Below are 144,179 nucleotides of genomic sequence, written 5' to 3' on the forward strand. Positions count from 1 at the left end.
ACCAAGACACATAGCTAACAAATCGCTGCAAAAAAAAAAAAAAATAAAAACTTTAATTTACCTTTTTTGCAGGTCTTCTAACTTACAGCTGCTGGCAGGGCTGCACCGACAGGTTTTACTGTCGCTGTTCTGGGCGCGGCGTACGGATTGGGAGAGTGCTGAAACTCGGATGGTAACGCAATTAGCGTCGTTACACGTCTGGCACAGCTCTCCCTGGCAGTGCTTCCAAGCGCCACCGCAAACAAGGAGCCGAGGATCCCGCCCAGGCTTTGCGACTGGGTTTTCGCTGGGGAGGGTCAAAACGCAGCGAAAACCCGGTTGCAAACCTGCTGAAAATCCAGCCCTATCCAGCCCATTAATAAACTACGAAAATCACACATCATTTTTTTTTTAGAAGTGAGACAACAATGGCTCATAGTGCCACTTTTATTCTTAAAATTGACTGGCAACATCTAGGACCTTGAGCCTGAGGGCCCTGCTGCAGATTGCAGCACCTCGGTTGTCTTGCCCAGCTAGCTTTCTGGTACCATAGTAGGCACCGGTTGAGGAGCTGGGGAGAACAGACATGATGTCATCCTGTGCCACTCCTGTTCTGCCACTGCTCTTCCATGGGCTGTAGCTCATTACTCTTACCTAGCTAGGAGATCACTTATGCGATTGAGGCCCCTAATCATGTGATCCAACAGCCTTTCTAATGGAGCCCAGAACCTGAACAGCATCAGTTTGAGTTGTTAATCAAAGTTCCAACAGCTGGTGAAACAGACTGTTGGTGTGAGGCAGCGGTTGAGCCTCACATTGATGTGCTGATGCCCTGCAACACAAGCTGAAAGCACTCTCATACATGTTGCGACAGCTTCTAAGCAGGCTTCCCAATACCTCATACAACTGCCTACATGCAGAAGCAACTTTCTTTTAAAGGCTGAATCCCTGATATCGCCATATCTGTCCTCCTTAGTAGAACTAGGAGTCAAGCTTGCCCTCCAGTAAGCAATCTCCTAAGTTGTCCCTTCCAGTAGCTCCTGCTCTTGTTCACTTGTGCTGTGATTCACCAAGTGCAGATCCCTCTATCTATCCCCACCTGCGGTACCAATTTCTGTACTGGTGCTTGGTTGGGATGGAGTGATAGATTATCCTCCTTTTCTGAGTCCTCATCAGCAGGCTCCAAGCATTGAGAAGGACCTAGAAAAGGGGAGAGGAACAACGTTTGGTACATAGTGGCAAGGGTAGACAGTAACAGACGAAGAGCAGTGCAATGCACTACCAGGTTGTCCTGAGTGTGCATGAGGGTCAGCATGACATAGAAAGGCTAGACAATAGCAGATGATTGGCAGTTCCTGATAACTGAGAAAGATTGAGGTTGGTGGGTGGGTTGGACTGGCAATCAGGAGGAAGGGGGGGACAGCGGGAGATCACAAGTTTGGAGGTGGGGCAGAGGTCGATCGATCGCTGCAGAAGATTTGTTTGAGGGGCTGAGGTAACTTAGGAACAGGAGTAGGCCATTCAGCCCCTCAAGGCTGATCTGCCATTCAATTACATCATGGCTGATCTGTATCTTAACTTTATCTACCTGCCTTGGTTCTGTAACCTTAATATCCATGCCATACAAAAATCTATCAATTTCAGTTCTGAAATTGGGAGCACTCCTGCTCCTCCTGGCCCACATAAAAAACACTTACCCACTGGATCTGGCTGTTCCCGCTTCCCTTTAGATGCTGGGTTTCCTGGGGTTCGGGAAACCTATGCAGGAGGCTTTAATTTCAAATCACTGCCAGAATATCAGGCTCAGAGCCTCATTTAAACATTATAATTACAGACTCCCCTTTCGTGAGCGGGTTATTTGAATACCTCGATACGCACTGAGGTTAAAATGGGAACAGGCGCTTGTGTGACAGATTGGGAGATCAGGCTTTGCAAATTTGATGATTAAACCCCAAGCTCCGCCCCCCACCCATGATTAAAATTCCCACCAGTCACAAATGGCTATTTATTCCTCTGATAGAATCCTCCATAACTGCGTTCTTTCGATACCATCATTTCTTCTTCTCCTCCCTCCACTCCTACCAGTACCTACTGGTTCCACGTGCAATAGTATTGCTTGTGATTTCCTTCTCTTGCGTCACTGTCCTTGTCTGCACCCTTAATATCTAGCACAATATAACTATCAGACAAGTTAAAACCTTCAGGAGTTTCTAGCATAGCTTCAACCAGAATGGATAGTCACTAATTTCCATTGTTCTGCCTCCGTATTGTTCTATATCTGTGGGATGACCACTTCGTGTCATAGGCAAACTTCCCTCTCCCATAAAGAGCAGTGAGTCTATGGCCGGAATATTTCCAGGGTGGTAGTGGGCACGATCGGTGGTAGGTCGGATGGGAAAGTTGCGGGTCGGGAACCTGCTGTCATCTCGTTCCCACGCACCTTTCCCCCAGGTGCGTCAAACATTGCGGACCCGACTGGCAGCGGTGGGCGACCCAGTTGAAATAATTATCAGGTAATTTACATGCATTTAAGAGCTTTTTTAAAACTTACTTTTTAAATTTCCCTGCACGGCCACAAGATTCTCGCAGTTCGGGAACCATGTCTGTCAACCTGAGGCACAAGTTCCGTGGCTCCAGCTGATTACTTGAAAGCATCAAATGTACAGTTAAAGCTCCCACCTGACAGATGATCACTTTCCTCAGCCTGCAGGTTGTAAGTGTTTCCAGAAAAGTTTCCATCCAGTGTCACCTCATTGGAAGAACTCTCTCACCACTGACAGAATGCTTCTATCATCTGTACTTCACCTGCCATCTATTCCATCAACATGGGTGTCGTTTATACTGTCTCATCTTGGTCTGCAGAATCGGACCATGAGCCCAAACACCAGTAGCACCAACACCATCAACCTTCTCCGCAATTACCTGATGCTGCACAACCAGCAGCCGAGTACACTGCTGCCCAGGAGGCCAGGGATGGCCTCATCATGGACAGATTTAGTTAACTTTTCGATGAGCACCATTATGGCTGTCACATGATGCACCAGATTGGTAACACCCCACAACACCATAAAGCATCCCTACAATGGCCAAGCCATTCCTATCATCACCATTGCTGGGGGGGAGGGGGGGGGGGAGGATGCAGGGGCGCTACCGATGTTTCACCATTCACTGCAACTCACTAAGCCACTTCCAAATGTGCACACAAATCTGCCCACGACCGGAAAGTGTTGAAAATAAAGATTTTTATGTTTGACACATTAACAGAAACTTTACATAAACATTGGATAAAACACCCAAGTAGCTCCCTTGTGTGTTATTAGTTGGTATGATTGCACTAGGATGAGGGCGAGTGTGAGTGGTGGCTAGTGAAATGGGGAATGTGATAATGTAGATAGAGAGGGATGGGTGGATGTGCAAGGAATGTTGGTGTAAGGATGTGCAGGAGTAGGGTTGGGAAGGAAGAGTGATGTTATTTCCCCCTCTCTCCAACTCTCTGTAGCAGTGTAGATGTTGTAATTCTGCTCTCCTCCTCTCCCTCTGGATGGTTTGATGTAGAGTAGTAAGCCCTTTCCTCCTCTAGGAAGAGTGATGGGGATGTGATGAGAGGCACAGCAGGATGCAGTTAAGTGTTGCTTAGTACTGATGTTTCCTGATCTAATGAGATAATTGAAACATTTGCAGCATTGCACCCAGGTCCTCCTGACCACTTGTGACCTCCTCTGCAATGTGCAACCAGGCTGTCTTGATCTTCTGGGGAGGTCTCTTCCACCTACTGGAAGGGAAGAGGACCTCCATGTGCTCTGACTCCCTCCATATCAAAGAACCTGGGTGCAGCCCTCTGCCTCTGTAATCAGTCAGTGTTTCCAGTACTACAATGCTGTAGTGCACTGACAGTACTGTTACATTAAACTTCAAATGCAATGTGGCCATGGTCCCTTTAAATATCCCAGCTGAAAACATGTCATGAATGACATCACGAGATCGACTCCATCTCTTTGGGCCAGGTAATGCGCTGGACGAGCTTAATAGGCTCCCTTAAGGCAAGTTCATTTTCAGCAGCATGGTGGAGCCAGCAGCTTGGACGCAACCCACCACGGACACCACCCGCACCAGACCCGCTCAGGTCGGCAAAATTCCAGCCTGTTTCTCAAGCCCAGTTATGTGAACTCAAGCAAATCCAATGGAAACACTTCTTGCACGTGGTTGTCCTAGACATACATGGTTTCCAGAAACTCCCACATCATGCAAGTTCCATTGTCTTGCCACACTAAATTGATTCAAAAATTAAATAATCTCATGTCAACTACACCTGTGTTGAACTTCAGTTCATGTCAACTATACTTCATCAAACTCGCTCTACTCATTCAGCTGCCATCTCAGGTCGACTGCTTCTAGCTTGTACAATCTAGTGGCCCAGAAATTCTGATCAAGGTCTTCCCGTGGGCAAACTACTGAAAAAAGGAAAAAAAATGCGCACTTACCTGAAGGTGCTGCGCTCGCTTGAACTTCCGATCCTGAGGCCTTCGCTCACTGCGCATTGGAGCACGTGCACGTTAGGATGTCCGTATGCTGAAGCTGGAGTCACATGGCTCTGGGCAGCCAATCAAGGTACAGTATTTTCTCATTCATAATAATGGGAACTCCAACTTATGGAGTTCCCATTATTATGAATGAGAAACCCCCCAAAACACTAATAAAAAACAGAAAAATATACTACATATTTAAGATTCATTTAAATTAAAGTTCTTTAAAAAAAAGTCGGGAATATATATTTTTTATAAGCTTTTTTAATTATACCTTAAAATAAACTTACCATAGTGGGGAGGGTTTTTAAACAATAAAATGTTTTTTTGTGTTTATTTAATTTAATTTTAATGTTTATGTATGTTTTTAAACACTTGTGCCTGTAAAAGTAGGCTATACGCCTGCTTTTTAAGGCGCAAGATTTTTGAGGACATTTGCTGGGCAAGATATGCGTAAATATCGCAAATCTTGCCCTGCAAGTGTCCTTGCTCCCGATATGCGCGAGATCTGTCAAGCCAGAAACTTGACAGATCGGAAAAGCGGTTTTCAGCGCATGTGCATTGCACGCTGAAAACCGGCTTTTCCGATGCCTTCCCGGATCCGTAGAAACTTCGTATGGACCCGGGACATCACAATTTCAGGGTCAGTACGTTCAGCCAATTCAAACAGATACCATTTTCGAAATAGCCAATCAAAATCATACCCAGCCACCAGTAATTTCACACCCAATTAATAACTAGAATGTCAGTCAAACTAATAAAATGAATAGTTCCAAATAAACCTCCAATTAAACAACTACCAATAATTTAACAGCAGCTAACTAGACAATGCCCAGATTTTGCTGCAGAAATAACGGGAAGTTTATTAGGGCTCAACGTTATTAAAGAGTAAATCTGACAGTAACTTCCGCCAACCGCACATGCGCAGTTAAACGTGGAAATCAGGACGTTGCTGTTCCACTCACCCTGTTCCTCCAGAAGCTTCACTATAACAGTAACCACGAGACTGTGAAGTTGTAGTACTTGTGTGATAGATACACAGTAAAGTTAGAGCTTGTCCATTCAAGTGTAAGTGAATTTTTAACGGCATGCTAAGTCTTAATTACTGCCAATCTCTGACACTAAAAATTATTTTTTTTAACAAGTGTGGAGTCTCATTCCTTCAGATTTTAATGTTGTAGATTTAAGAAAATTAAAATTATTTTTAACTTTTCCTGTCTCTTTTATCTCTCTTAATCCTATCTTTCTTTCCCTATTTCACTTTTTGTACATGATTTGATACTGAATTAACTATTCTAACTTTAATTTCCTAATTTAGACTCTGCATGTTTCATTAAGGATTCTTCAATGTGATTGGTTAAGGAGACACACTATTTCTTGCCCTGTTCACACACGTCGCAGATCTCCTGTAGAGGGCGCCGCACCGTTTAAGATTTGTACTAACTGCAACTTCCGGTGCAAATGTCCACAGAAAGTCTGTAGGCAAGTGTAAGTGTAATGAACGGCTAGTGCTGCTTGTTCACCGCTGACCACAAAATCCGGGCCAATATAGTTTAGTACCCAATCACTCACTCCAATTCAGGCCACCCTCCCCTACTGACTGTCCTGCCTTTTCACTCCACTGTCCTCTCAATTTTTGTGTGGAGTTATGCGGTCAGTAGAGTCTTCATAGGACAGGCTGAGTTATGATGGAAATGGAAAACACCAACAGTTCATCGTCAGGGGACCCCAGTGCAACATAGTAATATGTCAAACACATATTTAGGACAGGGTATCTTTGTGTCCCGTTTGATTAAGGAACAAACGAACATAAGGAATCAGATAATTGGTGCATTTGCTGAGAATACAATGAATTTCTTGTTGCGGTGAGAAAGAGTTTCTCAAGCTGGACAGCTGCTGTAGATAGAGGGAGCATGTTGCACAGGCCTTACAAATCTTTCATCCACCATCAATAGACAGAACAATCTATGCAAGTTTGTCCAAAAACAACCCAACACCAGCCAAGTAACAGCCACATTCTATGTTATATAGAGTGTACAAAACCACAACAAGCAGGAGATAGTTTCAGAGAGAACACATCTATCAAAAGTCTATACATGTTCCTTTGAACGCTGTAACTGTAAAGACCCGTCAACATTATTTGCCCAAGGAAGACATTATTTGCCCATAGGTGCTCGCAAGCTACCGCATAGTACGTGACTATCATTCTGGCAGGTGAGAGGAGGGGGAGAGAGGAAAGTATTTTGGAATAATGTCTGGACCATAATCATGACATCAATTTAAAAGATACTGCACAAAAATTTATAATTTCTGTTGTACGCAGCTTTGGATTGGCAACTCAGTTGCTAATATCAGTTGTGTTGCTGTGAGGAAGTACAAGGCAAAGACTAGGTATGTCTCAAAGGAAGGGAAAATTACATCTGGCCAGATTATTAAGGCTTGTGAGGATAACAAGTGTAGAAAAATAGATTCAGGCAAAATTTGCTGACAAATACAATTACAGTCCAGTTAATGATTTCCTGGCGAGAACATTTCTGGAAAAAAAATGTATAATGTTTTATTATGTTCGGTGTTCCCAATTGAAAATTGAACTACTTATGCATGCAAAATTGCTGGGAAAAAAAAGGGAATACAAAAGGGTAGCTTACTTAAGGGATGCAGTGGCTGGCAGCAATCGACTTACTGCTGGATGAGTGACCTCTCCCACCCTCCACTGACATACTGTACATATTTTGTATTGCATCTGATGGTACAGCAACATTTATGCCATTAAACGTTTTTTAGTTAAAAAAAGGATTGAGATTCTCTCCTTAAAATAGTTATCTAAAGCCACCCTCCACTGACATACTGTACATATTTTGTATTGCATCTCTGATGGTACAGCAACATTTATGCCATTAAACGTTTTTTAGTTAAAAAAAGGATTGAGATTCTCTCCTTAAAATAGTTATCTAAAGCTAACCCATTTAATACTGTACCTTAGCAAACAAATTGTAAACACAAAATATGTTATAAAATGATACTGCACCAATATGCACAGTACAAATTAACTACATTTGACTTAAGAATACAGAAGCAACAGCTTTTATTTCAACGAGGCTGCAATGTTGCTCAGCCCCATCATTTACTTCATTATGGATTATAACTATATATAACATACAAGGAGTATTTTACACTTTGTTACAACTGAGGAATGTGTCACGGATTACCACAGTCAATAAAAAGGAACTAGATAATTAACATGGACAAAATTCTAAAGTAACTTGAAGTTCAACTATGTATGGTACAAACTAAGGAAGCAAAGCAGTGTATACAGATTCAAAGCAAAACAAATAGCATTTAAAATAATTTACAACATTGGTATCAAGAAAATACAGTATTAAGTGTCGCTGCCTATATTTCTTTTACAAGAGTCTTGTTCTTTTTGCACTGAGAGTCTTGCTCACTTCAATCTTCGAAATCAATTCTGAAGAATCTAATTTGCCAGATGCCATCCAGATAGAGCTGGTCCATTGGTCACATGACGCTGAAAAGTGTCTCGTCCAACTGCCATCAGCAAGACATTTCGTACTAAATTGTAGACAATTCATTTCAGACGTAGAAAAGTCTGACTTTGGAAGTACTTACGAGGAGGTCATCATCATAGAATTTGGTTTCTATGACTACATTACCACTGTTGGTTAAAGAAAGAGAAAAAACAGTAAGCTTAAACAACTTGGTAAACTTCATGGAACACAATTACAATATTTACAATAAAAACAGAAAATACTGGAAATACTCAGCAAGTCAGGCAGCATCTGTGGAGAGAAAAATCAGAGTTAAGGTTTCAGGTCGATGACCTTTTGTCACAACTGGAAACATTTTAAGCAGGGGCAGGGAAAGGGGGAGGGGAGGAAAGAACAAAAGGGAAGGTATGTGATAGGGTGGAAGGCCAGAGAGATTAAATGATTGAAGGTATAATTGTACAATGCAAAAGGAGATGGTAACGGGACAAGTAAAGAAACAAAAGATGGGTCTAGAAGAGGTGTAAATGGGATAAGCAGAATCATCAACAGCTGCCATCTGAAAAAATGGGGGCAGAGGTTATGGTCTGAAATTGTTGAACTCGATGTGGAGTCTAGAAGGCTGTAAAGATGAGGTGCTGTTCCTCGAGCTCATGTTGAGCTTCATTGCAACTGAAGCCAGAGTGAGAGTGGAGTGGAGAATTAAAGTGAACGGCAACTGGAAGCTCGGGGTCACGCTTGCGGACTGAGTGGAGATGTTCCGCAAAGTGCTCACCCAATCTACGTTTGGTCTCACCAATGTAGAGGAGACTGCATCATGAGCAGTAGTGGGGAATCCTCGGTTGAGGAAAAAGGAAGAAATATCGGAAGCACCAGATTGGAAGGTGGCGTCATCAGAATAGATGCAACGGAGACGGAGAAACTGGGGGAGTGGAACAGATTCCTTCGACGAAGCGGGGTGGGAGGTAGCTGTGGGAGTCAGTGGGCTTATAGTGGATGTTGGTTGATAGCCTATCCCCAGAAATGGAGAGAGAGAAGTTGAGGAAGGGAAGAGTCAGAAGTGGACCATGTGAAGGTGAAATTGGAAGCAAAGTGAATGATATTTTCCTGTTCAGAGCGAGAGCAGGAAAGGGCACTGACAGAGTCATCAATGTACAAAAGAAAGAGGCGATGGAGGGGACCCGAGTAGGACTGAAACAAAGAATGGTCCAAATATCCCATGAAAACGCAGGCATATCTAGGACCCATGCAGGTTTCGATAGCAACACCTTTTCCCATGAGGTTCCAATAGCAACACCTTTTATTTGGAGGAAGTGAGTGGAGTTGAAGGAAAAGTTGTTGAATGCGAGAACAAGTTCAGCCAGATGGAGGAGGGTGGTGGTGGATGGGACTGGTTGGGCCTCTGTTACAAGGAAGAAGCGAAGAGCCCTCAGGCCATCCTGGTGGAGGATGGAGGTGTAGAGGGATTGGACGTCCATGGTGAAAAGGAGACAGTTGCTGTCTGGAAACTTTTAAAAAGTGGCGGAAGGTGTCGGTAGGAAGAGACTGGACAAGGGGAGAAAAAATATGAGTTGAGATGGGAAGAAATCAGCTCCATCGGGCAAGAACAGGCTGAAACGATGGGTGTACCAGGGCAGTCCTGTTTGTGGATCTTGAGAAAGAGGTAGAAGTTGGCTGTGCAGGGTTGGAGGACTATGAGGTTCGCGGCCATGGAGGGAAGATCTCCAGAGGAGATGAGGTCAGTTACAGTTTTGGAAATTATTACTTAATATTCGGTAGTGGGGTCATGGTCGAGGGGGGGGGGGGATAGGAGTAGGTGTCAGAGAGTTGGCTTTCAGCCTCCATAAGGTAGAGGTCCATTCACCAAACAACAGCGCCACCCTTGTCAGCAAGTTTAATGACAATGTTGGGGTTGGATCTGAGAGAACGGAGTGGTGCAAGTTCAGAGGGAGGTAGGGTGGAGTGAGGGGTGCAAAGAAATTGAGACAGCCAATGTCACACCGGCAGTTTGCAATGAAAAGATCTAGAGAGCACGAGGCCAGAGGGAGGTGTCCAGACAGAACGAGAATTCTGAAAACGGGAGAAGCTGGGGTGGGGGAGGAGACTCCTGGCCAAAGAAGTGGACACGGAGATGATGGCGACAGAAAAAGAGCTCAGCGTTGTTCCGAGCTCGAAATTCATTGAGGTGGGGGAGTAAAGGGATGAAGATTAGGTCTTTGCTGAGGACTGATCATTCGGGGTCAGAGAGGGGAAGGTCAGAGGGGATAGTGAAAACATAGCAAGTGTGAGATTGGAAGAAGGGATGGGGGGGGGGGGGGGGGAGTGGTGGGTAGAGGAAAGTGCAGGGGTTGAAGGTTCAGAGGGACGTTGGTATCTAAGAGTTGTTGAAGCTTGTAACCTTCCGAGAGGAAGAGAAAAAGATTTTGGTAAAGTGCCGGATGAGGGGAAAGATGAAACGGAACTGCGGACCAGGACAGCTTTGAGATAAGAGTGAGTCGGTGCTTTTGAAGAGAGAGGTCGAGAGCGTGCATGGCGTTGAGCCTGGATCTTAGGATGCAGCGACAGCAGTGGTTCAAGGAACACTGTAATCCTGGTGAATCCAAAAAATGAAGGGTGAAATTTCAGTTGGAATCCACGTGGAATAAGTCGGAGCCAGAGATAGTTGCTGAGGAAAGATATGTGGCGGTGAAAGCGAGTTTTGATAGATGCCTGATCAAACACAAGAAGGGAAACAGAAAGCAATGAAGATGAACAAGGTAAAAAAGACAAACAGAAATCCCATCAGAGAGAAGAGCAGAACTTCTTCAAACTGGTCATTCCTGGAAGAGCAGTGGCAGTGAATTAAACACGAATACAAAAGCAAAATACTGTGGATGCTGGAAATCTGAAACAAAAGCAGATAATGCTGGAAATACTCAGGTCAGGCAATATCTGTGGAGAGAAACAGAGTTAATGTTTCAGGTCGATGACCTTTCGTCAGAACCGGAAAAAGTTAAGAGATGTGGCAGATTTTAAGCGACTGCAGGGGCAGAGAATGGTGGATTTCTAGCATTTTTAGTATTTTGTTTTTGTACAATATTTACAAGTTATATTTGTCAACAACCTACTAAATAATGGGCTGAAAGCAAACAGCTTAAGCCTGGCGGCTAAAGTACAGGATATTTCTTCATGCACAATGTACACCATAAAAACATAAGAATTAGGAGCAGGGGTAGGCCATTTGGCCATTCAATAAGTTCATGGCTGATCTTCTACCCTCAACTTCACTTCCCTGCACTATCCCCATATCCCTTGATTCCCTTAATATTCAAAAATCTATCATCTCTGTCTTGAATATACTCAAAGACTGAGCATCCACAACTCTGAGGTAGAGAATTTCAAAAATTCACCAACCTCTGAGTAAAGAAACTTCTCCTCATCTCAGTCCTAAATGGCCGACCCCTTATTCTGAGATTGTGACCCCTGGTTCTAGACTCTCCAAAGGAAAATTCCTTTCCCATTCTTAAAAATATATTCTGTTTGTCATTTATTAAAACATTTAGATGTATTCTTTGCCAAACAGCTTGAATTATTTTTTCAGAATATTGGATAGCATAGTGGTATAGCACTAATGGACAGCCGACAAACTGAGAGGATGCTGATTCAATCCTCCATTAAACCAGAACACAATACTGCCTCATGTAGTGGGAAGATACATCATTAATTGCCCATTATGCTCAGTGCTTAATCTCAGTCATGCCAAGTACAGGAAGCAACATATCCATTGAGAAAAAAATAATTGTTCAGGTACACAATTGCTGGTTACCAGTAAATAGGAAGAGGGCACCGCCAGAGGGTCTGGAAGCAGGTTGCCCATCCTCTTGCTAACTGGGCTGTGGGAATTATGACAGCATTAGAAGAAAACCAATTAAATCGTCTTACTAATACATAACTGATTGCTGTCCAAGAAACTAAATAAAGTTTAATTTTCATGAGAATTGAATCTGTAGTGCTGTTTGTTAGTGCTATACCACTATGCTATCTAATAGTCTGGAAAAAAAATGATTTCATAGAGAAAGTTGTCTGTCTTGAAGATGATAGGCATACTTGCTTCCATGCATATAGATTAACTATGATAAACTGCACTGGAGTGATATCTAAACAATAGTGCTTGATAAATGTTTCTGAATTGCTCTGGTGTTGCTATCTCGCAGCTATCTAAAGCCACCAGGTTAAAACTTCTAGTTACAGATCTAGCAGAATGGTCTTTGAGCTTGCCTACAGATTTTTCCCCACCAGTTGGTGACAATGAATACATGCCACTCTTGATATAAAAACAATTGAGAATACATCTACACTGTGGAATTTACTATTATACAAGAGACTAGAAAGCAGGAAAGTAATTTTCTTAAATAAAAACAGAAAATGCTGGAAATAGCAGGCCAGGCAGCATTTGGGGAGAGAGAAACGGAGTTAACGTTTCAGGTTGACTGAAACGTTAACTCTGTTTCTCTCGCCACAGATGCTGTCTGACCTGCTGAGTGTTTCCAGCATTTTCTGCTCTTATTTCAGATTTCCATCATCCAGAGTATTTTGCTTTTGTATTGAAGTCATTTTCTGATATCTCTAAGGAGGGAATTTTGAAAGAGACCATATTGCTGATGAGATAGGGGAACCCATTACAAGCTACTGTAATGACTTGATCCTCCTAACAGAAACCTGCGTCATCAACGTAATAGTAATCCAGGTCAAGAGCTCAAGACCAAAAGGCAATATTTGCTTAAAGTGAGAACATAGAAATTAATGAATGACCAACTCCAATGCTGGGGCAAATTGGTTTGGAAAGATTAAAAATGATTATAGAAACCCCGGTGCTCCACAATTCTAGATACAACCAGCAGGCTAACTGGCTCAATGCAGGATTCAACCTTCAAAGACATAATAAGGTTATTTTTGTGTTGTCACTTCATCTTGAGCTGTAGAATGTGTGTGTGTTTGCTTTGATAACTTGGTCTGTAATAGGACACTTTTATCTTTGAAATGCTCTGACAGCTATTTTTGGGTGAAGTGGGACAGGTTCATCATATTGCTGCTGAACATTTCTGCCAAATTGTGCAGTAGCAACTGATGTTCAATGTAATTTCACTGCTAGCCTAGTTTATCTTTGTCCTCTTCTTCCCTCCCTCACAAAATTGAATAGTATTGCAATATTCATATGGTAGTTCAGAATAGGATTAACTTAACCATAAATAAAAGGGCAAGAATGACAAGGAGCTAGCAACCTGTTAATGTACCACTTAGCTATTTAGGTCCAAGTACCCAGAAGTCCACCTATCCCAGAGAATTTCATCATTCATTCATCAATGTATTTGTAGCACTAGCACGTAGTATGGACAATCACTGGTCATTCACTGAATCCAGATATAACACCCGAACTCTAACCCTATTTTATAACAAAAGGCACCAATTGCTTTTAGACATCATAAAATGATTAAGGTAGGAAGGCTATTCCATCCAGCCTGAAACCTTGATCTTATTTTAGGGTGGGTTGATCAATTCTTCAAGGACTGGGTAAGTTCCAAAGCTATGGTCTTTATGATAGGGAGAGCAATGCTCTTAGGCAGAGTCTCAGCATTTGTACACAGCCTGGTGGCACAGTAAAGTCTTCACATTTTAATGCATCTGCTTTTTGGGAGGGGGTGGAAGAGGAGAAATACAGGACCGACACTTGAGAACCAAAGTGACAATGCCAATAATTATTGGATAATTAAAGTAGAGGTATTAGATATAATACAAAGGTTTGATAGTGTGAAGGCTACAATAGAGCTGGGTGAAGCACGGAAATGCTTTAAATGAGTGGTGACAACACACCTGCAGCTTAAAATAGGTCACTTTGGAGGGTATTCTCAGCTCGTGTAATTATATCCGTACTGGTCCAGGCTTTCAGTCTCACATTACAATGTGAAGTTGTGTCATTAGGAATGGAGTAATTGTCAATTAATGATGACTATTCTATGGCTACTGGGGGATTGCATTGCTCTTGAAAATGTATGCAACCCATAGTATCCAACTTTCTGGTTTTGTTTGTCTGTGGCTACTAGGTCACAAAAGCCTAATTGTGAGGACTCACCAATGCATGATTGAAGGATGTACTAGATCAGTCACCGTCAACCTCACCAAAGCATTTATGTAAAAGAGAGTATAGCAAGAGCCCAGCAAAGTCTTACCCAGACAATGTACCCTGTAGATTTAGCATGCCTTCTTCTTTTACTTAGATGGAACAAGGTTTTACATATTTAGAAGATACGCTACTTGTAAATGAAGACATAAGATTAATACTTCCTTTAGAGCAGAATCTTGATATTATGCCCAATGATCAAGGCTTATAGTGACTGATTAATCAAATTGTGTTTTTGGTACATAGAATTCCAGGACTTTTATCCATATCTTTGGAATAACATTTTGTGATTTGTCCATTTTTCTGTGGAAACTACAAACAGCATCATTGATTGTGATTCAAAGCAGTCTTTCCTCTTTTCAGGTAAAAGGGGCACAGCAAAACTCTCCTCATCCTCAAAAAAAGCACAAGGACTTGGAAGGAATTCACCCTGCATTAGAGAGAGAAAGAGAAAGTCATTTTGGAGGAACTGATTCCACTGCTGAGGCCAGTTTTATCCAAGCCTGACCCAAAGACCTTGGACTAGTCGGTGTTAGGATTTAAACCCTATTTAGACATGAAGGCCAGACCACGTAAGTCTCAGAGCTCTGTCCAAGGATAGAAAGGTGTACTGGAGATCTATTTAGCACATGCCTTTAAAGATCAGAGCTCAAATAAAAACATAAGAATTAGGAGCAGAAGTAGGCCATTCAGCCCCTCGAGCATGCTCTGCCATTCAATGAGATCATGGCTGATCTTCTACCTCAACTCCACTTTCCTGCACTATCCCCATTATCCTTTGATTCCCTTAATATACAAAAATCTATCGATCTCTGCCTTGAATATACTCAAAGACTGAGCCTCTACAATCCTCTGGGGTAGAGAATTCCAAAGATTCACCACCCTCTGTGAACAAATTTCTCCTCATCTTAGACCTAAATGGCCGACCCTTTATTCTGAGACTTCCTCAGCCAGAAGAAACATCTCCCTGCATCTACTCTATCAAGCCTTGTAAGAATTTAGTATGTTTCAATGAGATCACCTCTCATTCTTCTAAACTCTAGAGAATATAGGCCTAGTCTACTCAATCTCTCCTCGTAGGACAATCACCCCATTCCAAGAATCAGTCTGGTTAACCTTCATTGCACTCCCTCAATGGCAAGTATATCCTTCCTTGGGTAAGGAGACCAAAACTGTACACAATACTCCAGGTACAGTCTCCCCAAGCCCTATATAATTGCAGTGAGACGTCTTTACTCATACTCAAATCCTCTTGTAATAAAGGCCAACATACCATTTACTTTCTTAATTGCTTGCTGTATCTGCATGTTAACTTTCAGTGATTCGTGTACAAGAACAACCAGCTCCCTCTGAACACCAACATTTCCCAATCTCTCTCCATTTAAAAAATACTCTGCTTTTTTATTTTTCCTACCAAAGTGGATAACTTCACGTTTCTCCACATTAAATTCCATTTGCCATGTTCTTGCCCAATCACTTAGCCTGTCTATATCCCCTTGAAGTCTCTCTGCATCCTTCTCACAACTTACATTCCCACCTAGCTTTGTATCATCAGCAAACTTGGATCTATTACATTTGGGTCCCCTCATCAAAATCATTGATACAGATTGTGACTAGCTGGAGCCCAAGTACCGATCCTTGAGGCACCCCACTAGTTACAGCGTGCCAACCAGAAAATGACCTGTTTATTCCTACTCTCTGTTTTCTGTCCATTAACCAATCCTCAATCCATGCTAGTATATTACCCCAATCCCATGAGCTCTAATTTTGTTCAATAACCTCTTGTGTGGAACCTTCTCGAATGCCTTCTGAAAATCCAAATACACCACATCCATTGGTTCCCCCTTATTTGTTCTGCGAGTTACAATTTCAAAAAACTCTCTAACAGATTTGTCAAACATGATTTCCCTTTCATAAATCCATGTTGACTTTGCCCAATCTTATTAATATTTTCTAAGTGCCCTGTTACCACGTTCTTAATAATAGATTCTAGCATTTTCCTGACTACTGATTTCAGGCTAACTGGTCTGTAGTTCGCCGTTTTCTCTCTCCCTCCTTTCTTAAATAGCAGGGATACATTAGCTACCTTCCAATCTGTAGGAACCATTCTAGAATCTATGGTATTTTGGACGATAACAACCAATGCAATCTCTATAGCCACCTCTTTCAAAACCCTAGGATGTAGGCCATCAGATCCAGGAGATCTTTTGGCTTTCAGTCCTATTAATTTCTCCAGTACTATTTTTTTTACTATTACTAATTTCTTTCAGTTCCTCATTCTTGGTACTCTACTATTTCTGGGAGGTTTATCGTGTCTTCTTCCATGAAGACAAACACAAAAGGGGCGAAAATTGGTGGCCTTATTGCCTACTGCCGCAGAGCTTTTTCACCCTCTCCCTTCGGTCTGCATCCGGCGGGAGGGGAGTACTGCCAGGAACCGCCCGCTGATGGCCAAGTTGGGTAAGTGACCTCCTGCCCGCCGAACTGGCATATTGGTGCGGGCAGTAGTCAGCGGGAGTCGGCGGAAGGGCCGCTGCATGGAGGCAGGTCTAACCCTGGCGGTAAGTAAGAAGACCTGAAAAAAAAGTTAGTGATCATTTTTTCAGTGATTTACCTGTATGGGGTCCCCTGAAGGTGTTATAGTGTTTTAAAAAAAATTGTGAATATTATTTTTATTTTTCAGTGTTTCTCTCCCTACCGCCCCCGCCCCCCCCCAGACCCAATCCTCAGTGGCACTTTGGCGAGGAATGCATTTGCCGCCGAGATTGAGAGCTCTTGCCCGTTGCTGCCCAGATTGATGGCGTAAGCCGTTATTTGGCCGCCGGGCGATACTGCTATCTTTTTTTTAGGGGGATTTTCCTGGCAAAGTACCGCCCGGTCTCTCGGCGGCCATCAGCTGTCGTTTGGGCGGCACTTGGGCAGGCCTTGGCTTCCACCAAGTTCGAGCCCAAAGTATTTGTTTAATTTCTCTGCCATTTCCTTATTTCCCATTATAGTGTCTCCTGTCTCAGCCTGTAGATGACCTACATTTACTTTTGCTAATCTTTTCCTTTTTTACATACCTATAGAAGCTTTTACAGTCTGTTTTTATGCCTCGCTAGCTTACTTTCATATTCTATTTTCCCTTTCTTTATCATTTTCTTGGCTCTCCTTTGCTGAATTCTAAAATCCTCCCAATACTGCTCTTTTTGACAACATTATAAGCCTTTTGATCAAATACTATCTTTAGCCATGGTTGGACCACTTTTCCTGTGCGGTTTTTGTGCCTTAAAGGAATGTATGTTTGTTGTAATTGATGTATTAATTCTTTAAATGCTAGCCATTGCTTGTCTACCGTCATACCTTTTAATGTTGTTAACTTAGTCAACACTCCCCTCATACCTACATAGTTTGCTTTGTTTATTTAAGACCCTAGTTTTGGATTTAACTAAATCACTTTCAAACTTAATGTAAAATTCTATCATATTATGGTCACTCTTCCCTAAGGGGGTGGTTCAGCGGGCACGATCGGGTGGGAAAAAATATTTTTTAACAGTGGGTCAGGAACCCACTGCCATGCGCCTTTACCAAATGTTGGGTCTGTCATCGCTGAACAAATCCGGCACGCAGCGGCGGGGAGTGGCAATTCAGGTCATTATGACCTTGTTAACAGCCCATTAAGAAGTACCTTGAGCTCACTGTTACATTTTACGAGGTCACCCACGGGGTCCACGCTGCTCGGGGATCACGTCAGGTAAGGAAGTTGGGAGTTGTGTGATCATGGAATCATCTCATTACTTGACAGCTGCAAATGTGCTATAAAAGCTCCCATCGCACAGCTGTTCACTTTCCAAGCTCAGAGCTGTTGCTTACTGCATTTGGAAGACAGATTGAGCTTTATGCAGGTCGCAAGGGTTTAGAGTAAACTCTCTATCCAGTGTCCCCTCATTGGAACAACCTCTTTCACCATTGATGGATCGCTTCTGCCATCTCAAGTTCACCTGTCACATTACATCAGCATTGGTGCCTTTGAAACTATCTCATCTTAGTCCTCAGAATCCCAGCATGATCAACCCCCACACCAGCAGCACCAGGCACACCAGCAGCACCACCCTTCTCCGCAATCAACTGATGCTGCACAGGACAGAGCGGATCAACTCAACCACATTGCTGCCCAGGAGGCCAGAGATGGTCTCACCATGGCCACATTTACTTCACTTGACACTGTACACCCTGGCTGCCACATGACGTGCCAGGTTGGCACCATCCCACACAAACACCATAAACATAGCTACAATGCCCAAGCCATTCCTTTCACAGTCATCATCATTGCAGGGGGTACCGTTATGTCTCACCATTCACTGCAACTCACTAAGCCACTTCCACACAGATCTGTTCAAGAACGCAAAGTGTTCAAATTAAAGGTTTCAACGTTTGACACCACATTAACAGAAACTTTACATGAACATTGCATAAAACACCCAAGTGCCTGCCCTTGTGTATTGTTAGTTGGTATAACTGGACTAAGATGAGGATGAGGGGTGGCTAGTGAGATGGAGAAGTGATAATGTAGATAGAAAGGGATGAGTGGAGGTGCAAGGTAAGTTGGTGTGAGTAAGGATGTGCAGGAGTAGGGTAGGCAGAGTGATAGGGATGTGATGAGTGGCACGGCAGGATGAGGTTCAGTGTGGCTTTGCAGTAACGTTTCGGGATCTATGGAGATCTTTGAAAGGTTTGCGCCACTACAGCCTGGTCCTACTGATGACATTCCTGCTTCTGTTCTCCTGTGCAATGTGCACCAGGCTGCTTTGGTCTCCTGGAGAGGTCTCTTCCGCCCATTGGACGTCCTGTTTGCTGTGACTCCCTCCATAGCATACGGAGGGATTAATGAGAGCCTGGGTGCAGCCTGCACCTCTGTTCAGAGCTTGTCAATGTTTGCAGCACCTCAAAGCAGCATCTGACAGCACAACTTTCAAACTAAATTTGCGTATGGTCCCTTTAAGGAAATCAGCTGATGACACGCCATCAAATGATGTCATCAGACCTACTTCCTTCAATTGGCCGGCAAACGCACTGGGCGGCTTAACAAGCCTAATCAACGTAAAATCATTCTACACGGTGGGCTGGAGCCAGCAGTGAAGTGAGGTCGGGACCCGCCACCGACTTCGCCTACCACGGACCCGCTGAGGTAGGGGAAATCACAGCTTCTGTGTCTACTCTATCAAAAAACTTTCATAATTTTAAAGACCTCTATTAGGTCACCTCTCAGTCTTCTTTTTTCAAGAGAAAAGAGACCCAGCCTATTAATCCTTTCATGATGGTTACAATCCGGAAGGACAGAAAGGAAAAGGAGGTGGGGTAGCTTGATTGATAAAGGATGGAATCACTGCAATAGTAAGAAACGATACTGGCTCAAATGATAAGGGTGTTGAAACAGTTTGGGTGGAGATAAAGAACAATAAGGGGAAAAAGACACTGGTGAGCATAGTCTATAGGCTCCCTAACAGTAGCAACTCTGTTGGTTGGAGCATAAACCAGGAAATAATGGGGGCTTGTAAAAAGGGAACAGCAATAATCATGGGAGATTTTAACCTCCATATTGATTGGACAAATCAAATTGGTCAGGGAAGCCTTGAGGAGGAATTCATAGAGGGGTTCCTTGAGCAGTATGTAACGGAACCAACCATGGGACAGGCTATCTTAAATCTGGTCCTGTGTAATGAGACAGGATTAATAAACAATCTCCGAGTAAAGGATCCCCTCGGAATGAGTGATCATAGCATGATTGAATTTCAAATTCAGATGGAGGGTGAGAAAGTTGGATCTCTAACCAGCATACTAAGCTTAAATAAAGGAGACTATGAAGAAATGAGGCCAGAGTTGGGTGTCTTGGAGCGGCTGCAGAGCATTCTGGAGAGGGAGGGTGAACAGCCAGTTGTCGTGGTACATGTAGGTACCAACGATATAGGTAAGAAGCGGGAAGAGGTCCGACAAGCTGAATTTAGGGAGCTAGGAGTTAAATTAAAAAGTAGGACCTCAAAGGTAGTAATCTCTAGATTGCTACCAGTGCCACGTGCTAATCAAAGTAGAGGGAGCAGAATAGTTAGAATAAATACGTGGCTTGAGCAGTGGTGCAAGAGGGAGGGATTCAAATTCCTGGGACATTGGAACCAGTTCTGGGGGAAGTGAGACCTGTACAAAAGGGACAGTTTGCACTTGGGCAGGACTGAAACTGATGTCCTGGGGGTAACATTTGCTAATGCAGTTCGGAAGTGTTTAAATTAACATGGCAGGGGGATGGGAACCTATGCAGCGAGACAGGGCGATGTAATATGGAGTCAGAAACAGATGGTAGAAAAGTAAAAAGCAATAGTGGAAGGCTGAGTAAACAAAGGCAAGAAACAAAAAGGGCCACACTACATCATAATTCTAAAAGGACAAAGGGTGTTAAAAAAACAAGCCCGAAGGCTTTGTGTCTCAGTGCAAGGAGTATCCGTAATAAGTTGGATGAATTAACTGTATAAATAGATGTTAACGGATATGATGTGATTGGGATTACAGAGACATGGCTCCAGGATGATCAGGGCTGGGAACTCAACATCCATGGGTATTCAACATTCAGGAAGGATAGAATAAAAGGAAAAGGAGGTGGGGTAGCATTGCTGGTTAAAGAGGAGATTAATGCAATAGTTAGGAAGGACATTAGCTTGGATGATGTGGAATCTATATGGGTAGAGCTGCAGAACACCAAAGGGCAAAAAATGTTAGTGGGAGTTGTGTACAGACCTCCAAACAGTAGTAGTGATGTTGGGGAGGGCATCAAACAGGAAATTAGGGGTGCATGCAATAAAGGTGCAACAGTTATCATGGGTGACTTTAATATGCATATAGATTGGGCTAACCAAACTGAAAGCAATATGTTTGGAGGAAGATTTCCTGGAGTGCATAAGGGATGGTTTTCTAGACCAATATGTCGAGGAACCAACTAGGGGGAAGGCCATCTTATACTGGGTGTTGTGTAATGAGAGAGGATTAATTAGCAATCTTGTTGTGCGAGGCCCCTTGGGGAAGGGTGACCATAATATGGTGGAATTCGACATTAGGATGGAGAATGAAACAGTTAATTCAGAGACCATGGTCCAGAACTTAAAGAAGGGTAATTTTGAAGGTATGAGGTGTGAATTGGCTAAGTCAGATTGGCGAATGATACTTAAGGGGTTGACAGTGGAAGGGCAATGGCAGACATTTAGAGACTGCATGGATGAACTACAACAATTGTACATCCCTGTCTGGTGTAAAAATAAAAAAAGGAAGGTGGCTCAACCGTGGCTATCAAGGGAAATCAGGGATAGTATTAAAGCCAAGGAAGTGGTATACAAACTGGCCAGACACAGCAGAGAACCTGGGGACTGGGAGAAATTTAGAACTCAGCAGAGGAGGACAAAGGGTTTGATTAAGGCACGGAAAATAGAGTACGAGAGGAAGCTTGCAGGGAACATTAAGACGGACTGCAAAAGCTTCTTTCGATATGTAAAGAGAAAAAGGTTAGTAAAGACAAACGTAGGTCCCCTGCAATCAGAATCAGAGGAAGTCATAACGGGGAACAAAGAAATGGCAGACCAATTGAACAAGTACTTTGGTTCGGTATTCACTAAGGGGGACACAAACAACCTTCCGGATATAAAAGGGGTCAGAGGGTCTAGTAAGAAGGAGGAACTGAGGGAAATCCTTATTAGTCGGGAAATTGTGTTGGGGAAATTGATGAGATTGAAGGCCGATAAATACCCAGCACCTGATGGACTGCATCCCAGAGTACTTAAGGAGGTGGCCTTGGAAATAGCGGCTGCATTGACAGTCATTTTCCAACATTCCATAGACTCTGGATCAGTTCCTATGGAGTGGAGGGTAGCCAATGTAACCCCACTTTTTAAAAAAGGAGGGAGAGAGAAAAAAGGGAATTATAGACCGGTCAGCCTGACATCGGTAGTGGGTAACATGATGGAATCAATTATTAAGGATGTCATAGCAGCGCATTTGGAAAGAGGTGACAAGATAGGTCCAAGTCAGCATGGATTTGTGAAAGGGAAATCATGCTTGACAAATCTTCTGGAATTTTTTGATGATGTTTCCAGTAGAGTGGATAAGGGAGAACCAGTTGATGTGGTGTATTTGGACTTTCAGAAGGCTTTCGACAAGGTCCCACACAAGAGATTAATGTGCAAAGTTAAAGCACATGGGATTGGGAGTAGTGTGCTGACGAGGATTGAGAACTGGTTGGCAGACAGGAAGCAAAGAGTAGGAGTAAATGGGTACTTTTCAGAATGGCACGCAGTGACTAGTCTGTGCTGGGGCCCCAGCTGTTTACATTGTACATTAATGATTTAGACGAGGGGATTAAATGTAATATCTCCAAATTTGTGGATGACACTAAGTTGGGTGGCAGTGTGAGCTGCGAGGAGGATGCTATGAGGCTGCAGAGTGACTTGGATAGGTTAGGTGAGTGGGCAAATGCATGGCAGATGAAGTATAATGTGGATAAATGTGAGGTTATCCACTTTGGTGGTAAAAACAGAAAGACAGACTATTATCTGAATGGTGACAGATTAGGAAAACGGGAGGTGCGACAAGACCTGGGTGTCATGGTACATCAGTCATTGAAGGTTGGCATGCAGGTACAGCAGGCGGTTAAGAAAGCAAATGGCATGTTGGCCTTCATAGCGAGGGGATTTGAGTACAGGGGCAGGGAGGTGTTACGACAGTTGTACAGGGCCTTGGTGAGGCCACACCTGGAGTATTGTGTACAGTTTTGGTCTCCTAACTTGAGGAAGGATATTCTTGCTATTGAGGGAGTGCAGCGAAGGTTCACCAGACTGATTCCCAGGATGGCAGGACTGACATATCAAGAAAGACTGGATCAACTGGGCTTGTATTCACTGGAGTTCAGAAGAATGAGAGGTGATCTCAGAGAAACGTTTAAAATTCTGACGGGTTTAGACAGGTTAGATGCAGGAAGAATGTTCCCAATGTTGGGGAAGTCCAGAACCAGGGGTCATAGTCTAAGGATAAGGAGTAAGCCATTTAGGACCAAGATGAGGAGAAACTTCTTCACCCAGAGAGTGGTGAACCCGTGGAATTCTCTACCACAGAAAATTGTTGAGGCCAATTCACTAAATATATTCAAAAAGGAGTTAGATGTAGTCCTTACTACTCGGGGGATCAAGGGGTATGGCAAGAAAGCAGGAATGGGATACTGAAGTTGCATGTTCAGCCATGAACTCATTGAATGGCAGTGCAGGCTCGAAGTGCCGAATGGCCTACTCCTGCACCTATTTTCTATGTTTCTATATTTTTTTTATGTAAAGTGGACTAGGAAAATAGATTAAAGTGTAGGACGGTTGATGAACAGTGGTGTACATTTAAGGAGATATTTCACAACTCTCAACAAAAATATATTCCAGTGAGGAGGAAAGGGTGTAAGAGAAAAGATTGCCATCCATGGCTAACTAAAGAAATAAAGGATGGTATCCAATTAAAAACAAGGGTATAAAAGTGGCCAAAACTAGTGGGAGGGCAGAAGACTGGGAAGCTTTTAAAAGCCAGCAAAGAATGACTAAAAAAATGATTGAAAGGAAAGATAGACTATGAAAGTAAACTAGCACAAAATATATAAACAGATAGCAAGAGTTTCTAAAGGAATATAAAAAGGAAAAGGGTGGCAAAAGTAAATGTTGGTCCCTTAGTGGATATGACCGGGGAATTAGTAATGGGGAACATGGAGATGGCTGAAACTCTGAACAAATATTTTGTATCAGTCTTTATGATAGAGGACACCAACAATATTCCGACAGTGGATAGTCTAGGGGCTATGAAGGGTGGGGGGGGGGGGGAAAGAACTGAACACAATCACAATCACTAAGGAGGTGGTACTCAGTAAGATAATGGGACTAAAGGCAGATAAATCCCCTGGACCTGATGGCTTGCATCCTAGGGTCTTAAGAGAAATAGCGGCAGGGATTGTGGATGCATTGGTTGTAATTTACCAAAATTCCCTGGATTCTGGGGAGGCCCCAGCAGATTGGAAAACTGCAAATGTAATGCCCTTATTTAAAAAAGGAGGCAGACAAAAAGCAGGAAACTATAGACCAGTTAGCCTAACATCTGTGATTGGGAAAATGTTGAAGTCCATTATTAAAGAAGCAGTAGCAGGACATTTGGAAAAGCAAAATTCAGTCAGGCAGAGTCAGCATGGATTTATGAAGGGGAAGTCATGTTTGACAAATTTGCTGGAGTTCGTTGAGGATGTAACAAACAGGGTGGATAAAGGGGAACCAATGGATGTGGTGCATTTGGACTTCCAGAAGGCATTTGACAAGGTGTCACATAAAAGGTTACTGCCCAAGATAAAAGTTCACAGGGTTGGGGGTAATATATTAGCATGGATAGAGGATTGACTATCTAACAGAGAACAGAGAGTCAGGATAAATGGTTCATTCTGTGGTTGGCAACCAGTAACTGGTGGGGTGCGGCAGGGATCAGTGCTGGGCCCCCAACTATTTACAATCTATATTAACAACTTGGAAGAAGGGACTGAGTGTAATGTAGCCAAGTTTGCTGACGATACAAAGATGGGAGGAAAAGCAATGTGTGAGGAGGACAAAAAAAATCTGCAAAAGGACATAGACAGGCTAAGTGAGTGGGCAAAAATTTGGCCGATGGAGTATAATGTTGGAAAGTATGAGGTCATGCTCTTTGATTTTTTTCTGCCAAAGTGCAAGTTATTATTTAAATGGAGAAAGATTGCAAAGTGCCACAGTACAGCGGGACCTGGGGGTACTTGTGCATGAAACACAAAAGGATATTATGCAGGTACAGCAAGTGATCAGGAAGGCCAATGGTATCTTGGCCTTTATTGCAAAGGGGATGGAGTATAAAAGCAGGGAAGTCTTGCTACAGCTATACAAGGTATTGGTGAGGTCACACCTGGAATACTGCGGGCAGTTTTGGTTTCCACATTTACAAAAGGATGTACTTGCTTTGGAGGCAGTTCAGAGAAGGTTCACAAGGTTGATTCCGGGGATGAGTGGGTTGTCTTATGAGGAAAGGTTGAGTAGGTTGGCCCTCTACTCATTGGAATTCAGAAGAATGAGAGGTGATCTTATCGAAACGTATAAGTTTATGAGGGGACTTGACAAGGTGGATGCAGAGAGGATGTTTCCACTGATGGGGGAGACTAGAACTAGAGGGCATGATCTTAGAATAGGGGGCCGCCCATTTAAAACAGAGATGAGTAGTAATTTCTTCTCTCAGAGGGTTGTTAATCTGTGGAATTCGCTGCCTCAGTGAGCTGTGGAAGCTGGGATATTGAATAAATTTAAGACAGAAATAGACGGTTTCTTAAATGATGAGGGGTTATGGGGAGCGGGCGGGGAAGTGGAGCTGAGTCCATGATCAGATCAGCCATGATCTTATTAAATGGCGGAGCAGGCTCGAGGGGCCGTATGGCCTGCTCCTGCCCCTATTTCTTATGTTCTTATGTAACCTCTCATTTCTGGTATCAGCCTTGTAAATTTTCTCTGCACCCTCTCCAGTGTCTCTATATCCCTTTTGTAATATGGCGATCACAACTGTACACAGTATTCCAAGTGTGCTCTAACCGAGGTTTGATAGAAGTTTAGCATAACTTCTCTACTTTTCAATTCTATCCCTCTCGAAATAAACCCCAGTGCTTGGTTTACTTTTTTTTTATGGTCTTATTAACCTGCTTCTCTACTTTTAGTGATTTGTGTATTTGTACTCGCCAATCCCTTTGCTCCCGTACCCCATTTCCAAGTAATATGCAACCTTATTTTTCTCACCAAAATGTAATGCCTCTCATTTATGTGTTGAAATTTATTTGCCAATTATCTGCCCATTCTGCAAGTTTATTACACGACATTGCCATTTAAAATCAGGCAACCTTCCTACGCCTGAATTCACACCAAGTAAAAATGGCGCATCGGGATCGCAGTGTGAACCCCCATCATAACCTCCCACCGGCTGTCCACCCAGGGTTAAAGTCGACCTAGCCTTTCATTCTGACCTTTCTTTGCGCCTGAAATAGTACTGCTTTTTGTGAGATTATTCTATATTCACCATCTCAGCCTGGCTGGTTTTGATGAAGCATTGCTTGCCAAAACAGTTAACAGGATTTATGAAAAACCAAAGTTGTGTGCAGTGGCATAGCTCCTCGTTCACCTGTCAAGAGTTCCTAATCTCAACTGTATCACTGGAGAGGAAAAATAAATAGTAACAGCCATTAATAGCCCAATTTTGCACATCTCCTAGTGCCGTTTTGAGCATTGGCGTGGGACCAGATCACTCATCCAGTTGTTTGGTGTTGAAGGGAAAGCAAGAGAAAAAGTGAGACTTGTCCTAAAAAAAAAGAAGAAAAAAATGCACACTTGAGGCAAAAGTATAACTGAGGATACTTTATAAAAGACGATGAAGGACGATGCCAGGCAACAGCTTTCTGAAATAGCATTTTAAAGCTATGCAACCAATGCTGATTACATTAAAAAAATTCCTTAATACAGTAGGAAAGATTGTGTTTTGTTTATAAAAGAACGTTCTTTCCCATTCATCTGTTCAGATACAAGTTTACCTTTTGTATATGGGAGGGCAATTTGCCATGGTTTGATTTTTAGATTTACATTATCCAGGTGTGGAAGGTGAAGACCTCTACATTAAGAGGTGACACAGATTCCCTAATGTCACCCTACAGATTAATACAACAATCACGGAATGAGATGACCATTCTGGCCTTACAGCAGCAAATTGTCATTTCCAAGCATGTTGCTTCTGTGACCATCCCTTAACACTTTCTTCCAAGTAACGCAAAGAATGGCTTCCAATATCAAATATATACCTACCTTCAAATCAGAAACTTACACGGGACAAAGCTGAATCAAGTAAAAAAGACATTATTGATAATTTCACAAGTTATTCATTAATACTTGAGAAATTGCCTTGCACACATAACTGTATGAAATTGCAGTTACTTTAATTGATCACAGTAGTAGGTTTAGAATAGTTATGGAAAAAGACAAGATAAAATCAAATGTGAAAATACTCAACTGGAGGGCTAATGTTAGTGAGGTGAAAAAGGATCTGGTCCAGGTAAATTGGAATCAACTATTAAAAGGGAATTGGATAAATACTTGAAGTCAAAAAAATTGCAGGAGTGGGACTAACTGGATAGCTCTTTCAAAGAGCTGGCATCGGCACAAACGGCCAGCTGAAGAACTCTGCAAGACTGACTCGGGGTTACCACAGAAGCACGAGAAAGTATAAATCATGTGACAGATTCATATTACTTGCTCTTAGAAGGGGCAGCTACACAATGAAATCTCCCTTTGTTAATTTAGTGGTAAACAAAAGGATAGAGGGCTATCAAGGATTTGATAAAGAAACCAGAAACTTAAGAAAAAATAATGAAAGAAAAATAAAATGAGATGAAAGTAGGCCAACAGCAGATAACTGTGTATGTTCCATCATAGGTGGTCTATTTCATTTTTCATGAACAACTTAACTGTTTTATATCACAAAATGTAAGAGCACACTAATAAGATGTCACATCACTGGTTACTTACGTTAACACATTAGCTGGCATCATCTGTGATTCTGGTGCTGCTTCTATTAATGATTGCCAAGTGTTTGTGGAGTTAGGGATGACAAAGCCAAATTCAAAAAACCATTCTAGAAAAAAAATATAGAAATAAGGTTTAATAAAGATTAAATATAACAAGTATCATCTCTCATTACAATATGTAAAATTATTTAATTTTACTAGATCTCTTCTGACATTTCTCATGGGTAGTAGAGGATCTGAAGCACAGTTCCTGATGTTTGTGGCCTCACTATGAAATTCTGGATGATCACTTACTAAATGGAAGATCTCGTACTGTTTCAAAGAATTAAGTATTGAATTTGTATAGTGCAAGTTGGTAATTGTAGTCTTTCAACCATTCGGTAACTATAGTAATGAGTCAACAGACGAATGTAGAGCCATATTAACAGTAAAGCTGGTTTTCTTCGCTAATCTAATTTTCCTTCCTACTTTTCTCTTTCAGCAAGCTATTCTGCCTGTTTGGCTTGCTCATCTTTATGGTTCTTATTGTCTTGAATAAAGGGTCAGACTAGATACTGCAAAGCTCAAAGTAAGTTGTGACCGTAGTCCTTTATTACAGATCTCAGAGTGCCTCTCCAGCCTGTGAGGCCTCCTTATATACAGGTGCTCCCAAGGGATTGTGGGATCCCTTGGGACTGCAGGGGATAAGCCCTCTGGTGGTTAGACATGGTATTTACAGATTTACATACATAACAACACTCCCCCCACCCCAAAGTCAATAGTGTAACTATTTACAGTGGGAGTCGATCTGGGGCCTTCCTTTCCCTGGTTGATCGTCTCGGTGCAAATGCTGGTGTTTGTGACTCGTTTGTTGGGCCTTGCTGGACTGCTGGGGGTGGTGAGTCTTGCTGGCTGCTGCAGGTGATGGGTTCTGCTTCGTGGTCAACCGTTGGGTCGGTTGCCACTTGTGTGTGTGTGTGTTGGAGGGTCGAAAAAGGTAAGAGTCTATTGTGGGTTGTTCTGGATAGTCCGTAAATCTGAGTTTGGTTTGGTCCAAGTGTTTCTTGCAGGTGAGTCCATTTGCGAGTTTGACCACAAACACCCTACTCCCCTCTTTGGCCAAAACAGTGCCAAAAGCCACTTGGGACCTTGTACATAGTTCAACACAAATACAGGATCATTTATTACAATTTCGCAAGACACATTTGCGCGATCATGATATGTATTCTGTTGAAGCCACCTGCTCTCTACCTGTTCGTGTAGATCAGGGTAGACCAATGAGAGCCTCGTCTTAAGTGCCCTTTTCATGAGCAGTTCAGCGGGAGGAACCTCAGTGAGCGAGTGGGGTCTTGTGCGGTAACTAAGCAGGACTTGGGATAAGCGAGTCTGCAGTGAGCCTTCAGTTACCCTTTTCAAGCTCTGCTTGATTGTTTGAACTGCTCGTTCTGCCTGACTGTTGGACGCTGGTTTAAATGGGGCAGATGTGACATGTTTGATCCGATTGCGAGTCATGAACTCCTTGAATTCGGCACTGGTAAAGCACGGCCCATTGTCAATTACAAGGACATCAGGCAGGCCGTGCGTGGCAGACACGGCCCGTGGGCTTTCAATGGTGGCAGCGGACGTGCTTGCCGATATTATCACACATTCAATCTATTTGGAGTACGCATCTACAACCACTAAAAACATTTTCCCCAAGAATGGGCCTGCATAGTCAACATGGACCCTAGACCACGGTTTGGAGGGCCAGGACCATAAACTTAGTGGCGCTTCCCTGGGTGCATTGCTTAACTGGAAACATGTATTACATTTGTGCATGCAGGACTCTAAGTCTGCATCGATACCAGACCACCACACATGGGATCTGACTATCGCTTTCATCATTACGGGGTGGGTGCAGTGGAGATCACGAATGAAGGTGTCCCTGCCCTTTTTTGGCACAACTGCCCGATTACCCCATCGAAGGCAGTCTGCTTATATAGACATTTCAGCTTTGCGCTGCTGGTACGGCTTTATTTCTTCCTGGGACTCTAACGGGACACTAGACGAATTCCCGTGAAGCACACAGTTTTTTTTACTAAGGACAGTCCAGGTTCTAATCTGTCAGGCAATAACGGAGGATTGCTCACTTTCGAATGCTTCCATTACCATAAACTAAATCTGCAGGCTGTGCCATCTCCACCCCGGTAATGGGCAATGGCAGCCTACTGAGAGCATCGGCACAGTTTTCTGTGCCTGGCCTGAAGCGGATGGCGTAGTTGTATGCAGACAACGTGAGCGCCCATCTCTGGATGCAGGCCGATGCATTCGTATTTATCCCCTTACTTTCAGAAAAGAGGGATATAAGCGGCTTATGGTCGGTTTCCAATTCAAACTTGAGCCCGAGCAGATATTGATGCATTTTCTTTATCCCGTAAACACACGCTTACGCTTCTTTTTCGATCATACTGTAGGCCCTCTCGACCTTAGACAGACTTCTGGATGCATAAGCAACCGGTTGCAATTTCCCAGATTCATTAGCTTGTTGCAATACACACCCGACCCCATACAACAACGCATCACATGCTAGTACCAAACGCTTACATGGATTATACAGCACAAGCAATTTGTTTGAACATAAAAGCTTCCTAGCTTTCTCAAAGGCATTTTCTTGGTTTTTACCCCATACCCATTCATCTCCTTTATGCAGTAAAGAGTGCAGTGGTTCTAACAATGTGCTAAAACCCGGTAAGAAGTTACCAAAATAGTTCAGGAGTCCTAGAAACGATTGAAGCTCTGTCACATTCTGTGGTCTCGGTGTGTTCTTGATTGCCTCCATCTTTGAATTGGTGGGCCTGATGCCGTGCGCCGCGATTCTTCTCCCCAGGAACTCCACTTCAGGCGTCAGGAAAACGGACTTCGAGCGTTTTAGCCTGAGCCCCACGAGATTAAGCTGGCTAAGAACCTCCTCCAGGTTCTGCAGGTGTTCGACGGTGTCCCGATCTGTAACCAAGATGTCGTCCTGGAAGACCATGGTGCACGGGACGGACTTCAGCAAGCTTTCCATGTTCCTCTGGAATATCGCCGTGGCCGATCGAATCCCAAACAGGCATCTGTTGTAAATGAAGAGACTTTTGTGCATGGTGATGCAGGTGAGGCCTTTCGATGATTCCTCCAGCTCGTGCGTCATGTAGGCCGAGGTCAAATCCAGCTTCGGGAACATTTACCCTCCCGCCAACATCGCAAATAGGACTTCTGCCTTTGGTAGCGGGTATTGATCCTACAGTGAGAAACGATTGATAGTTACTTTGTAATCACCACAGATTCTGACAGTGCCATCTCGAGGACTGGAACAATCGGTCCAGCCCACTCATTGAATTCGATCGGCAAAATGATGCCCTCTCATTGCAGCCTGTCCAGCTCGATCTCCACCCTCTCTCATGTAAGGTACTGCTCTCACCTTGTAATGGATGGGTCGCGCCCCCGGAATCAAATGGATCTGCACTTTTGCTCCTTGGAACTTCCCAATGCCTGGTTCGAACAGCGAGGGGAACTTGCTTAGGACCTGGGCACATGAGGTGTCACTGACGGACAAAAGCACTCGGACGTCGTCCCAGTTCTAGCGTATCTTTCCCAGCCAGCTCCTGCCAAACTGCATGGGGCCAACCCAGAGTGGTAATTCGTGCACCGCTTCATTGTAGGAGACCTTTACGATAGCACTGCCAATTACGGGTATCAGTTCCTTTGTGTACATTCTAAGTTTAGTACGAATGGGAGTCAGGACTGGCCTTGAAGCCTTGCTGCACCACAATTTATCGAAAGTCTTTTTGCTCATTATGGACTGGCTTGCACCCATGTCCAGCTCCATGGACACCGGGAGTCCATTTAATTCAACCTTCAGCATTATCGGGAGACACTTTGTGGTAAATGTGTGCACCCCATATACCTCTGCCTCCTCGGTCTGAGGCTCTGGTTCGTCATGATCCACTGTGGATCTGTCCTCCTCTGCAACATGGTGGTTTGCAGGATTAGCAGGGTTTGTCGCTCGCCTGCCCATGCATTGGACGTGTTCCATTGTTCCACAGCCCTTGCAAACGTATCCTTTGAAGCGGCATGAATGGAAACGATGATCACCCCCGCAGCATCAACAAGGTGTTAATGGCCTTGTATTCAACACCCTTGATGGTGGACTCAGTCATCTGCGAACGTGCAGCTGCAGGCATGTAAGTCCTGCCTTGTACATTTCGATTCGAAAACAACGTTACTTTGTTCACAGTACTTGCAGCAGCACTAGTGTGCTGAGAAATTGGTTTGGTATTGTCACTGGTGGCGATAAAGGCCTGGGCTATAGCTATGGCTTTACTCAAGGTTGGGGTCTCTACAGTCAAAAGCTTGAAGTATTACTTCATGGCCAATGCCAAGTACAAAGAAGTCCCTGAGCACATGCTCCAAGTGTCCTTCAAATTCGCAATGTCCTGCAAGGCACCTTAGCTCGGCGACGTAGCTCGCCACTTCCTGGCCTTGAGGCCTCTTGTACATGTAGAACCGATACCTCGCCATCAGAACAATTTTCTTCAGGTTTAGATGCTCCCAGACCAATGTGCACAACTCATCGTACGACTTGTCTGTGGGTTTCGCTGGAGCGAACAGGTTTTTCCATGAGGCCATACGTTGGTGCCCCGCAAACGGTGAGGAGGATCGCTCTTTGTTTGGCAGCGTTCGCTTCTTCTTCCAGCTCATTGGCCACAAAGTATTGGTCAAGTCGCTCCACGAAGGTTTCCCAATCATCTCCCTCCGAAAATTTCTCCAAGATGCCCACAGTTCTCTGCATTGTTGCGGTGAGGTTCGTCATCTGTATCTCGTCGTCAGTTGTTATGTTTTGAATAAAGGGTCAGACTAGATACTGCAAGCTCAAAGTAAGGGGTGACCGTAGTCCCTTATTACAGATCTCAGAGAGCCTCTCCAGCCTGTGAGGCCTCCTTATATACAGGTGCTCCCAAGGAATTGTGGGATCCCTTGGGGCTCCAGGAGATAAGCCCTCTGGTGGTTAGACATGGTATTTACAGGTTTACATACATAACAGGTACCACCTCCTGGGTTAGAATATTTACCTTGGTTTGGTTACCAAAACTGACAAGAGTAATCAAGATGCAGTCTGACCAGCATTGTCATCATCATCATCATAGGCAGTCCCTCAGAATCAAGGAAGATTTGCTTCCACTCTTAGCATGAGTTCTTAGGTAGCTGTACAGTCCAATACGAGAACCACAGTTTCTGTCACAGGTGGGACATACAGTGATTGAAGGGAAGGGTAGGCGGGGAGCCTGGTTTGCCGCACGCTCCTTCCACTGCCTGCGCTTGATTTCTCCATGCTCTCAGCGACGATACTCGAGGAACTCAGCGCCCTCCCGGATGCTCTTCCTCCACTTAGGGCGGTCTTTGGCCAGGGACTCCCAGGTGTCAGTGAGGATGTTGCACTTTGTCAGGGAGGCTTTGAGGGTGTCCTTGTAACGTTTCTTCTGCCCACCTTTGGCTCGTTTGCCGTGGACGAGTTCCGAGTAGAGCACTTGCGTTGGGAGTCTCGTGTCTGGCATGTGAACTATGTGGCCTGCCCAGCGGAGCTGATCAAATGTGGTCAGTGCTTCAATGCTGGGGATGTTGGCCTAGACGAGGACGCTAATGTTGGTGCATCCGTCCTCCCAGGGGATTTGTAGGATCGTTGGTGGTATTTCTCCAGCGACTTGGTGTCTACTGTACATGGTCCACGTCTCTGAGCCATACATGAGGATGGGCATTACTACGGCCCTGTAGACCATGAGCTTGGTGGCAGTTTTGAGGGCCTGGCCTTCAAACACTCTTTTCCTCAGGCGGCCAAAGGCTGCACTGGCGCACTGGAGGTGGTGTTGGATCTCGTTGTCAATGCCTGCTCTTGATGATAGGAGACTCCCGAGATGAGGGAAGTGGTCCACGTTGTCCAGGGCCGCGCTGTGGATCTTGATGTCTGGGGGGGGTAATGCTGTGCGGCGAGGACAGGCTGGTGGAGGACCTTTGTCTTACTGATGTTTAGCGTAAGGCCCATGCTTTCATACGCCTCGGTAACTGCGTCTGTGCACACACAGAGGCTGAACTCCAGGACATAGTCAATCAGCATTGTACAGTTTTAGCAATGACATATTCAAAATTGTACAGTACCAGTTTAGCTACATGCGTCATCATTCTGTTTGTTCTATTAATTGCTGCTTTGCAATGACTGAATATGTTAAGGGACGAGTCCAATACCAATGGAACTCTTTCAACTTCATCTGTAGCTATTTCAATATTATTCATAAAGGATGTATGTTACCCAATTTTTCATCATGTATGCATATTCAGTTTTATTTGTCACCAATCCATCCACTTATATATTTGATCTAATTCATTTTGTGGGTCCTTTGCTGCCTCTTCAGAGTTGATTGATTCCCCTAACCCACCGCTCCTCCCAATTTGGTATTGTCTGTAAATATGACAAATTTGCATTAAGCTTCTGAATCCAAGTTGTTAATGTAAGTTAGAAACAGTAGATATCCCCAAACCAATCCTTTAGGCGCTTCACTCATCACTCTCTCCACATTATACCAACATCACTCCCTTAGTTATAGAGGCTGAAATTGGCCCTTTTTTTTTAAGGCCCGTTGGGTCGATAAGACCTTATCCACTGGGGGCAGGCGGAGTGTGTGACCCATCCGCAATTGCCCCTGGGCCGGGGGAATCCACCGCACCCCGACTTTCCGCCCCGCCCGGCATTCTAACCCCTTTTCAGCCGTGCGCTGACCCCTTACTGTCCGGGGGCGACCCCTTTTCTGCCCTGCGGGAGTGCAATCAGCCCCCCTGACAGCTTCACGAAGCGGGAAGGGGAGGACGCACCGCCATGGTCGGCATTTTCTTTTAATGGCAGCCACTGGTTCGGCTGAGTCACCAACAGGCAGCCCGGCACCTCCCTTCTCTGGCCCGGCCAAACCCTTCCCTGGTGGCCCAGTGGGCGCCTCGGAGGCCTCATTAGGGCTCACAGCATCCCTCTTCTTTAACTGAAGGGAAGGGACGTTGCTACACATCAGCGCGACACAGGTCCATGTCGCACTGACATCATCACCGCCACGCTGACGTCTTTTGAAAGGGAGCAGGACGAGTTCTTTCGAAAGAAGGCCATTTCCAGTTGTAGAGATTAAACTATACTTCAGCTTTATGTAGAATTTATTTGTTACCAGTTTCTTGCGTCTTTGCTTGATTTCTTGAGGGAGTTGGGAGAGGAAGTTTTAGGAGTTTTTCCCTACACTTTTACCCCTCCCAGGTCATTACGTGATTAATGGCTGGGTCAATGGTGTATGTGACTACACCATTTCTGAAACTTCATAATTTATCTTTTCTGTTTACAATGATTTACTGTGTATTTCTATATTTATTTTGGCATCTTGTTTAGACTATTAGTGACCTAGTCTAAACTGACAAATACTAAAAACCAATGGTAAAGAGAAAATTCCAAGGCAGGTACATAATAAATAAAAATCACTGAATTTCTTTGTTGTTTGGCTTTCTAATGTCCTAATGTGAATGGCCATCTAAAGCCATGAAATGCAGAACAAAGCAAGATCAAACCAGTGCAATACTGGTTCAGCATAGTTAGAAGATAAAAAGTCCCTCCTGCATAGCAGCACAACTATTAGGTTTTCAGTGCTATTTCCCCTGAAGTTGTTGGATAGTGAGAGTACTATAAGTCTCTGCTGAGGATGTAGCAAAAATTGCCATGTACAATATTCAGCTTAATAAGTTAACTTCCTCAATATTTGTGCACTGCCTCTGATCTTCTAACCTTGAAGTGAAGCCACCATAGGAAAAATAATGGATTAATGAAGAAGCGATAGCCAAATATATTTACATTCCAAAACAATAGCATATAAAAGGTTTTTAGTTCTAGTAAAAAGTCCCATTTGAATTTGCTTAATTTACCTAGTTCATTAATACCCATTAGCAAAAAATATGACCATCTCCAAGGTTCCCAATGGAGGACTAAAGTTATTCCTGTAAGTAGATAAACATGTACACTGCCATTGACACTTTCTGGTCCTTCAATACTATGCATGATTAAATCGGAAAAATAAAAAGGTATTCATTGTGATCTATTTGCTTATGTATATATATATAAAAAAAGACTAAATACTAACATTTATTTTGCATTGTTATGCCTGGGTTAGATAATGCTTTATTGCATGCATTACCAAGTATTTGCATAATCTTTTTATGCAGACCACCATTAACATAATGCTATAGTGACACAATTAAATACAAGATAATCACCTTCTAAGCACTGTCCTTTAAAGAAAACTTTTTGTTCTAGCCTGAATTTTTCCATCTGTTCCGATGAGGAAAAGTTTAGTTCTCTGGAAACGGCTTTACATTTCAGGATCTTTTTAGGAACCCGAGCTACAAGAAATCAAAACAAAGAGATTTTGGTTTAGAGCCACATGATTTCCCATTCTATTTGGCAGCCATATTCAGCTACATAAGAGGCATCATCAGATGACCCAGGAAGAGTCGAATAATTTCATACTTGGTGGAGAGATGAAGGAGGGAAGCAAGCACAGAAAAGGAATTACAATGAGAACCAAACTAAAAAAAAATGTTAAATCTACACAGGCTAACTGTATCAGTATTAACTGTTCTTCATAAATCATACAAAATACTTTCTTGAACAAAATATAATTGCCATTTTTTTTCAATAACTGAAATTCGAATGTCCAAAGGTTTCTAAAAAAACAAATCAAAAATATATGTCACAATAATATGATTACATTCATCCATTTAGTTTTTTTAATGTTTTATAATACATCGAGGGCCAGAGCCTCTCTCAAAAGCCTGAGCTTGGACTGGATACTTTTGCCCAGAGCTGTAACTATATTAGCTGAATTCAGATTGGGCAGTCTAAGCAATTAATGTCAGGATGCATCAATAAGGTGCGGGGTAAAGTATGGCTATGTTACGAGTACTAGCAATCCAGAGACCTGGATTCATAATCTTGGGGCAACAAGCTCTTGTGTTTTATCAATCTCTTACAGCTATTACTTGGTGCATTTTTCTGACTGCAAAACTGATAACAAAAACCATGAGGAATTGTGAACTTTCATTGTTCCTTTGTGTGTGGACTGAGCTTTCTGGCATCACTAAATGTTCTCCCATAGCATTGCTCACAATGAGTCAGAGGTTTTATAACAGGGGTGTTATTCCAAGTAATATCATCAGCAACACTGATTTATCAAGATGGTGGAGATGGGGCTGGGGGCGCCAAGATCCTGGAAGAGAGCCAAAGGCCTGCCAGTACTGAAGTGGAGTTTCAATCTCATGCTACAACAACTCTGAATAAAGGAATCTTTGGTAAAAGGGCAGTCATCATTTCTGTTTTTATGCGTATATGCTTTCTTGGTTTAATGTTTTACAATCTACAAGTACTTTTGACAGGTTTGGGTGCACTCTAAGTGGGGGGGGCGGGTAGAGGGGGGCAGGAAACACCGCTGAAGGAGATTATATAACACTAGGGCAGAGCCAGAGATCTAGGATAACTGGAAGAGGACTCTTGGGATCGGTGAGCACTGAGAATGAAGTCTAAAGGATTTGAAGTCTAAAGGGTTTGTGAGAACTGTGAGCAGATCACACTCTAGCCTCACCTCTCCCTCCATTATTAAAAAAATGCCTCTTTGTGTAACTCCTAGCCTGCTGTTTAACAGATTAGTTTTCTTTTGCCTCCAGCTCCACTTCCAATTCTGCTACAGTTGTAATGTTTACTGATGCTGGACCTCTTGCTGCACTCAGTGCTGCATGCCCCCTTTACCTTTTGCAGCTGCCCCAACTCTTTCTCAGAGACGCACCGTGGAACCCCTGTTCTTGCTGTTTGCCTCCTGGAAAAAACAACTTTCCTTTTCCATCCCGTTATCTGCTGCCACTGCTCCCTGCTTGTGCTGTTTAGTCACTGGCCCACTCACAGCCACTACTGACTCCTCTGCCCCCATTATTCCATTTTTGAATAACTTGTTATAAATAAATATGCAAAGTGTAAGTGTGAATGTTACATGCACCAAGGAGGATTGTGTATCCAGATTCTTATGTCCTGTTTCAGTCCAGTTTCTGCATTAGGAAGAGCATGGATAGAAATTCCCACCTATGATTCCCATCAATGATTTAGATGAAGGAATTGAGAGTAATATCTCCAAGTTTGCAGATGACACTAAGCTGGGTGGCGGTGTGAGCTGTGAGGAGGATGCTAAGAGAATGCAGGGTGACTTGGACAGGTTAGGTGAATGTGCAAATGCATGGCAGATTCAGTATAATGTGGATAAATGTGAGGTTATCCACTTTGGTCGCAAAAACATGAAGGCAGAATATTATCTGAATGGCGGCAGATAGGAAAAGGAGAGATGCAACGAGACCTGGGTGTCATGGTTCATCAGTCATTGAAGGTTGGCATGCAGGTGCAGCAGGCGGTGAAGAAGGAAAATGGCATATTGGCCTTCATAGCTAGGGGATTTGATTATAGGAGCAGGGAGGTCTTGCTGCAGCTGTACAGGGCCTTGGTGAGGCCTCACCTGGAATATTGTGTTCAGTTTGGGTCTCCTAATCTGAGGAAGGGCGTTCTTGCTATTGAGGGAGTGCAGCGAAGGTTCACTACTGATTCCCGGGATGGCAGGACTGACATATGAGGAGAGATTGGGTCGACTGGGCCTGTATTCATTGGAGTTTAGAGGAATGAGAGGGGATCTCATAGAAACATAAAATTCTGATGGGACTGGACAGGTTAGATGCAGGAAGAATGTTCCCGATGTTGGGGAAGTCCAGAACCAGGGGTCACAGTCCAAGGATTAGGACCGAGATGAGGAGAAACTTCTTCACTTAAAGAGTTGTTAACCTGTGGAATTCTCTTCCGCAGAGAGTTGTTGATGCCAGTTCGTTAGATATATTCAAGAGGGAGTTGGATATGGCCCTTACGGCTAAAGGGATCAAGGTGTATGGAGAAAAATGGTCTTATTGAATGGTGGTGCAGGTTCGAAGGACCGAATGGCCTACTCCTGCACCTATTTTCTATGTTTCCTAACATATCAATGGCTCACTCGCAGCCTGCAGCAGTAACTGCACTGTCTATTTTAATTCTCTCCATTTCAATCTAGTGCCGACGCCACTTGGATAAGCAAAAAGGAAAGTACCAGAGGAGAGTCTGAATGAAGGGATCATTGGTAATAAGGCAGTCCCCATTTTTATGCTAGATTAGTCATTCCTATAAGCAGACCTTGAATCTAATGTTTCCCCCAAATTTCTTTGGGTGTGCAGTCCTTTTAACTCTGTGGCCCAAGGGTATGGATTGAAAAATCCCGTGCTGCACGTGACCTGCAGACAGCTGCACAGCTTAGCGGGAACGTTGCTTGCATCCCCTGCCATCTGACGTTACCTTTTTCTGCCCAATATCCAGATAACCATTGGTTAACCCAGGAATCATAACCGAGAACTCTTACGCCATACACTGACTATTGGAATGGATCACATACCTGGAATTGCGGTTGATACTATTCTCACATCTAACATTTTAAAAGTTCTTCCAAAGTGAACATTTTTTTTTAGGTGACAGAGACTGACTGACTTTGGGTACACCACCTTAGAATAGAATAGAATTGAAAACAGAAACATTTAATTATACAACTGTGCCAGCTATTTATCTAATTGCAGTGGTTTTGGGAAAACAAAGGAACGGAAGGGAAGATGAATTCAGGAAGCTTTTTTGAGCAAAAATGGTTCATATGTAAACTATTACCAACCCACACAACAATGCTGCTAAAACCCACAACTCCCCCTGTCCCTTCCTCTCTGATACTGTTAAATACCATGTACAAAGACAGTAAACCAGATTTGTTTGAAGATATAAACAAAATTTTGTTTTAATAGTTGATATAAAATATGAAAGTATTATCTTTTGAACGTTTAGGCAATTTTGACAAGAAAATAGTATATACTGGGGTTGGCTATTTATAGGTTTATTGAAGTGCCATATCTGTATTTACTGCTACTTCCAAGGCAATATCCTCAAGATAAAAGGACAAACTCTTCACAACTTTTTCTAAGCTAAATTTCCTGAAAAACTGCCAAATTTAAAAGTGGAAGCTTTCAGTTCTTAAAATGTATTCTGAAGGGTTTATAGCCCTTCTTTTTGCATTTATGTTGACGTTTCATATAAACAGATTGATTAGTGTAACTGTGGTGTTTATTTATTTATCTATTTGTTTATTTTTTTAAAAACACTATTTATTTTCCAGGAACTAATCAAAAACACTTGCTTTGCTGTCTCTGGGAAAAATTCTTTAAAAAAAATTCTAAATTCTTTCATTTGAAATACAAAGGGATCGAGGGGTACGGATTCATAAAATCATTAAATAGTGCAACACAGGTTAACAAGACCATAACAACTGCAAATAAAGAACTGCGGTTCATTCTAGAGGAATACAATTGAAAAGCAGAGAAGTTATGTTATACCTGTACTTGAATAGAACCTTGAGTAAATCATACTTAGAATACTGTGCGCAGTTCAGGTCTCCATATTACAAATAGGATATAGGCGCACTGGAGAAGGTGTAAAAATGATTTACAAGAATATCAGAACTGAGAGGTTATAACTAAATCAGGAGAGACTGAACAGGCTGAGGCTCTTTTCTCTAGAAGAGAGAAGGTTGAGGGATAACCTAATGGAGGTCTTGAAAATTATGAAGGGATTTGATCGGTTATACGAAGAGATGTTTCAACTTGTGGGGAGCTCAAAACTAGGGGTCATAAATAATAGTCACTAATAAATCCAATAAGGAATTCAGGAGAAACTTCTTTACCCAGAGTGGTTAGAATGTGGAACTTGCTGCCACGTGGAGTGGTTTAAGCAAATGGCATGAATGCAAGTAAGGGGAAGCTAGATAAGTGTACAAGAGAGAAAGGAAGGTTATGCTGATAGAGTTAGATGAAGCAAGGTGGGAGGAGACTCGTGTGGAGCATAAACACTGGCACAGATTTGTTGGGCTGAGTGGCCATATTCTGTGCTATAAATTCTACGTAATCCACCCTTGTAACAGAGTAATGTGTGACTCACTGCAAGCAACCACATAGCGAGTAATAAAATAAAACCAGTATATGTGCGTGCATTTCTTGACCTGTGTGACTTTTATTACCACACCGCGACCTCTCTTTAAAACAAGCGGAGCGCCAGAGACAGTGCTCCGTTTCCTTTGAGGGACACATGGCCAAATTCTGCGTCTGGGGCGAGACGCAATTTCTCCCCCAATATGTGTCAACGCTCTTCTCGATCTTCCTCGCTGCAATGCTCCATCTCACTATCAACAAGCTCCCCGCTGGAGTGGAACTAAACTATAGAACCAATGAGAACCTGTTCATTCTTCGTTGTCTCCAGGCTAGATCCAAGGTCGTCCCATCTGTCATCGAACTACAGTACGCAGACGACGCTTGCGTCTGCGCACATTCAGAGGCCGAACTCCAAGCCATCGTCAACATCTTCACCAAGGCGTACAAAAGCACGGGCCTTACACTAAACATCTGTAAGACAAAGGTCCTCCACCAACCTGACCCTGCCACACAGCACTGACCCCCGGTCATCGCAATCCACGGCGCGGCCTTGGACAATGTGGACCACTTTACATACCTCGGGAGCCTACTATCAACAAGGGCAGACATCGACGACGAGGTCCAACTCCGCCTCCAGTGTGCCAGCGCAGCCTTTGATCGCCTGAGGAAGACCAGGACCTCGAATCTGGCACCAAGTTTATGGTTTACAGGGCAGTAGTGATACCCGCCCTCCTATATGGCTCAGAGATGTGGACCATATACAGTTGACACCTCAAAGCGCTGGCGAAATATCACCAGCGTTGCTTCCGCAAGATCCTGCAAATCCACTGGGAGGATAGATGCACCAACATCAGTGTTCTCGATCAGGCCAACATCCCCAGCATCGAAGCACTGACCACACTCGACCAGCTCCGTTGGGCGGGCCACATCGTCCGCATGCCCGACACGAGACGCCCAAAGCAAGCGCTCTACTCAGAGCTGGTAACTTTGCACAGCAGCATGAACAAGTCCCTCTGTGTCAGTGCCTCTACAAAGTGAGCCCTAGGTGGGCAGAAGAAACGTTTCAAGGACACCCTTAAAGCCTCCTTGATAAAGTGCAACATCCCCACTGGCACCTGGGAATCCCTGGCCCAAAACTGCCCCAAGTGGAGGAAGAGCATCCAGTAGGGCGCTGAGCACCTCGAGTCGCGTTGCCGAGAGCGTGCAGAAACCAAGGGCAGACAGCGAAAAGAGCGTGCGGCAAACCAGACTCCTCACCCACCCTTTCCTTCAACAACTGTCTCTCCCACCTGTGACAGAGACTATAATTCCTACTGGACTGTACAGTCACCCAAGAACTCACTTTTAGAGTGGAAGCAAGTGTTCCTCGATTTCGAGGGACTGCCTATGATGATGATGATGATATGTATTTTTTGCAAATGTCACAAAATCACAGGTTAATTACTCAAGAGGAAAGCAATTGAATCTATCTCAATTTATCTATCTGGAAAAAAAATAGTTGCCCATATTTCAGTATCCAACTGTTTCTTGAATGATTTTAAGCCACAATTTTCCAATAGAAAATAACTGAACAAGAAAACCTGAAAGTTACTCTTGATACACCCAAAGACCATTCTGTTGCTATCTTTATATTTTCTGTCACGTTCCTCTCATGTTACCTCTTTGCCCCTCATCAGTTTTTCAGCCTTCCTCTGCTTGATTTAATAATGCTCCCCACCCTATTCCTTCCATGTACTTCTCAGATTCTTAAGTAATATGCTTTGGATTTAAAATCTTTCCTGGGTACTGAAAACAGATCTGAACGCAAAAAAACTTTTGATGGGTTGTATAGAATATCTCTAACTACTACTTCTCATCAATGACTATGTATCCCAGGCCTGCACAGTCATGGTGTTTTGGCGTTGGATGCTGAGTGAACGTTGTTTTTAAAAAAAAATTCCTGGCATGTGAGTGTCACTGGCAAGGCCAGCATTTATTGCCCATCCCTAATTGCTATTGATAAGGTGGTGGTGAGCCGCCATCTTGAACCGCTGCAGTCCGTGTGGTGAAAGTACTCCCTCCCATTGTGCTGTAAGGGAAGGAGTTCAGTTCCAGGATTTTAGCCCAACGACGATGAAGGAATAGTGATATATTTCCAAGTCAGGATGGTGTGACTTGGAGGTAATGGTGTTCCTATGCACCTGCTGCCCTTGTCCTTCTAGGTGGTAGAGGTCGTTCATTTCCGACGTGTTGCCGAAGAACCGTTCGAGTTATTGCAATGCGTCTTGTCGATGGTACACACTGCGCCACGGTGCGCTGGTGGTGGCGGGAGTGAATGTTTAAGGTGGTGGATGGGGTGCCAATCTTGTCCTGGATGGTGTTGAGTTTCTTGAGTGTTGTAGGAGCTGCACTCATCCAGACAAGTTGAGAGTATTCCATCACTCTAAATTTGTGCTTTGCAGATGGTGGAAAGGCTTTGGGGAGTCAGGGGGTGAGAAACTCGCCGCAGAACACCCAGCCTCTGACCTGCTCTTGTTGCCATAGTATTTATGTGGCTGGTCCAGTTACGTTTCTGATCAATGGTGGCCCCCAGGATGTTGGGGGATTCGACGATGATAATGCCATTGAATGTCAAGGGGCAGTGGTTAGCCGCTCTCTTGGTGGAGATAGTCATTGCCTGGCACTTGTGTGGTCAAATGCTACTTGCCACTTATCAGCCCAAGTCTGAAAGTCGTCCAGGTCTTGCTGCATGCGGGCATAGATTGCTTCATTATCTGAAGAGTTGCGAATGGAACTGAATACTGTACAATCATCAGCGAACATCCCCACTTCTGACTTTGGGCCCGAATTTGAGGTCGGAGACTTACTGCGGGCGAATGCGGCCTAAATCTGGAACTTATGGCTGTGTACGCACCGCATAATCTGGGCCATAATAAAGGAGGGAAGGTCATTGATGAAGCAGCTGAAGATGGTTGGGCCAGGGACAATACCCTGAGGAACTCCTGCAGCAATGACCTCCAACAACCACAACCATCTTCATTTGTAGGGAGTCTTTCCCCCGATTTCCATTAACTTCATTTTACTAGGGCTTCTTGATGCCACACTCAGTCAAATGCTGCCTTGATGTTAAGAGCAGTCATTCTCACCGCACCTCTGGAATTCAGCTCTGTTGTCCATGTTTGAACCACGTCTGTAATGATGTCTGAGCCGTGAGGTCCTGGCGGAATTCAAACTGAGCATCGGTGAGCAGGTGCCGCTTGACAGCACTGTCGGCAACACGGTCCATCACTTTGCTGATGATTCAGAGTAGACTGATGGGGCAGCAATTGGCCAGATTGGATTTGTCCTGTTTTTTGTGGGCAGGACATACCTGGACAGCTTTCCACATTGTCAGGTAGATGCCAGTGTTGTAGCTGTACTGGAACAGCTTGGCTAGAGGCACGGCTCGTTCTGGAGCACAAGTCTTCAGCACGATAGTCGGGATATTGTCGAAGCCCATAGCCTTTGCTGTATCCATTGCGCTCAGCCATTTCTTGATATCACATGGAGTGAATCGAATTGTCTGAAGATTGGCTTCTGCGATGTGGGGACCTCATGAGAAGGCCAAGATGAATCATCCACTCGGCACTTCTGGCTCAAGATGGTTGCAAACGCTTCAGCCTGGTCTTTTGCACTCGTGTGCTGGGCTCCGCTATCATTGAGGATGGGGATGTTCATGGAGCCTCCTCCTCCAGTCACTTGTTTAATCGTCCACCACCATTCATGACTGGATGCGGCAGGACTGCAGAGCTTTGATGTGATCCATTGGTTGTGGGATCACTTTGCCCTGTCTATACCGTGCCGCTTCTGTTGTTTAGCATGCATGTAGTCCTGTGCTGCAGCTTCCTCAGATTGGCACCTCATTTTTAGGTACACCTGGTACTGCTCCCGCATGCTCTGCTACACTCCTTATTGAATCAGGGTTGGTCGCCTGGCTTGATGTTAATGGTAGAGGGATATGCCGGGCCATGAGGTTGCAGATAGTGATAGATTATGATTCTGCTGCTGCTGATGGCCCACAGCACCTCATGGATGCCAAGTTTGAAGCTGATAAATCTGTTCTGAATCTATCCCATTTAGCACGGTAGTAGTGCCACACAGCATGATGGAGAGTGTCTTCAGTGTGAAGATGGGACTTTGTCTCCATCAGGACTATACGGTGGTCACTGTTACCAATACTGTCATAGACAGAGGCATCTGCGACAGGTAGATTGATGAGGACGAGGTCAAGTAGGTTTTTCCCTCGTGTTGCTTCTCTCACCATTTGCTGCAGGCCGAGGCTGGCAGCTTTGTCCTTCAGGACTCGGCCAGTTTGGTCAGTAGTGGTGCTACCGAGTCACTCTTGATGGACATTGAAGTCACCCACCCAGAGTATCTTCTGTGCCCTTGCTACCCTTAGTGCTTCTTCAAGTGGTGTTGAACATGGAGGAGTACTGATTCATCAGCTGAAGGAGGGCGATAGGTGGTATCAGCAAGAGGTTTCCTTGCCCATGTTTGACCTAATGCCATGAAACTTTATGGGGTCCGAGTCAATGTTACGGACTTCCAGGGCCACTCCCTCCCGATTGTATACCAATGTGCCGCCACCTCTGGTGGGTCTGTCCTACCAGTGGGACAGGACATACTCAAGGATGGTGATGGAGGAGTCAGGGACATTGGCTGAAAGGTATGATTTTGTTAGTATGACAGTATCAGGCTGTTGCTTGACTAGTGTTAGTGAGGAGGACTTTGCAGGGTTGATTGGGCTGGATGTGCTGTTGTCATGTCTGAAGCCAGTTCCATGGTCCATGTCAGGTGATCCGTCTAGTTTTATTCTTATTATTGTTACTTGTAGCGGTTTGTTACAACTGAGTGGCTTGCTAGGCCATTTCAAAGGGCAGTTAAGAGTCAATCACATTGCTATAATGCCCAAGACTTTTGTGACTGTGGTCCATAGGGGCCATGAGGACTCTCATAAAAACTGCCTATTATTCTCGACACAAGATCTGGAGGAAAGCAATCCACTCTGAGTCAGTGAGATCTACCCAATACAACAGCAATTTGCATTTATATAGTAGGCTACAAACTGGCCAGTCTTGCGCCCGTTTTTTCAGCAACATTTAGCCTTTTTTGACGGAAAAAGGGGTTCACCTAAATTGGCCAAAGTTGTGCGCTGACGGCTTTGAAATACCGGTGAAAAGCGGACCGCCGTCGTGCAAGATGAAAAAAAGCGTTATCGCTTTAAATTGGCCGTTTGGCACACCCATATTTTGCGCGAAAAAAATTGCCCGAGAAAAGCCTGCATTGCAGCCCCAGAAATAGCGATATGAAGACCTGCAAAAAAGGTAAGTTAATGTTTTTTTAAAAATTCTTTTTCGGTGATTTGCTAGATAAGTGTCTTGTGAATGTTTTGTGATTTTCTATTTTTTGCCATTTTTTTGTGTGTGTTTTCCCCCCTCTCAGGGCCTGTCTTTTTAGTGGTAATCGGCCTATGACTAAAACTGGTGAGGACCGTGGTTTTCACCGCGAATCCTTGTGCAACGCCGAATTTTACTGTCGGGCGCATTTTTTTTGCTAATTTTATGCCTTTAAAAAATAGCGGTATTTTTGGCGAAATATGCCGAAAAAATACCACTATCGCCAAAAGACCAATTTCTAGCCCAGTATCTTTAACATAGAAAAAAGTTCCAAGGCCCTTCACAGAAGGATAATCAATTAAAATCAAGAATGAGCCAAGAAGGAGCATTAGGAGGAATGACTAAAAGCTTGGGACAAAGAGATGGGTTTTAAGAAAGGTCTTAAAGGAGGAAAAGAAGGTAGAGAAGCAGAGTGGTGTATGGAATTTTAGAGCTTAGGACCTAGACACTGAAGGTACAGCCGTCAATGGTTGAAAAAAGGGATTTTGGGATGCGCAAAAGACTGGAGTTGGAGGAATGCAGAGTTCTAAGTGGGCGAGAGGGCTGGCGAAGGTAACGGAGAAATGGAGGGTAAGGCCATCAAGGACTTTGAACACACGGGTGAGAATTTTACATCTGAGGTACTGAGGCACCTGGAGCTGCAATAGCCCTTAACCTAATGCAGTTTTGGTCTCCTCACATGGTGGGCGATATTGAGGTTTTGGAAAGGGTGCAGAGCAGAAACAAAAAAGAGTAATTCCTAGTTTAAAGTATGTTAGTTATCAAGATAGGCTAAAAGAGTTGGGAGTCTACAGTTTAAAGAAATGTAGACATAACGGTGGTTTATAAGATAATGAACAGCAAGAACTTGTATTTATATAGCAATTTTAACGTAGTAACACGTCACAAGATGCTTCACAGGAGTATTATAAGACTAAAAAATTTGACAATGAGCCATACAAGGAGAAATTAGGCAGGTGGCCAAAAGCTTAGTCAAAGAGGTAGATTTTAAGGAGCTTCTTAAAGGAGGAAAGACAGGTAGAGGCAGAGAAATTTAAGGCAGGGAATTCCAGAACTTACAGCCAAGGCAACAGAAGGCACGACCACAATGGTTGAGCGATTATAATCAGGGATGCTCAAGAAGACAGATTTAGAGGACTGCAGATATCTCGAGGGGTTGTGGGGCTGGAGATTACAGAGATAGGGAGGGATGAGACCATGGCGGAGACGGGCGAGGTTATGGAGGTAGAAATAGGTGGTCTTAGTTATGCTGTGATATGTGACTGGAAGCTCATTTCGGAGTCAAATGCGACACCAAGGTTGCGAACAGTGTGGTTCAGCCTGAGATAGATGTTAGAGGGAAGAATGGAGTCAGTGGCTAGGGAACAGAGTTTGTGGTGGGGACCGAAAACAATGGCTTCAGTCTTCTCAATATTTAATTGGAGAAAATTTCCGCTCATCCAGAACGGGATGTCGGACAAGCAGTTTGACAATTTAGACCATGGAGGGGGTCGAGAGAAGTGGTGGTGAGATAAAGCTGGGTGTCGTCAGCGTACATGTGGAAACTGACTCTTGTGTTTTCGGATGAAGTTGCTAAGGGGCAATGTGCAGATGAGATATAGGAGAGGATCAAGGATAGATCGTTGGGGGACACCAGAGGTAACGATGCTGGAGCACGATGAGAAGCCAGTGCAGCTGTTTCTCTGGCTACCATTAGATAGATAAGAATGGAACCAGGCAAGTGCAGTTCCACCCAGCTGGGCGACGGTGAAGTGGCGTTGGAGAAGGATAGAGTGGTCAACTGTGTCAAAGGCTGCAGACAAGTCAAGAAGGACAAGGAGGGATAGCTTACCTTTGTCACAGTTGCAAAGGATGTGATTTGTGATTTTGATGAGAGCCGTTTCGGTACTGTGGCAGGGGCAGAGACCTGATTGGAGGGATTCAAACATGAAGTTGTGGGAAAGATGGGCAGGAATTTGGGAGGCAACATGTTCAAGGACTTTGGAGTGGAAAGGGAGGTTGGAGATGGGGCGGTAGTTTGCAAGAACAGAGGTGTCAAAGGTTGTTTTGTTGAGAAGAGGGGTGATGACAGCAGATATGAGGGAGAGGGGGACAGTACCTGAGAGAGAACAAGTAACAATATCAGCTAAAATGGGAGCCAGAAAATGAAGTTGGGTGGTCAGCAGTTTAGTGGGAATAAGGTCGAGGGAGCAGGAAGTGGATCTCATCGACGCAATGAGTGGGGAGAGGACATCAAGGGAGATCTGAGAGAAATAGAAGATGTGAGTTCAGGGCTAGGACAGGGGGGAACCTTAGAGGAAGTTTGGCCCGCTGGGCTAGGGGAAGGAAGGGAAGAGGCAGCTGAACAAACTTGGAGACAAAGAAGTCAATGAGCTCCTCACACTTGTTGTCAGAGATGAGGGTGGAGGAGACAGGGAAGAGGGGTTTAAGAAGCCAGGGTTTATCTCTGCATTCCAGAATGATTCAGGAATAGTGAGCAATTTTGGCACGAGAGCAGGACCCAATAATATTTTATGTGGTCCAAGCAGATCAGATGTCAGTTGTCTGCCATATCCATTCAGGTCTACGTCCCTTGGACTTAAGGGAGCGAAGATGAGGGCCATAACAGGGGGAACGGTCAGGGTGAGAGAGAGTAATTGTCTTAATAGGGAATGAAGGGTGTTGTGTCCTTACACACGACAGCAAATCAACATGAGGCACATACTGGAGACAAGGTCACTCTGTGACCTGTACCTTTATTCACAGGAATGAGAAGTGATGACCCTGCGTGGGACCTCCCTTTATATACCTGGATGACCAGGTGATGAGTGTCTCCCACAAGTTCACCCCCTGTGGTCAAGGTGTGCCTTTCTCAGGTGTATACAGTGTACAGTGTTGTTACATAAAGGTTACAGTTATGTGAAGGTTACAAACATGACATCACCTCCCCCCAATGTCTTTGGGTCAAAGATTGAGTCTTTCAGGCGGTCGACGCTCTCTCGTGGAGCGCCGCAGTTGGGGCTCTGGTTGTTGAGCCTTGGCATGCGTCTTTGTCACCTGAGGTGATTCCGGCTCGTCCGGGCTGACCGCAGGGACTGTGCATGCTGCTGACGGTTCTTGTTGCTCGTTCACTGGCAGTGGTGTGGGCAGCATCTCATGCTGTTCCTCAGGTTCCTCCGTGTCCATGCTGATCCTTTTTTTTTTTTACTTGGTCCAGATGCTTGCGGCATATCTGCCCATTGTTGAGTCTGACCACTATGATCATATTTCCCTCTACCAGTTACAGTACCCTCGAGCGACTTAGGCCCCACAGTGTGATGAAGAACAAATACAGGGTCATCGATTTCTGAGTTACGGTCGTGGCACTCATTTTGGGACTGGCGCTTGCCCTCAACAATCTCTGACAAGACTGGATGAATGAGGGACAGCCGTGTTTTTAGTGTACGTTTCATGATTAGTTCCGCTGGCGGGAGCTCCGTGAGCGAGTGCGGTCGGGACCTGTAGGCCAGCAGGAGGTGCGATAGACGGTATTGAAGGGAGGGTCGTTGAATCTGGAGCATGCCTTGCTTTATGATTTGGACCACACGTTCCGCCTGGCCATTGGAAGCCGGCTTGAACGGCGCTTTCCTGACATGTTTGATGCCATTACCGGACATGAACTCCCGGAATTCATAGCTAGTGAAACACGGGCCATTGTCGCTAATTAGGATGTCCGGCAAGCCATGGGTCGCAAAGACCGCAGGCAGACTCTTCACTGTGGTGGATGTCGTGCACGAATTCAATGTGATGCACTCGATCCATTTCAAGTACGCATCAACAACAATGAGAAATATTTTTCCCATGAACGGGCCCACGTAGTCTACGTGAATACATGACCATGGCTTGGTGGGCCAGGGCCACGGGCTGAGTGGGGCCTCCCTGGGGACATTGCCCAGCTGGGCACACGTCGTGCACCTGCGAACACAGTGTTCCAGGTCTGAGTCAATTCCCGGCCACCATACATATGACCGGGCAATGGCCTTCATAAGCACGATGCCTGGGTGCTCGCTGTGGAGTTCCCTGATGAATGCTTCCCTACTCCTCTGGTGCATGACTACCCGGCTGCCCCATAGTAGGCAGTCGGCTTGGATGGAGAGCTCATCCATCCGTCTGTGAAACGGTCTGACCTCTTCAGGGCATGCTCCATGTGCAGGCGCCCAATCCCCAGTCAGGACACATTTCTTAATCAGAGATAGGAGGGGATCTCTGTTTGTCCAGGTTTTGATCTGGTGGGTTGTGATGGGGGAGCCTGCGTTGTCAAAGGCATCGATAGCCCGACCATCTCCGCGCTTTGCTCTGCTGCCCCCTCAGTCGTGGCCAGTGGAAGCCTGCTGAGCGCATCAGCGCAATTTTTGGTGCCTGGCCGGTGCCGTATGGTGTAGTCATACGCAGCCAGCGTGAGAGCCCATCGCTGTATACGAGCTGACGCATTGGCATTGACAGCTTTGCTGTCGAACAACAGGGATGTTAACGGCTTGTGGTCCGTTTCTAACTCGAACCTTCTGCCAAAAAGGTACTGGTGCATCTTTTTCACCCCGTAGACACATGCGAGTGCTTCCTTTTCAACCATCCCATACCCACTTTCTGCTTGGGAGAGTGACCTGGAGGCATAAGCCACAGGTTGGAGTTGGCCCTCATCATTAATCTGCTGCAACACGCACCCAACCCCATAGGATGATGCATCGCATGTCAAAACCAATTTCTTACAGGGGTGGTATAGGGTCAATAACTTATTAGAACAAAGCAAGTTCCGCGCCCGATTGCAAGCCCGTTTTTGACAGTCCCCCCAAAACCAATCGCAACCCTTACGCAGGAACACGTGTAGCGGCTCCAGCAATGTACTTAAGTTCGGTAGAAAGTTCCGAAATAGTTCAATGGTCCCAGAAATGAACGCAACTCTGATGTGTTGCCGGGCCTGGGCGCGCGACAGATCGCCTCCATTTTGGATTCGGTGGGCCGGATCCCGTCTGTGGCAATCCTCCTGCCCAAAAACCCGACCTCTGGGGCCAAAAGCACACACTTGGACTTCTTTAGTCGCAGGCCTACCCCGTCCAGTCGGCGTAGCACCTCCTCCAGGTTGTGGAGGTGTTCCTCGGTGTCTCGACCCGTGATAGGATGTCGTCCTGAAATACGATTGTTCTGGGGATGGATTTGAGCAGGCTTTCTATGTTCCTCTGAAAGATAACGGCTGCTGAACGAATGCTAAATGGACACCTGTTGTAGACAAACAGCCCCGTGTGCGTGGTGATGGTGGTCAGTAGCTTGGATTCTTCAGCCAGTTCCTGGGTCATGTAGGCCGAAGTGAGGTCCAACTTGGTAACAGCTTGCCGCCTGCCAGCATAGCAAAAAGATCCTCTGCTCTCGGAAGCGGGTATTGGTCCTGAAGGGACACTCAGTTGATGGTGGCCTTGTAGTCGCCACAGATCCTGACCGAGCCATCCATTTTTAGAACAGGGACGATGGGGCTTGCCCAGTCGCTGAATTCAACGGGCGAAATTATGCCCTCTCTTAGCAACCTGTCCAACTCACTCTCAATTTTCTCCCGCATCACCTACGGCACAGCTCTGGCTTTGTGGCGTCCGGGGTGATGCGTATCCTTACTTTGGTGTCTTTGAAAGTCCCGACTCCAGATTGAAACAATGACTCAAACTTTTGTAGGACCTGTGAGCATGAACTTCGCTCCACAGATGAAATGGCATGCACATCCCCCCCATTTCCAGTTCATCTCGGCTAGCCAGCTCCTCCCCAAAAGCGTGGGACCATTTCCCGGGACAATCCAGAGTGGCAGCCAGTTCTGAGATCCATTATGTGTGACCACCAACATTACACTGCCTAGCACTGGGATGATCTCTTTGGTGTACGTCCGTAGTTGCATGTCAATGCGTTGCTAGCTCTGAGTGGCCGCAGTTTCTCGAATTGTTGGACACTCATAAGTGACTGACTGGCTCCTGTGTCCAGCTCCATGTGTACCGGGATGCTGTTTAACAGTACTCTCATCATCATAGGTGGCGTTTTTGTGTATGAGCTGTGGATGTTTGCCATCTGAACCCACTGAACTTCAGCGTCCATTGCTGAGTCCCAGGCATACCCCTGCCTTGCAGACCCCTCTTGTGGTTCATCACTACGTAAACCAGCACATCCTGGCTAAATGTCCACTCAAGTTACAACTTCTGCAGATGAATTGTTGAAACCAGCAGGTCTTAGCAGCATGTTTGCCCCTGCACCTCCAGCATGAGCTGAGATTGTTGTGAACAAAAGAGCTGTTACCAGGGATTCCTCTCTAATTGTCTCTTTGATTACTCTTGAGCATTCTGTTTGTAGGTGTCAATGGTCCCATCCCAGGGCATATTGTCCCTTGTGATGGTGTAAATGTCCATTCAACCTGCCATTGTCTCTGTTGAGGACCCACCCTATAGTCTGTTACTGCCTGGTTGGTGTCGAATTGCCCTTGCCTGCCTGCGGGGTTCTGAGTCGCGTTTACCATGTTAACTCCCTGCTCCATCGCCATGTTGGGAGCAGAGTTGCGCGAGTATATGATCTTGGTTTCCTCCTCCCCCGCCATGAAGGTTTGAGCCATCAACGCCACTGCTTCCAAGGTCAAGTCCTTGGTCTCAATTAGCTTCCTAAAAATCCCGGCATGACCAATGCTCTCAATGAAGAAATCCCGTAACATCTCCCCCCGCAGGCGTTGGTGAACTTAGAGGCTGGCCAAGCGCCGAAGGTTCGCAACGAAGTCCGGTATACTCTGCCCTTCCCGACGTCGGTGCGTATAGAATCGGTGTCGGGCCATGTGTATACTACTCGCCGGTTTGAGGTGCTCACCTATCAGTTTGCTGAGCTCCTCGAAGGTCTTGTCCGCCGGCTTCTCGGGTGCGAGCAGGTCTTTCATCAGCGCGTACGTCTTAGGTCCACAGCTGGTCAGTAGATGCGCCCTTCGCTTGTCGGCCGCTGCCGCTCCCAGCCCGTCCTTCGTGACAAAGCTCTGCTGGAGCCTCTCAACAAAATCGTTCCCAGTCCTCACCAACACAGTATCGTTCCTCCGTGTTACCGGTGGCCATTCTCTTGAGTCATTGATTCCCGTTTCTCGTCGCCAAATGTTGTGTCCTTACACACTACAGCAAATCAACACGAGGCACATACTGGAGACAAGGTCACTCTGTGACCTGTACCTTTATTCACAGGACCGAGAAGTGATGACCCTGCGTGGGACCTCCCCTTATATACTTGGATGACCAGGTGAGGAGTGTTTCCCACAAGTTCACCCCCTGTGGTCAAGGTGTACATTTCTCAGGTGTATACAATGTACAGTGTTGTTACATAAAGCCTACAGTTATGTGAAGGTTACAAACATGACAAAGGGAATAGTATGTGTTCCAGTTGTCAGTTTGTTCCAATTAAATAGATTAGGGAGGACAAGGGGTCACAAATCTAAGTCGTAGAAGTCCGGATCTAGGTTAGATGTCAGAAAGTGGTTCTTTTCCCAGAGAATAGTGGACCTCTGGAACATGCTGCCGTCTTGTCCAGTGGATGCCGATTCCCTGAATTCCTTCTAGTGAGAGTTGGACCTATTTCTGGCTGGGGCAGAGATCATGTCTAACAAAACATAGGCACTGCAGGGAATTCAGGGACAGAGTGAGCTCCTGGACTCGTTTCGATCGCCTAGGTGGATTGGAGAGGAATTTGCCAGATTTTCCCCTACAAATTGGCCTGAGTTTTTAATCTTTTTTTTGCCTCTACCATGAGATCACATGGTTTCGGGTGGAGGGGAGAGTATATATTGCGATACACAAGGTATCGCAATTGTGTGGGGCATGCTCAATGGACCAGAGGGTCTTTACCTGTTTGTATTTGTATATAGATCAGTGAGCATAGGAATGATGGGTGAGTAAGACTTGGTGCTGAGTAGAATACAGACAGAGGAGTTTTGGATGAGTTAAAAGTTATGGATGGTGCAGATTGGGGGGGCTGAGCAATTCCTGTTAAATATTTGTGTGCATTCAGAAGCTTGATTTAGCAATTTGTCACTGGGTGGTGGGGGTGAAGAGAAAGAAGAGTCCTGTTCCAAATCATCTGTCAGTAGATAGAGATGATCAGACTGGACCCTTGGGTCTCCTCTGGTTGAGTGGTTTCAGCACTAACTCAGTGCCATTCAAAGTCAGTGAATCCCAGCATTGACTAAAGTTATCAAGTCCATGGTCTCAATCAATGATGCTGTGTTCAGCATGCTGACTGTGCGTGACCAGATTTCTAAGGCTGTGCTTGCTTGGCTTTTTCTGAATGTGGGAAACAGGGTAAAGACATTCTTCATGGATTAATTTTGTGAACCCGAGGCAAATCTAGCAAGCTGCAGTGTTATGTTTAGACAACCAGCATTTTATGCAATGTCTGAGTTAGCAATTCCTGCACAATATTTAAAGCCGTGAGCAGGCTGTTTGAGAAATATGGACCCCGATATTTATTGGGGAGGGATTTTGATCAGGAAATCCCGATTTCCCCAGAAGTCGTGGAGTTTTAACTGCACAGCGGTGTGTTTTTAAAAAAGATTCCTCGCCCAGAAGTCAGCCTGATTGACAGGCTTGGCTGCCTGTTGGGTGGGGAATGCTCCAGGAAAGACCGCAGCCCGAGAGCAGACAAGTAATAGTGATACAGGTTAGCTTGATTAGCCTGGAAGAAACACTCTTCCTGGCCCACAAATAGTGCTGTGCAGGGACTTACCTTATGGATCCAGCCCTTCTCACCTCCTTTCACCTACCGGATTAACCGAGGCCCAGCCAACGTGGATTAAAAACAGAAACCCTATTAAAATGAAGGCACGCAGCCGCCTTTACAAGGTTTCAATGCCCAACCTGCCTCCCGAGAGCGGGTTGGTCACCAGCCCCTCGTCCTGCCTCCGTTAAAACTGGAAGTGGGCAGGTACGAGGACGGTTGGGTTCCTGCTTCAGATTTTTAATATTTTAACTTTCCATCCTTTGTTTGATTAAAAATTTATTAGTGTTCATTGTAAATCGTTAAAAATAATTTATTAAGTTATAAACTGTTGACATTTTTGAAAGTTCTGAAAGTTTTCCAAGTTTGAAATGTGTTGAATGTTTTACAATTTTATATAAATCCTTTAATTGAATTTATCCACTCTTGTACAGTATATTTTACAAAATGAAGAGTAACAGTCATGATGGTTCCATACAGTGGGCAGATAAAGCTGGTGTTGGGGGGGGGGAGTTGCTGCCATGGCACACTACTACTGTCCGCTTAAGATGGGCTAAGATCAGGTAAGACTTTACTTTTCAGGACGGTATTTAGGGCAGGCAGTAAATGGATCTTAGTGATCAAATTTTCGATTTTTTAGGGCCTTCTCCGATGGGCGGGCAGTATCGACTACTGCCAGGGTAAATATCTGATGAGTTTCCCGCCGGAGGGAACGTGGGCGGTAAGTGGGCAGTAATTGATTTTTTTGATCAAATTCCTATCTCTGGGGAGTAGGTGGGTGGAAATATGATGAATTTCCAGCCAATGGTCTCTCACTCAAGTGGCAGCACAACTGCAAGTAGCGTCAACAAGAGAAATCCAACAAAAGTTAGTCATATGAGGAAGGTTAATGCAAGAGAAATAGCAGTCATAACATCAAAAAAACTAGTATCGGTAATGGTGACTATGAAACTACCAGATTGTCGTAAAAAAAACATCTGGTTCACTATTGTCTTTTCGGGAAGGAAATCTGCTGTCCTTACCTGGTCTGGCCTATATGTGACTGCAGACGCACAGCAATGTGATTGACTCTTACCTGCCCTCGGAAATGGCCTAGCAAGCCACTTATTCAAGAAGGCAGCTCACCAACATCTTCTCGAGGGCAATTAGGGATGAGCAATAAATGCTGGCCTTGCCAGCGACGTCCACATCCATTGAATTAATTTTTTTAAATCAACTATTTATTTGCATGCTCACCTTTTCTCAAGCATATGGGGGATAAAATATGGAAAATTAGAAACAACTTGTGAAAAATGTGATAAGCAGAATGTAAAAGATGGCTAAAGTAGTAGTATAAAAACCTGTTTCTACCATATATATGAGCCAAAATTAAACCATATGTTGGATATACACAAAGAGCTTACATGAGTAATTAAGATCGAGTAACACACATCTTAACTTGTTTAAGATGTTGTCTTACGTGATCTAAAATTAAATCCACGGGAACCCACCACATTTCTGATTTCGATCATGGCCTAGATTTTCCAATTGTAACACCAATAGTAACCCATTGGCCTGTTTATGAAACATATGATTACAGTACCTTCATGTTCCACGCCTGGTAATGAGAGATCTTCAGTGCCCTGCCACAAAACTTTTCCTGTCTCTGCATCGCGCAGATTCATCCAGTTACTGAAGAATGGATTTGTTAAGTAAATAATAATTAGGCAGATCAAGCATATGATTTTTCTTTGAAAAAATCATTAGCACTGTTCTTGTAGAAAACAGCTTATGGTACAGTAGCAGCATTTTCCAGGGTGTTTTAAATTGTTATTAACATAATAGTTTAAGAACTAAAGTCCAACCCCAAAAAGGCACATCAAAACAAAAACAATTGTTTATCCACATATCACCTCTAAAACACAACAATACATTTGTACTCACAGGTTTACCAATGCTGCACCTAAAATCCAGAACCCTCGGGACAGAGGCCGTTCTGGACTTCATGTTTTTCTGGACTTTCGAACGTGTTTCTGATGTCCTAAGTCGAGAAACGTCCGAGCCCAGGTTCAGGTATTTCCAGATTTCGGAACGCCAGAGGCGCGTCCCGAGTCCGGAAATGCCTGGGCCCAGGTTCCGCTATTTCCAGTTTTTGAATTTTGTAGTTCTTCTCTTTGCCTGCAAAGAGAACGCATCGCATCGTAAGTCTCCCTCTCTTGTTTTTGTATCTGTATGCTTTGGAAGATAGTCTGATGCCCTATACACCTGTACCTGCACCTGTACCTGTACAAGCTGAAGGGGACTTGGATGCGCAGTTTGGTTGGTTCTGGTCAAAGGGGACTTGCGCACGGAGTTCGGTTGGTTCTAGCCGAAGGGACTTGTGTGCTGTGCAGAGTTTGATTTTGGCCGGGGACTTGCACGTGGAACTTGGTTGGCTCTGGCCGAAGGTACTTGCGTGCGGACCTAGGAGCAGCGGTGTGGTGACTGTGATGACCTGGCCTGGAACAGATAGGATTGGAGTTTTTATTCTTGCAATTTTTGTTAGTTGGATTTCATTTTTTGACTTTTCCCTGGGCCCGGCTGGTGGCGGCAACAGTTTGGCAGGGTGTCCAGATTCCGGAACATCTTGCGGATTCTGGACGACCATGCCATGGATTGTCCCGGAGTCCGGATTCCGGAACATTCCGGATTATGGAACTCCAGATTTTCGACGCTGCACCTGTATAAACAATAAGATACAAATTTTACTCTAATTATTTTTGCACAAGAAAGTTTGGATGTTAATGCACCTCAAATAGAACATGATCAAAGTGTCTAGTGAAACGAAACATCACACTCTCAGAACTTCAGTAGTTATAACTGGTTCAAAATGAAAAGAAAAATACGTGTTTTTTTTCCGCATGTTCACTTCACATACAATGAACTACTTTCAAGTGCAGCAACTGCTGTATGTAGGAATGCACAACAGCCCAACTGCACACAGCAAGATCGTGTGAATGGCCATGAGATGAATAACTGGATGTTCTGTTTTTAGTAGTGTTAGTTGAGGGAGTTGTATTCTACCTTTTGAAAAAATGACTATTTCAATGTCTTTTGAATCACTTCTGGTTCTTTAAAGTTCACAAATTGTAATATTTCTTTGGAAAAGTCATTTTTCATATTTTAACATGACATCTGCAACATTAAAAATAACTACTTAAAAACAAAATGAAATATTTAGTGCAGTCTCAAAACATAATCAGAAGGTCACGTTTATATGCCCTTGGAAGGAGGAATCATGAAGGCATTATCCCAATTATAACGCCACCATCAAAACAAACTTTAAAAAGTTCCTGAGGGGCATTTTGGTTAAAGGGTAAGAACTGGTGCTAAATGGGTATTGTGTTAATAAGAAATGTGTGTTTGAAAGTCTGGATTTAACACGTAACTTGGGGGCTAATTGATGATTACCATGACTTAAATGTAACTACAGGTGCTAAAACGGACACCTGCACATTTAGCACTCAAACGCTGATTGGAAGCAATTTTCCTGGAGCATTCGATTTAGCCTCCGCACACACACCCACTTTCACTGAAGGTGTGGAGTGTGCTGGCTGGAAGACAAGCAACTGTTGCAGGATGGCTCAGGGACCGAGGGGACGCACAGGTTCTTGAATACAGCACTGGAGGTCCTGATGGAGGAGGTAGTGAGGATGAGGAATATCCTGTAAACACAGGAGGGGAAAGGAGGTCACAGAGGCAGCTAATGTGGTGCACGTGGGAGGTCACAGCCAGGAGTCCTGGCCCCAGGACAAGAAATGTAATGACTTGACATGACTGGTCAAGATAAAATCCCATCTCACAAACACAGTGCTCAATAACTGCACCACCACCATCATCATAACCTCAACACACTTCATCCACCATCTAACTACAATGACCTGCACATACCCCACATTATTACATCCTCATAGGCACTGCTCATACCTCAAACACATCTCACACTCTTCAACCATGTGAGGCATCACACACACAACCTGCCAATACACGAATTCACAATCTCCACTCTTTCTATTACAGGACAAGATAGCACATAACAGGCGACAGCGGGAGCTGACCGTGGAGGGAAGCACGCCTGCATGAGATCACTCCGCTTGAGAAGGCAGTGCTGGCCGTGATCAGGAGGGGAGTGGGAGACACTGTGGCCAGAGGGAAAGCAGGGGACATATTGCCGAGAGGTATGTGGCCATTCCAGCTTCCCTACAGATCCACAACTGTTCCTGATCCCTAATCCCCCAAACCTATCCTCACTCTCAAGCTCCATATGGTCTCATCACACACATCCTCCTAGTGGTCAGACGTGCTGCACCCGAATTCTTCAAGCTTTATAATTGCAGGCTCCCAGCAGCAAGATCCAGCTCGCCTTACAAACATAGAAATTTACAGCGCAGAAGGAGGCCATTTCGGCCTATCGTGTCCGCTCTGGCCAACAAAGAGCCACACGGTCCTCAGTCAGCAACCCTGAAGGTTACATATAAACCTATGAACAACGGTGGACAGGTAAAGAGCATCCGGCCCAACCAGTCTGCCCTACACAACTGCGATACCCTATATATCGCAACATTTTACACTCCACCTCACCCAGAGCCATGCGATCAGGCAAAAAAAGATAAAAACCCAGGCCAATCGGGGGAGAAAATCTGGGAAAATTCCTCTCCGACCCATCCAGGCGATCGAAAGTAGTCCAGGAGACCACTCTGGCCATATTAGATTCCCTGAAGTACTTACCATCATTATCAGCTTTGCTGAGGTAGTGAAAAGCAAAAGCCATCTCGCCCCCTGGATGAAGAGGAGGAGGAAAGAGGGGAAGAATGCACTGCGTCAATCACTACCACTGTCGCACGCAACAATTCAGAGACCGGCTTTATGCGTAATTTAGAGGCTAGGTTAGAAGAGGAATTGTCACAGTGGCAGGCACCAAGCACGAGCGGGTAGCAGCCACGCAGGGTGGAAGGGGCACCACAGGTGCCACTTTATTGGGGGAGGAGGGGGTAAGGTTGCTGTAGAGGAGTCAGATGAGGACCTCGCAGGGCCAAGCTTCAGAAGGCAGCTGATAGACCTGACATACCAAATGCTTTGTGCAATGGACAGCCTACCTGAAAGCTTACGGGTCGTGGCTAGGGTAATGGAGAACATAAGAACTAAGAAATAGGAACAGGAGTAGGCCATATGGCCTCTCGAGCTTGCTCCGCCATTCAATAAGATCATGGCTGATCTGATCATGGATGCAGCTCCACTTCCCTGCCCACTCCCCATAACTCCTTATCCCCTTATCGATCAAAAAACCGTCTATTTCTGTCTTAAATTTATTCAATGTCCCAGCTTTCACAACTCTCTGAGGCAGCGAATTTCACAGATTCACAACCCTCTCAAATTTCTCCTCATCTCTGTTTTAAATGGGCGACTTCTTATTCTAAGATCGTGCCCTCTAGTTCGAGTCTCCCCCATCAGTGGAAACATCCTCTCTGCATCCACCCTGTCAAGCCCCCTCATAATTTTATATGTCTCGATAAGATCACCTCTCATTCTTCTGAATTCCAATGAGTAGAGGCCCAACCTACTCAACCTTTCCTCATACGTCAACCCCCTCATCCCCAGAAATCAACCTAGTGAATCTTCTCTGAACTGCCTCCAAAGCAAGTATATCCTTTCGTAGACATGAAAACCAAAACTGCACGCAGTATTCCAGATGTGGCCTCACCAATACCTTATTTAGCTGTAGTAAGACTTCCCTGCTTTTATACTCCATCCCCTTTGCAATAAAGGCCAAGAAGCATTGGCCTTCCTGATCACTTGCTGCACCTGCATATTATCCTTTTGTGTTTCATGCATAAGTACCCCCAGGTCCCGCTGTACTTCGCAATCTTTCTCCATTTAATGGGCCCAAGTTTCCACATGATTTGCGCCTGATTTTTAGGAGCAACTGGTGGAGAACGGACTATCTTAGAAATCGCAATTTTCCACATTTTTTTTTCTGCAGTTCTGGTCAGGTGGAACAGTTCTACTTTGGAACAGAATTTTTTCTTCAAAAGGGGGCGTGTCCGGCCACTGACACCTGATTTCAAAGTTTCCACAGTGAAAACGTACTCCAAACTAAGTTAGAATGGAGCAAGTGAAGATTTTTGTAGAACTGAAAAATCCTGTTCTACACATTAAAGAATCAGGCGCAGGTTACAAATTAGGCGTCCAGAATAAGGTGGAGGGGGGGGAAGGGAAGTCATTAAATTCAACAATAAATCCTTATTTATACTTCTACAAATATTATACAAATAAATCCAACCTGAATAAACATTTATAAGCAAAGAAAAGATTAAATAAACCATCTTCCTACCTGTGTGAAAGTGCTTCAGGCACAGAGAATGCTGCAGTCAGCCTGAGGCGCCCGTTCTTCCCGCGGTGGGGGAGGGGGGCGGGGGAGAGAGGAGGCGCCCGTTCTTTCCCGCCTGGGGGGGGGGGGGGGGAGGCGCCCGTTCTTCCCGCGGGGGGGGGGGGGGGGGGTGGAGGAGGAGACAGTGAGAAGGCTGCAAGTGCTGATGGCAATGTGCTTTTATTAAAAAAATGTTCAAAAATTAAACAGCTACAAAGAACTACAAAAATGGCCGAGTAACAATGTTTTTTTCACACTGAGCATGCGCGAATGCTCCAACGCGCAGTGTTGCCGGGAGGAAAAAAACTAATTTAAATAGTACCCGCCCCCTCCCACTTACAAAATCGGCGCGAGTGTAGGCTCCGCCCCCCTGGGCGCCGCGCCAGGCAGACAAGGAGCTGCAGAACGCTCCAGAATCGCGAGTTTTTTTTTAGGCGCCGTTTTAGGCGCGAAAAACGGGCGCCCAGCTCGGAAGGGCGCCCGTTTTTTATCGTGTGGAAACTTGGGCCCAATAACTTTAAATCTTTGATTTTTTTCTGCCAAAGTGCATGGCCTCACACTTTCCAACATTATACTCCATCTGCCAAATTTTACCCACTCACTTAGCCTGTCTATGTCCTTTGGCAGATTTTGTGTGTCCTCCTTACTCGTTGCTTTTCCTCCCATCTTTGTATCGTCAGCAAACTTGGCTACGTTACACTCAGTCCCTTCTTCCAAGTCGTTAATATAGATTGTAAATAGTTGGGGTCCCAGAACTGATCCATGCGGCACCCCACTAGTTACTGGTTGCCAACCAGAGAATGAACCATTTATCCCGATTCTCTGTTCTCTGTTAGTTAGCCAATCCTCTATCCATGCTAAAATATTACACCCAACCCCGTGAGCTCTTATCTTGTGCAGTAACCTTTTATGTGGCACCTTGTCAAATGCCTTCTGGAAATCCAAATACAACAGAGAAGTCCGCATGCACCTTGGTCCGTGGCTTGATGCAGGGCCTGGAACCCATCCTCTCCATCGTGGAGAGACTAGCCAATTCCAGCCACCAACCTGTGGAACCCGACATCATGCAGCATCTGATGAATGAGATAGCAATTTCCACTGCAGGCATTGCATATTTCATGGAATGGCATAGTGCTGCAATGGAAGCGCAGGCAGCTGCCATGCTAGTGCTGAGCTCCTAGGTTGAAAGGGGCTTGCAGAGTGTCTCTGATGCCCAGAGATCTGTCCTCCAGCATTGATTGATAAACAAACAATCTCCTCGTAAAGATCCCTCCAAATTCAGTTGGAGGGTGAGAAAGTTGGATCTCAAACCAGTGTCCTAAGCTTAAACAAAGGAGACTACAAAGGTACGAAGGCAGAGTTGGCTAAAGTGGACTGGAAAAATAGACTAAAGAATGGGACGGTTGATGAGCAGTGGCAGACATTGAAGGAGATATTTCATAACTCTCAACAAAAATATATTCCAATGAGAAGGAAAGACTGTAAGAGAAGGGCTAACTATCCGTGGCTAACTAAGGAAATAAGGGATGGTATCAAATTGAAAACAAGGGCACACAAAGTGGCCAAAACTAGTGGGTGGCCAGAGAATTGGAAAACCCTTAAAAGCCAGCAAAGAACGACTAAAAAAAAATAAAGAGGGGGAAGATAGATTATGAAGCAAACTAACACAAAATATAAAATTTAGATAGTAAGAGTTTCTACAGGATCATAAAAAAGAAGAGTGGCTAAAGTAAATGTTGGTCCCTTAGAGGATGAGACTGGGGAATTAATAATGGGGAACAGGCAGCGACTTTGAACAGATATTTTGTATCGATCTTCACGGTACAAGACACTAAAAACATCCCAATAGTGGATAATCAAGGGGCTATAGGGAGGGGTACAATCACTATCACTAAAGAAATAGTACTCGGTAAAATAATGGGACTAAAGGCGGACAAGTCCCCTGGACCTGATGGCTTGCATCTTCGGGCCTTAAAAGAAGTAGCTGCAGAGATACTGGATGCATTGGTTGTAATCTACCAAAATTCCCTGGATTCTGGTGCGGTCCAGCGGATTGCAAAACCACAAATGTAAAACCCCTATTTAAAAAAGGAGGCAGACAAAAAGCAGGAAACTATAGACCAGTTAGCCTAACATCTGTCGTTGCGAAAATGCTGTAGTCCATTAATAAGGAAGCAGCAGCAGGACATTTGGAAAAGCATGATTCAATCAGTCAATATGGCTTTATAAAAGGGAAATCATGTTTGACAAATTTGCTGGAGTTCTTTGAGGATGTAACGAGCAGGGTGGATAAGGGGGAACAAGTGGATGTGCTGTATTTGGATTTCCAGAAGGCATTCGATAAGGTGCCACATAAAAGGTTACTGCACGAGATAAACTTTCCCGGGGTTAGGGGTAATATATTAGCATGGATAGAGGATTGGCTAACTAACAGAAAACAGAGAGTTGGGATAAATAGGTCATTTTCTAGTTGGCAAACAGTAACTAGTGGGAATCGCAGGGATCCGGTGCTGGGGCCTCAACTATTTACAATCTACATTAATGACTTGGATGAAGGGACAGAGTGTAATGTAGCCAAATTTGCTGATGATACAAAGATGGGTGGGAGAGCAGATTGTGAGGAAGACACAAGAAATCTGTAAAGGGATATAGACAGGCTAAGTGAGTGGGCAAATATTTGGCAGATGGAGTATAATGTGGGAAAATGTGAGGTTATCCACCTTAGCAGAAAAAATAGAAAAGCAAATTCTATTTTAAATGGAGAAAAATTGCTAAGTGTTGCAGTACAAAGGGACCTGGGGGTCCTTGTGCATGAAACACAAAAATTTAGTGTTATGTCTCAAATAAAGCAATGTGACTGAGTACTGTAGACTTGAGTAAGTGTGACCTTAGTCTGTTTATTCTGACTCCAGAGTGCTGGCACAGCATGGGAGGCATGCTTATATGCAGTGCTCCCAAGGGATGCTGGGATCCCTTGGGACTCCAAAAGATGCACCCTCTGGTGGCGGAAGAATGCTGGTTACAAGGTGTTGCATACATAACATCACTCCCCCCAAAGTCAATAGTACACTTATTTACAGGGTGAGATGATCTGGGGCTTTCCGCTCCCTAGTCAATCGTCTCCGTACAAACACAGGTGCAGGTGAGTTGATTGGGCCTACATTGGGCTGCTGTGCAGCTGGCCTTGCTGGGCTGCTGGGGATGATGGGTTCAGCTTCGTGGTCGACCGTGATGTCAGTTGCCATTGGGTGTGTCTCGGAGGGTCAAAGTTGGTGGTGTCCTCTTCAGGTTGCTCGTGGCTGTTTATGAACCGCAGTTTGGTTTGGTCCAAACAAATTTGCACGATCATGGTACATGCTTTGTTGATGCCACCTGCCCTCGACATGATCATGGAGATCAGGGTGGACTAGAGAGAGCCTTGTTTTGAGTGCCCTTTTCATGAGCAATTCGGCAGGGGGCACCCCGGTGAGCAAGTGGGGTCTTGTGCGGTAGCTGAGCATGACTCGGGACAGGCGGGTCTGCAGGAAGTCTTCCGACATGCGTTTCAAGCTTTGCGTGATGGTTTGAACTGCCCGTTCTATGCAGGCTTGAACGGGGCAGATATGACGTGCTTGATCCCATCGCAGGTCATGAATTCCTTGAAGCACAGCCCATTGTTGCTGACAAGGACATCAGGCAGACCATGCATGGCACAAATGGCTCATAGGCTTTCGATGGTGGCAGTGGACGTGCATACAGACATTATTACACATTCAATCCATTTTGAATAAGCATCCACAACAACTAAAAACATTTTGCTAGATACGGGCCAGCGAAGTCAACGTGGATCCTAGACCACGGTTTGGAGGGCCATGACCACAAACTTAGCGGTGCCTCCCTGGGTGCATTGCTCAGTTGAAAGCAAATGTTGCATTGGGGCACGCAAGACTCCAAATCTGAGTCGATGCCGGACCACCACACATGGGATCTGGCTATAACTTTCATCATTACTATGCCTGGGGGGTACTGAGTCGGTCGCGTATGAATGTTTCCCTGCCTTTCTTAGGCAAAACCACGCAATTACCTCACAAAATACAGTCCGCCTGCATGGACATTCCGTCATTGCGCCGCTGGAACGGCTTGATCTCTTCATGCATCTCCGCTGGGACGCTGGACCAGCTCCCATGGAGGACACAGTTTTTTTAATAAGGGACAGCAAAGGACCCTGGCTGGTCCACGTCCTGTCTGGCGGGCCATAACGGGTGACTTTTCGTTTTCCAATGCATCCATCATCAAGAGCATGTCTGCAGGCTGTACCATTTCCACCCCGGTGGTGGGCAATGGTAACCGACTGAGAGCATCAGCGCAGTTCTCTGTGCCTGGCCTGTGGCAAATTACATAGTTATATTCAGACAGCGTGAGCGCCCATCATTGGATGCGAGCAGAGGCATTGGTATTAATACCTTTGCTCTCTGAGAAAAGCGATATGAGCGGCTTATGGTCAGTTTCTAACTCAAACTTAAGACCAAACAGATACTGGTGCATTTTTTTCCACCCGTAAACGCATGTCAGAGCTTCTTTGTCAATCATGCTGTAAGCCCTTTCGGCCTTGGACAAACTCCTGGACGCATAAGCGACGGTTGCAATGTTCCCGATTCGTTTGCTTGTTGTAACACACACCCGACCCCATACGAAGACGCATCGCAAGCTAGCACTAAACGTTTACATGGGCCATACAGAACAAGCAGTTTGTTGGAACATAACAGATTTCTGGCTTTCTCAAAAGCAGCCTCTTGTGATTTCTCCCACACCCAGTCATCTCCGTTGCGTAGAAACATATGTAGAGGTTCTAGCAAGGTGCTTAACCTGGGTAGGAAGTTACCAAAATAACTGAGTCCTAGGAACGACCGCAGCTCCGTCACGTTCTGTGGTCTCGGCGCATTCTTGATGGCCTCCGTCTTGGCGTTGGTGGGTCTGATGCCATCTGCCACAATTCTTCTTCCCTAAGAACTCGACTTCTGGCACCAGGAAAACACACTGAGCGTTTCAACCCGAGTCCCACATGATCTAGCCGACTTAGAACCTCTTCAGGTTCTGCAAGTGTTCGATGATGTCCCGACCTGTGATCAATATGTCGTCCTGGGAAACCACGGTGCGCATAACCGACTTTAGCAGACTCTCCATGTTCCTTTGAAAAATAGCTGCGGCCGATCGAATCCCAAACGGGCATCTATTGTAGATGAACAGACCTTTGTGCGTGTTGATGCAGGTGAGGCCTTTCGAAGATCCCACCAGCTCCTGCGTCATGTAAGCCGAGGTCAGGTCCAACTTGGTGAACGTCTTCCCTCCTGCCAGTGCCGCAAATAGGTCATCTGCCTTGGGTAGCGGGTACTAGTCCTGCAGCGAAAAATGGTTAATCGTTACGTTATAGCCCCCACAAATTCTGACCATGCTATCGCTCTTGAGAACCGGAACAATCGGACTGGCCCACTCGTTGAACTCAACTGACGCGATGATGCCCTCTCGCTGCAGCTGTCCAGCTCGATCTCCACTTTCACTCGCATCCTGTATGGCACCGCACGTGCCGTGTGGTGCATGGGTCGTGTACCGGGAACCAAGTGGATCTGCACCTTCGCCCCAGAGAAATTTCCGATGCCTGGCTCAAACAACAATGGGAACTTGCTTAAAACCTGGGCACATGAGGTGTCGTCGACGGACGAAAGCGCTCGGACGTCATCCCAGTTCCAGCGGATTTTTCCCAGCCAGATTCTGCCGAACAGTGTGGGGCCATCTCCTGGTACAATCCATAATGGTAGTTCATGCACCACTCCATCATCGGAGATTTTTACTGCTGCCAATTACAGGGATCAGCTCTTTAGTGTAAGTTCTCAGCTTGGTATGAATAGGGCTCAGCTTGGGCCTTTGTGCCTTGTTGCACCACAGCCTGTCGAAGGCCTTTTTGCTCATGATAGACTGACTCGCACCCATGTCCAATTCCATGGATACTGGAATTCCATTCAGTTCAACTTTTAACATGATCGGTGGACATTTTGTGGTGAAGGTGTGTACCCCGTACACTTCTGCCTCCTTGGTTCGAGTCTCTAGTTCAGTTTGGTCCGCCATGGATCGGTCTTCCTCTATAACGTGGTGGTTTGCAGGGTTTGCAGCTTGTCTGCACATTCGCTGGAGGTGTCCCATTGTTCCACAGTCTTTGCACGCATAGTGTTTGAAGTGGCATTGATGGGCTCGATGATTACCTCCGCACCGCCAACATGATGTTGATTGCCTCGCATTCACACTTGATGACGAACTGAGTCATCTGAGGTCGTGCAGCTGCAGGCATGTACGTTCTGCCATATGCATTCCTGCCTGAAAACAACGTTACTTTGTGTACAGTACTTGCCGATGCATCTTTATGCTGCAAAATTTGTTTGGTATTATCACTGGAGGACATAAATGCCTGGGCTATCGTTATGGCTTTGATCAGATTCGGTGTTTCAACAGTCAATAGTTTGCGAAGGATAACCTCATGGCCAATGCCAAGCACAAAAAAGTCTCTTAGCATTTGCTCCAGGAATCCATCGAATTCGCAATGTCCTGCAAGGCGCTTTAGTTCGGCGACATAGCTCGCCACTTCCTGGCCTTCAGACCGTTGACATGTATAAAATCGATAACTTGCCATCAGAACGCTCTCCTTCAGATTTAGGTGCTCCCCGACCAGCGTACACAGTTCTTGATACGATTTGGTTGTTGGTTTCAGCGGAGCAAGAAGATTCTTCATGAGGCCATAGGTTGTTGCCCCGCAGACGGTGAGGAGGATCGTCCTTTGTTTGGCAGCGTTCTCATTCCCTTCCAGCTCGTTGGCCACAAAGTATTTGTCGAGTCGCTCCACGAAGGCTTCCCAATCATTACCTTCTGAGAATTTCTCCAGGATACCAACAGTTCTCTGTATTTTCACGTGATGATTCGTTATCTATTACTCGTCGCCAGTTGTTATGTCTCAAATAAAGCAATGTGACTGAGTAAGTGTGACCGTAGTCTCTTTATTCTGAGTGCTGGCACAGCATGGGAGGCCTGCTTATATGCAGTGCTCCCAAAGGATGCTAGGATCCCTTGGGACTCCAATAGATGCGCCCTCTGGTGGCGGTAGAATGCTGGTTACAAGGTGTTGCATACATAACAGTTAGTATGCAGGTACAGCAAGTAATCAGGAAAGCAAATGGAATGTTGGCCTTTATTGCAAGGGGGATGGAGTATAAAAGCAGAGAAGTCCTGCTAAAACTGTACTGGGTATTGGTGAGGCCACACCTAGAGTATTGCGTGCAGTTTAGGTCTCCGTAATTAAGGAAGGATATACCTGAATTGGAGGCTGTTCAGAGAAGGTTCACTAGGTTGATTCCAGAGATGAGGGGGTTGACTTATGAAGATAGGTTGAGTAGGTTGGACCTATACTCATTGAAGTTCAGGTGTTCTTATCAAAACATGCAAGATAATAAGGGAACGCGACAAGATGGGTGCAGAGAGGATATTTCCACTCATAGGGGAAACTAAAACTAGGGGGCATAGTCTCAGAATAAGGGGCCGCCCATTTAAAACTGAGATGAGGAGGAATTTCTTCTCTCGGAGGGTTGTAAATCTGTGGCATTCTCTTCCCCAGAGAGCTGTGGAGGCTGGGTCATTGAATATATTTAAAGCGGAGATGGACAGATTTTTGAGCGATAAGGGAATAAAGGGTTACGGGGAGCGGGCAGGGAAATGGAACAGAGTCCATGATCAGATCAGACATGATCTTATTAAATGGCAGAGCAGGCTCGAGGGGCCACATGGCCTACTCCTGCTATTTCTTATGTTCAACCTACTGGTCTCTCTCTGGAAGCCAGCATTACTGCTCCCACCATTACCCTTGCAGTTGCCTGTCAGCCAGACGGCCCAGACTGCTCAAGCCTGTGCTGAGATGTTGCAGCCTGAGGCAGGGCCATCACAGCCCACAGCCTCTCGAGAGTGTCGTAAGAGAACATCTGAGCTGCCCTCTTCAGAATCTCAGCAGCGATGCACCTCATCTGCTGCTGCCATTGGGGCTGCACTTCGTAGAAGCACAAGAGTAGGCAAGTGCACTTATAGGATAGCCACTAAGGGTAAGCACCAGGGTGAATAGTTTAATATGTTAGTTGTGTCATGTTACCACTGTTTGCTTTTGCTGTAGATAAAGATTGAATATGGTAATTGGTAGTGATGGAATTGGTGGTCTTTTTTATTGTGGTATTCATGGGGACGGAGTTGAAAGGATTGAGTGCAGTTGATGAATTTTCTGATGGATGCTCAGTCGTGGAAGGTAAAGCATGTTGCAACAGTGCTCCGGAGTCTGATGGTGGAGGACCTCTCTCAAAACCGCTCAATTAGATGGCTGTGAGCATGCCTCCCAGGTGGGGTCAGGGCATGCAAACTTCTGGTTGAGGACTCCAATGTTTTGCTCAATTATATTCCTGGTGGCCGGGAGTGGCTCTCATTGTAGCACAGCACTCACTCTTTTTAGGTGAAGTCCTGAGAGAATTTCCAGGAAAAATATTGATAGTGTTGGTGATTCTTGACAAAGTGTCCCAGAAAGTCTCCCGATGTGTCTCAAAAGTCCTCCTCAAATGCAGTGCAGTTGATCTCAAACCGACTTGTTCATTCCTGTTCAGCTGGTCATTGGGAGCAATGTTCCCTTTAAGCTGCGTGGCCGTGTGGTCATGCAGCGCTCCGAGCAGCCGGCTCACTGGCTTTTAAATAGGAAAAACCGCGCACAAGCGGTATTTTGAGTGGGCCGCGCAGCCCCTTAAAGAGGACGTGCACCCCCAAAAATTAAAGGGAACACTGGTTAGAAGAGGTCATTAATTGAAGCACTACCCACCAAAATGCTGTGCAGCCTCTTTAATGAGCGCTTGCAGGCAATTTAATTGTCAATGAGCCCCTTCACGATCCTCCGGGCAGCCACTCCTAGTGCGTGCTTCAACTCCTTTACTAAGATGGTGACCTGTGCTAAACACAGGCTAAACAGGTGTTGCAGCTCAATACCTTATCTTGGTCACTTCTGGGGAAAATAGCCCCCCACCCCCCCATGGCTCCATTGGTAATAGCACAGGTCGGAGACGGGGAGAAACACTTTTCAAGTGAAATATGCTCAAGTGATGCTGGATTTCTTTTACCTGACATTGCTTCTATTAATAGACTTTCTTTATCTGCTCAGCACTGCCTAGGATTGCGGTGAGAAGATAATGAGGAAAATGAACAGAAGATTTAAAACAGGATTTGCCTAAAATAGAATGAAATAGATGATAATGAATTTTAATCTATTAACTGCTACATTTATTTTCAGGATTAAGAGGAAACAATAAGTCACAAGTAGTGAAGATAGAAATATTCCATGTAGGGATCGTATTTTAGAATAAAGTAGAAAAGAGAAGTTGCAAATGCTAAATATCTAACATAAAAACAGAAAATGCTGCAAATACACAGCAGGTCACCAAGCGTCTGTAAAGAAACAGGCAGATGATGATGTTTCAAGCATGCACCCTTCTTCAGAACTGAAAGAATACTGAACATCTTTCAGTCTTTAGTTCTGATGAAGGATGCACACTCAAAACTACATAACCTGCCTTCTCTCTTCCATCCTGATCTAACTAATCTTGCCTTGTAACCCTGCTTCACCTCAAAACTGCAGTATGGACTCCCCTCATCATCATCATAATCATCATAGGCAATCCCTCGGGGTCGAGGATGACTTGCTTCCACACTAAAAATGAGTACTCAGGTGACTGATGAACTCATTTTAAACAGTGGAAGCTGCCAGTGTGTGAATTCTTTTAACATGGAGTGGCCGTTGCACACCTGCCACCACACGGGCTTGACGGAGCAAGTTTTGGTCCAGTGGCAAGGGGATCCAAGACGACTGGAGACTAGGCTCTGCCGCATGTGCCAATACATACACACAGACTCAAACGTACTCCTACTGTTCTCCTTCCTTCCTCCTTCCCACAGGACCTCTCTCTACGTGGAATTCATATACATACACATCACAGGAGATCAACTAGCAGCTTTAACTTAATAAAGTGCCCCAAAATATTCACATAGGTGAAAGTAGGGATGAATGAGGTTGAAGAGGTAGGGATGTACAAGGCCACGGAGGAACATGTAAAGGAGACAAGGCTTTTGAGACTACTAACAATAACCTCCTTCTCCATCTCAAGACAATAAGTTTCTTTTTTTTAAAGTGTAGACTAAAATGAAATCACCATCCATGAAAATGTTAAATGCTTCAAAGATATTTGTACTAAAAATATTCTACAATATATACACATCAACTCCAGACTAACTACCAGCAATCTCCAGTGCATACAACAAAAGAAATGCAGTTCAATCACTTTGTTGATTTCACAAAACATTAGTTTCCGACATTCTCTGCTACTCACCATCTCCAGCAGCTGCTGGCAATTCAGTGCACCATCTGGACATGTAGTACCAGCAGATCCTGTCAGAAAGATTTCATTATCACACAAGCTCAAATGAAGATATGATCCTATTTAAACATAAAACAGAACTCTTAATTAACGATTTCCTACTTTTTTATGATTTATTAATTCTGATCAGGTAATGTTGATTGAACATCACTGACCATTTATTTGTAAGTTAGTTAACATAACAACATAGAACATAAGAATTAGGAACAGGAGTAGGCCATCGAGACCCTCGAGCCTGCTCCGCCATTCAACAAGATCATGGCTGGTCTGGCCGTGGACTCAGCTCCACTTACCCGCCCGCTCCCCGTAACCCTTAATTACCTTATTGGTTAAAAATCTTACTATCTGTGATTTGAATACATTCAATGAGCTAGCCTCAATTGCTTCCTTGGGCAACGAATTCCACAGATTCACAACCCTCTGGGAGAAGTAATTCCTTCTCAACTCGTTTTTAAATTGGCTCCCCTGTATTTTAAGGCTGTGCCCCGTAGTTCTAGTCTCCCCGACCAGTGGAAACAACCTCTCTGCCTCTATCTTGTCTATCCCTTTCATTATTTTAAATGTTTCTATAAGATCATCCCTCATCCTTCTGAACTCCAACGAGTAAAGACCCAGTCTATTCAATCCATCATCATAAGGTAACCCCTTCATCTCCGGAATCAGCCTAGTGAATCGTTTCTGTACCCCCTCCAAAGCTAGTATATCCTTTCTTAAGTAAGGTGACCAAAACTGCACGCAGTACTCCAGGTGTGGCCTCACCAATACCCTGTACAGTTGCAGCAGGACCTCCCTGCTTTTGTACTCCATCCCTCTCGCAATGAAGGCCAACATTCCATTCGCCTTCCTGATTACTTGCTGCACCTGCATGGACTTCTTCTGGAACAACAGGAAGCACTGGGTCTCTGCCGCGGTCTTGAGTCTCCCGCTTGAGGAAGGCGGTCAGTCGTTGGTGTGCGTCAGCGCCCAGCTCGCGACTTTCCGTCTTCAGACCCTGCAGAGATACCTTTACGTCGAGCCTCCTCCTAGGTGGTGTGCTCTGGCGACGTATTTCTTCCGCCAGCAGCGCGACCTCAATTACGACACGCAGCTCCTGTTTGTGAACTTGAGGGGTATCAGGACCGCCCTCCAGGAGCTGCCTGTCTTTTACAAGGAACTCATCAGGGTCTGGAACAAAGTCTCCACCAAGCGCAGCTCTCCGCCGGCTGGAGTGGCGGCTGTCCTGCAGGAGCCGCTGCTCGGGAATCCGTACCTCCACGACCGAGGTTTTATGTGGCGGTCGGAAGAGAGGGCTGTGGCTGGTGAGGTGACCAGGGTCAGGGACCTGCTCGATGGCGGAGGAGCGGGCTGGATGGCGCCAGGCACGCTGGCGCGGCGCCTAAATTCAGCCAACGTCTGCCGCGCGGCCGAAGCCATCGAGTCGCTAAAAACAGCTTTGGGCCCTGACTCTGTTAGGTGCATCGAGGAGGCTCAAGCACGTGGGGAGATCCCGTCCGAACTGACCCCCGTCCGGACGGAATTCCTCATCGGCGCCAAACCCCGGAACCTCCCTCGGGAGCCGGCGCCTCACAACTTGAGCCGCCTCGAGGAAATCCCCTCCGTGCCTTTCAGTTCCGCGCGGAGGGGATTCCTGTACGGGCTGCTCCTGCACACTCTCAACTTTGTCATCCTTGCCGTCCGGAGGATGGAGGGCACTCTTTGCGGGAGTCCTCCCATTATTCATCGGGGACTTGGCCTGGAGGGTGGTGCACGGAGCAGTGCTGTGCAACAAATTTTTAAGCCGGTTCACGGACTCCCAGGCTGCCTGCAATTTCTGCGGTCTGGAAGAGTCCGTGTTCCATGTTTTTATGGAATGCACGAGGTTGCAGCCCCTGTTTTATTATTTAAAGGGGCTGCTCCTGAAATTCTGGCTGCACTTCAGTCCCACTCTCCTGATCTTTGGGCACCCTGTGCGGAGGGGAGCGGGTAGGTCCGAGGGCCTCCTCGTAGATCTGCTCCTGGGCACGGCCAAGGGTGCCATCAGCCGGTCCAGGCAGCGGGCGGTCGAGGGGGTCGTTCAACCTGACTGCCTGCCTCTCTTCCGCGCGTACATCCGCGCCAGGGTGTCCTTGGAGATGGAGCACGCGGTGTCCACCGGTACGCTCGCGGCCTTCCGCGAGAGGTGGGCACCAGAGGGACTGGAGTGCATCGTCACGCTCGGCAACCAAATTTTAATTTGATTTTATGTTTTAAAGTTTAATTTGTTTTAATTGCTGGTGCTTTTAGTGTCCCCCTCCCCTTTTATAGGGGGCACTGGAGGAAAAAATGTGATTTTAGTGCCCAAAAAAAACAAAAAAAAAACACAAAAAAGGAAAAAAAGGGCCTTGTAAATGTCTGGTGTGTCATCCAGGGCGGGTGGCACGGTTTAATGTTCATGTTTTTTCAGGTAAACTCCAAAAGAGTTTCATGCACAAGGACCCCCAGGTCCCTCTGCACCACAGCATGTTGTAATTTCTCCCCATTCAAAAAATATTCCCTTTTACTGTTTTTTTTCCCCCCAAGGTGGATGACCTCACATTTTCCGACATTGTATTCCATCTGCCAAACTTTACCCCATTCGCTTAACCTATCTAAATCTCTTTGCAGCCTCTCTGTGTCCTCCAAACAACCCGCTTTCCCACTAATCTTTGTGTCATCTGCAAATTTTGTTTCACTACACTCTGTCCCCTCTTCCAGGTCATCTATGTATATTGTAAACAGTTGTGTTTCCAGCATCGATCCCTGTGGCACACCACTAACCACCGATTGCCAACCTGAAAGGACCCATTTATCCCGACTCTCCGCTTTCTGTTAGTTAGCCAATTCTCTATCCATGCTAATACATTTCCTCTGACTCCGCGTACCTTTATCTTCTGCAGTAACCTTTTGTGTGGCACCTTATCGAATGCCTTTTGGAAATCTAAATACACCACATCCATCGGTACACCTCTATCCACCATGCTCGTTATATCCTCAAAGAATTCCAGTAAATTAGTTAAACATAATTTCCCCTTCATGAATCCATGTTGCGTCTGCTTGATTGCACTATTCCTATCTAGATGTCCCGCTATTTCTTCCTTATTGATCGTTTCAAGATGTTAACCTAACCGGCCTATAGTTACCTGCCTTTTGTCTGTCCCCTTTTTAAAACAGAGGCATTACATTAGCTGCTTTCCAATCCGATGGTACATAGAAACATAGAAAATAGGTGCAGGAGTAGGCCATTCGGCCCTTCGAGCCTGCACCGCGATTCAACAAGATCATGGCTGATTACCCATCCCAGCACCTCCCCCCCATGCCCCCTCCATACCCACCCCCCGACCCCCCCAGCCGCAAGGACCACATCCAACTCCCTCCCGAACACATCCAATGAACTAGCATCAACAACTCTCCGCGGCAGGGATTCCCACAGGCCAGCAACTCCCCGAGTGAAGTCTCTTCCAATCCCAGCCCCAAATAGCCCACCTCCTCAGAGTCCAGAGAATTTTGGTAGATTATAACGAATGCATCTGCTATAACTTCCGCCATCTCTTTTAATACCCTGGGATGCATTTCATCAGGACCACGGGACTTGTCTACCTTGAGTCCCATTAGCCTGTCCAGCACTACCCCCCTAGTGATAGTGATTATCTCAAGGTCCTCCCTTCCCACATTCCCATGATCAGCAATTTTTGGCATGGTTTTTGTGTCTTCCACTGTGAAGACCGAAGCAAAATAATTGTTTAAGGTCTCAGCCATTTCCACATTTCCCATTATTAAATCCCCCTTCTCATCTTCTAAGGGACCAACATTTACTTCAGTCACTCTTTTCCGTTTTATATATCAGTAAAAGCTTTTACTATCTGTTTTTATGTTTTGCGCAAGTTTACTTTCATAATCTATCTTTCTTTTCTTTATTGCTTTCTTAATCATTCTTTGCTGTCGTTTAAAATTTTCCCAATCTTCTAGTTTCCCACTAACCTTGGCCACCTTATACGCATGGGTTTTTAATTTGATACTCTCCTTTATTTCCTTGGTTATCCACGGCTGGTTATCCCTTCTCTTACCGCCCTTCTTTTTCACTGGAATATATTTTTGTTGAGTACTATGAAAGAGCTCCTTAAAAGTCCTCCACTGTTCCTCAATTGTGCCACCGTTTAGTCTGTGTTCCCAGTCTACTTTAGCCAACTCTGCCCTCATCCCACTGTAGTCCCCTTTGTTTAAGCATAGTACGCTCGTTTGAGACACTACTTCCTCACCCTCAATCTGAATTACAAATTCAACCATACTGTGATCACTCATTCCAAGAGGATCTTTTACTAGGAGATCGTTTATTATTCCTGTCTCATTACACAGGACCAGATCTAAGATAGCTTGCTCCCTTGTAGGTTCTGTAACATACTGTTCTAAGAAACAGTCCCTTATGCATTCTATGAATTCCTCCTCCAGGCTACCCCGTGCGATTTGATTTGACTAATCGATATGTAGGTTAAAATCCCCCATGATTACTGCCGTTCCTTTTTCACATGCCTCCATTATTCCCTTGATTATTGTCTGCCCCACCGTGAAGTTATTATTTGGGGGCCTATAAACTACACCCACCAGTGACTTTTTCCCCTTACTATCTCTAATCTCCACTCACAATGATTCAACATTTTGTTCATTAGAGCCAATATCATCTCTCACAACTGCCCTGATATCATCCTTTATTAACAGAGCTACCCCACCTCCTTTCCCTTCTTGTCTATCTTTCCGAATTGTCAAATACCCCTGTATGTTTAATTCCCAGTCTTGGCCACCCTGCAACCACGTTTCTGTAATGGCCACCAAATCATACCCATTTGTAATGATTTGTGCCGTCAACTCATTTACTTTATTTCGAATGCTGCATGCATTTAGGTAGAGTGTTTTAATACTAGTTTTTAAACCATGATTTTTAGTTTTGACCCCTCCTGCAGCCCCTTTATATTCATACATATTGTCCCTTTCTATCACCTTGTGGTTTACACTTACCCCAGTGCTACTCTGCTCTGTTGGCTCCTGCCTTTTGCATTCTTTCTTGGGGTCCTGTTCATCTGCGCTCTCACCCACTCTAACTAGCTCAGAGCCCTCGCCTGGGTTCCGAATACTCCTCGCATTGAGGCACAGAGCTTTCAGGCTTGCCTTTTTATTACACTTTGACCCTTTAGAATTTTGCTGTACAGTGGCCCTTTTTGTTTTTTGCCTTGGGTTTCTCTGCCCTCCGCTTTTACTCATTTCCTTTCTGTCTTTTGCTTCTGTCTCCCTGCATTGGTTCCCACCCCCCTGCCATATTAGTTTAACTCCTCCCCAACAGCACTAGCAAACACTCCCCCTAGGACATCGGTTCCGGTCCTGCCTAGGTGCAGACCGTACTGGCCCCACCTCCCCCAGAACCGGTTCCAATGCCCCAGGAATTTGAATCCCTCCCTGCTGCACCACTGCTCAAGCCACGTATTCATCTGAGCTATCCTGCGATTCCTACTCTGACTAGCACGTGGCACTGGTAGCAATCCCGAGATTACTATTTTTGAGGTTCTACTTTTTAATTTAGCTCCTAGTTCCTTAAATTCGTCTCGTAGGACCTCATCCCTTTTTTTACCTATATCGTTGGTACCAATGTGCACCACGACAACTGGCTGTTCACCCTCCCTTTTCAGAATGTCCTGCACCCGCTCCGAGACATCCTTGACCCTTGCACCAGGGAGGCAACATACCATCCTGGAGTCTTGGTTGCGGCCGCAGAAACGCCTATCTATTCCCCTTACAATTGAATCCCCTATCAAGTATTGGAATACTTGAATGAGTTTATTTACAGTGAATCGAGAAGGTGTATATTTTCACCTAAACTAAATTAAATTATTAAATACTTGCAGAGGATGTAGGTTTCAAATGGATCATCAAATATAAGGACACTTTGCTAATAATATTATGATATATTCCCCTCAAGATTCCCCCTGCCCTTTCCCTGAACTGGTGTCTTCCACATTTCTCTCCTATTTTCATTCATGCCTCTCTGAGCTCGTCTTGTCCATGAGACCCACCTCCGACTCTCTTGACCCTATTCCCACTAAACTGCTGACCACCCAACTTCTCTTCCTGGCCCCCATGCTAGTTGACATTGTAAATGGTTCGCTCTCCTCCAGTACTGTTGCCTTCCCTTTCAAAACTGCCATAATCACTCTGCTCAAAAAACCCACCTTCAACTCCTCTGTCCTTGCAAACTACCGCTTCATCGCTATCCTTCCTTTCCTCTCCAAAGTCCTCGATGTCATTGTCATTGTCTCCCAAATCTATGCCCATCTTTCCTGCAACTCCATATTTAAACCTCTAAAATCAGGCTTGCACCCCGCCACATGTCTAAAACACAAATCACTTTCTCTGTGACTGTGACCACACATGATGCACTATCACTTCTTTATCCTTCTACACCTCTATGCAGCCTTCAAAATGGTTGATCACACCATCCTCCTTCAATGCCTTGCTTCTGCTGTCCAGCTTAGTTCCACTTTTATCTATCCAATCATGGCAGAGAATCTCCAGTAATGGCTTCTTTTCCCACCCCCACACCTTTACTTCTGGAATCTCTGAAGGATATATCCTTGGCCCACTTCTATTCCTGAACTATATGCTGCCTCTCAGCAACAGGTTCCACGTGTACGCAGACGACACCCAGCTCTACCTCTCCACCATTTCTCTTGACCCGTGCACTGCCTTCATATTGTCACCCTGCTTGTTATTTGGGTAAGCCAAAATTTCCATCAGTTAAATACTGGGATAACTGAAGCCATTTAAGATCATCAGAACATAAGAAATAGGAACAGGAGTAGACGATAAGGCCCCTCGAGCCTGCTCCGCCATTCAATAAGATCATGGCTGATCTGATCATGGACTCAGCTCCACTTCCTTGTCCGCTCCCCATAACCCCTTATCGTTTAAGAAACTGTCTATTTCTGTCTTAAATTTATTCAATGTCCCAGCTTCCAATGCTCTCTGAGACAGCGAATTCCAGAGATTTACAACCCTCAGAGAAGAAATTCCTCTTCATCTCAGTTTTAAATGGGCGGCCCCTTATTCTAAGATCATGCCCTCTAGTTCTAGTCTCCCCCATCAGTGGAAACATCCTCTCTGCATGCACCTTGTCAAGCCCCCTCATAATCTTATACGTTTCGATAAGATCACCTCTCATTCTTCTGAATTCCAATGAGTAAAGGCCCATCCTACTCAACCTTTCCTCATAAGTCAACCCCCTCATCCCCCGAATCAACCTTATGAACCTTCTCTGAATTGCCTCCAAAGTAAGTATATCCTTTCGTAAATATGGAAACCAAAACTACACGCAGTATACCAGGTGTGGCATCACCAATACCTTATATAGCTGTAGTAAGACTTCCCTGATTTAATACTCCATCCCCTTTGCAATAAAGGCCAAGGTACCATTGGCCTTCCTGATCACTTGCTGTACCTGCATACTATCCTTACCCCCCTCCCCCCACCGCCCACCCTTACAACCTCTATTCCCTTACCACCAATTCCATCTGTCTCAGGCAGAACCAACCTCATCATCCTATTTGACTCTGAGCTGACCTACTAACCCTATATCCACTCGAACACAAAGATTGTCTATTTTCACCTCAGTAACACTGCCCGTTTCCACCTCACATCAGCCCAGCCACTGGGCTGTCACATCCAGATTTAATCATTACAATGCTCTCCTGGGCACCCTCCCATCATTAATCCTGCTTAAACTCATCCAAAAATCTGCTGCCACTCCTAATCTGCACAAAGTCCTGCTCACCCTTTACCCCTGCTCACTGACCTTCATTTTAAAAATGTTATCCGAGTGTTCAAATTCCTTCATGGCCTCGCACTGCCCTAAATCAATCTTCCTCCTCCAACTCTGCATTCTTCCAACTCTAGCCTCTACATCCCTACATCCCTGCACCCCACCACTCCCCACCCCCCCACTCCCTTTGCTCCACCAATGCACTTTGAAATTACACATTTTACTTTATTCAAATTTCATATTTAACAAATCACAACTTAGAAACTAAGAAGTGCAAATAAAAATCAATAAATAAAGTTGAGCAAATTGTTCAAACTTTTTGCATCTGCTATTTTTCCCTTTAGCCAATCTCAGGAAAGAAATACAATTTATAACACAATTAACATAAAAATATTTGCAAAAGAAAAAAAAATTAAGCCATAAAATCACCCAACTTCTGTCAGAAATCATCTGTTAAACTTTCCCCTGAGGCCGAATCTCTATCAGGCACTTGGAGTTCAAGTATCATTCTAACTGTAATGTCTATGCTCTTGGCGAGACCACTTTCCAGCCACATTTTGCCTCCAAGCAACACAGGGTCCACTATGATTTCAAAAGCAAGCCTGTGATCACCCACCTGACTCCTGCCCTGCAGCTATTCTAATGTACTGCCCACTTCAGTCTTGCTAATGTGTTCTTGCTTCTGAGGTGTTCCCAACCCACCCCCAAACGCTTTTTGAGCATAGAGTTGGGCTTTCGCACTCAAAATGTTTTATACTGTATTTGCCCCTCCCAGTAATCAGAGATCCTCAGACCTCTCTTTCAGTCCTCCTAGACCCCAAGAGCACTGTGCCTAATGCACTCAGACTGTCCCGTTACCCCAGTGGTGCCAGACTTCATCAGCACCACAATGCTGCCTAGTAGCGCGTCCAGAACTTGGGATCTTTATCCCACACAGTGCTACCATAACTTGGACGTCCATCTTCATTGATGGGATATCTCGGAAACCTCTGTACCTGTGGATTCCAGGACTCCAATCCAGTTCTCCCCCCTTAAATGCTACCAGATCCCAGGCCCCCTGCTCCAGTTCAGATATATTCTTGGACTCCTTCAATGCTCCACACCCTGGCAAACTTCCCAGTGCTATTTAACACTGGGACCCTTCACTCCCACTGCTGATCCTGGTACCTCGCCCCAGTGTTCCCAGAACCACTTCACGGGGTAGCCAAGAAAAGCCTGGTCTAGACAGGAGAGTTCCCATGAGCAATATCACAAATATGAATTGATGTGTGTACATATATTATATATATATGTATAGGCACAATTGGAAGCATTCCCATCTGAGTCAGAAATTTCACTTCAGGATTTGAGCACAATCTAGGCTGATATTTCAATGAAGTACTGAGGAAGTGTTGCACTGCCAGAAATGCCTTCTTTCAGATGGGATTTTAAACTAAGGCCCTGTCTGAGCATTAAAATGAATGTAAAAGATCCAGTGAAATATTTGAAGAGCAGAGGGTTCTTCTGGTCTCCTGGCCAACATTTCTTTCTTCACGAAAACCACCAAGAACAGATCAAGTGATCATTCATTTAATTTAATTTGATATTTGTGGAACCTTGCTGTGCACAAAGAATGGCTGTTTGCCTACATAACAGTGACTCCATTTTAAAAATAAGTAATTGGCTGTAAGGCCAGAGGCCATAAAGGCAGTATATAATTGCAAGTTCTTTTCTACATTAAGATCACAATTTTCTAACCTAAAACTTGGCTAAACATCTACAAAATGTTTACTTTTACATTTCTTTCATGCCTATCATATAAATCCTACAAGGAAACCTGGAGTCCATTACTGGAGTATCATGCACACATATTGCAAGCCACTGTCAGTATCTTCCAGTGTTAGCATTTTAAACCAACCAATGAAGCATATGTATCCCATTTTGTAACAAGAGCCATAGTCATGATAAAAAGCTGCGTGTATATCTGAAGTTCAAAGAGAGATTTACAAAGAAAGTGCAATTCGCTGCTTAATCACTTCCTGAGTACATTTTTCCAACTTCTGCAACAAAACTTTAAGTAGAAATGCATCCAGTCAGAAGCAATGAGCCTTTTATTTATGGTCCTATTGCAGCAGTGCTGGTAGGAAATGTAACTACCAATGTGGGGTTATTTAACAGTACACCTAAAGTTGCATGACAACAACAACTTGCATTTATATACTGCCTTTAATGCAGTAAAATGTCCCGAGGCTCTTCACAGGAGCCTTATCAAACAAAATTTGTCCACATAAGGTGATATTAGAACTGGTGACTAAAAGCTTGATCGAAGATGTATATTTCAAGGAATGTCTTAAAAGGAGGAGAGAGATTGATAGAGAGGCCAAGAGGTTTTGGGGGGGAATTCCAGAACTTACGGCCTTGGTAGCTAAAGGCACAGCCACCAATGACAAGAGTGATTAAAATGGGGGATGAGCAAGAGGCCAGAATTGGCGGAGCGCAGAGCTAAGGAGGGATGAGGCCATAGAGGGATTTTAAAATAAGGCTGAGAATTTTAAAATTGAGGCATTGTCAGACCACGAGCCAATGTAGATCAGTAAGCACAGGGGTGATGGATGAACAGGACTTGGTGCGAGTTAGGATATGGGCAGCAGAGTTTTGGATAAGATCAAATTTATGGAGGGTGGAAGATGGGAGACTGGCCAGGAGAGCACGGGAATAGTAAAGACAGAGGTAACAAAGGCCTGGATGAGGGTTTCAGCAGCAGATGAGCTGAGGCAGGGGTGGAGACAGGTGATGTTACACAGGTAGAAGTAGGCAGCCGTGGTGATGGAACGGATATAGAATGCCAAGATTATGAAGGGTCTGATACAGCCTCAGACAGTGATCAGGGAGAGGGATGGAGTCAGTGACTAGGGTACGGAGTTTTTGGCAGGGACTGAAGACAATGGTTTCGATATTCCTAATAAAGGGAGCACGGGTCGGGTCGGGTCGGGGGGGGGGGGGGGGAGGAGGAGGGAGGTTGGGTTGGATCGGGTGGGGGGGGGGGGGAGGGAGGGAGCGCGGGTCGGGTCGGGTTGGTTCGGGTCGGGGGGGGCAAAGGGAGGTCGGGTCGGGTCGGTTCGTGTCGGGGGCGGGGGAGGGAGGTCAGGTTGGGTCCGGGTGGGGGGGCGTCGGGAGCGCGGGTCGGGGGGGTGGTGGGAGGGAGGTCGGGTCGGGGTGGGGGGCGGAAGGGAGGTCAGGTCTGGGGCGGGGGGGAGGAGCGCGGGTCGGGTCCAGTCCAGGGGGTCGGGTCGGGTCCAGTGCAGGGGGGGGGGGGGGGGGAGCGGGAATCGTGTCCGGTCGGGAGGAAGCAGGAGCTGGGCGTGGGAGGCAGCCTTATGCACAGACAGAGACACTGACAGAGACACACTGGGGGGAGGTGGGGGCATCCCAGCACGCTGTTGGAGGGCTCCTGGTGCTGCAGTTGGTAAGTAGAAAATGTTTTATTTATTGATTAAAAAAAAAATTATTTCTTATTAATTTTTTTTGATTGATTTATTGGTTGATTTATTGATATTTTTTTCATTTATTATTGATGATGGCTCTTTATTTGTAAAACTGAAGTGTTTAATGTTTGTAAACTTCCCTTTAAACCCCCCTCCCATTCCCTACGCCTGATTTGTAACCTACGCCTGATTTTCTGAAGTGTGGACAAGGTTTTTTCGAGTGTACAAAAATCTTCACTTACTCCATTCTAAGTTAGTTTGGAGTAAGTTTTCACTGCCGAAACTTTGAAAATAGGCGTAAGTGGCCAGACACGTCCCCTTTTGAAAAAAAAATTCTGTTCCAAAGTGAAACTGTTCTAACTGACTAGAACTGGAGCAAACTAAATGCCGAGAATTTGAATTTCTAAGATACTCCGTTCTACACCAGTTGCTCCAAAAAATCAGGAGCAACTGAGGCCGAAACTTGGGCCCAATATCCTCGCAGGGTGGTTTTCTAGTGCTGTTGTGGAGGGTTTAAACTGATTTGGCAGGGTGATGGGCACCAGGATGTAACATTAGAAAAGGGAAATAAAGTACTCATAGGATTGGGAGAGGCAGAGAACACTAAAGTAAGAAATAGTAAGGTATTAGATGGGATCCAACTAAGAGAGAATACGGGATGGTCTAAGATGGGTTTACAGTATATATATGTGAACGCACGAAGTGCAGTAAACAAGGTAAGTGAGCGGCAGGCACAAATAGCCACATGGGAATATGATGTTGTGGCAATAATTGGCTCAAAAAAGGGCAGGATTGGGAATTAAATATTTCTGGTTATAAGGTGTTCAGGAAATATAGGAAAGATAGTAGGTGGTGTGGTAGTACAGTACTGGTTCAGGAAAATGTTAGTGCTGGAGATGGAGGATGTCCTGGAGGGGTTAATGACAGAATCTATATGGCTAGAGTTAAGAAATAATAGAAGTGCCATTACACTACTAGGTGTATTCTATAGACCACCAAATAGTGGGAAAGATATGGAGGAGCACATTTGCAGTGAAATTACAGGAGGTGCAAGAACTATAAAGTAGTAATAATGGAGGATATCAACTATTCTAATATAGACTTGGATTGTAAGAGTGTAAAGGGCAGAGAAGGGGGAGAATTTCTGAAGTGTGTTCAGGAGAACTTTCTTGAGCAGTATATTTCCAGCCTGATGAGGAAGGAGGGGTTGCTGGATCTGCTTCTGGGGAATGAGGTAGGTCAAATGGAGCAAATGTCAGTAGGTGAACATTTAGGGAACAGTGATCATAGTATCACAAGGTTTAGATTAGCTATGTAAAAGGACAAGGAACAATCTAGAGTAAAAATGTTTAATTGGGGGAAGACCAATTTCAGTGGGATGAGAACGGATCTGGCCCGGGTAAACTGGAACTAAAGATAGGCATACAAAACTGTGGCGGAACAATGGGCTGCCTTTAAAGAGAATATCGTTTGGGTACAGTCGAGGTATATTCCCACAAGGGGATGACAAAACAGATATAGAATATGATGAAGCAGAAAGAGTGTGCGTATGACAGATGTCAGGTTGCAATACATCGGAGAATCAGGCTATTTATAGAAAGGTCAGAGGAGAAGTGAAAAATAAAAGAGGGGCAAAGAGAGGGTATGAGAATAGAAATGGCAGCCACCATAAAAGGTAATCCAAAAATCTTCTGCAGACACATAAATACTAAAAGAGTAGTAAGAGATGGGGTGGGGCTGATTAGGGGCCAAAAAGGAGACCAATGCATGGGGGCAGAGGGTATAGCTGAGGTACTAAATGAGTACTTTGCATCTGTCTTCACCAAGAGGATGCTGCTATAGACATAGTGAAGGAGGAGGTAGTGGAGACACTTGATAGAATAAAAATTGATAAATAAGTATTAGAAAGACTGGCTGTATTTTAAGTAGATAAATCACCAGGAGCGGATGGGATGCATCCTAGCTTGGTGAGGAAATTGAGGGTAAAAATCGCTGAGGTACTGGCCACAGCTACAGAGGGTGGTGCCACAGCACTGGAGAATTGCAAATGTTACACCATTGTTCAAAAGAGTGTGAAGATAAACCCAGCAATTACAGGTTAGTCAGTTTAACCTTGGGGGTAGTGGGGAAGCTTTTAGAAACAGCAATCAGAAACAAAATTAACAGTCAATTGGATAGAGGTGGATTAATTAAGGAAAGCCAGCACAATTTGTTAAAGGCAAATTGTGTTTAACCAACTTGATCGAGTTTTTTGATGAGGTAACAGAGAGGGTAATGCAGTTGACGTAGTGTACATAGATTTCCAAAAGGCGTTCGACAAAGTGCCACATAATAGGCTTGCCAGCAAAATTGAAGCCCATGGAATAAAAGGGACAATGGCAGCCTGGATACAAAATTGGCTAAGTGACAGGAAACAGAGAGTAGTGGTGAACGGTTGTTTTTCGGACTGGAGGAAGGTATGCAGTGGGGTTCCCCAGGGGTCGGTTCTAGGTCCACTGTTTTTCTTGATATATATTAATGACTTGGACGTGGGCATACTGGGCTCAATTTCAAAATTTGCAGAGGACACAAAATTTGGAAGTATAGTGAACAGTGAGGAGAGTGATAGACTTCAGGAAGACGTAGTCAGGCTGGTGAAATGGGCGGACAGATGACAGATGAAATTTAACACATAAAAGTGTGAAGTGATGCATTTTGGTAGAAAGAATGAAGAGAGGACATATAAACTAAATGGTACATTCCTATAGCGGGTGCATGAACAGAGAGACCTGGGGGTAATGTGTTCACAAATTGTTGAAGATGGCAGGGCAGGTTGAGAAAGCAGTTAAAAAGGCTTCATAAATAGAGGTATAGAGTACAAAGGTGTGGAAATTATGATGAACCCGTATAAAACACTGGTTCGGCCCCAACTGGAATATTGTGTCCAATTCTGAGCAGCCCACTTTAGAAAGGATGTGTAGGCCTTAAAGAAGGTGCAGAAAAGATTTACGAGAATAATTTCAGGAATGAGGGACTTCAGTTACTTTGATAGACTGGAGAAGCTGGGGTTGTTCTCCTTGGAGCAGAGAAGATTGAGAGGAGATTTGAAAATCATGAGGGATCTGGACAGAGTAGAGAGAAACTGTTTCCATTGGCAGAAGGGTCGAGAACGGAGGACACAGATTTAAAGTGATTGGCAAAACAAAGGTGGCGCAAGAAAAAACCTTTTTACGTATCAAGTGGTTAAAATCTGGAATGAACTGCCTGAAAGGGTGGTGGAGGCAGACTCAATTTTATCTTTCAAACAAGAGTTGGATAAGTATTTGAAGAAAAACAAATTGCAGGGCTATGGGGAAAGGGCAGGGGAGTGGGACTAGCTGAGAGTCAGCATGGGCACGAGGGGCCGAATGGCCTTCTATCGTGCTGTAACCATTCTATGAATATTTAGTTGGAGGATATTTCTGCTCATCAAATACTGGATGTTGGATAAGCAGGAGAAACAATCAGGGTGAGAGAGAGTAATAGTTTTAACAGGGACAAGGACATCAAAGGTGGAGGTGAGGGTGTGATTGAGCAGATAGGTAGCTGCAGAAATGTTGTGAATGGAGGACAAAGGCTAGGCAGCTGGGAATTTAAAAGTGCCATACAAAAGTCTCTTAGAGGAAGAGTTTTTTCCAGGAGAGGACACAGAAGTGGGATTGGGAGGAGGAAGGGGATGAGAGTGGTGAGGGATACTAAGAAGTGATCAGAGATGGCCTTAACTGTTATTGATATAATGGGAGTAGAGAGGACGTGTGAGATGGCAAGGTCGAGGGGGTGGACGTGAATATGGGTAAGAGAGTTTATATGGAGAGAAAGATTAAGGGAGGATACGAGGGCAGTGAACTCAAGAGGAGAGAGGGCATGATAAATTGAGATGAAGGTTGAAATCACCGAGGGTGAGAAGTCGCTGGGTGCAGAGGCTGAAGGAAGAAAACAGTGAAGATATCTTGGTGAGAAACTTGGCGAAGTACAGCTTCAGTGGGCAGTAGAGAATGAGGATTTTAAAGGAGATTAGAGCGGTGGAACAAGGCGAGATGCTCAAAACGAGAAGGTGCCAAGCGAGTAGGGGTACAGACCAAGGTGTGATTTGGTGATAAGGGCCACACCATCACCACAGCGGTCTGGATATGACAAGTGCTGGAAGGTATAGTCAGGCAGTGAGACTTCATTAAGGAGGAAGGTGTCGTCAACCGTCAGCCAAGTTTCCATCCAGGCCATGATGTTGATCCACCATAGGCTCATGGATGGCAAGCGAACGGACAATCTGGAGGGAAATGCGGAGAGTGGCGGTGCTAGCTGGTATGCTGGTAGAGCCCACAGGGTCAGCACTGGGAGGGGTGAGTGAGACGGGAAGGAGATTGGCAAGATTAGCACCCAGGCGGGAAGGTCGGTGAGAGAGTAGGATAGGGCAGTTAGGGCAGCTCGTGAGGAGACAGCAACAAGTGCCCCAATGAGCCTTTTGCAGGATGCCAAGAGTGGCACAGAGGGAAACTGGAGGCTTAGCTAAGAGACAGTAAAGTCTAGGATGGCGACAGGAGAATAGAAAGGTTGAGGAGTGCTGAAGGGTTGGGATAGGGATTTGGGGTGAACAGAGTGGTCGGGGGGAGAAATGAAAGGAGGCATGATGACAGAAGAGAGGGGCCTAGGAGAGGATAAAGAGTAAAGAAGAAATTATTATTTCAACAGAGCCTACTGTAGCACCTACATACAATGTATAGTTTTGTTCAAGACTGGTAACAGACTATCGGCACAATTTTGGGAAATGTTCATATTCTTGCCAATGTCAGATTCAGACACCACTACCTAAAGATAATTACCGAGAGTCGAGTTATTTTTAAGTATGACTCTCTAGACCAGAAAATAACTGTTCAGTTTTAGATTTGGTGGAACCGATTGGAAGATCTTCTCAGATATTATAGCTTTAATTCAGATTGCAACACATGCTATCCTAATATAAACCACACTGAAACCTCATGGGCACTTTTATAGCTATGCCAACAGCAACATCCTGCTCCAGGAAACCAAATAACCCAACTCTTCTCTCATTTCCCTCCAGCTACCCAAAGTTCTGCTATTTCACTGGATATGGCAGGTGGGGGGAACCATTAACAAACAGTCCAGGAAAACAAGTGTTAACGGTGAAGTTTTGCTGTAATTTACTCGATTCAGAATGGTCTGTTTTAGTCTAAATTTAAAAGTTTGAAAAGTTGCAGTCTATACTCAAGGAGTAGACTCCATTTTTTACTGCTGTATTGTAAGTTAAATTATATATTAAAATCATGTAGGACAATGGAACAGCCAAACAATTCCAAACCCCGTTCGATTTGGTTTCACACAGGAAGTAGTACAGCCTCCATTCACGGTTTCATAATTGACTTTCTTGTGCTAGTATTACAGAAGAGAAACAGAATGAAGCCCCCAATACGAGACTTTCTACCTGATAATACAGTTTGCTTTCAGGAGAACAACTAAATCTCTCACTTTTACACAAAGGCTTTAATGGCAAAAGCTAAAATTTCTTCTGAAATGCATCTGCATAAAAGAGACAATAGAATGACAGTGCACAGGAGAGTCCAAGCTTTAGTCTTCATGGGCTGCAAAATAAGAATTTAAGTGCAAATAGATAAAAGAGTTATCTAGGCTTAGAAGGCTGAATTGCCAGAGGCCAAGCCCTTGAGCTGCAGGTTGTACAACCCTGCTGTATGCCAACTTCTACCAATGCGTATATGTCAGTTCAACTCATTGCTAGCACTCTCATCTGAGAGTCAAAAGGCAGTAGATTCAGCACACACATGGGGCCCAATTTTCCCCAACCCTTTTTTTCGGCGCACTTACCCTAAATGCGCCGACTTTGCGCGCTGGAAACGGCGCCAAAAAAAGTGGTCCCATTCTGCCCACTCTGCCAAGTCTCCGGTGTCCCAGCGTGGCGTAGATAGTGAATTGGGGGGGGGGGGGTGGCGGAGCAACAGCCCCGCGCAGAAAACACTGACGGCAGCTGTCCGCTTGTGCAGTGGAGTCTAAGCGCATGCTCCTTGCCCTCCCAGCGTGTCCTGCAGGCTGTGAGCAGGACCCAATGCTTGCAGCCCTTATCTCTGGTCGAAGGGACGCCCCGATGTTCGCCACATCCTATCCCTGGCCAAAGGGGTGCCCCAATGTTCGCTGAACCCGATCCCTGGCCGAAGGGACGCCCCGATGTTCGCTGCATCCTATCCCTGGCCGAAGGGACGCCCCGATGTTCGCTGCACCCTATCCCTGGCCGAAGGGACGTCCCGATGTTCGCCGCACCCTATCCCTGGCCGAAGGGACGCCCCGATGTTCGCTGCATCCTATCCCTGGCCGAAGGGACGCCCCGATGTTCGCTGCACCCTATCCCTGGCCGAAGGGACGCCCCGATGTTCGCTGCATCCTATCCCTGGCCGAAGGGGCGCCCCGATGTTCGCTGCATCCTATCCCTGGCCGAAGGGGCGCCCCGATGTTCGCTGCACCCTATCCCTGGCCGAAGGGACGCCCCGATGTTCGCTGCATCCTATCCCTGGCCGAAGGGGCGCCCCGATGTTCGCTGAACCCTATCCCTGGCCGAAGGGACGCCCCGATGTTCGCTGAACCCTATCCCTGGCCGAAGGGACGCCTCAATGTTCGCTGAACCCTATCCCTGGCCAAAGGGGCGCCCCAATGTTCGCTGAACCCTATCCCTGGCCGAAGGGACGCCCCAATGTTCGCTGCACCCTATCCCTGGCCGAAGGGACGCCCCGATGTTCGCTGCACCCTATCCCTGGCCGAAGGGACGCCCCGATGTTCGCTGCACCCTATCCCTGGCCGAAGGGACGCCCCAATGTTCACCGCACCCTATCCCTGGCCGAAGGGACGCCCCGATGTTCGCTGCACCCTATCCCTGGCCGAAGGGACGCCCCGATGTTCGCTGCACCCTATCCCTGGCCGAAGGGACGCCCCAATGTTCACCGCACCCTATCCCTGGCCGAAGGGACGCCCCGATGTTCGCTGCACCCTATCCCTGGCCGAAGGGACGCCCCGATGTTCGCTGCACCCTATCCCTGGCCGAAGGGACGCCTTGATATTCGCCTGGTGAGTGGGGTATGTCCTGCAGTATTTAATGTTGTCAGAAACGGAGTGCAAAAGTTGGGAATTTGGTAAGTTGGAATTTGGTGGAGAGAGGGGAAGGAGGCTCTGTTTTTTGGCTACAATACTTGTAGTGGTTCATGTTACATATTTAAATATTTCATATAATCTACCTATACCTTAAACTAGATCAAGTAATGAATTAAAAAACTATAAGCTAAGTTGATTAAATAGATATTGAAAGGTTGTTTTTCAGGCTGAGATTATCCACTTTGGACCCAAGAAAGATAGATCAGAATAAATAATGTGATGCTCGGAACTGTGGTGCTTTAAATGTGCTAACCTGCGCCGAATTCTTAACTGCCCGCAATGTTTTTCAGAGCTGGCCACATACGTTGACCTAAGTCGATTTGGCCAAAGTGGGATAAATGGCCAAAACTGGCATGTGGCTGGGAACATCCCCTTTTGAAAAAAAAAACTCAACTAAAAAAAATCATACCTAACTGAGTTACTCTGGAGCAAGTTTACTGGGGAAAATGGCGGTTTTTAATTTGCCCCAGAAAAACCAACTTACTCCAAAAAGATTGGAGCAAGTCATGGCCAAAACTGGGCCCATAAAACCCACGCCAAAACTTCAGTGTAGTACTATCGGAGGTGCTGCAAGAACATAAGAAATAGGAGCAGGAGTAGGCCACCTGGCCCCTCGAGCCTGCTCCACCATTTAATAAGATCATGGACTCAGCTTCACTTTCTTGCCCGCTCCCCGTAACCCTTTACTCCCTTATTGTTCAATAACCCAGCCTCCACCGCAATTCCATAGATTTACAACCCTCTGAGAGAAGAAATTCCTCCTCATCTCAGTTTTAAATGGGTGGCCCCTTATTTTGAGACTATGTCCCCTAGTTTTAGTTTCCCCTATGAGTGGAAATATTCTCTCAGCATCCACCTTGTCGAGCCCCCTCATTATCTTAAATGTTTCGATAAGATCACCTCTCATTCTTCTGAATTCCAATGAGTATAGTCACAACCTACCTTCATAAGTCAACCCCCTCATCTCCGGAATCAACCTCGTGAACCTTCCCTGAGCAGCCTCCAATGCAAATATATCCTTCCTTAAATACGGAGACCAAAACTGTACACAGTATTCCAGGTGTAGCCTTACCAATACCCTGTACAGTTGTAGCAGGACGTCTCTGCTTTTATACTCTATCCCCCTTGCAATAAAGGCCTACATTCCCTTTGCCTTCCTGATTACTTGCTGTACCTGCATACTAACTTTTTGTGTTTCATGCACAAGGACCCCCAGGTCTCTCTGTACTGCAGCATGTTGCAGTTTTTCTCCATTTAAATTATAATTTGCTTTTCTATTATAGGTTGAGCGTCCGAAATCCGGAAACCTCAGGACCGAGGCCATTCCGGATTCCAGGTATTTCCGGATTTTGGAACATCTTTGCCTGGGCCGAGGTAGGTGGGGTCTGGCAACCAAGGTAAGGGGGAGAGGGAGGAGAAGGGGGGGAGCCAGCACCGGGAGGAGAAGGCGTGGAGCCAGGGCCGGGGGGAGAAGGGGAGGAGGCAGACGTGGCGAAGTTGGGCCGGAGGTCGGGCCACCAAGGGCCGGGGTGAGGTCGGGCCGGCGAGGGCCGGGGCGAGGTCGGGCCACCGAGGGCCAGAGCAAGGTAGGGCCACTGAGGGCCAGGGCGAGGTCGGGCCGCTGAGAGCCGGAGCGAGGTAAGGTTGCCGAGGGCCAGGGTGAGGTCGGGCCTCCGAGGCGGGTGGAGTCCGGATTTCGGAACATTCTGAATTTTGGAACTCCGTATTTCGGACGTTCAACATGTATTTCTGCCAAAGTGGATAAGCTCACATTTTCCCACATTATATTCCATCTGCCAAATTTTTGCCCACTCACTTAGCCTGTCTATATCCCTTTGCAGATTTTTTATGTCCTCCTCACAATTTGCTTTCTCACCCATCTTTGTATCATCAGCAAACTTGGCTACATTACACTCGGTCCCTTCATCCAAGTCATTAATATAGATTGTAAATAGTTGAGGCCCCACCACCAATCCTTGCGGCACCCCACTAGTCACTGTTTGCCAACCGGAAAATGACCCATTTATCCCAACTCTCTGTTTTCTGTTAGTTAGTCAATCCTCTATCCATGCTAATAAATTACCCCCAACCCCATGAACTTTTATCTTGTGCAGTAACCTTTTATGTGGCACCTTATTGAATGCCTTCTGGAAATCCAAATACACATCCCGCTTATCCACCCTGCTCATTACATCCTCAAAGAATTCTAGCAAATTTGTCAAACATGATTTCCCTTTCATAAAACTATGCTGACTCTGCTTGATTGAATCATGCTTTTCCAAATGTCCCGCTCCTGCTTCCTTAATAATGGACTCCAGCAATTTCCCAACGACAGATATTAGGCTAACTGGTCTATAGTTTCCTGCTTTTTGTCTTCCTCCTTTTTTAAATAGGGGATATCTTGAACTGGCTAGTCTTCACATGAACCTAGAAAGTGAGTTATCAATTTTGGGAGGGGACGAGTGCAATCACAGCTACACCTGACCATGCCTTCCACACATGCACACTTTTTAGCTGGGATCACTGGATAGCTACCTGGAGGAACGCTAACCAATTTTACCCTCCACGGTCTCCAAATACTATCATCAATTATAGTGCCCCAACCAAGATTGACAAACACAGCCAAAACAAAGGATCAAACTTCGGACATTATTTTCAGTGCCATGTACTTATCCCCTAAACCATCCATGCTGGCTCTGTTCTATTTTTGAATAATTTATCTTGTGCCCAAGTCTTAGTAGATAGCTTTGAATTTCATCCCATACCTCTGTAATCTCCTCTAGCCCCACAACCATCGCGCCCCTCTTCCCTGTTATATCTGTGTTTCTGTAATTCTGCCCTCTTGAGCATCCTGATTATAATCGCCCAACTATTGGTGGCCATGCTTTCTGTTGCTGAGGCCCTGAGCTCCAGAATTTCCTCCCTAAGCATCTCAGCCTCTCCTCTCCTTAAAACCTACCTCTTTGACAAAGCTTTTGGTAATCTGCCCTAATTTCTCCTTATTCCACAGGACTCGGTACTCGGTCCCTTACTTTCTGTAGTATATATTAATGATTTAGACTTAAATGTAGGGGGCATGATAAAGAAATTTGAGATGATACAAAAATTGGTCATGTGGTTGGACAGTGAGGAGGAAAGCTCTAGACTGCAGCAAGATATCGATGAACTGGTCAGTTGGGCAGAAAAGTGACAAATGGAATTCAATCTGGAAAAGTGTGAGGTAATGCATTTGGGGAGGGGCAACAAGGCAAGGGAATACACAATAAAAGGGAGGATACTGAGAGGTGTGGAGGAACAGAGGGACGTTGGAGTATATGTCCACAGATCCTCAAAAGGTAGCAGGACAGGTCAATAAGGTAGTTAAAAAGGCATACGGAATGCTTTCCTTTATTAGCCGAGGCATTGAATACAAGAGCAAGGAAGTTATGCTAGAACATTATAGAACACCAGTTAGGCCACAGCTTGAGTACTGTGTGCAATTCTAGTCACATCACAGGAAGGATGTGATTACACTAGAAAGGGTGCAGAGGAGATTTACGAGGATATTGCCAGGACTGGAAAACTTTAGCTTATGAGGAAAGATTGGATAGATTGGGGTTCTTTTCCTTGGGACAGAAGGTTGAGGTGCATAAAATTATGAGGAGCCTAGAATGGAGAAGAAGGACCTATTTCCCTTAGCAGAGGGGTCAATAACCAGGGTCCATAGATTTAAAGTAGTTGGTAGAAAAATTAGAGGGGAGATGAGGAAAAATGTCTTCACCCAGAGGGAAGTGGGGGCCTGGAACTAACTCCCTGAAAGGGTGGTAGAAGCAGAAACCCTCATCACACTTAAAAAGTACTTGGATATGCACTTAAAGAGCTGTAATCTACAGGGCTACGGATCCAATGCTGGAAGGTGGGATTAGGCTGGGGAGCTCTTTTTCGACTGGCATGGACACGATGGGCTTCTGTGTCGTAATTTTTCTATGACTCTATAGACTCTATGATCCAAAATTGGCTCGGAGGTAGGATGCAAAGGGTAATAATTGATGGATGTTTTTGTAACTGGAACGATGTTTCCAGTGGGGTTCCGCAGGGCTCAGTATTGGGTCCCTTGCTTTTTGTGGTATATATCAACGATTTAGATTTGGATATAAGGAGTATGATTAAGAAGTTTGCAGATGACACTAAAATTGGCTGTGTGGTTGATAATGATGAGGAATGTCACAGAAACATAGAAACAATAGAAAATAGGTGCAGGAGTAGGCCAGTCGGCCCTTCGATCCTGTACCACCATTCAATAAGATCATGGCTGATCATTCACCTCATTACCCCTTTCCTACTTTCTCTCCAAACCCCTTGATCCCTTTAGCCGTAAGGGCCATATCCAACTCCCTCTTGAATATATCCAATTAACTGGCATCAACAACTCTCTGCAGTATGGAATTCCACAGGTTAACAACTCTCTGAGTGAAGACGTTTCTCCTCATCTCAGTACTACACGGCTTACCCCTTATTCTTACACTGTGTCCTCTGGTTCTAGACTTCCCCAACTGCGGGAACATTCTTCCTGCAACGAACCTGTCCAGTCCCGTCAGAATTTTATTATATCTATGAGCTCCCCTCTCATCCTTCTAAATTCCAGTGAATACAGGCCCAGTCGATCCAGTCTCTCCTCATATGTCAGTCCTGCCATCCCGGGAATCAGTCTGGTGAACCTACGCTGCACTCCCTCAATAGCAAGAACGCCCTTCCTCAGATTAGGAGACCAAAACTGAACACAATATTCCAGGTGAGGCCTCACCAAGGCCCTGTACAACTGCAGAAGACCTCCCTGCTCCTATACTCAAATCTCCTAGCTATGAAGGCCAACATACCATTTGCCTTCTTCACCGTCTGCTGTACCTGCATGCCAACTTTCAGTGACTGATGTATCATGACACTCAGGTCTCGTTGCACCTCTCCTTTTCCTAATCTTCCCCCATTCAGATAATATTCTGCCTTCGTGTTTTTGCCACCAAAGTGGATAACCTCACATTTATCCACATTATATCGCATCTGCCATGCATTTGGCCACTCACCTAACCTGTCCAAGTCACCCTGCAGCCTGTTAGCGTCCTCCTCACAGCTCACACCGCCACCCAGCTTAGTGTCATCTGCAAACTTGGAGATATTACATTCAATTCCTTCATCTAAATCATTAATGTATATTGTAAATAGCTGGTGTCCCAGCACTGAACCCTGCGGCACCCCATTAGTCACTGCCTGCCATTCTGAAAAGGACCCGTTTATCCAGACTCTCTGCTTCCTGTCTGCCAACCAGTTCTCTATCCACGTCAGTACATTACCCCCAATACCATGTGCTTTAATTTTGCACGCCAATCTCTTGTGTGGGACCTTGTCAAAAGCCTTTTGAAAGTCCAAATACACTACATCCATTGGTCCTTTGTCCACTCTACTAGTTATATCCTCAAAAAATTCCAGCAGCATGATTTCCCTTTCATAAATCCATGCTGACTTGGACCGATCCGGATATTGCTTTCCAAAGGCGCTGCTATTTCATCTTAAATAATTGATTACAACATTTTCCCCACTACTGATGTCAGACTAACCGGTCGATAATTACCTGTTTTCTCTCTCCCTCCTTTTTTAAATAGTGATGTTACATTAGCTACCTTCCAGTCCATAGGAACTGATCCAGAGTCGATAGACTGTTGAAAAATGATCACCAATGCATCCATTATTTCTAGGGCCACTTCCTTAAGTACTCTGGGATGCAGACTATCAGGCCCCGGGGATTTATCGGCCTTCAATCCCGTCAATTTCCCTAACACAATTTCTCGCCCAATAAGGATTTCCTTCAGTTCCTCCTTCTCACTAGACCCTCAATCCCCTAGTATTTCCGGAAGGTTATTTGTGTCTTCTTTTGTGAAAACAGAAGCAAAGTATTTGTTCAACTGGGCTGCCATTTCTTTGTTCCCCATTATAAATTCACCTGAATCTAACTGCAAGGGACCCAAGTTTGTCTTCTCTAATCTTTTTCTTTTCACATATCTATAGAAGCTTTTGCAGTCAGTTTTTATGTTCCCGGCAAGCTTCCTCTCATACTCTATTTTCCCCCTCCTAATTAAATCCTTTGTCTGCCTCTGCTGAATTCTAAATTTCTCCTGGTCCTCAGGTTTGCAGCTTTTTCTGGCCAAATTATATGTCTCTTCCTTGGATTTAACACTATCCTTAATTTCCCTTGTTAGCCACGGTTGAGCCACCTTCCCAGTTTTATTTTTACTCCAGACAGGGATGTACAATTGTTGAAGTTCATCCATGTGATCTTTAAATGTTTGCCATTGCCTATCCACCGTCAACCCTTTAAGTATCATTTGCCAGTCTATTCTAGCCAATTCACGTCTCATACCATCGAAGTTCTCTTTCTTTAAGTTCAGGACCCTAGTCTCTGAATTAACTGTGTCACTCTCCATCTTAATAAAGAATTCTACCATATTATGGTCACTCCTCGCCAAGGGTCCTCGCACAACAAGATTGCTAATTAGTCCTTTCTCATTACACATCACTCAGTCTAGGTAGCCCAGCCCTCTAGTTGGTTCTTCAACCTATTGGTCTAGAAAACCATCCCTAATACACTCCAGGAAATACTCCGCCACCGTATTATTACAAGTTTGGTTATCCCAATCTGTACGTAGATTAAAGTTGCCCATGATAACTGCTGTACCTTAATTGCACGCATCCCTAATTTCTTGTTTGATGCTGTCCCCAACCTCACTACTACTGTTTGGTGGTCTGTACACAACTCCCTCTGGCGTTTTCTGCCCTTTGGTATTCCGCAGCTCCACCCATACAGATTCCACATCATCCAAGCTAATGTCCTTCCTTACTATTGCGTTAATTTCTTCTGTAATCAGCAACATTACACCACCTCCTTTTCCTTTCTGTCTATCCTTCCCGAATGTTGAGTTCCCAGCCTTGGTCACCCTGGAGCCATGTCTCCGTGATGCCAATTATATAATATTCATTAATTGCTGCCTGTGCAGTTAATTTGTCCACCTTATTACGAACATTCCTCGCATTGAGGCACAGGCCCTTCAGGCTTGTCTTTTTAACACACTTTGCCCCATTAGAACCTTGCTGTAATGTGGCTCTTTTTGATTTTTGCCTTGGGTTTCTCTGCCCTCCACTTTTACTTTTCTTCTTTCTATCTTTTGCTTCTGCCCCCATTCTACTTCCCTCTGTCTCCATGCATAGGTTCCCATCCCCCTGCCATATTAGTTTAACCCCTCCCCAACAGCACTAGTAAACACTCTCCCATGGACATTGGTTCCGGTCCTATCTAGGTGCAGACCGCCAGATTTGTACTGGTCCCACCTCCCCCAGAACCGGTTCCAATGTCCCAGGAATTTGAAGCCCTCCCTTCTGCACCACTCCTCAAGCCATGTATTCGTCTGAGCTATCCTGCGATTCCTACTCTGACCAACACGTGGCACTGGTAGCAGTCCTGAGATTACTACCTTTGAGGTCCTACTTTTTAATTTAACTCCTAGCTCCCTAAATTCACCTTGTAGGAAGGTACCTATATGCACTACGACAACTGGCTGTTCACCCTCCCTCTTCAAAATGTCCTGCAACCGCTCCGAGACATCATTGACCTTTGCACCAGGGAGGCAACAGACCATCGTGGAGTCTCGATTGCGGCCGCAGAAAAGTCTATCCATTCCCCTTACAATTGAATCCCCTACCACTATAGCATTCCCACTATTTTTCCTGCCCTCCTGTGCAGTAGAGCCACCCATGGTGCCATGGACATGGCTGCTACTGCCCTCCCCTGATAAGTCATCCCCCCCCAGCAGTACCCAAAATGATGCATCGGTTTTGGAAGAGGATGACCGCAGGGGACCTCTGCACTTCCACTGCTCTTCCTGTTGGTCTCCCATTCCCTATCTGTCTGTGTAACCTTTACCTACGGTAAGACCAACTCACTAAACATGCTATTCACGGCATCCTCAGCATCGCGGATGCTCCAGAGTGAATCCACCCACAGCTCCAGTGCCGTAATGCGGTCTGTCCGGAGCTGTAGCCAGATATACTTCCCGCACATGTAGTCGTCAGGGACACTGGAAGTGTCCCCGAATTCCCACATAGCACAGGAGGAGCATGACACGTGTCTGAGTTCTCCTGCCATGAATTAACCCCTAGATTAACTTAATTTGGCAACAACAATGATAAAGGTTTCTGACTGATAAACGTAAAGAAAAAGAAAAACTATTCATGGGCTGCAGGAGGATATCAATCTACTGGTCAGGTGGGCAGAGCAGTGGCAAATAGAATTTAATTCAGAGAAGTGTGAGGTGATGCACTTTGGGAGGGCAAATAAGGAAAGGGTATACACATTAAGCGGTAGGCCACTTAATAGTGTAGATGAACAAAGGGACCTTGGAGTGCATGTCCACAGATCCCTGAAAGTAGCAGGCCAGGTGGATAAGGTGGTTAAGAAGGCTTGCCTTTATTGGCCGAGGCATAGAATATAAGAGCAGAGAGGTTATGCTTAAATTGTATAATACTTTGGTTAGACCACAGCTGGAGTACTGCATGCAGTTCTGATCGACGTATTATAGGAAGGACGCGATTGCACTGGAGAGGGTGCAGAGGAGATTTACTAGGATGCTGCCTGGAATGGAGAATCTTAGTTATGAGGACAGATTGGATAGGCTGGGTTTGTTCTCATTGGAACAGAGGAGGTTGAGAGGAGATCTCATTGAGGTGCACAAACTATTGAGGGGCCTGGACATAGTGGATAGTAAGGGTCTATTGCCATTGGTGGAGGGGTCTATTACGAAGGGGCATAGTTTTAAGGTGGTTGGTGGAAGGTTTAGAGGGGATATGAAGGGGGTCTTCTTTACACAGAGGGTTGTGGGGATCTGGAACTCGCTGCCTAGAAGAGTGGTAGATGCAGAAACCCTCACCACTTTTAAGAGATGGTTGGATGGGCATTTGAAGTGCAGGGTTATGGACCTAGAGCTGGTAATTGGGATTAGATTGGATGACCTTTTGTGGGACGGCACAGATATAATGGTAAGTACTGCAGGGAATAGAATACGTCCAGGGTGATCTCCTGGACTAGTTTCGATCGCCTGGATGGGTCAGAGAGGAATTTTCCCAGATGTTTTTCTCCCTAAATTGGCCTGGGTTTTTAATCTGTTTTTTGCCTCTCCCAGGAGATCACATGGCTCCAGTTGGGGTGCAGTGTAGATGTTTTCAGTATAAGGGGCGTCGCAGTTGTGAGAGGTGGACTGGTTGGGCTGGGTGCTCTTTGCCTTTCCGTCATTGTTCATAGGTTTGCTTTAGGGCTGCTGATCAAGGGCCGTGCAGCTCTTTGTCAGCCAGCGCTGACACGATGGGCCGAAATGGTCTCCTTCTGCGCAGTAAATTTCTATGTTTCTATGGGCTCAAGTTTCGGCCTGAGTTGCTCCTATTTTTTTTAGAGCAACTAGTTTAGAATGGAGCATCTTAGAAATTGCAATTCTCGGCATTTAGTTTGCTCCAGTTCTAGTGAGTTAGAATAGTTTCATTTTAGAACAGATTTTTTTTCCAAAAGGGGGCGTGTCCAGCCACTTACGCCTGTTTTGCAAGTTTAGTTTAAACTTACTCCAAACTAACTTAGAATAGAGTAAGTGTAGATTTTTGTACGCTCAGAAAAACCTTGCCTACACTTTAGAAATTAAGCGTAGGGAACGAGAGATTGCGGAGGCGGGTGGAGGGAAGTTTACAACATTAAACACTTCACTTTTACAAATAAAGAGCCATCATCAATAATAAATGATAAATAAATCAATAAATCAACCAATAAATCAAACAAAAAAAAATTTTTTTTTTTTTAAACAAAAAAAATCAATCAATAAATAAAAAAATAAGTTTCTACTCACCTACTGCTGCACCGGGAGACCTCCAACAGCTTGCTGGGATGGGGTCCGCCCAGGAGATACCAGTCAGGCGGGCCCCACCGCCGCCGCCACTTCGGGCGGGGCCTTCACCCAGCAGATGATTGCTGCCGCCAAGGACTTCGGGCGGTGCCCGCGCCCAGTGAGATGCTGGGCGGGCGGGCCCCGTCGCCGCTGACGAAGCTGGGCCACCGCGGAGGACTTCGGGCGGGACCCGCCCCCAGTGAGATGACGGGCGGGCCCCACCACCGACGAGGTAAGAGGTGTCAGGCCAGTCGGCCAGGGATAGGGTCGTCGCTCAGAGACAGGACGCACTGGGAAGGCCAGGGGCTACTGCGCACGCGCGAGCTGCCGGCACTGTTTTTGGCGCAGGGCTGTAGCTCTGCCCCCAGCAACGCCGCACTGAGCTGGAAACGGGTCTACAGATATCGGAGAATCACGAGGTAAGTATTCGGCGCAATTTCTGTTCTACAAATTAGACAGGCCTGTCCGATGTGCGCGTTCTAGTGGGGGTCCGAAACTTGAGCCCTATGTTTCTTCTATGTTTCTATATGGCTCAGTGTCAAATTTTTTTGTTTTTATAATACTCCTATGAAGCTCCTTGGGACATTTTACTACGTTAAAGGCGCTATATAAATAAAACTAGCTATAGTTGTTCTTGTTGTTAAACATTCTACTTTCCCACATAACTTGGAACCATTTACAAATAATTATAAACGGTGGAAGTTTTGGAAGTGATTCCTGGAGTACTATCCTGGTACAGCTGACCAAACTGCACTACTACAATGATTACCATCCTTTGATTACATTATTTATATAATTTATAGACAATGTATTGTTTCCTCCTGAATCCCAAGACTTTCCATTTCAGTCGCAAGTTTCTTGCAAGGCTTATCAAATACCTCCTGAAAGTCTCCAAACCAAACTCAGGAGCAAACTACACAGGTCATCGTCATCATCATCAGCATAGGCAGTCCTTCAAAATCGAGGAAGACTTGCTTCCACTCTAAAAAAGTGAGTTCTCAGGTGACTGTACAGTCTAAAATGTGGGAATTACAGTCTCTGTCACAGGTGGGGAAAACAGTGGTTGAAGGAAAGAGTGGGTGGATAGCCTGGTTTGCTGCACGCTTCTTCCTCTGTCTGCGCTTGATGTGAGCATGCTCTTGAGATGCTCCGCGCCCTCCCGGATGCTCTTCCTCCACTTAGGGCGGTCTTGGGCCAGGGATTCCCAAGTGTCGGTGGGGATGTTGCACTTTATCAAGGAGGCTTTGAGAGTGTCCTTGAAACATTTCCTCTGACCACCTGGGGCTCGCTTGCTGTGTCGGAGCTCCGAGTGGAGCGCTTGCTTAGGGAGTCTCATGTCGGGCATGCGGACGATGCGGCCCTCCCAACAGAGCTCGTTGAGCGTGGTCAGTGCTTCAATGCTGGGGATGTTGGCCTGAGCAAGAACACTGACATTGGTGCATCTATCCTCCCAGCGGATTTGCAGGATCTTGTGTAGGCAGCGCTGGTGGTTCTTCTCCAGCACTTTGAGATGTCTTCTGTATATAATCCATGTCTCTGAGCCATATAGGAGGCCGGATATCACTACTGCCCTGTAGACCATAAGCTTCGTGCCAGATTTGAGGTCCTGGTCTTCAAACACTCTTGTCCTCAGGCAACCGAAAGTTGCGCTGGCACACTGGAGGCAGTGTTGAACCTCGTCATCGATGGCACACAGGTACCACCAAGTACACACCCTCTCCCCATTGAGAGTCAACCCACTTACTCAAGACCAGAGAATTGAAGTGTGGGTTGACAAAGCCAAGGCTTTGAGACTACCCTCTCGCTCCAAAGTGTGTACAGATGTACTGTTGGTATTTAAACAGCAAAAACCGTACAGCTTACCAGTACTTCCTCTTGTTTGTCCAGCCAGTTCCATCCTACCACTTAGGGGTTTGGCTTGCAGGGTTATCTGGTTCTATTAGTGAGCCATGCTGCCTGATCAATCATCAACAGCATTCTGGAGCACCGCAGAACTAACTGGTTTAAAAATCAGATAACTGAGTGTACTGCAAATTAACTGACCTGGTTCTGAAATTCCAATGACAGACATGCCATCTTCAAGCCACCTTCAAGCCACCTCAACCAAGAGCCCAACTTATAAAGCACTTCACACAGTAACTGTTATGTACGTAGCTGCCATTCTGCACCAGCAATGTCCCTATTGGTGGTGCAGGCTCGAAAGGCCGTATGGCCTACTCCTGCACCTATTTTCTATGTCCCATAAACAGCAATTAAATTACTAGCCAATTAATCTGGTATTTTGGTGGCAGTAGTTGAGAGTGGAATGTTGGTCAAGGCACTGGGAGAACCTCTTGCTTCATTATGAATAGTGACAGGGGATCTTTAATTTCACTTGAACCATCTGAATAGGCAGATGCAATTTTGGTTTACTATCTCCAAGAATGGCATTCCCTCAGTTTCACCCCAGATTACGTGCTCAGGTCCTTGAGTCAGATCTCTCTCCCTGCTGGCTAATGCAATATCACCAATGGCTAGCATCCTACATAAGAAACATAAGAAATAGGAGCAGGAGTAGGCCATACGGCCCCTCAAGCCTGCTCCGCCAGTTAATACGATCATGGCTGATCCGATCATGGACTCAGCTCCACTTCCCCGCCCGCTCCCCATAACCACGTATTCCCTTATCGGTTAAGAAACTGTCTAGCTCTGTCTTAAATCCATTCTCTGTTCCAGCTTCCACAGCTCTCTGAGGCAGTGAATTCCACAGATTTACAACCCTCTGAGAGAAGAAATTCCTCCTCATCTCAGTTTTAAATGGGCGGCCCCTTATTCTAAGATTATGCCCCCTAGTTCTAGTCTCCCCTCTCTGCATCCACCTTGTCAAGCCCCCTCATAATCTTATATGTTTCGATAAGATCACCTCTCATTCTTCTGAATTGAATAAGTAGAGGCCCAACCTACTCAATCTTTCCTCATAAGTCAACCCCCTCATCTCCAGAATCAACCTAGTGAACCTTCTCCAAACTGCCTCCAAAGCAAGTATATCCTTTCTTAAATATGGAAACCAAAACTGTACGCAGTATTCCAGATGTGGCCTCACCAATACCCTGTATAACTGTAGCAAGACTTCCTTGTTTTTATACTCCATCCCCCCTGCAATAAAGGCCAAGATTCCATTGGCCTTCCTGATCACTTGCTGTACCTGCACACCAACCTTTTGTGTTTCATGCACAAGTACTCCCAGGTCCCGCTGCATTGCAGCACTTTGCAATTTCTCTCCATTTAAATAACAATTTGCTCTTGGATTTTTTTCTGCCAAAGTTCATAACTTCACACTTTCCAACATCATGTCCCATCTGCCAAAATTTTGCCCACTCACTTAGCCTGTCCACGTCCTTTTGCAGGTTTTTTGTGTCCTCCTCACACATTGCTTTTCCTCCCATCTTTGTACCATCAGCAAACTTGGCTACGTCACACTCGGTCCCTTCCTCCAAGTCACCAATATAGATTGTAAATAGTTGGGGTCCCAGCACTGATCCCTGCAGCACTCCACCTGTCACTGATTGCCAACCCGAGAATGAGCCATTTATCCCGACTCTCTGTTCACTGTTAGTTAGCCAATCCTCCATCCATATCACCCCCAACCCCGTGAACTTCCATCCTGTGCAGTAACCTTTTATGTGGCACCTTGTCAAATGCATTCTGGAAGTCCAAATACACCACAGCACACCACTACATTACAACAGTATATTTCAAAAGTACTACATTGGCTGTAAAGCGCTTTGAGACGTCCGGTGGTCATGAAAGGCGCTATATAAATCCAAGTCTTTCTTTCTTTCTTTCTTTCCCCTGTGCATCTCACAAGGTATCCATTGGAAACAAGAGAGGTACAAAGTCAAATGACCCAACAGTCACTCCTGATCCACAGGACCCTAGAAACCATTAACATCTGGAAATGCAACTTTAGCAGCGTGGTTTGCTGTGGTCTCACAGAATCTAGTTATAACCGCTCCCACCACGTTTTCTATGGAGCTTCTCTAGGATGCTGTCCCCAGAGCTGTCTAGGAGAGAGGAAGATTTATTTTAAAAAGTCAATCCAAATTTGCCCGAGTCCGTATCTTCGTCAATAAAGTTGGGAGAGTAGTTCCTGTTAGACGTTCCTTCCCCTTTAAAAATTCTTGGAATCATTCCATTTGGTTTGGTTGTCATATAAATATTCAAGTACTCCAATATTGAACACCATTTCACTACAAATCTCTTATTTTTTCTCATGTACCCTGATGCATTCCCTACTGCTTCACATATCAGAAATGACACGACCGTTTTCAATAAGATAACACTGAAAATTTACGCCACAATGCTTTTCTTTAAAAAAAATTCAGATCAACATACCCCCCAAACAAATTGTTTTATCCTTATGATCTACCATTTTTTTTCTAATTTATTCTTTTCATTCCATCTGTAATTTTAATTTCTAATTACTCTATTTATTGTGGGTTTTTTTTTTAAATAGTCCTCGTTTCACCATAGTCTCACCATAATTAACTCTTTCTTGCATTTTTTAAACCGTGAGTAAGAATTTAAAAAACAGAATCACTGTGTAACAAAATACTTCTTCAAAAGGTAGGTCTCATCGTGTGCTGCTGAACATCTAGCGATATAAATTATAGGACTTGCATCCCAACTACCCAATACATTTCCCTACTACCACTTCTCACAGCACTCTCCCAGATATAACTGATCAAAAAAACTAAAATATAGCTAAGCTACCAAAGAGTATAACACAGAACAAATTTACTACAGGGTAATCAGTATATGTACACTTCATTGCCTAGTTTAGATTAACACATTGGGTCTGAGCATAAATATTAGACACCTCTCTGCTCCAATTAAAATGTCATATTTATCTGCTTAAAAGATTTACAAGGCTTTAACTGGATACTGCACTTACTTGTAAATGAACTATAGAGCCCAAGTAAGCACCCCCAGTTGAAAAACCGTACCTAAAACTTACCTCGGTATTCTCCCCACTGCTGGAATGTTGCAGGCCCTTGGCGCTGCGCAGCACAAGCTGTGGGGGGGCGGAGCCAGGTCCTGGCGCTGAAAACAGTGGCGGGACCTCTGCACATGCGCGCTAGAGTCAGCGCGCATGTGCAGTAGCTCCAGGCCGCCAAGGCTGCGTGGGAGGGGCCCGAAGCACGCCGCCCCTAGCCCTGGCCGAATGGGCTCACTGGGGCGGCGAAGATCGGACTCGGGCCTCCCTCCTCTTCAACCGCTCCAGCTCCCTTCCCCCCCCCCACCCCGTTCGGGTCCGAAGTCTTTGGCCTGGCTTCCTCTCGTCGGCCGGACCCGTTCAGCCGCACTACCCCCTTCCTCCTCTCCTCCCCCCCACCTCATGTTTGTAAACTCTCCACCACCCTCATCTCTCGTTCCCTACGCCTGATTTCTAAGTGTAGGCAAGGTTTTTCTGAGCATACAAAAATCTACACTTACTCCATTCTAAGTTAGTTTGGAGTAAGTTTTCGCTGCCTAAACTTGTAAAACAGGCACAAGTGGCTGGACACGCCCCCTTTTGAAAAATAAATTCTGTTCTAAAATGGAACTAATATAACTCACTGGAACTGGAGCAAACTAAATGCCAAGAATTGCAATCTCTAAGATACTCCATCCTAAACTAGTTGCTCCAAAAAAATAGGAGCTACTCAGGCCGAAACTTGAGCCCATAATGACTTATATTTAAAAGTTCAAAATGTTTACTATTTCTCATGTTGGTAAAATTGGTTTTTATATTTCTAGGAAACCTCATTTTATTAATGACCCTACTGCAATAGAGGATCATTAATAAAATTATTCTGCATTTTTGTAGGTCCAATACAATTTGTAAATTTGCTATGTAGATTGGAATGACTACAAGTGTGCAAAGATATATTCAGTGGAGCTGTTTTACATCTTAGAAACAAAGTATAATTTACAGTATTTATTTTTAATGTTGTCATTTTAAGAATCGAGAAGGCACTCTACCATTATAACTTTTACTCGGCAATTAAAGAATCAGAAAGTATTGTTGAGAACTGGTAATGTGCAGTGTGAAGGCAGTGACTGGAAAACTACAGTCTCAGGTAGAGTTCATGATATAGTGTAAGAGGGATTACCACTTATTGGACACACCAGTGGACTGATTTGCATATTTTGTATTATTTGCATTCTTCAGCTTTTCTTTTTCCATCAATTTTCTCTAACTCCCCCTCCTCTCCTAAAGATGTTGAACTCTTAGTGGTATATCGTTTCTCAGATGCCTGTTACCTTCCAGGATTGTGCCTTTGGAAGCAGAGGTGTCTTTGATTACCTAGTATAGCATAACTGTTGCTAGTTACATTTGTATTTTATTTAAATTATATACCCATGCAATTTTTGTTGCAGCAAATGTAAAGCTATGCATCACATTCAAGACCCTTGGAACAATGATAACTCCGTTTCAATTAATCAGCAGAACATCTTCTGAAAGACAATTCACATTGACCCGAATTTTGTGGTAAAAATAGGCCATCACGCTCACCATTATTAAAGTGTTTATCAACTTCCGGCGACCGCACATGTGCGATTAAACACGAAAATCAGGAAGTTGCTGTCCGAGAAAGCTCCTGCAGAAGCTTCGCTACATCAGATGGAAGGGCGAGAATTTACAGTACTTACGTGCTAGCTACCCACTAAATACGCCAGGAAAAGTTAGGAGTTTGTCCATTCCAGTGTAACTACATTTTTAATTGCGTGATAAGTCTTAATTACAGCCAAACAACGTCTCTGGCACTGAAAATTAACTTTTACAAGTGTGGAGTCATTCTTGCAGATTTTAATTATTGTTGGAGATTTTTAAAATGTTACACTTTTTTACAAACTGTTTCTTTTTATCTCTTTTATCCCTCTTAATCCAATCTTTAACCTTTCTTTATTTTGCTTTCTGTACATGATTTAGCATTGAATTATTCTAACTGTCACTTCCTGGTTCAGACTGCACGCCTCAATAAGGATTCTTCAATCTGATTATGTAAGGAAATACACAGTTGTTCGCCCTATTGACACAGGTCCCAAATCCCATGTAGAGGGTGCCGCACCAAAATGGCTTTCTAATTTAGCAAGCTCCAATGCAAAAGTCCATAGAAAGTCTATGGGCATGGGCAAGTGCAAGTGTATCGACTGCAAAATCCGGGCCAATACATAAGATAATACTTTAGGCATACGTTTCAAACATGTGAAAGTATTTTAGCTTTCAAGAGGTTAAGCTACAAGAACACAATTCTAACCTGATTACAGCAGAGTTAAAATAATGTATCAAACTGGAGAATATTAATTCCACAGTATTGTTAAATCATATTTAACCTTTCAATAATTACATCAGTAAACTATCAGAACCAAACTACTTATGCCAATATCGTGTTCCTTGAATTAGGACAGTAAACTTGACCAATTGCCATCAATCATAAGTTTAAAAATGCAACATATTTTGATGTAATATACATTAGTTTGCAATCTGTATCATTTCTAATAATAAATGTCAGTCCTAACACAAGGGTCGATCTCGACAGCTCTGAAATAGCAATTTAAAACAAAACATATGTAGAATGATACAGATTTCTGCACTTATGTCTAACACATCATAATGACGTTGGGAAAAGTACAAATTAATCATTTTGAACTGTGCTACGATTCAGATGTTTATCACAAATGTACTCGTATTACGACTTTAGTTAAGCTTTAGATATTTTCCCAATAATGATTATTTGCCCAAACAGAGCAATATAACGAATATGCCGGCTTCCTATTCTGACGCTGCCACTGCACTAAATGCCCGTCCTTGCAGCACAGGCTGGGATTTGGGAATTACGCCTCGGCCCTGTCCTTCAGCGCTCTCGGCGGCCGCAAATTCCGCGCTTTATCCTCGATGCCACTCGATCGGCTGCAGTGCAGAGTTTAGATGCTTTTACCCGCACATATGTTGCAGGCCCAGGCCTCGACTGCAGGGCCGCACTTACCCTGGGAACACGGACCTGGCATAGCGGGCAAATGGGATGAAATATTCCCACGGTAAAGGATACAGCTTAAATCCCTTCAGAATCTCCATAGCCCTGTCTTCCTTTGAAGACATTGCAGTTCTCCCAGTCTTTCTCTGATAAATCGGAACAAAAGGATTAAAGCGATGTAAAAAAAATCTGTAATGTCAATAAATTTAAAATCGAACAACAAGCCGATTATCCCCACAGCAACGCTCGTCTCATCGCGGCCAACCCAACTTCATCTTCCAACAGCCAATGGGGAGGGGCAGCGACGGTCACAGCCAGACGGACAGATCAGTTGACCAATGAAACACGAGCACTTCTTTGAAACAGCCAATTGGCGGCGCAATTTCGCTAATATAGACGGGAGCTGCAGCGACCAAGTTTGGCTGCACTCAGTGACGCCGGGATGAAGATAATTGGCTAATTCCCTCGTCAATCACGCCTGGAGCCCGCACTGCTGTCAGTGACTGGGATTTATTTTACACATAGACAGTCCCTCAGAATCGAGGAAGACTTGCTTCCACTCTTAAAATGAGTCCTTAGGTGGCTGAACAGTCCAATACGAGAACCACAGATAGTCGTTGAGAGTAAGGGAGGGTGGGACAGGTTTGCTGCACGCTCTTTCCGCTGCCTGAGCTTGATTTCTGCATGCTCTCGGCGACGAGACACAGGTGCTCAGTGCCCTCCCGGATGCGCTTCCTCCACTTAGTGCGGTCTTTGACCAGTGACTCCCAGGTGTCAGTGGGGATGTTGCACTTTATCAGGGAGGCTTTGAGGGTGTCCTTGTAACGTTTCTGCTGCCCATCTTTGGCTCGTTTGCCATGAAGGAGATCCGAGTAGAGCACTTGCTTTGGGAGTCTCGTGTCTGGCATGTGAACTATGTGGCCTGCCCAGCGGAGCTGATCAAGTGTGGTCAGTGCTTCGATGCTGGGGATGTTACACACATAATTTGTATGTAACCATCCTTCATTTTGCTGGAGAAATCACCCTGCTTTTATCAGGAGACAAAATCACCTTGCTTTGGTCATGATTTCGGTTTGCTGTAGTTCGTAGAACTCTTTTTGAATAGATTCTGTGGACTTTATGCTGTAATGCATTACTTAAATAGACTCTGCTGAGTAAATAGACTTTGTTGTAAAATAGACCACTGTGAGTGTTGCCCTGCCTCTAACTCATTAGCTGACACAGCAACTCATTAGCTGACACAGTGGTGTCAGGAGACACTCTGGTTAAGCTTGGCTGTGTTGGGAGGTTGGAAAAGGTGTCACTATGATCACAGCCAGGTACCGGCGAGCCAGTCTGGACAAATAGCGCTTTCATTGTTGATGGAATAATTAAGAGCCAGATAAGATTTATGTAATGACAAAGCTGCAAGACCATTCCCAATAGAGCATCTAGTTAGCTGAATCCCGAAGACCAAGTTCAAATGTTTTAAGGCTTAACTCTTAGAGTATATTTGCATGACTGCAGTCTTGGTACAAAGTGGTTCCACTTTGCAACGACACTACAGTTAGAGTATAAATGCAACCTAAATCTGAAGGAGAGAATGTCATCTCACTTTGCTCCGGAGTCAGATTGGGCCCAAACTCTAGACATAAGAACATAAGAATTAGGAGCAGGGGTAGGTCGTACGGTGCCTTGAGCCTGCTCCACCACTTAATAAGATCATGGCTGATCTTCTGCATCAACTCCACTTTCATGCCCTATCCTCAAATCACTTGATTCTCTTAGTGCCCAAAAATCTATTGATCTCAGTCTTGATTATACTTAACGACTGACTATCCACAGCCCACTGGGATAAGAGAATTCCAAAGATTTGCAACCCACTGAGTGAAGAAATCTCTCCTCATCTCAGTCCTAAATGGCCAACCACTTATCCTGAGACTATGACCCCCCAGTTCTGGACTCTCCAGCCAGGGGATACAGACTCTCAACATCTAAGTACACATACAGTATACAAGTATCAGCCTTGGTTCTGTGGCAGCTTTTGCATCTAAGTTATAAGCTTGCGGGTTCAGTACCCACTGCAGGACTTGAGCACATAATGACACTTCAGTGCAGTATGGCAGAGGTACTGTCTTTCAGATGAGACATTAAACTGAGCCCCTTGTAGTTGAAGTAAAATATTCCATGGCACTATTCGAAGTAGAGTAAGAGATTTTTGCTGGTATCCTGGCCAAAATTTATCCCTCATCCAACATCACTAAAACAGAGGTAAAAACAGAAAATGCTGGAACCTGATGAAAGGTCATTGGTCTGAGATGTTAACTCTATGGGCTGGAAATTCAGAAAATAGCACTATGACCAGTTTTTGGGCGGTATTTTAGGATTTAGATTTTTTTTTACCGCTGGAATACCGCTATGACGGAACACCGCAAAATTCACCAAATGGTGACCGGCAATAGCGGTAGTGGTAAAATCTGGTCTTGCACGACGGGATTTGTGTGCCAGAGCCGAATTTAGTGAGCTGAAAAAAAAACTGACCTTCTGCTTATGCGCAAATGATTGTTTTTTTGGCAATTTTTTTTTCTTCCGCGATTCTGGTCATGTGTCAGGGTACATCCGCGCATGCGCAGTACACCCAGCTTTCAATCATCGATTTTTCAGACAACATATAGCACATCGATCACAGCAAGCAGAGAGCCCAAAAATTTAGTTTTGACGCCAATGAGGCTCTTATTACAGCCATATAAAGTAGATGGAGAGAGTTTAACAGGAGGGGTCGAGGTAAATCATAGAATCATTGAAGTTTACGGAAGGAGGACATTTCAGCTCATCGTGTCCCTGCTGGCTAACAAGAGGCTATCCAGCCTAATCCTATTTTCCAGCTCAAGGTCCGTAACCCTGCAGGTTACAGCATTTCAAGTGCACATCCAAGTACTTTTAAACATGGTGAGGGCTTCTGCCTCTACCACCCTTTCAGGCAGTGAGTTCCAGACCCCCACAATCCTTTGCGTGAAGAAATTTCCCCTCAAATCCCTTCTAAACCTTCTACCAATTACTTTAAATTTATGCCTCTGGTTGTTGACCCTTCTGCTAATGGAAAAAGGCCCTTTCTATCCACTATATCTAGGCCCCTCATAATTTTATACACCTCAATGAAGTCTCCCCTCAGCCTCCTCTGTTCCAATGAAAACAAATCCAGCCTATCCAATCTGTCCTCATAGCTTAGATTCTCCACTTCCGGCAACATCCTCATAAAGCTCCTCTGTACCCTCTCCAGTGCAATCACGTTCTTCCTGTAATGCGGTGACCAGAACTGCACGCAGTACTCTAGCTGTGGCCTAACTAGTGTTTTATACAGTTCAAGCATAACCTCCCCCCCCCCCCCCGCTCTTGTATTCTATGCCTCAGCTAATAAAGGCAAGCATTAAACGTCTTCTTAACTACCTTATCTACCTGGCCTGCGACTTTCAGGGATCTGTGGACATACACTCCAAGGCCCCTTTGTTTCTCTACACTTCTCAGTATCCTACCACTTAATTTGTATTCCCTTTCCTTGTTAGCCCTCCCCAAATGCCTTACCTCACACTTCTCTGGATTAAATTCCATTTGACAGTGTTCTGCCCGCCTGACCAGTTGATTGATATCTTCCTGCAGTCCGCAACTTTCTTCATTATCAACCACACAGCCGATTTTAATGTCATCTGAAAACTTCTTAATCATACCCCCTATATTGAAGTCTAGATCATTGATGTATATCACATAAAGCAAGGAACCTAGTACTGAGCCCTATGGAACCCCACTGGAAACATCCTTCCAGTCGCAAAAAACACCCATCACCATTATTCTTTGCTTCCTGCCTCTGAGCCAATTTTGGATCCAACTTGCCACTTTGCCCTGGATCCCATGGGCTTTTATTTTTGTGACTAGTTTGCCATGTGGGAACTTATCAAAAGCTTTGCTTAAATCCATATACACTACATCATACGCACTGCCCTCATTGACCCTCCTGGTTACCACCTCGTAACCGCCCCCCCCACCCGTTGTAAGAAGATTTTGGAACACTGTTGCTGAGGAGATGTCCTCAACAGATGATATTCCTAGGGGCTACCAGCTACTAGCCACTTGTCTGTTGTTTTCTATTTTGCGGATGAGGATTCAGAGGCATACGTCCTCTGATGCAAGCCTCTACCTCAGCCCATTGTGTGTGGGTCGAAGACGAAGATGAGGGGTGCGCTGAGGACCCTCCACGAGAGGGACAACATTCTCAAGCTGTTACAAGGGGGGTTTGTTAGTGGGTGTGGAGGGCGTGGAGGAGGTGCTAGGGGTAGAGGGGATAGAGGAGTTGTTGGAGGTAACGGGGGTGCTGGAGATGTAGGGGTTGCTGGGGTTGGTGGGGTTGGAGGGGGTGCTGGGGATGGAGGGGGCAATGCAGTCAGCAAGTGTTTTAGCTGCAGCCACAAGTTCCTCAGAGGAAGCCTTTACAGGCTTTGTCCCATCTGAGGCAGCGGGTCCAAGTTGTGTGCAACAACACACCCCCAGGATAGAACCCAGAATGCCGTCTCTGTGGAAGATAAGTCGGCAAAGCCGGTCTGCTGAAAGACGGGCAGATGCACACCTGGACATGGTGGGACTGTAAAGGGAGAGCGTTGAACTCGCCCGAGAGCTCCTCCAGGCCCTGGGTGTCATTTCCGGCAACATCGCCGCACAATCTGCGACACAATCTGTGGACATGCCACAGATTGCTGCTGCGATCCAGGAGAACACCGAGGCTGTCAATGCCCTGCGGCAATTGATGTCTCGACTTTTGGTACTGCAGTCCCCAGTGTCATACTACCCAGACCAACAGCACCTGTGAGTGGTGAGGCCTTCCGACTCAGAAGCCAGGCCTTCCATACCCCGAACTTCTCCAAGGGGTCCAATGGCATCTCCATTGTCTCTCCCCCAACAACAACAGCGCCCTGCACATTTTGCTGCACACCGTCTTGGTCCCAACGTGGGTCAGGGCAAGAAGCGAGGGGGTGATTAAGATCGGGGGAGGGGGGAAAGGTGGCCACAGTTAAATAGAAGTTTGGTACAGCAGCGGAGGGGGGGGTGCGGTTGTTGTTTTGTTCCTGTTTGTTTTGTTTATTTTATAACATTTTTACAAATCATTTCAAGCAAAAAATGTATTTAACTTTCAAAATTAAAATTTACCAACCAGCAAGTTTATACAATGTAAAAACGTTTCAAAAATGTAATAATATTTTATAAAATCATTTGTTCACCTTAACCATTCTTGTGCAGTGTCTCATTTGTAGAATAAGAGGGTAAAAGTCAACATAGTGGGATAGAGTGGGCAGGCAACAGTGAAACGTGACTTTCACTGTTCAAGCAAAGCGTTGATTTATGAGCTGCTGACGTAAGACTTTTGCAGTGGCGAAACCTCCATGAGGCCTCCCCTGTGGTGGTGGTGGGGGTGGTGGCATGGGTTCATCACCAGGCTCCATGTCCTTCTCGTCGTCGTCGTCCTCCTCCTCCTCCTCCTCCCCTCTCCTCTCAGGTGGTCCTGCAGTCCCCAATGGCAATTCCTGTCCCCTCTTGATGGCTAAGTTGTGTAGCATGCAGCACACCACAATGAACTCAGCGACCTGCTGAGGGGAGTACTGCAGGGAGCCTCCAGAGTGCTCCAGGCATCGGAAACGCTGCTTGAGCACTCCAATTGTCTTTTCGACAAAATTGCGTGTGGCTATATGGCTGTTATTGGAGCGATGCTCAGCTTCTGGCTGAGAGTTCCGGAAAGGGGTCATGAGCCAGGTGGCGAGGCCGTAACCTTTGTCCCCCAGCATCCAGCTCTGGCCTAGTGGCTGACGCTCAAACAGGTTATAGACAGTCTCACGCAAGATTAAAGCATCATGGATGCTCCCTGGACCTGGGCATTGACTGCCATGATGCGCTGAGTATGGTCGCAGACGATCTGTACATTCATGGAGTGAAATCCTTTTCGGATTCGGTAAACCTCTGGCTCCTCTAAAGGTGCTCGCAGGGTGATGTGCATACAGTTAATGGCATCCTGAACCTTGGGGAAGCCAGCAATTCGTGCAAAACACACAGCCCTCTCACTCTGTGCCTCCCTGATCATTGGGAGCTTTATAAAGTCCATCATGCATGTATACAGTGCAGTAGTCACCTGGCAAATGCAGTGATGTGTAGCATCCTGGGAGCTGCAGCATATGTCCCCTGCTGATGCCTGAAAGGAGATGGAGGCATAGAAGGCAAATGCCGCAGTCACCTTCACCTCGACAGGCAGTGCAGTCCTGTTCCCGCTGGTAGGATGTATGTCTGCCTTTATGAGCTGGCATATCTCTGTGACCACCTCTTTTCGAAAGTGCAGCTTTCTAATGCATTGTGACTCAGACAGGTGCAGGTATGACCGCTGTTCGATATAAACTCATTGGAGGTAAGGCTGCTCCCCATCCATCTGCGAGCTCTTTGATTACGCTCATAATGCTCTTGAATAAGCCTTCTTCCAGCTCTATGCTGCATAGAAAAAGCAGCCAACATTATTGGCAGATATGTCATAGGCCCCATTCTTTTAAATGTTCTCAAAATGTCCTCCAATGTGCTCAAATAGCCTTTAAAAAAAGTCCATCCTGCATGTATACAGTGCAGTAGTCACCTGGCAAATGCAGTGATGTGTAGCGTCCTGGGAGTTGCAGCATATGTCCCCTGCTGATGCCAATTTATGCCATAAAAACAGTGAGCAAAAAGGGCAGGCGGTATTTTTTACCGCCGCCGCATAACCGCTGGCAAATTTTCCACCCCGGCAGTAAATTATGTGCACTGCATTTACCGCCCAAAACATTACTTTTTCCGTCCAACAACGGCGGTAAATGGGCGCAAACCTGCTGAATTTCTAGCCCTATGTTTCTCCCACAGAGGCTATCTGATCTATTAACTGTTTCCAGGATTTTCTGTTGTTATTTCAGATTTCCAGCATCTGCAGTTTTTTTTCATCAAAACACTATCTGGTCATTTATTGCTTTGCAGTTTATAGGACTTTGATGTGTGCCAATTAGCTGGTGTATTTCATTACATTACAACAGTAATTTAAAAACAGATAATGCTGGAAATCTCAGTGGATCAGGTAGCATCTGTGGGGAGAAAGCAGATTTAACGTTTCGGGTCGATGACACTTCGTCAGAACATAGAAACATAGAAACATAGAAAATAGGTGCAGGAGTAGGCCATTCGGCCCTTCGAGCCTGCACCACCATTCAATAAGATCATGGCTGATCATTCCTTCAGTACCCCGTTCCTGCTTTCTCTCCATACCCCTTGATCCTCTTAACCGTAAGAGCCAAATCTAACTCCTTCTTGAATATATCCAATGAACTGGCATCAACAACTCTCTGCGGCAGGGAATTCCACAGGTCAACAACTCTCTGAGTGAAGAAGTTTCTCCTCATCTCAGTCCTAAATGGCCAACCCCTTATCCTAAGACTATGTCCCCTGGTTCTGGACTTCCCCCACATCGAGAACATTCTTCGCGCATCTAACCTGTCCAGTCCCACCAGAATCTTATATGTTCTATGAGATCCCCTCTCATCCTTCTAAACACCAGTGAATAAAGGCCCAGTTGATCCAGTCTCTCCTCATATGACAGCCCAGCCATCCCTGGAATCAGTCTGGTGAATCTTCGCTGCACTCCCTCAATAGCAAGAACGTTCTTCCTCAGACTAGGAGACCAAAACTGAACACAATATTCCAGGTGAGGCCTCACTAAGGCCCTGTACAACTGCAGTAAGATCTCCCTGCTCCTATATTCAAATCCCCTAGCTATGAAGGCCAACATACCATTTGCCTTCTTTATCGCCTGCTGTACCAGAACTGGAGAGTGTCCGTAAAGAACAGATTCTTAACAAGCACTGAAAGAGGAAGAAAGTACAAAAGGGAAGCTCTGTGATAGGGTGGATAATGATTAGCTGCCATTAGAGACAAGGAGGGAAAAAAACAGGCTCGGGGTGGGTGGTGAGGGAAAGGGAGCCAAAGATGGGCAGCGGTTATGCTCTGAAATTGTTGAACTCAATGTTGAGTCCAGAAAGCTGTAAAGTGTCTAAATGAAAGATGAGATGCTGTTCCTCGAGCTTGCGTTGGGCTTCGTTGGAACAGTGTAGGAGACCGAGGATGGAGAGGTCAGAGTGGGAGTGGAGTGGAGAATTAAAATGACAGGCGACCGGAAGCTCAGGGTCACAGTTGCAGTCACCTTATCTACGCTTGGTCTCCCCAGTGTAGAGGAGATCACATCGTGAGCAGCGAATGCAGTATACTAAATTGAAAGAAGTACAAGTAAATCGCTGTTTCACCTGGAAGGAGTATTTGGGGCCCTGGATAGTGGGAAGGGAGGAGGTAAAAGGGCAGGTGGTGCATCTCCTTTGCTTGCACGGAAAGATGCCGTGGGTAGGGGAGTGGACATAAGGACATAAGGACGTAAGCATTCGGAAAAGGAGTAGGCCATCTAACCCCTCGAGCCTGCTCCGCCATTCAACAAGATCATGACTGATCTGGCCGTGGACTCAGCTCCACTTACCCGCCCGCTCCCCGTAACCCTTAATTCCCTTATCGGTTAAAAATCTATCTATCTGTGACTTGAATACATTCAATGAGCTAGCCTCAACTGCTTCCTTGGGCAGAGAATTCCACAGATTCACAACTCTCTGGGAGAAGAAATTCCTTCTCAACTCGGTTTTAAATTGGCTCCCCCATATTTTGAGGCTGTGCCCCCTAGTTCAAGTCTCCCCGACCAGTGGAAACAACCTCTCTGCCTCTATCTTGTCTATCCCTTTCATTATTTTAAATGTTTCTACAAGATCACCCCTCATCCTTCTGAACTCCAACGAGTAAAGACCCAGTCTACTCAATCTATCATCATAAGGTAACCCCCTCATCTCCGGAATCAGCCTAGTGAATCGTCTCTATACCCCCTCCAAAGCTAGTATATCCTTCCTTAAGTAAGGTGACCAAAACTGCATGCAGTACTCCAGGTGCGGCCTCACCAATACCCTATACAGTTGCAGAAGGACCTCCCTGCTTTTGTACTCCATCCCTCTCGCAATGAAGGCCAACATTCCATTCACCTTCCTGATTACCTGCTGCACCTGCAAACTAACCTTTTGGGATTCATGCACAAGAACCGCCAGGTCCCTCTGCACCACAGCATGTTGTAATTTCTCCCCATTCACATAATATTCCCTTTTACTGTTTTTTTTTCCCAAGGTGGATGACCTCACACTTTCCGACATTGCATTCCATCTGCCAAACCTTAGCCCATTCGCTTAACCTATCTAAATCTCAGTGGGTGCTGAGGGTGTCTGCGGAATGGACCAGGGTGTCGCGGAGGGAGCAGTCCCTTCGGAATGCTGAGAGGAGAGGGGCGGGGAAGATGTGATTGGTGGTAGGATCATGCTGGAGGTGGCGGAAATGGCGGAGGATGATCCGTTGAACGTGGAGGCTGGTGGAGTGAGGACAAGGGGAACCCTGTTGTGGTTCTGAGGGGGAAGGGAAGGGGTGACAGCAGAGGTTCGGGAAATAGAACGGACACAGTTGAGGGCCATGTTAACCATGGTGGAGGGGAATCCTCTGTTGAGGAAAAAGGAAGACATGTCAGAGGCATAATGTGAAAGGTGGCGTCGTCAGAGCAGATGCAACGGACTTGGAGAAATTGGGAGAATGGAATGGAGTCCTTACAGGATGCGAGGTGGGAGGAAGTGTAGTCCAGGTAGCTGTGGGAGTCAGTGGGCTTATAGTGGATACTGGTCGAAAGCCTATCCTCAGAGATGGAGATGGAGAAGACGGGGAAGGGAAGGGAAGAGTCGGAGATGGACCATGTGAAGGTGAGGGAAGGGTGGAAATTGGGTGCAAAGTGAATGAAATTTTCAAGATCAGGGCGAGTGCATGAAATGTATTGGAAAAAGAGGTGAGCGAAGTAGGACTGGAACAAAGAATACATATCCCACAAAAAGGCAGGCATAGTTAGGATCCATGCAGGTTCCCATAGCAACACTTTTAATTTGGATTACAATAGTGACTACTAGCTGTGAAGCATTTTGGAAAGTACTGAGGTCATGAAAGGCACTATACAAATGGAAATTGTTCAGTGTTGATACAAAGCACTTCACACCAATTTGTAATATAACTTCACCCTTAAACATTGATAACTCAAAAATGGTTTAACAAAATGCATGTGAATGTAAACTCTTGAAAATTCAATTGAAGTGATGGAGCTTGTGTTTATTTTTAAGAGTAGCGTGTAACAATATTTAAAGCAAAATGATGGATTGCCACTCCACAGCAAACCATAATGGCCTACACTGTATGTCTCGGCTGCCATGACTCTGCTATTCAAGTCGCTTCAAGTTTTAAGGTAACTTGTATGAACCTATAGTGCCCATCCCCCACTTTCTGCGACTCCCTGCTGAGTAGTACAGTATTTCCAGTGCACTGCTGACAGCTCAGTTTTATTCTGCTGTTGTAGCTCCTGTACAGATAATCAATTTAGGAATGAAATCAGGAAGCACTTTTTTAATACAAATGCTAGTGGAAATCTGGAACTCTCCCCCCCCCTCCCCCCAAAGGCTGTGGATTCTGTGTGAATTGACATTTTAAAAATTGAGATTGATTTTTGTTGCGTATAGGTATCAAGAGATATGGAGCAAAGGCAAATAAATGCAGTTGAGGTACAGATTAGCCATGATCTAATTGAATGGCGGAACAAGCTTGAGTGGCTGAAAGAAAGAACTTGCATTTACATAGTACCTTTCATGGCCTCGGAACATCCAAAAGCACTTTACAACAACAACAACAACTTGTATTAATATAGCGCCTTCAATGTAGTGAAAGCCTCACAAGAGTATTATGAGATTTAAAACTCATGACACCAAGCCAAATAAGTAGAAATTAGCGCAGGTGATCAAAAGCTTGGTCAAAGAGGTCGGTTTTAAGGAGCGTCTTGAAAGAGGAAAGCAAGGTAGAGTAGTGGAGAGGTATAGGCAGAGAGTTCCAGAGCTTAGTGCCAAGGCAACAGAAGGTACGACCAACAATGGTTGAGTGATTATAATCAGGGATGCTCAAGAGGGCAGAATTAGAGGAGTTTCTCGGGGGGTTGTGGGGCTGTAGGAGATTACAGAGATAGGGAGGAATGAGGCCATGGAGGGATTTGAAAATAAGGATGAGAATTTTGAAATTGCGGAGTTGCTTAATCGGAAGCCAATGTAGGTCAGCGAGTACAGGGGTGATGAGTGAGGGGGACTTGGTGCAAGATAGGACATGGGCAACTGAGTTTTGGATCACATTTAGTTTACTTGGGTAGAATGTGGGAGGCCAGCCAGGAATAGTCAAGTCTAGAGGTAACAAAAGCATGGATGAGGGCTTCAGCAGCAGATGAGCTAAGGCAAGGGCGGAGACGGGCGATGTTACGGAGGTGGAAATAGGCAGTTTTAATTATGCTGCGGATATGTGGTCGAAAGCTCATTTCAGGGTCAATATGACACCAAGGTTGTCAATAGTCTGGTTCAGCCTCAGACAGAAGTTGGGGAGAGGGATGGAATCAGTGGCTTGGGAACGGAGTTTGTGGCAGGGACCGAAAACAATGGCTTCGGTCTTCCCAATATTCAATTGGAGAAAATATCTGCTCGTTCAGAACTGGATATTGGACAAGCAATCTGACAATTTAGAGACCATGGAGGGGTCAAGAGAAGTGGTGGTGAGATAAAGCTGGGTGTCATCAGCGTACATGTGGAAACTGATGCTGTGTTTTTGGATGCTGTCGCCAAGGGACAACATGTAGATGAGATATAGGAGAGGGCCAAGGATAGATCCTTGGGGGATACCAGAGGTAATGATGCGGGGGCAGGAAGAGAAGCCGTTACAGGTGATTCTCTGGCTACGATTAGATAGATAAGAATGGAACCAGGCAAGTGTAGTCCCACCCAGCTGGACGACAGTGGAGAGGCATTGGAGAAGGATAGATTGGTCAACCGTGTCAAAGGCTGCAGACAAGTCAAGAAGGACGTAGAGGGATAGTTTGCCTTTGTCACAGTCACAAAGGATGTCATTTGTGACTTTGATGAGAGGCGTTTCTGTACTGTGGCTAATTTGGAGCTAATTAAGTACTTTTCAAGTGTAGTCACTGTTGTAATATAGGAAACGGGGCAGCCAATCTTTGCACAGCATGGTTCTACGATGAAATAAATGACCAGATTATCTGCTTTAGGTGTTAATTGAGGTCTAAAAGTTGGCCAGGACATTTGGAGAACTCCTATGCTCTTCTTTGAATAGTGCCGTGGGTTCTTTTACATCCACTTGAGAGGGCAGACAGGACCTCGGTTTAACATCTCATCTGAATGATGACACCTCCGACAGTGCAATACTCCCTCAGTTCTACACTTAAGTTCTAGTCTAGGTTATGTGCACAAGTCTCTGGAGTGCTTGAATCACAACATTCTGACAGGCAAGTGTGTTATCACTGAGCAAAGGCTGACATCTGATAGCCTACTTCTGTTCCCATGTACAGAAATCCAGTTTCTTCTGGGCCAAAGTCAATTTCTCTGCTTGCATCTGAACTTTAGTAACCTCCACTGTTGCTTTCTACAGAGACTATTTTCTGCTGAACTGTCTATTCCAATACTTGGTCTGCTCTTGCATAAGTTTTCTACTCCTCCGCTGGGAATATTTGACTCCACGCTGAACTAACTCTGTTCTGTTCCTGATGGTTCCCTTTCTGCTCTAGATTCTGCTCTATTGTTGCTGAATGACCTTTGATTTGCTGCTTTGCGCTTGCTTTCCGTAGTCACTGATGCCACTCGTCCTTCAGAACTGCTGGACTGACTCATCAACTACTGCTGATGCTTCTGACCTTGTGTGATCCACATCTCTATACAGATGCCCCTCGGACCAGCTTTTTCATCTGCTCTAATGCCATGGATTGACGTTTGACCAATCTTTGGCTCCTTGGGCTTTATTGCTGTTGGTCTTTGGGTCTCACTCCTATTGTTCCTTGTTCCTACCGTTCCTCACACCTCTGCAGGCATAATAAATCTGCTGGTGTACATTACTAACACCAAGGCCACTACTAAGCTCCGCTGGACCCCTGGATCAACCTCTGTTGGCTCATGATCGACTTTGCACTTCTTGGCTCTTGGGTTTCCACTGGACAACCTCTAACCATGCACCCACTGATACTCTACCCCTCAAATAGCTCCTGGACAAGCTTACTACATCCCACCACAGGATCTTAGATTTCAACTTTAGGCGCTCTCATATTGTCTTTTCACTGCCCTCTGCTTACAATATCTCTCCTAATTTTCCATCATGCTTATGTAGCTTGAATTCTCTCTGTATTCATATGTGTGCACGTTTTGGCTGCTGCTCTAGTCCTGAGCCCATTACTTTCGATCTCTCTTTATTTTTCTTCTATTGATCCCTCTTGGGCTCTTCCTCCTGTCTCTTCCCCTTCCTATCACCCAGTCATACCACTTTTAATTTTTCACTTCTCAGGGCCTTTGACCCCTCCATTCCCTACCCAGCTTATCATTAATTCTCTGCCTTCCTACTCAACTGCCACTGTCCCAAGCTTGAATCGCTCTTGTATAAGCCGACAGCAACCCTCCATGCCTCTCTCGGCATTCTCTGAAAGATCCATCAAGGAACCCATTACTGCTTCCTTACAAGCAGCACTCCAACTGTCCCATCTTCATCTCTCGCCGACCTTCCCTCTCAGCTGGCCAAACTCCTTCCCTTCCTGCTCTCTCCATCCACATTTTCCCCCTTGGACTCTGCCAGCAGATCAACCATCACCGCCCCTCTCTGCATTCCCCTCCAAAATGTCCGTTCTCTCACAAATGAGGTACTTGCCATCCATGACCTTATTACATAAGAACATAAGAAATAGGAACAGGAGTAGATCATATGGCCCCTCAAGCCTGCTCCGTCATTCAATAAGATCATGGCTGATCTGATCATGGATTCAGCTCCACTTCCCCGCCCGCTCCCCATAACCCCTTATCCCCTTATCGTTTAAGAAACTGTCTATTTCTATCTTAAATTTATTCAATGTCCCAGCTTCCACAGCTTTCTGAGGCAGCGAATTCCACAGATTTACAACCCTCTGAGAGAAGAAATTTCTCCTCATCTCTGTTTTAAATGGGTGGCCCCTTATTCTAAGATCGTGACCTCTAGTTCTAGTCTCCCCCATCAGTGGAAACATCCACTCTGCATCTACCTTGTCAAGCCTCCTCATAATCTTATACGTTTCGCTAAGATCACCTCTCATTCTTCTGAATTCCAATGAGTAGAGGCCCAGCCTACTCAACCTTTCCTCATAAGTCAACCCCCTCAATCCCGGAAACCTATTGAACCTTCTCTGAACTGCCTCCAAAGCAAGTATATCCTTTCGTAAATATGGAAACCAAAACTGCACACAGTATTCCAGGTGTGGCCTCACCAATACCTTATATAGCTGTAATAAGACTTCCCTGCTTTTATACTCCATCCCCTTTGCAATAAAGGCCAAGATACCATTGGCCTTCCTGATCACTTGCTGTACCTGCATACTATCCTTTTGTGTTTCATGCACAAGTACCTCCAGGTCCCGCTGTACTGCGGCACTTTGCAATCTTTCTCCATTTAAATAATAACTTGCTCTTTGATTTTTTCTGCCAAAGTGCATGACCTCACACTTTCCAACATTATACTCCATCTGCCAAATTTTTGCCCACTCACTTAGCCTTTTTATGTCCTTTTGCAGATTTTTTGTGTCCTCCTCACACATTGCTTTTCCTCCCATCTTTGTATCGTCAGCAAACTTGACTACGTTACACTCAGTTCCTTCTTCCAAGTCGTTATTATAGATTGTAAATAGTTGGGGTCCCAGCACTGATTCCTGTGGCACCCCACTAGTTACTAGTTGCCAACCAGAGAATGAACCATTTATCCCGACTCTTTGTTCTCTGTTAGTTAGCCAATCCTCTATCCATGCTAATATATTACACCCAACCCTGTGAACTTTTATCTTGTGCAGTAACCTTTTATGTGGCACCTTGTCAAATGCCTTCTGGAAGTCCAAATACACCACATCCACTGGTTCCCCTTTATCCACCCTGTTCGTTACATCCTCAAAGCACTCCAGCAAATTTGTCAAACATGACTTCCCCATCATAAGTCCATGCTGACTCTGCCTACCGAATTTTGCTTTTCCAAATGTCCTGCGACTGCTTCTTTAATAATGGATGCCAACATTTTCCCAACCACAGATGTTAGACTAACTGATCTATAATATCCTGCTTTTTGTCTGCCTTCTTTTTTAAATAGGGGCGTTACATTTGCAATTTTCCAATCTGCTGGGACCTCTCCAGAATCCAGACTGTATTGTGGATGATTACATTGACATCATGGCTTTGAAGGAAACTTGGCTCATGAATGGTGACACCTTGTCCCTTATTGAAGTCACAAATCTAGCTATACCCATCCCCATCCCGCATTTACTGTCGCGGTGGGAGTGTGGCCCATATCACAAAATCACACCTTGATCTCTCCCCTATTCCTCTGATAATTTCTCCTCCTCCTCACCCTCACATTGTTTACCCTTTTCACATCTCTAAAATCCTCATTCCATACCAGCCATGCAAGTTCCACCCTCAGTTTTTCACCAAGATATCCTGTCTCTTTTCCTCCCTCTGCGTCTGCAGTGAGCGACTTTTTATCTTTGGTGATTTCAATCGCTATCTCAACTCACCTTGGCCCCTGCCCTGATTTTACTGCCCTCTTGCGCTTTTTCAACTTATCCTGCCATAAAACTCTCCTAAACATATTTAAGATCACCCCTTGACCTTGTGCGGCCTTTCTACTCCCATCGTTTCAATCACAGATAAGGCCATCTCTGACCACTTCCTTGTACCCCTCACCACCCATATTCCCTTACCCCTTTCCAACCTCACTTCTACATCTGCCCTTGGAAGAAACTCATCCCCAACTTACAATTGCACTTTCAAACTCTTAACTGTCCAGTTTTTGCACCCCACCTCCACCCCCCCCCACCTCCCCCCACCCATATTCACCACAATACTTTTGTAGCTGTTGATCTATTCAACCACTCCTTCACCTCCACCTTTGATGCCTTGATTCCTAATAAGACATTTACTCTCTCCTACCTGGTCATTCCTCCTGGTAAGACCTCCATCTTCGCTCCCTCATGTACAAGGGACAGAGACTTGAGTATATCTGGCACACAACTGGTTTAGCCATCCATTGCCAGATCTGACTGGACCACATCAAGCACTAACACTAAGACTGACACTATGGCTGGATTTTGGGGAGTTAATCATGGCGGGGCATTAAAGCTAGCATCTGAAAATAGTTAGCGCCCTCGACTGCAAGTTTTGGCAAAAATGTAAGATGGTGGAGTGTTGGCGTTAACTCAGGCGTTGCACAACGGACTTTGTGCACCCGAGCCGAAACTTGTGGTGTTAAAGAAGTTTCATTGTTGTTTAGTGCCCTGCAACATAATGTTTCATATTGTATGGTTTTACTTTAGTGGGGAGAGTTTTTGTGACTTTGTTGCAGTAAAATTTAATAATCCACATTTGCCATTGGTGTCTTTTGCATCATTCCAACATTCACCGGATATCTGGCTTTATGGGGGCACCTAGCATGTCCAGTATTAGCTCCATCCCTCCATCCCTCAGTTTCCTCCATTTAGGAGAGCCAGTTCATTACAAGCTGGCAACATGTGACTCTTGGTCCGGCAGCATCTCCACGCTGCCTCATCCCTAGATGGGGTAGCTATCCACTGTGGGCCTCACCAGGCTCCTCTTTGTCATCCTCCTCCTCCTGAGGTGGGCATGCAATTCCCATTGGCCAAGTTGTGCAGCATTCAGCATACCACAATGAATTCGGAGACCTGTTGAGGGGAGTATTGAAGACTGCCTCCAGAGCAGTATCGGTCTGACTGTAAGAGATGGCATATCTCTGTCAGCACTTCCTTTCGGAAGTGCAGCCTTCTTATGCACTGCTCCTCAGAGAGCTGGAGGTATGAGCGTTGGAGCCTGTAAACTCATGGGAGGTAAACCCTCCTCCCCAGATGTTTTCGGCCTTTCCTCATCCGTGGGTCGACATGGCCAAGAGCACTTCTTCTAGCTTGACAACGCCTGGCAATATCTTGGAGCATGATACGCTGGTGAACTAGTGATGCCCCCATTAAATTTTCTCACTGAAGTTGGAAGGGCACTGTAATGGCAGATAAAAGTGAAGTTTGCAAGTTGGAGCTTCAAGCAGCATTATGTGCGCAACCATTGTAGTCAATATGATCTGCAATGTAGGACCTCATCCCTTCATTTAAAAATGCTGCAAAAACTGCCTGCCACACCCTGGGACTGCCTGTTTTTTCAAGCGTTTCCTGGGGCGGGCGTTAAATGAGGCGTTAAGGCCGAATGTTGCATCCGGGGCGCTCATCACCACGCTAAAAATGGACAGCGCGGCGGTAAATTTTTTGCGCCGACACTAACCATTAGCCGACTCTACCGGCTGGGCAGTAAATCTCGGCGCCTGGCATTAGGCCCAGAAACAGCATTTACAGCCCCACTAATCAAAATAGCCGAAAATACAGCTCATATACATTTAACTGCCTCATTTCACCTTCCCCTTGCTCACCGAGTAAAACCTCCTCTCCAGCTCCCTCTGCCCTAATCTTGAATCTATATCTTTCTTCTCTCCAGCGTCTCTCCTATCCTCAGTTTGTTCCGTTTCAGATTATGCTTTTGTAGTATACATCAATGATTTAGATTTGAATGTAGGGGGTATGATTAAGAAGTTTGCAGATAATATTAAAATTGGCCGTATGAAGAAGAACGTTGTAGCCTGCATGAAGATATCAATGAACTGGTTGATGAGCAGTGGCAGACATTTAAAGAGACATTTCATAACTCGCAACAAAAATATATTCCAATGAGAAGGAAAGACTGTAAGAGAAGAGATAACCATCCGTGGCTAACTAAGGAAATAAGGGATGGTATCAAATTGAAAACAAGGGCATACAATGTGGCCAAGACTAGGGGGAGGTCAGAAGATTGGGAAACTTTTAAAAGCCAGCAAAGAACGACTAAAAAAAATGATAAAGAGAGGGAAGATAGATTATGAAAATAAACTAGCACAAAATATAAAAACAGATACTAAGAGTTTCTACAGGTACATAAAAAGGAAAAGTGTGGCTAAAGTAAATGTTGGTCCTCTTTAGGATGAGACTGGGGAATCAATAATGGGGAACAGGGAAATGGCAGAGATGTTGAACAAATATTTTGTATCGGTCTTCATGGTAGAAGACACTGAAAACATCTCAATAGTGGATAATCAAGGGGCTATAGGTAGAGAGGAACTTAATACAATCACTATCACTAAAGAAGTACAGCCTGTAGTACTTGGTAAAATAATGGGACTAAAGACAGACAAGTCTCCTGGTCCTGATGGCTTAAATCCTAGGCTCTTAAAAGAAGTGGTTGCAGAGATACTGGATGCATTGGTTGTAATCTACCAAGATTCCCTGGATTCAGGGGCGGTCCCAGCAGATTGGAAAACCGTAAATGTAATGCCCCTATTTAAAAAAGAAGGCAGGCTAAAAGCAGGAAACTATAGACCAGTTAGCCTAACCTCTGACATTGGGAAAATGCTGGAGTCTATTATTAAGGAAGCAGTAGCAGTACATTTGGAAAAGCATAATTCAATCAAGTAGAGTCAGCATGATTTTATGAAAGGGAAATCATGTTTGACAAATTTGCTGGACTTCTTTGAAGATGTAACGAGCAGGGTGGATAAGAGGGAACCACTAATGTGGTGTATTTGGATTTCCAGAAGGCGTTCGATAAGGTGCCACATAAAAGGTTGCTGCACAAGATGGGGTTAATATACTAGCATGGATAGAGGATTGGCTAACTAACAGAAAACAGAGAGTCGGGATGAATGGCTATGTTAGTGGGCAAAAATGTGGCAGATGGAGTATAATGTGGGAAAACGTGAAGTTATCCACTTTGGCAGAAAAAATAGAAAAGCAACTTATAATTTCAATGGAAAAAAATTGCAAAGTGCTGCAGTGCAGAAGGACATGGGGGTCCTTGTGCATGAAACACAAAAAGCTAGTATGTAGGTAAAGCAAGTAATCAGAAAGGCAAATGGAATATTGCCCTTTATTGCAAGGGGGATGGAGTATAAAAGCAGAGAAGTCCTGCTACAACTGTACAGTGTATTGGTAAGGCCACACCCTAGAGTACTGCGTATAGTTTTGGTTTCCGTATTTAAGGAAGGATATACTTGCATTGGAGGCTGTTCAGAGAAGGTTCACTAGGTTGATTCCAGAGATGAGGGGGTTGACTTATGAAGATTGGTTGAGTAGGTTGGGCCTATACTCATTGGAGTTCAGAAGAATGAAAGTTGATCTTATCGAAACATATAAGATAATGAGGGGTCTCGACAAGGTGGATGCAGAGAGAATATTTCCTCATAGGGGAAACTAAAACTAGGGGACATAGGCTCAGAATAAGGGGTCACTCATTTAACACTGAGATGAGGAGGAATTTCTTCTCTCAGAAGGTTGTAAATCAATGTAATTCTCTATCCCATAGAGCTGTGGAGGCTGGGCCATTGAATATATTTAAGGCGGTGATAGACAGATTTTTGAGCGATAAGGGAATAAATGCTTATGGGAAGCAGGCAGGGTAGTAGAACTGTCATGATCTTATTAAATGGCGGAGCAGGCTCGAGGAGCCAAATGGCCTACTCCTGGTCCTATTTCTTATGTTCTTAACTGGTCAGGTGGGCAGAACTGTGGCAAATGGAATTCAATCCGGAGAAGTGTGAAGTAATGCATTTGGGGAGGGCTAACAAGGCAAGGAAATACACAATAAATGGTAGGTGTTTTGTATGTAAACATTACCAATGTGTAAGACTTTCCACCAGGGGGCGCACGTGTGGGAGACCCAAGGGTCACCTGCACACCCTGGGCAAGCAGGTATAAAAGGCAGTCTACCATGCTGCCTCCTCACTCTGGAGTTACAATAAATAGACCAAGGTCACAACAGTTTGAACTTAAGATTTTCAGTCTTGTGGAGTTATTCTAAACATAACAATTGGCGATGAGTAACAGTTCACAAACTTTCACGCAGTTATGGCTGCCGTTGGTATTCTTGAGAGATTTGTTGAGGGTGATGATTGGGAAGCCTTCGTTGAGCGTCTTGACCAGTACTTCATGGCCAACGAGCTGGAAAAGGAAGAAACTGCGATCAAGCGCAGGGCAATTCTCCTCACCTTTTGTGGGTCCACCATATATGGCCTCATCAAAAATCTGTTAGCACTGACGAAACCAACGGAGGAGACATATGAAGAGCTGTGAACGCTGGTTCGGGAACACCTCAAGCCGAAGGAGAGCATCTTGATGGCCAGGTATCGCTTTTATAAACACCACCGCTCCTAGGGCCAGGACGTGGCGAGCTATGTCGCCGACCTAAGACGCCTTGCGAGACCGTGTGTATTTGCTGGATTTTTGGGGGAAGTGTTACTGGACTTTTTCGTGCTTGGAATCGGCAATGAGGTCATTCTTCGCAAACTACTGTCTGCCGAATCCCTAGATTTAAGCAAGGCCCAGGCTTTCATGGCCACTAAACAGATATTATTGCAGCATTGGAACTCACCGGCAAGTACTGTGCATAAAATAACGCCTTCAGCAGGCAGAACTGTACATGGCAGGGTCTACACGCCTGCAGAGGCCAGACCTAGGATGACTCAGAGCCCGCCGTGGGGCGTGAAAGCGAATTCATTAGCACCATGTTGGCGCTGCGGGGATAATCATCGAGCCCATCAATGACAATTCAAGCACCACATGTGCAAAGGCTGTGGAACAAGGGGGCACTTCCAGTGAATGTGCAGACGTGCTGTGACTCACCATGTGGCAGAGTTGGCAGAAGATGACCGATCCGGCTCGGATCACACTGAACGAGTAAGAGAGGCAACTCAACCTGAGGCTGAAGAGGAAGTGTATGGGGTACACACCTTCACCACCAAAAGCCCTCCGATAATGTTAAAAGTCAAATTAAACGGCATTCCAGTTTCCATGGAATTGGACACAGGGACGAATCAGTCAATTATGAGCTAGAAGGCTTTTGAGAAACTGTGGGGCAACAAGACACAAAGGCCAAAACTAAACCCGATCCACACCAAGCTGCGCACTTACACCAAAGAGCTCATACCAGTCATTGGCAGTGCGGCAGTGAAGGTATCGTACGATGGTGCTGTGCATGATTTACCATTATGGATTGTACCGGGCGATGGCCCAACGCTGTTCAGCAGAAGTTCGTTAGGAACAATCCCATGGAACTCGGACAACATCAAAGCACTGTCTTTGGAGGATGCCCAAGTGCTCAACAAATTCCTGTCATTATTCGAGCCAGGCATTGGCAACTTCACAGGCGCCAAAGTGCAGATCCATCTAGTCCCTGATGCACAACCCGTTCATCACAAGGCCCGAGAGGTTCCATACATGATGCGAAAGAAAGTCGAGATCGAGCTGGACAGACTTCAACAAGAGGGGGTCATATCGCCAGTCGAGTTCAATGAGTGGGCCAGTCCAATCATGCCGGTGTTGAAGAGCGACGGGATGGTCAGAATCTGAGGGGACTACAAGGTAACGAACAACTGAGTCTCACTACAGGACCAGTACTCACTACCCAAAGCAGATGACCTGTTTGCAACACTAACAGGGGGGAAGTCGTTCACCAAGCTGGATCTAACCTCTGCTTACATGACACAGGAGCTGGCTGAACCTTCAAAAAAATTGACGTGCATCAACATGCACAGAGGACTGTTCATATACCACAGATGCCCCTTTGTGATTCACTCGGCGGCAGCCATTTTCCAGAGGAACATGGAGAGTCTGCTGAAATCGGTTCCGCGCACCGTGGTGTTCCAAGACAACATTTTGATCACTATCGCAACACCACCGAACACTTGCACAAACTGGAAGTGGTTCTAAGTCGACTAGACAGCATGGGACTCGGGCTGAAATGCTCCAAGTGTGTTTTCCTGATCCAGAGTTCGAATTTCTGGGGAGAAAGATTGCGGCAGACGGCATCAGACCCACGGACTCCAAGACGGATGCCATCACGAATGAACCCAGACCACAGAATGTGATGGAGCTGCGTTCGTTCCTGGGACTCCTCAACTATTTTGGAAACTTTCTACCGGGTTTGCTGGAACCATTGCATTTATTGCTACATAAGGGTGACGACTGGGTTTGGGGTAAATCTCAAGAGACAGCCTTTAACAAGGCCAGAAACCTGCTATGTTCTAACAAGCTATTTGTATTGTATGACCCATGTAAATGTTTCGTAGTAGCTTGTGATGCATCTTCGTACGGGGTCGGTTGTGTGTTACAGCAAGCCAATGGGTCAGGCAACTGGTTGCATATGCGTCCAGAAGCTATCTAAGGCCGAAAGAGCCTACAGTATGGTTGAGAAAGAAGCATTAGCATGCGTATACGGGGTTAAAAAAATGCACCAATACATATTTGGGCCCCGGTTCGAGCTCGAAACTGACCACAAGCCGCTCATTTCACTGTTCTCAGAAAGCAAAGGTGTTAACACCAATGCTTCGCCCCTCATCCAAAGTTGAGCACTAATGTTATCTGCGTATGATTATGTAATTCGCCACAGACCAGGCACTGAGAACTGTGCGGATGCCCTCAGTCGGCTACCATTGCCCACCACCGGGGTGGAAATGGTGCAACCCGCAGACTTGCTCCTTGTAATGGATGCTTTTGAGAGCGAGGGGTCACCCATCACGGCTTGCCAGATCAGGACCTGGACTAGCCAGGACCCGGTGCTATCACTGGTAAAAAGCTGTGTCCTCAATGGGAGCTGGTCGGCGGTCCCAGGGGAAATGCAAGATGAAATTAAGCCGTTCCACCGACGTAAGGATGAAATGTCCATCCATTCGGATTGTCTCCTATGCGGGAATCATGTAATTTTGCCAAAAAAAGGCAGGGAAGCGTTTTTATGTGACTTTCACAGCACCCACCCAGGCATATTCAGGATGAAGGCTATCGCCAGGTTGCACGTTTGGTGGCCTGGCATTGACTCAGAACTGGAGTCATGCGTACACCAATGCAACACTTGCTCACAGTTGAGCAATGCACCAAGGGAGGCCCTACTGAGTCTGTGGTCATGGCCCTGCAAACCATGGTCAAGAGTCCACGTAGATTTCGCTGGCCCCTTTCTCGGAAAGATATTTCTAGTAGCAGTGGACGCTTACTCTAAATGGATTGAATGTATAATAATGTCATCATGTACGTCCACTGCCACCATTGAAAGCCTCCGGGTCATGTTCGCCACCCATGGTTTGCCCGACGTCCTTGTTAGTGACAATGGACCATGCTTCACCAGCTCGGAATTCAACGAGTTCATGATCCGCAATGGCATCAAGCATGTCAGGTCTGCGCCGTTTAAGCCTGCATCCAATGGTCAAGCGGAACGGGCAGTCCAAACCATCAAGCAGAGCTTCAATCGCGTGACGGACGGTTCCCTGTAGACCCGATTATCTCGGATTCTGCTCAGCTACCGCACGCGACCCCACTCGCTTACTAGTGTTCCGCTGCAGAATTGCTAATGAAGAGAGCACTCAAAACCAGGCTCTCCTCAGTCCACTCGGATCTCAATGATCATGTAGAAACCCGGCGTCACCGGCATAACATGTACCACGATCGCGCGGCTGTATCACACGACATTGAAGTTAATGACCCTGTGTTTGTTCTTAATTATGGTCATGGTCCCAAATGGATTACTGGCACTGTGTTAGCCAAAGAGGGGAATAGAGTGTTTGTTGTCAAACCTTTGAACGGACAAACATGCAGAAAGCACTTGAATCAGACCAAACTGCGGTTCACTGACAACCAAGAACAGTTTGAAGAGGACATTACCATCATTGATCCATCCACAATCACCCAACCAGCAATCGACCTTACGGTCAACCACGAGGATGAACCCACCATGCCCGACAGTCCTATCAAACCAGCCACACCGCAGTGCAGCAATGATCCGACCGATTCACCCATGCCAGGACTTCAACTCAGGCGATCCACCCGGGAACACAGAGCCCCGGATCACCGCAACGTATAAATAATTTGTACATAAGACTTTTGGGCGGGGGGGGGGGGGGGATGATGTTATGTATGTAAACATTACCAATGTGTAAGACTTGCCACCAGGAAGCGCACCTGTGGGAGACCCAAGGGTCACCTGCACACCCTGGGCAAGCGGGTATAAAAGGCAGTCTAACATGCTGCCTCCTCACTCTGGCATTACAATAAAGAGACCAAGGTCACAACAATTTTGAGCTTAAGATGTACAGTCTTGTGGAGTTATTCTAAATGTAGCAGTAGGTCACTGAGAAGTATAGAGGAATAAAGGGATCTGGGAGTGCATGTCCTCAGGTCCCTGAAGGTAGCAGGCCAGATAAATAAAGTGGTTAAGAAGGCATATGGAATGCTTGCCTTTATTAGCCGAGGCATAGAATATAAGAGCAGGGAGGTTATGCTTGAAATGTATAAAACACTAGTTAGGCCACACTAGAGTACTGCGTGCAGTTTTGGTTACCCCATTACAGGAAAGATGTGATTGCATTGGAGAGGGTACAGATTTACGAGGATGTTGCCTGGACTGGAGAATTTTAACTATGAGGAAAGATTGGATAGGCTGGGGTTGTTTTCTTTGGAACAGAGGAGGCTGATGGGAGACCATATTGAGGTGTATAAAATTATGAGGGGCTTAGATAGAGTAGATAGGAAGGACCTAATTTCCCTTAGCAAAGGGATCAACAACCAGAGGGCTTAGACTTAAAGTAATTGGTTGGAGGTTTAGAGGGAAATGTTTTCACCAAGAGGGTGGTGGGATTCTGGAACTCACTGCCTGAAAGAGTGGTAGAGGCAGAAATCCTCACCACATTTAAAAGGTACTTGGATGTGCACGAAGTGCCGTAACCTGCAAGGCTACGGCCCAACAGCTGGTAAGTGAGCTTAGGCTGGATAGCTCATTGTCTGTCGGCACAGACACAATGGGCCAAATGGCCTCTTTCCGTGTTCTAAATTTCTATGATTCTGTGATTCTATGATTATCTTGTCCATGAGACTCAACTTGTGCTCTCTTGAACCTATTCCCACTAAATCTGACCACCCAACTTCCCTTCCTTCCCCCATGCTAGCTGACATTGTAAATAGTTCCTTCTCCCTTTCAAAGCCAGCATCAGACCCCCTTCTTTGAACCCACGCTTGACCGCAATATCCTTGCAAACTACCACCCCATCCTCTACTTCCCTTACCTCTTCGATGAAGTCTTTAGTCATCTCCTAATATCTTCTTCCTTGGATCGCCATCAATTTTTGTCTGATTATACTTTCGTGATGTGCCTTTGGATGTTTTTCTGTGTTAAAGTTGCTATAAAAATGCAACTTGTTATTATCACTGCTGGGAGGGAAAGAAATGGAATGCTGTAGCCAGGTAAAGGGGACATCACTTTTTGAGCAGTAGAGAGTGCAAGATGTCTCAAGGAGCTGCAGTTTTGGGGTATCAGCAACTTGAAGGGTCCAAATTTTTGGATGCATCTGTTCATGTAATTTTGGCTGAAGTGAGGGGTAGAAATGTAAGACTGTCGGAGACTGCAACCTCCACAATCCCAAGAACTTCCACAGAATGTTTCTATAGTAGGAATGGATGTTTCTATAGCAGGAATGGGGTACTGAAGTTGCATGTTCAGCCATGAACTCATTGAATGGTGGTGCAGGCTCGAAGGGCCGAATGGCCTACTCCTGCACCGATTTTCTATGTTTCTATGTTTCTAATGCAGAACGAGCTCCAATGTCCTCTTAAGCATGGCCAAGTAAGTCAGGGTATCATTACAAATTCAAATACATTAACATTGTTAGGGCCTTCACTTCCATTGTTTCCTGTCATAAGGGTTGTAATTTTGACTGTGCGATAGTGTAAAACGATTGATAACGAATCAGCAGCTTTGCTATGGGAATGGAAATAAAAATCAGGAGAGATGTAAAACAGGCTGCCGATTCACTATCACCCATTTACACCACTGCTGGGAAAGTTAGGCTCATATAAATCAGGTGCAGCTGCTCCTGCAGTCACCTGATTCAAGACGAATTGAGGAGTTTGACAAGTTAGAAGAATCCCAAAACTTTGTTTGCTGATTTCTGGCTGCACAGATGCATTATTCAACCCATTTTTCATAGTTTTGAACAGACTTACTCTTGACCCCTCCCACAATGCTGCAGTCTCATCCTACTGCTACGTTTTCTTATCCCCAAACATACCACTTTAAGGAAGGTATTCCCCATAGTGTGTCAGCCGTGGCTCAGTTGGTAGCACTCTCGTCTCTGAGTCAGAAGATTGTGAGCAACGTTCCTTCTAAGTTGCGCGGCCATGCAGCAATGGGAAAGATCCTGTGCAGGCTGCTCACCGGCTTCTGCATTGGAAATGTGTGGGAATTTAAAGGGACCATGCACTAAAAGAAGCAGCCCGCACAGAACAAAGCACAGCTAACAGGAACACTGGTTATGAGCACAAAAATCTCGGCTGACACTCCAGTACAATACTGAGTGAGTGCTGCACAGTCAGAGGTTCCGTCTTTCAGATGAGATCCCATTTGCCCTCTCAGGTAGACATAAAAGATCCCATGACACTATTTCAAAGAAGAGCAGGGGAGTTATCCCCAGCATCCTGGCTAATATTTATCCCTCAATCAACATCACAAAAGCACTTTGGTACATCCTGAGGTCATGAAAGGTGCTATATAAATGCAAGTTTTTCTTTTTTTTATAGGCAAATCTCTCTATGCCATCCTTATGGAGGAGGAGGAGGAGGACAATGAACTGTAGCATGTGAAGGTGAGGAGAATAAAACAGCATGGCAGAAGACACCAGCTTCAACAAGTACTACCTTCTACAGTATGTCTATAGGCAGCACAGATCACTGGACCTCTTAGAGGAGTTCTGTGTTTGAAGGTGCAAGGCTGCTATTGCACATGTGTGCAACCTTCTTCATAAATAACCTCAGCCTCGTCCCACAATTCAGAAGTGTAAACAGTCAGAGGGATCATGCTTGGCTGCAAGAGGTAATTCGACTTAATTGGCAGAAGATTCAAAGGCGACATGAGGGAAAAAAAATGTACGCAGCGAGTGGTTAGGATCTAGAATGCACTGTCTGAAAGGGTCGTGGAGGCAGATTCAATCATGGCTTTCAAAAGGGAATTAGATAAGTACCTGAAGGAAAAAAAATTACAGGGCTACGGAGAAAGAGCAGGGGATTGAGACTAGCTGCAGTGCTCCTGCAGAGAGCCGGCACAGGCTTGATGGGCCAAATGGGCTCCTACTGTGCTGTAACCATTCTATGATAACTACTGATCAGCTACAGCGGCATACCACACCCTCACTTTCTTCTGTGCTAGTTGTCAAGAAAGTGAACTTCCTTAAACCCACTACCAATCTTAGGGCATCGAGGACTACTTATGTATTCATGTGCCAACAGGACTGCGCCAATATTCATCATCTGATTATAAGTGTCCACATCAGCAGAATGCTCCCTTTCCTGAATGGCTTTAATATCCATGAATAACAAAGAACAAGTGTAAATTGTACATGATGACTAGGCATCACTACCCATGGACCAGGCTGACAGGAAATGGGTGATCTCTACATGCTGTACAGTAGGTTCATGGGACTGAAGTGACATTTATCCCATGGAAGTTGCCACCTGACAGGGAGCTGCTGTTGGCTGCATCTCTGGCCTGATCTCCTAGACAGTCTGGTCTTGCCTGCCACTATCTGCAGGCATGTGTTCTGAGGGGACTTGCCGCTGTCCTGTTATGTGCTGCTGTCCTGAGAGACAGCAGTGTCAGGCACATGGAGTTCAGCCACCATTCCATTCCACTAGGCCCTGATTTTACAGCCCCATTGATCAGTTAGTTGACTGGTCTTATGACAGCAATGAGATCCTTGTAATCCTGAGACACAGCAGTGGCAATGGTGTGGAAGCCACGATCCATGCTGCACTCCAGTCTGTCCCCATGGCCTGCAGAGTTGCAGCTTGTGGTTCCACGGAGGTGGATACTCCAACTGGTTCCTGGCTGCTTCTTACCTGGGGATCTGCTGAAGATGTCAGTGCAGTTGCCACATGTTGTATTGATACTTGCAAGAAAGACAAGATTTCCGAAATGTTGACGCAAATGAGAGATGTGGACTCAACAGTCACACTTGTCAGTTGCTGCACATTCTGGATGATTGCCCTCATGTAAATATCATGTTCGGCAAACAATTTTGTTGAGGTGAGTGACCATGAGTTATGGATCTCATGATATTGAAATCATCAGCAGCCTTCTCAATCTCCGCTGGGAAGAAGACAGATCCTTGCCCACCTCCCATACCTCTGGTTCCCCCATCTGGACAATTCCAGCGGTGGCACTTCCTCAACCTCACTTTCTACATTCCCCCAGGTGAAACTCCCTGAGCTGGTGCCTGAGAGATAAGAAGCAAATTTCACAGGCGATAAACTGGAGGCAGAGGTTGAGAATGAAGTAGATGGGTGCAATTAATATGCTGTCTCTGTGGTCTGGACTGGTCTCTACTCTCCTTTTCCTCCTTCTCCTCCTCCAGAACTTCCATTTCCTACTCTATTGGTGAGGGTGGGCTCCAGTTCACTTCCTCCTGTTCCTCAAGTGTTCTTCTCGCATTGGAGGCCCCTGTGGCTGTGGTGCATCTGCAGGGAAGAATAGCAGATGAGAAGGAGGGACATAATTCAGCAACAACAACAACAATAACTTGTATTTATATAGCACTTTTAATGTAGTAAAAGGTCCCAAGGCGCTTCACAGGAGCGTTATAAAACAAAATTAGACACCAAGCCATATAAGGAGATATTAGAGCAGATGGGTAGGTTTTAAGAAGCATCTTAAAAGAGGAAAGATGTAGAGAGGTGTAAAAGTTTAGAAGAGAATTCCAGAGCTTAGGACCTTGGCAGCTTAAGGCATGGCCACCAATTGTGGAGCAATTAAAATCGGGGATGCTCATTGGCCAGAATTGGAGGAGCGCAGAGATCTCGGAGAGTTGTGGGGCTGGAGGAGGTTACAGAGATAGGGAGGGTCAAGGCCATGGAGGGATTTGAAAACAAGAAGGAGAATTTTAAAATTGAAGAGTTGCTCAACCAAGAACCAATGTGAGTGAGCACAGGGGTGATGGATGAATGGGACTTAGTGCGAGTTAGGACACGGCCAGCAGAGTTTTGGATAACCTCAAGTTTAAGGAGGGTAGATTGTGAGAGGCCGGGTGGAGTGCATTGGAATAGTCAAGTCTAGAGGTAACAAAGGCATAGATGAGGGTTTCAGTAACAGATGAGCGGAGGCAGGGGCGGAGTCAGGTGATGTTACAGAAGGGGAAGTAGGCGGCCTTAGTGATGGCGTAGGTATGTGGTCGGAAGCTCATCTTGGGGTCAAATATGACACCAATGTTGCAAACAGTCTGGTTTAGCCTCAGACAGTTGCCAGGGAGAGGGATGGAGTCGGTGGCTAGGGAACGGAGTTTGTGGTGGGGTCCAAAGCCAATGGCTTCGGTCTTCCCAATATGTAGTTGCAGGAAATTTCTGCTCATTCAGAACTGGATGTCGGACTAGCAGTCTGTCAGTTTAGAGACAGTAGAGGGGTTGAAAGAGGTGGTGGTGAGGTAGAGCTGGGTGCCATCAGCTTACATGTAGAAACTGATGCTCTGTTTTTGGATGATGTCGTCGAGGGGCACCATGCAGATGAGAAATCGGAGGTGGCCAAGAATAGATCCTTGGGAGACACCAGAGGTAATGGTGCGGGAGTGGGAAGAGCAGCGATTACAGGTGATTTTCTGGCTATGATAAGAATGGAACCAGACGAGTGCAGTCCCACCCAGCTGGGTGACAGTGGAGAGGTGTTGGAGGAGGATGGGGTGGTCAACCGTGTCAAAGGCTGCAGACAGGTCCAGAAGGACGAGGAGGGATAGTTTACCTTTGTCATAGTTACATAGGATGTAATTTGTAACTTCGATAAGCGCCGTTTTGGTATTGTGGCAGGGACAGAAACCTGATTAGAGGGATTTAAATATGAAGTTCAGGGAAAAATAGGCATGATTTGGGAGGTGGATGACAACACGTTCAAGGACTTTGGAGAGGAAAAGGAGGTTGGAGATGGGCCGGTAATTTGCAAGGATAGAGGGGTCAAGGGTTGTTTTTTTGAGAAGGGTGATGACAGCAGATTTGAAGGGGAGAGGGACAGTACCTGAGGAGAGAGAACCATTAACAATATCAGCTGACATGAGAGCCAGGAAGGGAAGTTGGATGATTAGCAGTTTAGTGGAAATAGGGTCGAGGGAGCAGGAGGTGGGTCTCGTGGACAAGATGAGCTCAGAGAGGGCATGACGTGAGATAGGTGAGAAACTAGAGAAATATGTGAGGGGTTAGGGTGGGGGAACCTTAGAGGAAGTTTGGCCCGGTGGGCATGGGGAAGGCAGGGAAGTGGCAGATGCAGCTAATCGATGGTCTCAATCTTAGTGATAGAGAAATCCATGAGCTTCTCACACTTGTTGATAGAGGTGAGAGTGTAGGGGAGAGGGGTATAAGAAGACGGTTTGCAATAGATAAAAGAAGCTAGGGGTTATCTTTGCATTCCAGGATGATCCTGGAATAGTGAGCAGTTTTGGCAGACGAGAGCAGGGCCTGATATGTTTCATGCAATCCAGCCAGATTTGGCGGTGAATGGCTAAACCAGTTGTCTGCCATATTTGTTCAAGTCTGCTACCCATGGATTTAAGGCAGTGAAGATGAGGGCTGTGCATGGGGAATGGCAAGAGTGAGAGAGAGTAATGGTTTTAATGGGGACTAAGGCATCATACCATCCCGGCAGGGAGGCAACATACCATCTGGAGTCACGTCCGCGGCCGCAGAAATGCCTGTCTGCTCCCCTGACTATTGAATCCCCTACCACTATAGCTCTTCCATTCTTCTTCCTCCCCCTCTATTCAGCTGAGCCAACTGTGGTGTCATAAATTTGGCTCTGGCTGCATTCCCCAGAGGTATCATTGCATCCACTGGTATTCAGAACAGAGTACCGGTTGGAGAGCGAGATTGACTCAGAGGACTCCTGCACTACCTGTCTACTCCTCCTCTTCTGTCCGGCGGTCACCTACTCCCTCTACCTGCATACTCTTAAACTGCAGGGTGACCACCTCTAGAAACGTGCTATCCACGTAGTTCTCAGTCTTGCGGATGCACCGCAGTGACTCCAGCTGCCGCTCAAGCTCCAAAACGCGGAGCTCGAGTTGGTGCAGCTGGAGACACCTCCTGCACACATGGTCGTCCCGGTTGCACAAAGCATCCAGGACTTCCCACATGCCACAGGATGTGCAATCCACGGGACTGAGCTGCCCTGCCATCCCTCTATTTAGACTCAGAACTATCAAGCAGAACTAAACTCTAAACCTTAGCAAAACACACCCAGCCGCTACTCAGCAAACAGCTGTTTAATTAATTAGTTTTCTTTAGATAATAAATATCAACTTTTCTATTTATTTGCAGTTCTCTGGTGCCAGGGTCAAAGGTGTCACTGAGCGGCTGCAGGGCATTCTGGGGGAGAGGGTGAACAGCCAGAGATCATGGTCCATATCGGGACTAATGATATAGGCAGAAAGAGGGATGAGGTCCTGCAGGCAGAGTTTAGGGAGCTAGGAGAAAGATTAAAAAGCAGATCCTCAAAGGTGGTAATCTCCGAATTACTCCCGGTGCCACGAGCTAGTGAGTACCGAAATAGGAGGATAGAGCAGATGAATGCATGGCTGGAGAGATGGTGCAGGAGGGAGGGCTTTAGATTCCTAAGGCATTGGGACCCCTTCTGAGGGAGGTGGGATCTGTACAAGCGGACGGGTTGCACCTCAACAGAGTCGGGACCGATATCCTCACGGGAGGGTTTGCTGGTGCTGTTGGGGAGAGTTTAAACTAGCTTGGCAGGGGGATGGGAACCTGAGAATAGATTCAGTAGGGAGGGGAGTAAAACTGGAATTAGAAAGCAAAAATGTAGAAAGTGAATTTGAAGGACAGAGGAAACAAGCAGGAAAAAAGGGTAAAAAAACAAATTTAAAAGCTATTATCTAAATGCTCGTAGCATTCGTAACAAAATAGATGAGTTGACGGCACACATAGATACAAATGGGTATGATCTGATAGCCATTACAGAGACGTGGTTGCAAGGTGACAGGACTGGAAACTAAATATTCAAGGGTATTTGACAATTTGGAAGGACAGGCAGAAAGGAAAAGGAAGTGGGGTACCACTGTTAATAAAGTATGGGATCAGTGCATTCGTGAGAAACAATATTGGCTCAGAGGATCAAGATGTTGAATCAGTTTGGGTGGAGATAAGGAATAATAAAGGGAAAAAGTCGCTGGTGGACATAGTCTATAGGCCCTCTAACAGTAGCTACATGTTTACACAGACAAAATCCATAGACACTCCCCTATATTAGTGACCTCCTCATAAAATTCACCGAGGTTAGTCAAACATGACTTATCCTTCACAAATCCGCACTGACTCTGTTTGATCAGCTCATACTGGTCCAAGCACTCAGTCACTCTGTCCCCCTGATGCTATATTTCAATAGCTTCCTCACAATTGATGTTAAATTGACAGGTATGTAGTTTCCTGTATTCTCCTTCCCTCTCTTCTTAAATAATGGAGTGACATTTGCAATCTTCTAATCCAAAGGCACACTTCCCAAATCTAGAGATTAGAAATTTATAATTAATGTTTTTGCAATTTTCTTAGCTATTTCTTTTAATATCTTGGGGTGCAAATCATCAACTTCTGCTGACTTGTCTATCTTAAGTCCCATTATTTTCTTCATTATCATTATATTACTTATATTAACTCCATAAATGTTCCTCCCCTTATTTTTAGCTTTTCTTATATTAGGTATTTTGTCCACTTCCTCTCCTGTTAAAATGCATAAAAGTATTTTTTTTAACAAGTTTGCCATTATTTATTGTTTATTATAGTGTTACTTGCATCTGTCTTTAATGGTTCCACATTGACACTTATCACTCTCTTTCTATTACTTCATTTATAAAACCTTCATTGATAGCTTGTATATCGTTTGCAAGTCTTTTTTTCATATTACTTTTTGCCCATTTTATTAATTTCTTTGTATCCCTTTATTGCTTTTTATAGCTCCCCAGTTTTCTGGATTTCCATTTTTCCTTGCATTTGTGTAAGTTTTTTCTTTTAGCTTGATACTGTCTCTTACCTCATTTGTTGACCATAGTTGCTTAACTCCACAAGTGGAGCTTTTGTCCTTTAGGGGTATATTGATTTTATATTGTATTTCTTAAATACTTCCTTGAATACTTTCCACTATTTGCCTGTAGGTTTATTAATTAACCTTCCAATGACTAGCATCGTACCTGATGCTTCACTGAGGCGTACAAAAGCATGGGCCTTACACTAAACATCCATAAGACATAGGTCCTTCACCAACCTAACCCCGTCACAATGCACTGCGCCCCAGTCATCAAGATCCATGGCGTGGCCCTAGACAACGTGAACCACTTTCCATACCTCAGGAGCCTATTATCAGCAAGGGTAGACATTGACGACGAGGTTCAACACCGCACCAGCACAGCCCTCAGCCGCCTGAGGAAGAGAGATGTTCGAAGATCAGGCTCTCAAATCTGACACCAAGCTTATGGTCTACAGGGCTGTAGTGATACCCGCCCTCCTGTATGGCTCAAAGACGTGGACCATATACAGTAGACACCTCAAATTGCTGGAGAAATACCATCAATGATGTCTCCGCAAGATCCAGCAAATCCCCTGAGAGGACAGTCGCACCAACATTAGTGTTCTCAATCAGGCCAACCTCTCCAGCATTGAAGCACTGACCACATTCGACCAGCTCCGTTGGGCGGGCCACATTGTTCGCATGCCCAATACAAGACTCCCAAAGCAAGCGCTCTACACAGAACTCCTACACAGCAAGCGAGCCCTAGGTGGGCAGAGGAAACATTTCAAGGACACCCTCAAAGCCTCCTTGATAAAGTGCAGCATCCCCACTGACACCTGGGAGTCCCTGGCCAAAGACCGCCCTAAGTGGAGGAAGAACATTTGGGAAGGCGCTGAGCACCTCGAGTCTCGTCACCAAGAGCATGCAGAAAACAAGCGCAGGCAGCGGAAGGAGTGTGCAGCAAACCAGATTCCCCACCCACCCTTTCCTCCAACGACTGTCTGTCCCACCTGTGACAGAGACTGTAATTCCCGTATCAGACTGTTCAGTCACCTGAGAACTCACTTTTAGAGCGGAAGCAAGTCTTCCTCGATTTTAAGGGACCTGATGCAAAGGAAGATGGCAGTGGTTATTGGAGGCCAGTCATCAAAGCCCCAGGAGTTCGTCAGGGAAGCGCCTCATTTCAACCGTCTGCAGCTGATAATGACCTTCCCTCCATCATAAGATCAAGAGTGTTGATTCCACAGTGTTCAGCTCCATTTACAGCTCCTCTGATGATGAAGCAGCCTATTGCCAGGCTACAGCAGAATCTGGATAACAGTAAGACATTAAGGACTGATAAATGGCGGTAACAGTCATGTCACACAAGTGCCTGGTAATGACCATCTTGAAGAGAAGCTCAGCCACCTCCCCTGACCTTCAATGGCACCACCTGACCTAGACATATAATACTGTTTCTTCATCATAACTGAGTCAAAATGTTGGAATTCCCTACCTAACACACTAGCAGAACCATCACTACAAGGATTGTAGCAATTCAAAGAGAAGGCCCACCACCACCTTCTCAGGGCAACTAAGAATGGACAATAAATGCAGCCTTATCCCTATTACTGACATCCCAAGAATACATTTAAATAAAAGACTGCAAGGCAAAGATGTGCAACACAACTCTGAAGAAATTTGAAGTATGTGGCAATTAACTCTGGATCATATTGTTGCAATGTATAAAAACCACTGCAAATCTAAAACTGAAAATATATCATTGTTCAAATATATAAATGAGCATTGAAAGCAAAATAGAAATCACAACTTCATTTGTGACTTTGAAATGGTTTCAAAATAAATTGCTGCCTTGTTTTCTATCTAATTCAAAATTAGAGCCGAGAATGGCTTCTAAAACTTTAACTGTCCCCTAGGTGGCGCCAGACTAAAGTAGGTTTGTGAAGCTGGAACGGACACACACACACACACACACAGTATCATCAATTGGGACCAGAATGGAAAATATTTGCTGGCAGTATGTGTGGTAAATTAGGTGTCAAGAGAATATTTATTTCAGTCCTGAGAATGAAGCAAGATAGACATCTTTTGAGATTAGATAATCTTTTAAATATTCCAGTGATTGCCATCTGTAGAACAGCATTTTTATTATTGGACAAACCTCAGCAGTATGATCGCAATGTCATGCAAAAATAAAGAAATTTAGAATATATAATTCTGAAGGCAGGAGACGTGGGCCTAGAAATTCGATCTTACCCAGGGCGGAGCACACGCTGCTCGCAGTTGTTCACATGGTCTCAGGTAGCACATTAAATTCATGCTGGGAGCTGATTAAAGTGGTTTAGGTGTGAAGCTATTCACTAACTATATGCTGTATCTAAGATAGTAATGGTAAGGTAAAAGTTAATCTGGAATACTACTTTAAATTAAGGATGCGTTTATTTGAACTAAATGAATTGCAGCCATTTCTCTGATTGGATGTTCATTAGCACATGACCTATTGCTGATTGGTCCCCTTGGAGGATAAGCCACACCCTGAAATTTCTCTGGAATGTGTAAACGGAACTGCCCAGCCTAACTTTGCAC

General features: G+C 45.3%; 1 protein-coding gene across 1 annotated transcript; it reads right to left on the reverse strand.

Moving 5' to 3' along the window:
- Positions 1–6,507: 6,507 nt before the first annotated feature.
- On the reverse strand, positions 6,508–108,543 carry pde6d (phosphodiesterase 6D, cGMP-specific, rod, delta). The gene is made up of 5 exons (XM_070882305.1): positions 108,334–108,543; positions 56,581–56,669; positions 36,058–36,183; positions 27,770–27,875; positions 6,508–8,175 (listed from the first exon to the last, which is right to left on the reverse strand). Exons 1-5 carry the CDS (start codon positions 108,381–108,383, stop codon positions 8,094–8,096), a joined length of 453 nt encoding a protein of 150 aa, XP_070738406.1. The 5' UTR covers positions 108,384–108,543; the 3' UTR covers positions 6,508–8,093.
- Positions 108,544–144,179: the final 35,636 nt, after the last annotated feature.

This window comes from Pristiophorus japonicus, chromosome 6, assembly GCF_044704955.1.
Source record: "Pristiophorus japonicus isolate sPriJap1 chromosome 6, sPriJap1.hap1, whole genome shotgun sequence".
In the NCBI taxonomy this organism is placed as follows: domain Eukaryota; kingdom Metazoa; phylum Chordata; class Chondrichthyes; family Pristiophoridae; genus Pristiophorus; species Pristiophorus japonicus.

Bases quoted from the DNA above. Each gene is read 5' to 3' on its own strand.
- pde6d (XM_070882305.1), bottom strand. From the start codon at position 108,383: ATGTCTTCAAAGGAAGACAGGGCTATGGAGATTCTGAAGGGATTTAAG. The intron at 56,670-108,333 runs GTATCCTTTACC...TCCATTCTTCAG, and splicing joins ATTCTGAAGGGATTTAAGCT to TAACTGGATGAATCTGCGCG. The intron at 27,876-36,057 runs GTGATTATCTTG...TTTTTTTTCTAG, and splicing joins TAAAGGACAGTGCTTAGAAG to AATGGTTTTTTGAATTTGGC.